Consider the following 127333-nt stretch of genomic DNA (forward strand, 5'->3'; position numbering starts at 1 on the left):
TAAGTAGGAAAGATGAGAGATTCTGATGCCCAAAGGATGCACAGAGAGATACACTAACATAAATTTCTATGGTGCCCTGAAGGTACTTCCATTGTATTATAGGGCTTCTCGTGAGCAGTTTTGGCTCAGGCAATAGGACCGTGAAGAAAGCTGAGTGGTTCTGGACTAGATGAACTGAGAATGAGGCTTTATACTACCTCTAGAAACCATGTTTTTTGTTATAGGGTACTGGTATAAAATAGCAAAAACAAGTTAATCAAATTATTATTTTTTTCTCCTTACCAATTGCCCCACCTGAACATACACACACACAACACGCACATCCACACTTTACCCTCTTTTCCCGAGTATAGTCTTTAATTAGAATGAGTTAAGCACTTAAATTGGAATGATCTTAGAGCAATTTGTACAATCTCATGAGATACATTATCAGTTATGCCCTGAATGCTGCACGCTTTTCTCTGAACGGTTAGACCAGCTGAAGGTTCTTCCATGTTCAGCCCTGCTTGTACTTCACATGAACCAGCCCAGAAAACCATACAGTGACCATAAGGGTGCATTAACCTTTCTGTAAGGCATACTGACTAATCCAAATAAAACGTCTGGCTTGCAATGAGAGGAGAGGTTTCAAATATGCGTAGGGGAAATCCAATCTAAGTAGGAGGTAGCAGGAGCAGAGGTGAACTCTGATTTGCTCTCTGCCCTCACAGGTTGTACAGAATTGGTCTTCTCCCACCTGTTTTGCAGCAGACAAGACAGACAGAATTTTCTGTGCAACAGATATCTGAAGACAGGGGGAAAAAGCCAGTGTGGTACTATCCCGGTGTACCCCTCAGAAAGCCTCTGCAATCATCAAGCAAGCAGAGAGGCTGCTTCTCAGGGGAAGGAATAACTGGGGAGGGAAGAGGGAAGCAGAGAACATCAAAGAAATGCAGAGAATTTCCCAAAGTTCATTATAAATGCATATACACATAGGAGGCAATGACACCAGGATTCACATTTTCAGTCCTGCATGCTCAAGGACAATCTTCTAAACCCTTCTTATTTTCACCTTTCTACAAGTGTCATGATTTGCTGGAGGCCTTAACATCTCTAGCTCCCATTGCTGGCAGGGGATTTAAGGGCACTGGAGGCTTCTGAAAGACACCCATGGAAAAGCCCCAAAAACCTGAAGAGAGACTTTCAATGAAACTGCCCTGTGGTCCCTCGACTGCCCATTCAGTCGTAGGCTTATCCATATCTTCACAAGGGACCCAGAAACTCCCAGAAGGTTTTGGTACTGCAAAAGCTGATGTTTCTGGAGAATAACCTAGTTCAATCTGGGAGGTTTCATACCAATGATAAAATTACATAAATGACCTTCACCTCCCACTCCAGGGATGCTGCTTCTCCTTAAATCAGCCACCCACAGGCTCTAGTCTTATTCTCTGAAGCAGATAAATGTGCAAGCTTGGAGTTCAAGAGATTTTGGTGCTCTGATGCAGAGAGAGACATCACCTCGTCTTACAGTGACTGGCAGGCAGACCTGTCATATCTGGGCAGCTGAGGGCAGAGCTGAGAGATCCGGATGGAAATCCGTCACTACTTCTGTTTCTGTATGCATTTGCATTGCCTGACACAGAGCCAACCTCAAAACCAGGAACTGTGGTAGGATATGGAAATACTTTTATCCAGCTTCTGTTTTTCAACTAAGAGCAAAAGGGCATGAGCGGTGTAAATGCAAGTGGTACATAAGGGCTATGTAGAAACAGGGTAGAAGCACTTGTAGATGAGTTAGTTCTGCCACCTTCCTATAGCAGACCGGTGGCTTGATTCCCTGTTATTCTCACAAATGCAGAAGGGATGAGATTGCTTAGGCCGCTTCACTGTTTGGTATGGTTTGCACCATTCAATCCATTTCACAGTTAAATAACAAAATCTATTTTTTCAAATACCGCATCAAAACATTACTGGTAATAAAAAAAAAGGCGTTATTTTTAACACTTCTTGGGGAAAACAAATCTGGAGAAACTGTGTTCATAAGCCTCCCCCTTCAAATGCAATGTAAAATCTTTTCTGTTTTTCTAAAAAAAAAAAAAAAAAGCCACTGCCCACGTATCTAATGCAGGCAACTGTTGCTAGCTTTTACTTCCACACTTAGCTGCTCTTCTTAATATTTTTGAAACAAGATTGCAACACACCAAAGCCTATGGAACTGCAGGAGGGAACTTCCAAAAGAAAGTCAAGCTGACATGAGGGCCTTCGTGAAAAGAGCCCCTGTACTTGTTTCCAGACAGGATTACAGCTAAATCAGAAATAATGCCCTTTAGCAACGGACACATGTGATCCGCAGCCGTTGGAAAACCTGCCTCTTCAAAAGCTGCAATTTTCCAAACTGTTAACATTGACAATGATACAGCGAAACTACTATAGTTTTCCAGAGGCTAATTATGAACAGGTGATGATTTGAGGAAAAATTCAGAAATCAAATACAGAGCTCGGTCTGAGCTCATTAAGGTTGCTATTCAGCATCAGTAAAATATTCATAATGCACAAACACAATGCAGTTTTATGTAAACCTGTTTTAAAAAAGATAACTCCAAGTAAAACAGAACAGAATTTGGTTTAATGTGTTCTCCTTTGTATGCAAATTGCCTCCAAGCAGTTAATAAAGGTAAACCTTGCTAACTTATTTATATATGTGGCGGCCCTTTGGGGTTATACCGATCTCTTGTGAACTCTCCCGATGACCAAAATTCATCCCTAGGTTGGAGTACGGCCACACCAGTAGTAGATTCAGGCCTGAGTTAAGGTAATAAGGCTGCGGATACTGAAAGCTGTGAGAAGGAAGAACAAGCAAAGCCAGGGTCTTTGCTCTCCTCTCCTGGGAAAGTACTATGGAAATGTTTAATTTGCATGTGAAAGAGAGATGCAGATAGTTCTTCAGTGTAGCCGTTAACATCGACTTCTTTGAGAATATCTCCATTTTATTCATGCGCCTTTATATTTTTAAGCACCTTGTAGAGGGAAGGACCAGGCTGCGGTCCCATCATGATATGACAGTGGACAAATAGAGGCAACAACATCTACCCGAACAGCTGTCCCAGTGGGCCTTTGCCCTATCCCACGGATGTGATGTGAGACTTCAGCCCACTATTATCTGACTCAGAGATGAAAGTTTTACCAAATGAGCCTTCTTGAGGCAATAAAAACATTTGCTTACTTCCTAAGGAAAGACACCTTTTCTCACCTAGTGCTGACATCATTTGCTAAACTCTTCACTGCGAGTAAAATAACAGCACAAGGATAAATTTTCACATTTTCCAGGGATGATACATTGCTATTTTTCTTCACCTTTCTCCATAGTAGCCACTTGCAAGCTTAAAATTAAAATTTGTTCCTTTACTGATATTTTTTTTCTCTCTCCTTTATGCAGGTCGCTAATGAGTGCCAGGCTGCTGGCATTGCTTTATTTATTTATTTATTAGAAAGAGAAGAGCAGCGAAGCATTTAAAACAGTCACATACAGAGAGCCATAAAAATTTTTGCGGTGACACACTGTAAGACAGAAATAAAGTTAGGTCGAGACAGAGGTCCACTGAAATCTGTAGCCTGTTCATTTCACCTGGATGGCAAACTTCAAAAATTTTCTTTGCTGTGTTTTAATTGACAAGCCATGGGAATCTTTAAGTTATTAAACCAGCTTGAAGTACTTAAAAATGACTCTGTTGCTAGAGCTGCATGACATTAGTAAGGGTTGTAATGACCCTGTTCCACACAAATCCACTTGGAGAAGGCATGAGTGGTTATGGGGAGGTTTTCCTCTCGTGCACTACTAGTTTTTGGAAGAATATTAAAAATAAAATTTGAAGATGATTCCGTGTTGAGGGTTTCTTGGGGCATGGAAGTGTGTGCTTATAGTTTCTCCTTTTAATTTCTGCCAGCCATTCCTAGTTAATCAACCTGACTTATTTGTGCTCACAGTATCGCAATAACAAAGCATTCGCAAATGGTGCGATTCCTAAGCGAGAAGTCCTACCACGTTATCATGCTTATCATTGAAAGAGAAGAGGAAGGACAAAAAGAATGTATTGGGTTGGGTGTGTTTTTAAGCAAGAGAATTAGTCATTCCTTAGGCTGCAGCAACTGCCTTAGGAGAAAAAGGCGATTGTTGTATTTTGCACTACTTTCTTTAAAATACTAAAACCATATAACAAAAAGCAAATTGTAGGTATTCGCTGGACAGGTCTGCTTCTATTCAGGGGCTTTACTGGGCAGTTTTGGCCTCACAGCCTGGTCTTTTTCATACGAAATGTCAGCAAAGGCTCTGAATTAATGGACTGTGAAGAGCTTAGAAACATACCGTTTCACAAAAGTATACTGCGAGGATGTGACACTAATGGGAGGTGACCCGTGGGTTTGTGACAAAACAGCCCACTTTCACAACAACAACAACAAAAAATTAACACCGCTTCTGTATACGGCGGCTTTGAACAAAGCAGTATGCAGTGGAGTGGGAGGTGAAGGACGGTGGAATAAGGGAAAGCTGATGAGGAATGAGATTTGTAAATTATTTGGTTACCCCCGGCTTTGTTTTCTTCAGGAGAAGGGAGCTGCAAACTCCCGGCTGAAGAGAAGGAAAAAGGCAAGGCTCCAGCGTAATTGGATAATTGGAGAAGGAAAGTTAGCGGCATCTGCGAGCGATGCCACATGAACCTAAGTAGTAAATTCCTGGATTTGCTTACACGGATTTGTTTTCTTTTAATTTTGCTGCTTTAAAAAAAAAAATAAAAAAAAAATGCAGTGCAACTCCTTCAATCTTTTTGCAATTCTGCATGGTTGAACATTTGAAATGAGTTTGTGTATCACCCCCAGGCATTGATTCAGACTTGATTGGGGCAAAGCAGACTCCATGTGCTTATTTTTATACACGTCATTTGGGAAGTTATATAGCCAAGGGAACAGAAAATGTGTTGCTCCGCTGCCAAATTATCACATATCCCTCGATCAAAACGGGAGGTGATCCTAATCAACAAGTTGTGCGACCTTAGTGCAATGGCAATGTCAGGTCAAGCCGGGAAAGTGAAGAGACAGATCTAAATACAAATAAAAAGAAAGAGAGAGACAGAAAGAAAGAAAGAAACAACCAACAATCCTTATAATTATCATCATCTGCTGCTTTTCCCTCTTCTGGCAAAGAAACACTCCATCCATTTGCAGAAATCGCCCGCGGAAACGTTACATCAAAACTAATCACAACGATTAAAATCAGCTTTTCTGTGCAAGAGGAGAGTAAAAAGCAAGTTGGAGGCTGGAATGAGACTGTTTTTTCCACCAAAAAAATCCGAAAAAAAAAAATAATACACGCGATATATCTATCTATCTATATGCACGTTTCGAAGGAGATCAATTTTATGCCCGTGTGATCAGTTAATTTAATTTAACTTTTATTTCGGAGATTGATTCAGACTGGAGGTAGAGACATGAGCTAATTGTATCCTGATCCTTGCCTTGAGGGGTTTCAAAGCCCTGGAGCAACTATTCTCTGTATTTTGCTCTGTCTACCTTAGCCAAGCTATTGCATTTCTCTCTGGTGTAGCGAGGAGAGCAGACCGCTGCCGGGAGAGAGAAATATCGGAAGTGTGAGCTGGGGGGGGGAAAGGGGAGAAAGAGGGGGAAAAAAATAAAAAGAAAAAAAAAAAGGAGGGGGAAAAAAAAAAAAAAAGGAGGGACACACTTTGGCGGCTCCGATGTTCCAGGTAAGGGCTGCTCGGGATTGTTGTTGTTTGCAGCGGAGGGTGCGGAGGGACTCGGGCGCCGCTCGCTTCCACGCATGTGCCGGGCGCTCGCACCCCGCGCGGGGACGCGGCGCGGCCGCCTCGCCCGCCGCGCTCCCCCGCGCAACCCGCGCCCCCGCGCCGCGCCGCGGGGAGGCGGCACGGAGGGAGGCAGGCAGGCAGGCAGGCAGGCAGGGGGAGAGGGCGGGGGGGCTCCTCCTTTCCCCGCCGCCCCTCCGAGGGGGGACGTGGGGGGTGCTCCGTGTGTGCGCGCGGGCGGGGGGGGATTTATTTAATGTCAATCTGTGTATTTTCGCGCGGGGGGTGCGCGGCTGGCATTGTTCTCCGTCGGGCTGCAGGAGCGGGGCCGCCATTGTGTGTGTGAGAAAGCGAGCGAGCGGGAGGCACCTTCTCCCCCCCGCGCACCCCTCCGGAGCCCCCCGCGGCGCCCTTTGTTGCCGGGGCGGCGAAGGGAAGGGCGGCCCGCCGGCCCTTCCCCCTCCCGCTCCGGGGCGGCGGGGCCGCGGCCGCCCTTCCTCCTCCGCCGGCCCCCCGCCGCCGCCGCCGCCGCGGGGGCTGAGGCCGCTGAGGCGCCGCCGTTACCGCCAGCCGCGCGCGGCCGCGGGGGCTGAGGTGACTGAGGCGCCGCGACCGTTGGCGGCGGGACGGCGGTTGCTGCCTCTCGTCCCCCGGTGTCCGACGGCGTCCCGGAAGAGAGGGAGCCGCGGCCGCCGTCTCAAACACATATTAAAAAAAAAAAAAAGCCGTCCGCCGCCTGTTTCCAATCAGCGCGGTACAAGTTTATTTGAGCGTTCCCCGCGGGCACCGAGCGCGGTCGGATTGTTGGGGCAAATTAAAAATGGGTGAAACGCTTCTTCCCCCCCGCCCCCCTGCCCCGAGCGGCGGGGCTGCCGAGGGGCCGCCGGCTCTTCCCGCCGCTGGCGGTGGCGGTGGCGGGGGAGGGGGAGAACCTCCCGCCGCGCCTCACGCACGGCCCGGTGTGCGGGCGGGGGGACACACACGGGGGCGGGCGCTTTGGGGGGGGGGGGGTGGTTTGGGTGATTATATTTGATCTCTGACACAAGCGCGGGGGAAAAGGCTGAAACGCAACTTTCTATATGAATCTCTCGGCGGGGGCAGCCGGAGCCGGGCGGTGCGGGGAAGCTGCGGGGCGACCCGGGGAAGTTGGTGCCTTTCGCACGCCGAGTCCGGGGTGGGGGGGACGGGGGAGGAAAAAAGTAAAAAAAAAAAACAACAAAAAAGTAGCAGTTTACATGGTGCCGGTTGGGTTCAGCAGCACCGGGGATGCTCGCCCCGCGGGTCGGAGGCGCCTGGCGGAACTTCCCCTCGCCCATTCGAAATGACTGCGGTGATTTTGGCGTATCAATGACGCCCGAAGCACAACACAAAATGTTCCAGCACACGCTAGAGGTCCCTCTCAGAGGTGTCTGACGTTAGGGTGTTTTCAGGTCGGGTTGTTCTTTATTTATTTATCCCTCCGCCCCCCCCCCCCCCACCCCCCCCCCCCAAAGTTTCACTGTTGGAACAACGTTGACTATTGCCGCAAACACCAGCGCAGCCTACGTTCATCAAATACGAGTGAAGAAGGATTTGCGGTGTTTCTGTTCGTGCCCTTGTTGTTTGGGCATCAGTGGGTCAGTTAATACGCGCATTCCTCTGCACTCTAAAAAGCCGAATCTGAACGGGATTAATTTCATGCTGTGATTTATGATTTTTGTTTGAAATATCCTCGCAGTTTGTTGTTGGGGCCAAGTTCCAAATGCCGTACTCCCTTTTCTTGTGTGGATCCTGCCATGGAAGTAAAGGGTGTAAAACTTGAATAAGGATTCAAGGATATGCCTCATGGTTTTTAAAAGAGAAATAATGCGAGCAGGGAAAAAGCCGAGTATTAAGATTATAAAGAGTCAATAAAAGTGATGGAGGCGACTAGAAATTATTGATCCCCGGCAATTTTCATACCCAGACCATGTTAGGGAACTAACTAGTCCCCCCAGTCTTCATGTATTATAACAAGCAGTATTATCACCATTTTACAGATGGAGAAACTGAGAAATAAAAAGAAGGTCACTGACTTGCCTAAAGCCATATAGAAAATAAAAGATAGATCTGGAATCAGCTAGGACAGATTTAGATCTCTTGCTGATTTGCGCTGCTGTAACCACTGATTTCAGTGGAGCTCTTCTGGATTTAAGTCAGATTTGGACTTTAGGTGCTGCTCTGTCCCTTAGAAGCACTGCCTTCGTCTAAATTCTGTCGTGAACGCAGCTGAATTAGATGCAAGATTTTGGGATGAATATTTGATGTACATCTAATTTTTAAAAGACAAATTACTATGAAACTTTAGGACTATGTTGCCTCTTGATTCTTCTCCTTTTTTTTCGTTTTTTCTCCTATAACAATTTCAATAGTTCCCTGGTTGGTTTTTGGTATTGTTTTCTTTAATGAACAATTTCCTAATGTCTAGGGCAGCTTTTGTTACTGGTTTCCGAGAAGCGCTTCTTGCTCGATGCGTCTGAATGATGCCTTGAGTTTTAGGTCGGAACAACCTGAGAACAAACGATTTTGCATGAGGAAGACTTCCATTCATAGTGGATCTCATTCAGGCAGAAATGAAAAATTGTATGACTACTGTATACAAAAAAGCCAGCCTTTCTCCTGCGCAGAGGAAAGGCTGCATGTAGAAGACTTGCGCACATGGGCTTTTTATTGGATTATGATAAGTTTGTGTATGGAGAAAATGCGATGTGAGAGGAAATAGTCACTGATCATAACAAATGTGAGTACATTATTCAAAGTGGGGTCTCTCACAATTAACAAAATATCAAATCTGCCAGTCACAGTCAGACAGCATTTCACATGAGCCCAGCTGGGAAGGAATGATAATTCCTGCTTTCTGTATTCCAACTACTTTAGAAACATTTTCAGGATACCATAAAACAGACGCAGATGCACAGATTGTGATTATGGTGCTTTACTGTTCATTTATTAATGGGTGCTGGTATGTACAAACTGCTACCACTAAAGCGTAATGTAAAGTTCTTGCTTTCGTGTAAGTAGTTATCAGCTGGGCTGAGTAAGGTGCCAATACCTTAGGGAGCTGATAGTCCCTCGGTGTTGCTAACAACCCTGCTGCGAGGGTCTGACCCCACGTCTTCTCATGTAAAGAAGCAGACATAGAACATGGGTGCAATTAAGAATATCCCCCCGCTGCCCCAATTTGAGCTTATATGTCTCTGAAACAGAAAGCATTCCGGTGGGAATTAGCCCTGCAGAGTGCACGTGGTTTGTTTAAGACCATGTACTGACGCACTGGCTCAGCCAAGTTTTAAATACCAGATCTTTAGCCCCCTTTCTCATGTTCTGTGCAGTAAACTGCTGTGCCCCATGTGCAATATGTGTTGAACTCTTCTCCGGTACCAGAGGAAAGATAACGTCGATCAGAAGCAAATTTTAGCGGAGATGCCTGCTGTTACTTATTTTGGATCCTTTTACACTGCTGCAGCGGAGCCAAGTTGGATCTCCTTCCAGGAAACAAATTTAGTTAGTTGTTGTTTTTTTTCTGACAGAAACATAATTCTTACTTTAAATGGAGTATCTTCTGTTGGTCTGCATTGCACTTATGTTTTCTTTTTACAGCCTGGGTAAAATTCATCTCTGATATAGTGCCATTGACTTCTGTGTTGTTTCACAAAGAATTAATTTACCTTCTTGTGTTGAAATACAGATTTCTGTTCCCCTACTTTCCACAGAATACAATTTCTTTTTTTTTTTTTTCAGTTTGAAGGAGAAAAGTGTAAAATGCACATCCTCATTTTTATTTTGTCCAACTTCCCTACTTGTGCAGGCAGAGGTACCTCTTCTTTCACTACTTCTCTGGTTAATGAAGTTGAATATGTACACACATTTAGAGAATGTCTATAGGTGGGAGGCAGGAGTAACTACTATCTTCCTAGCTGATAATTCCTTCCAAAAAAATGTTAATGTGTGTGAAAGCCATTAGCGCATTCCATACTGATGATGTATGTTGTAGCTTTAATAATCTTGGGTTCTCTCTAATGTGTGTTTTAATGATGCTTTAGATCCAGAAGTCAAATAAACAACATCCCATATCCAACTGAATCAAAGTTGATGCTGTTGCATGTTCAGTTGTTGTAAGCCCATGTTTATGAAATGAATGGCTCACCTGATAACCTTTTCCTGATAGCTCTTCATCTGGCTGGCTACCCCCACTGGCAATGGAAGTTACTGGTTTGATGTGGTTGGCAGGTTAGTGCAAATGCGGCTTTGCAGGTGGTTTGTATGTAGCCAAAGTCTTCGCGTGAGGGATACAAACCTTAGAAGTGCTTGTTGGGGCAAAGGACAACTCACCCCAACAAATTATTTCGTGGCTTTTACTCAAATGATTTTCCTTGCCCAACGCACTCATGAATAAGGAACAGCCTTTAAGAAAACAAAAAGTAACCCTGCACAGCAGGGTTGCCCCAAGAGGGTAGGGAAAGGAGTTCTCTTTTACCCAGGTTACCGGCTCTGTCTGCTTCTGATTCTCAGTGAGACCTTTGCAATTGCGGCCATTCCCCCTCAGCCAGAATCCAGTGTCTCAGTTCTGCCCCAAACCTCAGGTGCAGTATAGGCACCTGTGGGTTTTCCCTAATTTTCACTGGAAAAATAGCAGGAGAGCTAGCATGCAGGGCTGTAACTGGTGGTGTGTTGGCTCAGACGTGTGCATCCCACTCTTGACTCTCTGGGAATGCGATTGCCTCTATCAAACAGGCAGCTGGTGTGGGGACAAAACTGTCTCCTACCGTACCGCTGTAGCAGGTTTTGCCAGACTTCACCAGTCATAGTCTTTAGGCCTTACCCAAGAATGGTGGAGCCACGTTATTATTTGGTCAGGCAGAAATGGTGGGAAGTTCTCTCAGACGAGCTATTTTCAGCAGATGTGAGGAAACGTTAATAATTGCATGTAAGGCACAGGAGAAACTTATTCTAGAGCACAGTGTGCAGCACTGAGCATCCATCTTTGAGAAAGGTGAACTTAAGCTGGAACCGCAGCTAGAAGGATGATCAGCGAAATGGAGTATCTGTCTTGTGAAAGGAGATCCGAAGAGGCTTGAATGTCCATGTAAGCAAAGTGTAGTCTGGAAAGAGAGATGACTATTTTATATGAATACACACAGTGAGAAGAGAAGTAACTGTTCAAGCTAAAGGACAATAAACACTTATATAAACTGGCCCTGTTTAGGCAATAGCTTCCAAGAACGCTTTCTGATACAGTGTCTAGAAGATTCAGCATTGAAAGTGAGACCTTGAATTTGGTAATACTCTGCTTTGGGCACGTCTTTAAAATCTTGGAGAATATTTACAAAAAAAGCACTGCTGACCATTTAGCCCAGTGACCTTGCCTGCACAGTCCCAGTAGGCTATGGTTGACCGAGTTTTTTCATGAACATTACTGTCAGTGGAGAAGAGGTTTGGCTTTTTTAAAGAGAAAATACAGTTTAATATATAATAAAAAATGGTCCAAAGAGCAATTTGAGATTCTTTTACAAAACTGAAGCCAGACCTTTCTCCTACCTGAAAACCACCATTTATTTGAGTTTTTATTAGATAGAAATTTGAAAAAGACCATCTGACAGAAAAAAAAAGAAAAAAAAAACCCTGAATTTTTCCCAGAAAATCCTCAATGTCTGTTTTTATGATCAGAGAAAATTTTGCCTGTTTGTCAGTGGGAGGAATTTCTGATTTGCCCTTTAGATAGGATCCATCATTTCTTCTTGGTTCCAGCTGCAAAACTATTTGTCTTTCTACAGTTCTTCATTTTTTCCAAGTTAGACATTTAATGCTTACCATTTTCTTTTGATTTATTTAGTGGCATTCACTTTATTTTCATCGTGTTCTGTAACAAGGAGAGGAGAGACTTAACAAAGATGAACGAAGAGCCCTTTTCTCCTCACCTTCTTACAACATTAACTTAAAAACATCCTCTTCATCATCTGATCACCTGGCAAACTTTCTGCGCACTAAGTTTACTTGTATACCCAGCTTATAAATCCTGGGAGGGAAGGACAGTCTCTCCTGCTGCAGCAGAGCACTGCACGTATACAACAAGTAATTAATAATAGCTCCTGCTATTAGTGTTGCCAGAGGAGCAGGGGGAAGAGGGGAGAGGAGTGGCAGACATTGAGAACATATAACTAACTGTTGGAAACCAAAGTATCCAGTGGCTGCTAAAGTAGCTGAAAGTTAAGGCAGAGTGCTCCTATGAAATAAAACCAGCTTTATTTCCCTATGTGAACTGAACTTGGCAGCTGCATTAGATGGAAGAGGTGCTGTGCATATCCTGTCTTACAGAAGGAGTGCAGGCCCATCAGCATGATCATACAGCCATCAAAGGAGGGAGGGAGGAGTGCCGTGGTTGCCCAGACCCAAAGGAAGGAATGAAGTGGGAGTCTCTGACTAAAATGCCAGTGTGGGTCTCCCCAAGGTGTACTGCTTTCTAAATAAGCCAAAACTCATCCTGAGGTTTAGTTAAGATATCCTAAGAGAGATTGATGGTCTGTCCATTCACCACTGGGGACCAGTGCTGAATAATTCAGAGGATCATTATAATTTCTGTAGCCCATTATGTACCCGTTATACCAAACACTCCTCTAAACACCCTGAAGAGAGATAATCCATGGACTAAGGACCCCTCACAGAAGGCAAACTGACTGTCCTAGCTTGCCAGTAACAGGCATATTTGATACCGTTTGTAGCAGCCTGTTTTGCTGTAAGTGGTACAGCAAAAGGGAAGGGGTCGGACAGGCTTACCATCTGTATGGGAGGGTGTCCTACGGGTGATGTCAAGGCAGCTGTACCAGCTGGTGACTGTAGGTGAAGGCATGAAGACCATTATAGGAGAAAAGAGCAGACTAGATCGAGAGAGGGCAGTTAACACCCTGATTATCAAAGGGAGCTCACAGATGCAAGGAAGTTAGGAAGAGCTTTGAAGACAGGTGAAAATCAGCAGATGCAGCACCAATGGAGGGATTCAGAGAGAGTCAAAAGGGAGAGCTGGACAGTTAGGGGCTCTGTTCTGTGTAGACAAACAAAATGCTGATGGATTTACCCTAGACATCCAAGAGGCGGTTATTGATGAGATCCAGGTGGATCTTACATGGATCTGCAGCTCTGGAGAAAGGGAAAGAAGCAGTGGACTTTGGAGGTGGCTGCAGATGTGAGCTGAGGGGAAAAGAGCGAGACAGTGCAACCTTCCTTACCCTCCAGCTTTTCCTTACAGTGGCCTTTGTGGTACAAAGACAGCTTAGGATTTCTGGAGGCAAAATGAGGATGTGATTTTTGCTATTAGCAGAAAACTTAATTTCTAAGGCTCTTGATGCTGTTCTGAAGAAAAGGCTTCCTTAAAAATGTGTAGCCAGGAGTGTTCCGGGTTTGGGGGCGTATGAGAAAGCAGCTGCAGCTTTTGCTGGGCTTTCTGCACTTGGGCAGGTGAGACTCAGTCAGGAGTAAAAAGAGTTAGCTCTTTCTTAGGGAAAGAGGTGGTTCTTTTAGGGGAAAACTGTAACTTTGAAGAAGTATTTTCTTTAGCTCAAAAATCTTGTGTGTTTATTCCTGGCTACATACATGCTTTCCTTTTTTCCCTAACCTCTTGAACAATTTATATTAATGTCCTGCAACTGAGAGTTCCACAGGTTGCTTAGGGATAAGCTGGAGAGTGATATCCCTTTATAAGCTAATGCCTTTTTAAATTCCATTAGGTGCCCTCTTGTTTTATGAAGGGCATCTGATTTCTTCTTCGCACCATTCATTATTTTATATACCTCAATTCTATCATCTTTTACTGTTTTCCTTTCTAAATGAAATAGTTCTGGTCTTAATCTTTTTGTTTAGAAATACCCCCACATGTCTCTAATCATTTTTGTTGCCTCTGGCTGTCTAGTGTAGCTATCTAGCACTCCCATCACTGCATCTCACTGGATCTTTTAAAGCTAGTTCCAAAGTCATCAGCGTGAAGGAGACTGAAGGATGGTCTTGTGGTTAAAGTACATCACTGCGTCCAAAGTTTTGCTTCCACAACTCCTGCCCTATGACCTTGGGCTAATCACTCGGCTGCGGAGATCCACAGTTCCCGTTTAGTCCCAGGAAATGGTATGGGGAGATTTCAAGCAAAATATGTTAAGTGTTTCTCCACGCCTGGATGGAAATTATTATAGAAGCACAGCCATATTAAATTTAGTAGTTTCGATTGTTTTTCCACAAGGCAGCTGCATTTGTGTTGAAATTTGTAACTTCTCCCTGTTTGACTCTATGGCGCTTGACTGTTTTCTATTTGTTACACTGCTCCGATATTGGGTTCCAAACAAATTCAATTAAGTCATTCCTCTTTGTTATTTTATGGTGAACTTCATATGGAAAGTATGAGTTACAAACTATTTGGGCCAAACAGACACAAGGCTTTCATGCGTCCTTGGGGACTGGGAAAGCCAGTGCCGTCCTGCTGAAAGTGAAAAACAGAATCAAATTCTGACCTTTTACATGCAGGACACGGCCCATTCCTGGGAGATGCTGGGTACCCTTTGCTCCCCACTCATACTTTGAACACGTGGGATCAAGACTAAGGTTTGGCTGGCTTGCCTCCAGTCTAAATGAACTAATTATCCACAACCTGTTAAGACTCTTGCAAGGAGCGTAAGACTCACCTATCTGGTTCCCTCCTCCGATGTTTGCAGCTAGGCCTGGCTGTTACATATTTCTAGCACCTCTATCGCTCTCCAGGTCTGGGGCTCCTCACTGCCTTGGTGTGTCATTTGGTGCCTCATCATTTCTGGCACACAGGAGCCTGCAACACTGCAGCTGGGTGTGCACTGCTGTCACGGCCCGACGCTCCAAGGGATCTTACAGTGAATGTGTTCCCAGATGTCACAGCTTGCTGCAAAATGGTCACGTCTTAAGAACTGGGACAGGAGATCTTTGAGGTGTCTGAACTATAAAACCTACTTTTTAAAAAACATCTTGTGCCACAAAAGGTGCTGAAAGAATACACTTTGACAGGCTGCTACTCCAGCAGAGTAGCAAAAGCAAGCTGCAGAGATATTTGTAGCATGAAACTAAGAATAACTAAATTCTGGTTTAAAGTGCATTTTTTTGTCTGCTTGTTATCCTCCTAGCCCTGTACCTCCTTTTTTTGCGTTGATGTCCCTCTTTGCTTTTGTAAGCAGCTAGTCAGCTACCGCTCCTGTCAATACCACAGATGGCACCGCCTGCTCCTTTGGCTGGCTGGCTCAAGCCCCTGCGCACATTCCCACCCAAGCCCTAGGAAGTTCACTGCTCTTCTAGTCTCTTTGAAAAGGGGCCAGTCCTGCAAGACTCTCCTGATAACCCCAATCATGTCAATAGGCCTGTTTGTGTGATTAAGGATAACACATAAGGATGCTCAGGGGTTTGGTGCATCAAGAATCTTTGCAGCTTTAAAAGAAGAAAAGGGTGGTTTGGCCTTTGGTAGGGCTTGGAGGGTTTTGTTTCCCTTATGCCTTATAGCTGGCATTTTGTCAGAGCCTTCTGCTCTCTAGCATTCCCGTGACACATGAACATGCTTAAAGAAAAATTTCCTGTGAGAAATCAGCGGGCTTCATTAAATTCTCAAAGTTTAGAGCTGTGATTCTCTTTGCCCCTCTCCACGGGCAGCTGGCCCTGCCAGATTCTGATTGCTTGTGTGAACATTTGATAAATTTCACTGTGGACTACATTTGCTCTTTCACCCAAGCAGTTATCACATGCATTTCCCTAACACTTTAAAATTATGCCTGCCAAACATTTTCTGATGTAAAGTTAAAAGTCATCTATTACTGAAGTGATTTTTCAGCCCTCGTGGGCATGTTTTTCTTTTTTTTTTTCCTTCTGTAGTTCAGATAGTTTCAAGCTCTTTTAAACAGGCTGCCAAGGGTCAGTTTCAAAATATATTTTTTTTTTTTTTAATTTTCCGTGCTCTAAAAATATGTTGGCGCTATTCTTCTTTTATACATCTCCTTTTAAAGTTGAAGTCAAGTGAACATAATGTTGCCTTACTGCCAAGGCCACAGAGAATTTAATATCAAACTGGAGGTTTCTTCTTCCTCTCCCATGCAGGTCTCAGTCCTGCACTTAGATCAGGAAGAATGCTTTTCCCATTGGCTTCAGCTAGTCACAGCCAAAGAGGCCCCATACCACTGTGCCGAAGTTGATGATGCTCTTTCTGAAGCGACCTCCGCTGTGTGCGGTGGCAGTCATGCCTGCTGTGCTCCCGACATGTCCAAACCGGGAGCGTGGCGTGAAGGGTGCTCCAGCTCCTACCTGGCTGCCACGCCGGCTCACAGGGACGGGAAGCAGGTCCTTGCCCAGAGTAGAGCTGCGATGGGACTGCATCAGGCATCCAGATTTGAAACACTCCCAGGTCCCCCCACTCTAATTTGGACCTCTGTGGGTTTGGCTGCAGCTTTGCAGTCCAGTGATTTGGTGTCGTTTATGGCCAGCCTCTATACGCAAACCATTTGTTCGTATTCACAGCCTTGCCTGACCCTTTCCACATTTTTCCGCCTTTTTGGCCTGTACAGATCACAATCCTGCTTTCAGTGTGTGATGTCACTTCTTTCCTCCCTGATCCTCTTGTTTTCCTCCTTCTCAGTGTTCCTGGCATTTTCCTTTAAATGCCTCTTTTCTTTCTCTAGGTTCCAGAGCTGTTCACGGTTTTTGAAACTGATTAAAGCAGCTTGTCCTACCATGGCAGGGAGATGCTAAAACAAAGCATGTGTGTCTCTTGGTTTTAAACCAGGATTTTTCTTACTCTTTTCCCAGTTTCTTGTTTGGCAAACATGGTTAAACAGGATCATGGTGTAAAAAAAAAAAAAAAAAAGCAAAGCAACTCCTCGCTTCCTGGAGAGCGCCAGCCTGATAGCACATCCAGCTTTCTCCAAAACCCTGCTAGTGCCCTTGAACTTACTGAAGCGTGCTCCAGCATCAAATGGTCTGACCAATCTAAATTTGTCATTTCCCTTCAAAGTGCCTTGGCAGGACCTTTATTTGAAATTGCGTTTCCTTTTTTGTTTGCTTGTTTGTGTCACAACTGCATTTCATGCAGTATCTGGAAGTGTAGAGGCTTGGGTCTGGGCCAGTCTTAAATAGAGAAGTTAATGCAAATACATCTCACCCCAGTAAAACACAAGAAATGCAAAGCATCGTACAAAGACTTCTAGGGTGGAGATAGAAATCTAATAGCTAGCTAACACTTAAACTGCACTGCAATTAAAATATAATCCTTTAAATTTCTTGGATTTGGAGGGAGGAGAGGGTTGGAAAGAGGTACAGAGAAGGAAATGAGTCAGAAGTGAAGACATTACAATCCTTAGCCTCAACATGGAACTACTTAAGCATACCATAATTGCATCACAGAAGGTATGCATACCCCGAAACCAAAAAGGAAGCAGGAAGGCAAGAAAAAACAAACAGTATGATGAACCAAACAGGTAACCTTCAGGAAAAGGAAATCTAGCCCTGGCGAACCTGAAAGAAAGGAACGTAAACTGGCAAGGAAAAATGAAAGATGGGAAACAGGGGGACTGAGAGGAAATTTCAAGTGCAAACAGACAAATTTCTGCAAACAAATGAGAAATATAAATATCTGAAAGAGAATTAGTGGATTTGCTGGATCAAAGGGGCAGTTAAAAATGACAAGGGTATTGCAGAGACTACATTATATCCTCCCATCAGTCTTTACTGTTTGGAAATACATTCACTCTCTACGTATTTTATTTAATTACTGAAGTTGGGGGCCTGTCAAACATTGACGTATCAGAAGAGAAACTGCAGGATTGACATGCTAAAGTAACAAACCTCCCAGAGCAGATGGCGTCAATCAAGGCTGATAGCTGTTAAAAAATCATGGAAGTTTCCCTTAAAAATAGACTATTCTTCTATACCAAATCAATGGAACATGGCATCTATTTTACTCTAAAATCAAGATAATCTCAGCCACATGAAAAAGAAAGGAAGGTTGAAATATAAGTTAGTGAGTTATAAAATCTGCACATGAGCTTAATGCTAAGTGTGACGGATCCAGTAACAGAAAAGCACGCCTTCTTTAACTTCCAAACAAAACCTTGAAGTATCTCAATGAAGCCATGGATTATGCAGAACAATTTAATATAAATTTTAGAGAAAATTTCAGAAGTCTTTTATAACTTTTCTCACAAGATACTGTTAAGAAAATCTAGCAGTCACGAGGTGAGATGCAAAACTCTGCCCTAATGTCTGTTTCACAAAAGAAAGCAAGTGTTGCAGGAACGAAGAGTGAAAGGTTAGCAAGGAAGGCAGTGGAATACCCACAGACAGATCCTAGGGGATGAACTTTGATGAATTATCAGAACAATAAGCTGGGACAGCTGGAGGTAATGTCATTGTCAAAATTGTCTGTCCCCTTGGTCACCCAGGGTGAGACAAGGCTCTGAAAAACTTGGGGACCCAAATAGAGTTATGTGAAGAGGAAGATGACATTCAATTTTTACTTTATTAACACAGACAGTGACAAATGTGAGAATAAATATTTTGAGTTCTCTGCGTACACCATCAGGTTATGAAGAACCTCTGAAAGCCTTATTTTACGCGTCATGTGAGAGTAGAGCAGTGGTGGAAGGGGCAGTCTTTTGTGCCTCGTTGCTGAAGGCAGAGCTACAAAGACTCTGGGCAGCACCGGGACCCGGAGGGTGGTGAGGGGGGTCTCCCGTAACACAGCCAGACTCCTCACCCTGTACTGGGGGACTGCCCAGGACCGGTGGGGGTACAAAGCCTGGCCTGGAAGGAGAGAGCCTCTGACCTCAGTGAGCAGGTCTGGTTACCCTGCTGTACAAAAGCTAAACACAGAAGGGACCCAAAATGCACAAAAGCACAGAGGTGTGGAAAGTCACCACATGGCTGCGTGCGAGCTGGTTTGTTTGGAGAGAAGACTGAGAATATGATAAAGGTAGATGATATAAAGAATGCAGTCGAGAAAAGAAATTATGTTTCATTTTACTCTTTCATGATATTAGGAAAAGGTTTGTGTGGCATGTTAGTTTGTAACAAAGAAACTGGTCTTATTCCTGGAAGACTCAGCTTCTCTAAATTTCTGCCCAGAACCAGTGGCAGCATCACTTCTGCCTATTTCCGTGTGTTTCCCTACCTTTGCAAACTGAAAGAGCCGGGTCATTGTTCTCACAAAGAACAGAAATACAATAATACATAAAGCCAACAAGTGTAAAACTGGTAAGAGGAATTGACAGTTGGACTTGATGATCCTGGAGGTCTTTTCCAACCTTAATGATTCTATGATTATATTCTGATACCAAATGGAAACTCCCTGATGCAGGACATAACTGACAGCAAACACCATTTTGCTCAGCATGGGCTGGCACGGAGAGGTTCACTGGGGCCGGTCCTTGGGAGAAAAATAGGAGAGAAGGCTGTGCAAAGACTGGACTCAGTGCCCTACAACAAAGCTATGATCCATTGCTAAGGAGCACTGTACTAGTCACTTCACGTTTTTTGTCCATAAAAATTACTGAATTTTGTAAGTCAATGGTTTCTTTCACTGTTCTTGTGTATTTTCCTTCCCTTACTCCTGCAGTGGTCATGTTCTGCTGCAAAATTACTAGCAAAAAATGGCCAGTTTGGCATGGATTATTTTAAACTTTGTCCGTCCTGGGGTGGGCAAGAAAGAAATGGGGAAATACTTGAATGAGAAGAAATTCTAGTTTATGGAAATTAATAAGACATGATTAAAGCACAGAGTAAGCTCCTTTCATCTCACAGGATATACAATATTTGTGGGATGTCAGGGTTAGGAGCTTCTTGTGAATGACTAGAGTTCAAAATACTCCTATTTGTAATTTTGTGGTTAGTGGCACTTCAGGGTCCAGGAGTCACCAGAGGAAATTACAGAGAGGGAAGTAATTTAGAGAAGAAACTAAGAGTTTATTATGACACAAATCACAGTGGAGAAACAGAAGATGAAATTTATTTCCACATACAGTACATGCCTTAGTCTGCAAGTTGAGAAATAGCAATACGAAACCTCTCTGCCTAACCTGATCTACATATAAAATCAATCTAATTCCTCCACGTTTCCTTGGCAGTAAAGAGTGACAGTATAGGTAAAACGTAGGTGACTTCAGAGTAATATTGACAACACTGAATATTTTTTTTTGTTATTTAGCTAAAATAAAAGGTCCCATTTGGTCCTTTTGAGTCAGTGTCCCCAGTGAATGCTTCTGTTCTTATTCTTATTCTTACCGAGTATTTTATAAGGAACTGCATTTGAAAGCCCAGTATTTGACTTCTGGTTTTGTCTAACATGACTGACAATCTCAGGTGCAAAATCACTAACCTGTGAGAGTGCTGAGATGCCAGGCCTTACAGAGGCCACCAGAAATTAGGAGGCATTCAATATGTGATGAACTTGCCACAAACTCTTTTACAGCGACTCCTAGGGTTACACCTATTGCTGTGTGTATGTGCGAAGGGGGAGGGAGGAAAGATCACAGTTTTCTCTTCTGTTCTCAAGGGCAGATTGTGTAATCTCCATAGGTGGGTGCACACCTTTAAATATATTCTGAGCATTAATGAATTTGGCATTCATGTCAGCCAGCAACAAAACAGCAATCTGCAAGCTGCTCCAAGCATCCCTCACTGTGCCAGGGCTTCTGTGGAGGTGGTTGGAAACTCACAGAATCAGACACACTGGACAAAACCTTCTATATTTAGCTGCGCGTAGGGAGTTCCCCCATTTCCTTGGTTATCTATTACATTTGCAAATAAATGTTCTGGTGAAGATGTTAATAAGTGCTATCAATAACTTCTTCAAACCATAAACTTGTCACAGAGCAGGGTAAAACCGATCGCTAGGTAGAAAGTGCAACTATGTCCTGCTAGACTGGCAAACTGAGCAGCAGGAGTCACTGTCCCAAGGCGAGGAAATTAATATTGGATTCTGTCCAGAAGTTAAAACCAAGCAGGTGGAGCATTCCCTTGTCACACATGGAAGAGGAAAGGGTGGCTTAGTGCAGCCCATGCATTTATGAAAGGTTACAGGTAGGGAGTTAGAGAGAAGTGCTTTGTGCTCTGTTCTGAGAGAAATGAGAGAAACAAGTTCCCAAAAGACAGAGATTTACCTGAAGAAGCAGCCATGGAAATTGTGGACGTGTTTCCACTGTGCTCAGGAGAACCTCTGTTTTGCTATGAGCAGATGACACCAAAGGTTAATTTAAAATTATGATTATTTGAATAACCACAAAGCAAGATAATGATAGTAATGACAATGGCCACCTCTTCTTTTGCATTTTTTATAAGCAGATTTCAAAGTTCATAACAAAAGAGGTGTTTAACTTTGGATGCATTTTACAGAGAGGGAGACCGCTGCACAGAAGATGGAGTGACCTATCCAAATTCAGCCAGGAGGCATTTGGCTGAGTCAGGAATAGAAACCAGAGTGCCAGCCCAATGGGGAAGGCTTCCTAAAACAACGTGGAACCAAGGAGAAATGGGAACAAAGTCTCCGCATTTCAGCAGCGAGAAGCACCAGCTGCCTTATTCACCATTTCTTTAGAATATTGGTACACACATTTTTTTAAAGATGAGAATTTAATTAATTATGGAGCTGGCTCTGCAGTTCCTCTACAGGATGAAAACAAACACTTAAACAAGCTTCTCCTGCCAACCCCACCCAACACCTACTCAGTTACAACAGATGGATGAGTGCCACAGACCAGATGTCAAAATGATACCAAATCTGACACTGCACAAGAAACTGTAACACGCTGCAGAAAAGAACCACTCCCGTGGTAGCATTGCTTAAATGCCAGATTGCACTGATCCCTGTTAGAAGCACAGAACCCAGACAGCAAAGCCTGTGGTTGCTGCTACAACCTTCTGAAATTGTTCAATCTCTTTTAATAGTCTTGCCTAAATTTTGGCATCTTCCAAGGGTAGGAAACTTTCCTGAAAAAGGATCTAGAAATACCTGGTTGGAGTCCAAGAGGGATGGAAGGACTGTCTCCCCTCCTTGGAATAGCTTTGATTACACCTGCTTTTGTAGTGCCTAGTAAAAAAGACTATTCAAGGTACTCCTTGCCACCCTTGGGCACTGATCTTGAAGGACAGGTAATCTCTCTTCTGAGAGATTGTCTGTTCCTGAAAGATTAAGAGATTCAGATGTAGCATGGACAGGGACATATGTATGTGAAGAAGGTATAAACCTTTGACATTTACATAGATTGCAGCTTCATTCAAATAGTTTATATAATGTTGTACCGATTGACTACTTTAAATCTGAAGTAGGGTACCCTTCTGAGCACAGCTGAAAGCCTTGCAGGTTGGACAGATGGCCCAGGGTTACCGGGCTTTCCAAGGAGATTGGTCACCCTTGGTAATGTGGGACAAAGGCCTGGGTCAGGTGAGCTCCCTTGGATCTCTGGAGCATCTGCAGTTGGTACCAAAAAGTTCAAATGAAAGAGGTGCCTTTGCAAGCCTAGTTTGCCTTCACCCAAAGCAGCAACCTTTGGAAAGAGAAACTTGTACAGTGGGACTGGTACGCTCTTCCCAGAGAGTCTCAGCAGTCCAGGCAGGAAATGTGTACACAGCACTTGTCTGACAAGAAAAGTTCTGTCAAAACTGAAGCTTTTGGCTGGAATATGTCTGTTTTGAGGAAATCCTAACCAGGAAAGGTTTCTCAGTTAAACTGAGTGTACAAATGATCCAGAAATGCCAAAAGTCTGTCAATTCGAGCAACTACAAAGTGGGACAATCTGAACACCTGGAAGCTGTACAAAAGGTCCCTTGCTCAGAAATGTGAGTGGTTTTCACAGAATCACAGAATGGCAGGGGTTGGAAGGGACCTCTGGAGATCATCTTGTCCAACCACGTGCTTGAGCAGGGACACCCAGAGCAGGGGACACAGGAGACTCCACAACCTCCCTGGGCAGCCTGTTCCACTGCTCTGGCACCCTCACAGGAAAGAAGTTCTTTCTCATATTGAGGTGGAACTTGCTGTGTTCCAACTTGTGCCCATTGCCCCTTGTCCTGTTGTTAGGCACTATCGAAAAGAGTCTAGTCCCATCATCCTGACACCCACCCTTTAGATATTTACAGGTGTTTATGAGATCCCCCCCTCAGTCTTCTCTTCTCCAGGCTGAACAAACCCAAGTCTCTCAGCCTTTCCTCATAAGGGAGATGCTCCAGTCCCCTGATCATCTTGGTAGCTCTCCGCTGGACTTGCTCAAGGAGTTCCCTGTCCTTCTTAAACTGGGGGGCCCAGAACTGGAGACAGTACTCCAAATGTGGTCTCACTAGGGCAGAGAGAGGGAGAGGACAACCTCCCTCGACCTGCTGGCCACACTCCTTTTAATGTAGCCCAGGATATTGTTGGCCTTCTTGGCCACAAGGGCACAGTGCTGGCTCAGGGTCACCTTGCTGTCCACCAGCACTCCAGGTCCTTCTCAACAGAGCTGCTTTCCAGTAGTTCAGCCCCCAGCCTGTACTGGTGCACGGGGTTGTTCCTCCCCAGGTGCAGGACCTTGCACTTGTTTTCTTTTTGTCCTAATTGGAATTGGAAACCTAAATGTCTTATGGCAAAGACAGTGTCTCCCAAAGACAGAATTGTAACTGTCACACTGTCCCCATGTGGCAAGAAGCATTTTGCATAAAGGGAAGGAAGTCCAGGGACATCATGACTAAAACTGTCTACTAATTTTAAGATTGAGCTGCTGAGTGTCTGTCTTTTTTTCAGATTATTTAGCATTTTTGTAGTATTCTGCTCCAGTTGCAAGCAACAAGTGCTTAGCTCTTTCACAGTTGAGATCTTGGGTGATTTGAGTCAGGCACCCATAGCATAAAAAAGAGGCTCTTGGTGCCCACTTTGGTTTGGGTTAAGTGACTAGTCCAGTACCTTAACATAGGAACTTTGCAGCAGAGCCAGGGACAGAATCAAAGGATGTGTCTTCAGCTCGAGGCAAATCTGCAGACACACTGTCAGACTACGGATGCCTGTTCAGTGAGTCCCATCCACCTTGGGCACTGAATGAGGTGAAGGACCTGTACAAAAAAAGAGGATGTGATTAGATCATAAAGTGCAAAAGAAAATGCAGCAGTAGGAGAAGCAGCATAGCCATGGTGGCTTTAATCTAACTGGCGGGTAAATGGTTTTATTTTAGATGTGGCTGTATGGAAGACTCCAGTGTTGGGTGACTTGCATTAATGTCACACCCTTAGTTTGCTGAGCAAGCTTACCATATCCCACAACTCTCAGCAACATAACAGAGACAGGACCCATGCTCAGATCAAAGCTAAACCATGTTCCTGCTGCCTTATCTTTATTTGCAGCATGTGCATGGATCACATATGGCAGGTATGACCTGAAATACCAAGGCATTATGTGTAAAATAATGTCTGGTCTTTGGCAGCAAAGTCAGGATTTGTACACATTTTTAATATTCTGTAAGATTTTTGCTTTTTACAGCTGTGCGGTCTTAAAGAATTTAATGTATTTCAAAATCATTATATAAAAATCTGTGTAGTCCTGAATTTTAGAGAAACCCTGATATTATGTCCATAAGGCACAGGAGTTAATCCATGTTAATCATTAACTGACGCCAGAACAATGGCATGTGAATGCAAATTCTTTGTGGATATTGGACCTCATTACTGTGTTCCTGTCGGAGCGGTGACCTCACCATTTCAGCTTGTATAGTGTTAGTGCTAACATTGTAGAAATAGAGGTACCAGAGGTTTTTAAACATGGTTGTTGAATTCTGTGTGCTTTAGCAGAGGTTTTTTATGTCACACAATTTTATATGACAAAAGTTTGTAGCACATCACTCTAATTCCTAAGATGGAAGGAAGTCTCGTGATATATCCAAGACCAAAGAAGTGATACCCATTTGTAGCTGCACAGCACTTGGGGGGTGATATTCTCATCACAAAGGTGGCTTGTAGGCCACCTTCACAACAATGCAGCTGTAATAATGGCGATGAGACTCTATCAGTACAACTGTTGGTCAAAATAAAATGAAAACTCTTCCACTAATCAGTCACATTAATAAAACTGTCAAGGGTAGACAAGTCCTGCAATGGCAGAGGAAGTGTAGTAAGAGAGAATTGAAGGAACTTGGGAGGTCTTTTGGAGGTCTGTAGTTGGTCATTTTGCACTAGGTGATTAGCAGATTGCTGCAATTTCTTGTGGTAAGTATTTTCTTCACGACGATTATGTTTGATGAAGTGTTGGAGGGAACAAAGGAAAGTAAAGAAGTGCACCAGGCAATGAATATCAGTTCTCCAGGTTATGGTGATAAAAGTTGGAAGAGGGGGCAGAGAAGAAGGGATGGTCTGAAAATAAACAGGGGGAAGAAAAAACAGTGGAAGTGTGACACAGAAGAGAACAAATCAGGGAGTTACTTGACAGCTGAGGTAGGTGAGAAGTGCCAAATACGTGTCCCTAGACAGCCCTGAATTCCTGATGGAGTCCCCAAGTAAGGGTGCAAATCAAAGTTTCAAATGTTTTCCATCAATGCACTTTCCATCCCAGCCTGTCCCCAGAGCCAGTTATCTGCCCCCAGCCACCTAACAGCCCTTCAGGAGCCCTGGTAGGTGGCATGGGGAAGGAGCATCTGAGGCCACGGTTTCTGTGGCAGAGAAGACTAATTTCCCTTCACTTAAGGATTGATCTTTTTCACAGTCCTAAGGATGACTGCTCAAATGTTCTTTGTGCATGTGCTTGCCTGATGGGAAACGTGCAAGAGCATTTGCGGAGTGTGGCTTTGGTACGTGGCAAATGCCAATTAACAGAACAAAATCTGCCTCTGGCAAATTAACCTTGCATAGAATTCTAGAGGGTTTTTTTCATTGGTTTTGTTTTGAAGTGACTTTATTTGCTGAAATGCAGGAAATTGAGGTTATAATTTCAAAACATTTGTGGGGATGGAGTCCGTCTTCCCTGCCATGTGCATTTATTTTTCAGTCCTTCTTTCCCACTTCTATTTGCTTAGGCATTGGCCTGCATCCTTTCGTGTGTATTGCCTCTGATGTCTGACTCATTATGGCAACAGAAGTGTTGATGCCAGGCCCAGAAGCAGTACTTAAAAACCTGCTATTCTCTCTCCTTCAAGCTCAAAGCTAACCCAGTTTGTGGCAAATGAAAGAAATGCAATCATTTGGCACCTTGTCCATGCATCAGTTTGGAAACATAGGACCTTACTCCTCCGCTTTTCTGAGCCTTTTTCGATTTTATTAGGCTGTCATAAAGACCACTAACTCTAGGGTGTGGAGTTTAATGCTTTGGAAGGAAATGACTGGTTTATTGAGTTCTTTCTTGGGTTGCCAAGCCTATTCCCCCACCTCACCTCCCAGTATATTTCCCAGTGCCTCATATTCAGGAATGAAGAGATTCTCAGATTTCAAAGGGAGAAACAATCATCCTTAGCCCTTATGTTTGGGACGGAGGGTGAATGGATAGGGAAGTGAGAGAAGAGGAAGGCAGAACAGGACTTTAAAACAAATGCAATCTGAAAACTCAAACCCAGAAGTTAAGTGAATACTCTCAAATGCACTGTTTAAAAAATAATCAAGGCTTCTTCTCTTTCTTCATGCTTTGTTTGAGAACATCTTGTGGTCATGAATACTTAATTGGCAAGGTTGACAAGGGCTGGGCACTGTTGTACCCAAACACTTGCAAGGACACATGACTGAAAGCACGGAGATTCCCCTACACATGGTGAGGGAGACCAGTACTGGCAGACTGCTGCAACGCTTGGTGCTGCCTTGAGTAGAGCATCCCAGTTGTCTTGTGCCATGTGCCAAGGTGAGGAGTTTGAACCTCTTGAGGGGGCCAGCAGGGCTGCACAAAAATGGAGGAACTTGGAGAAGGATGGGGAGGATCATCCCATCTTTCCCACAGATATTAGCGCTGTCTGTTCAGCTGTTTGTATGCCTCCATAGGAACAACAGAGCAGCCAGGGGTTCTTCTGGAGAAGTGGGAAGTTGTCCACCCTGAAATACAAGCTGACCCGAGGCTCTAGCAATGCAGAAGCTGCTGGGGGCAGCAGATTACCTTGAGGAACAAATCAGCTCTAGCCCCAGTTCTACCTCACCTGTTCCAGAGCCCTAGAAAATGAGACTTGCTCCTGCTGCTGCCTTCACCAAGGGAGAGTCACTGCTGGGAGGGAAAAGAGTCAGATCCCAGCTCTCATCAGCTGTGGGATGAAGGGAGTCTGGCTCTACAGCACCCTTCTTCTGACTCTGTCACATCTGTCCCTTCCCTTTTCTGTGTCAAATGTGCTCCGGCCCTGAACCCTGCCCACCACTGCACCTTCACAGGGACAGCAGGGTTCAAATTTAGTTGTGCTACTGACAAGTGTTCACCTGTTCTGGGTACAGAGCTCATGAATATGCCTGTATGTGCCAAAGGATCATAGATGGATCAGGGCTGTAGGAATGCTCCCACGGTGGCTCTTTCTGTTCACTGGGACTGCTGATGGGAAGAAGCTGCAGGCAGCCACACCACATCTTCTTCCATTAAATGTTCCTCTCAAAAAAGCATAGGATGAATTGCACAGAGTTTGACAACAGGATAGCTTTAGGGCTGTAAAGGTTCAGATAATTGCCAACAAACTTGGGGGGCACACAGGGATTTTTGGAGGAAAGCACAACCCGAGTGGAAGTAATTTCAGAACCACTTCATGTTCTTTTGTGGTCCAGCTCCAGGCCCCCACCTTTTCCTGTCGTTCACCATTGTTCCAGCTTACTTTCCTTGGTTAACCCAGCCCAGCCCTGACATCCTGGTATCAGGTCTCTGATACACCTGTGGCAGTGGTTCAAAAGGAGAAAGACAGGATGGTAATGGAGAAAATAGCCATCTGTTTGGTCTTGATTTCTGGGTGTTTGGGGCTTTCTGGGGGGGAATGTCTTTATTCAAGAGATGGTGAAATTGTACTTCTGTTATGACTTTCCAAGACATCATATGTTGACTGGTTGTCATGAGTCCAAGATAAGCTCCCCCTGATGTTGCTGGTTTTGCAAACATGCTGGGAGATTTTCTAGAGTTCCTGCTCTCTCCTAGAAAATCTCTATGACTCTGAGCCCTGTATTAACAGAAGAACATTAAGGTCTCACATGTATCATTAGGGCATAACAGCAGTCTTGGCATCCTTGCTGTTTACTGAAAATATCCTTCAAAAATATGATAATAAGATGAATGATGGTTGACTACAGAGAGCAAGGGGACTACTTCCTATTTCTTCCACAGGGAAACTAAGCCAAATATATGATGCAGATTACTCTGCCAGAAAGTCTTTAGCTCTTGTGCCCAGATTACCGACATTTTCCACCAAGGTGTATACATTTTCCACTGAGGACAAACAGCATGGCATGGATCACCACAAGCTCTCAGATGACTGCATGAGCTGAGACTGAATTCTCCTTTCCCCAGTCTATTTGCTAAGGCATACTCTGTTGGCAGAGTTAACCTACACTGTGTCAGCCCAGAACACAAGTGTACTCTTCATGGTAAGATGCAAAAGAACAAGTGCAATATGTCATAGACTCAGGGCTTTCTCTTTTCTTGCTTTTGGTGTGCTTCTCAAAGTACTTTGCAGTATTATGTAATAGGTGCTTTGTAGCAATAGGTAATTTCCACATGACAAACGTGTCCTCTTCATTATCCAGCCAAGTGTCTTCAAACTGGTTATGCCAATACAAAACAATAAAATTACTGCCCATTTCTGTGTACTGTTCTGTTGACTCAGTGACATTTTAGGTACACTTGAGGGAAAAAAATCCTCTTTTAGCACTGTGTAAAACTCTTGTGTCATCCAAGCCAGAAGTTTTATTATTTTTGTTTGTTTCCTTATTTACATCAATCTATTTTCAGCTTAGGTGATTTTTTGTTTTGGTTTGGTTTTTTATTCCGGTTTAAAACATAACCAAAGTTTTAGAACATTCACAACATTTTTGGTTGTTTCATGCCCTTTCTGCAAAGCAGGAGAAATTGAGAAGAATGGTTCTTTATCTGAGGTTAAAATGAAGGGTAAACCTTTCATATAGGCAAGTGCTAGCTTGCCTACTGCCTATTAAAATAATTGTTTATGCATAGGACTTTGAGAAACTAGTCTAGGGCCAGTATTTACCAGCTTTCATTAAAAAACGTACTATTACTGATGTGGAGGAGGCTTGCCTAATACAAATATCACAGTGCTTATGTTCAAATTATGATGAAAAATATTGTTTGACTTTTCTGAAGCTTTCAGAGGGTGAAAACTCTTCTTTCTTTTTTATTTCAAAATTCTGCTATTGACCAGCAGATAAAAACATAAAAATACTATAAGCTTGCAGGTATTACTCCACTAACCTGTCAAAAAATACAGAAGAAGTATTGGGTTTAGGTATGTTTGTTGTTTTAACAATGGTCACCCAGCTCTAGATAAAGCCTAAGAGATGGGACAGCCCTTCAGAGAGCGTGCACAAAACCAGAATGCAGCAGCCTGTCCCTCGAGCAGGTTTCTGAGTGGGACAGCGAAGGGGAGTAGCGGCATTTGTCCACGGCATTAGGGAAAACCTTCATGAAAGCTCAGAGCTTGTGGCCAGAAAGCGCAAAGAATGAAGCACTGACAAACTTCTGCAACATGGAGGTGGTTGTGCAGCTTCTGCATGTTACTGGCACTACTGCTGAGAGCCGAAACCCTCAACGTGACTTCCCAAAATAGTAGCGAGGTATCTCTGCAAGGGACAAACTTCTTGTTGAGCAGCCAAAAAGCCTCTGGGCTTGTACCCTCCGTACAACAATATTTCAGCAACCCCAGTAGGTGAGAATGATTATAAAAATCCTAGGTGGACAGGTTAGCCCATGAGTGACCCACCATGTGCTTCTGCCATGATACAGCGTCAGAATCATTTTCCCATAAGATTTTGGATGTGGCCAAAACCAGGAAGCGCAGCAGGCAGGTTCAAGCAGATTTCCTGTCTGTGGGTGTTAATTAGCGCTGCTGACCTCAGTGGGACATTAGGATTTTTCTAGTTTATTCAGCAGCTTGTGGGGTTCTCTCTACCTGGCCCTAACTAGCCCATGCACTAGTGGCCAAACTGGAATTCGGAAGACAAAATCCTGTCCCTCCCTGTTTGGGATCTGACAAGCTAATTTGAAGTGATGGGTTAACAAATTGAATCTAGAGCTTCCTTTCAAACACAGTGCCCATCCCCAAAACATTACAAATTAATCCAGATACTTTGATCCCTTTAGCTTCACAAACAAAGCTCCTGTAATTCTGCCTCTCCACTTTATGTATGACTGAGATTCCTAAGTATTTAAACACCAGTACTTTCTGATGGAGTAAAACTAGCTCTTAGAGAATATTACCAAGCATTTTAGTGTAAGCAAAGCCCAATATATCTTGCTGAATAAAAGAAAGGCTTTAAAATTTGGGAACTCCAGTGAAAATAGAAGAACTAAGCTTATTAAATGCTGCATCTAGAGTTGGGTAGAACAATCCAACTGTAACTGCTGAAAATGCAGTGAAATAGCAGGAGCTTTTGGTAGAAGTATCCTGAAAGTCTAGATAGTTTTAGAGGAAAAAAATATACAGAATATGTAAAGCACAGAAAGGATGTATTTTCCTTCACTCTTCTGCTAGTGTGCCAGAAGGACCAAAGGTCAAGTTTTCAGAAGAACACTGTGCTCACTAACTCTAATTTAATTATCTACATAAGCAGCCATGTTTACAAATGGCTAAGCACGAAGCAGCTCCCATGGAAACCATATCAGGTGCAAGCCTGTTTAAAAGTACAGCTGGCTTAAATACCTATACAACAGGGTTTGAACGCAGAGACTTCTAATAATCAGAACAAAGTTGTTGGTTCTGAGAACTTGAAGAAAGCTGGATATGAATTTCTTGAAGTAGTTCCTTGTGATTCTTTGACTCTTCTGAACATACTGCCGAAAAGGTGGCAAAAATGGCTTGTGTAGGACTTGGATTGTGAGTTTTTGATAAAGAAATCTTGAGAGGAAAATAAGTCAGTGATTTAGAGACTTGTCCCGAAAACCAAGTCAAGTTACCAGCTCAGTTCTCACAGGCAAGTTTATTTGGGAAATCTCACGAGTGCCAACCACCAGTCTTCAGAATAAGAAGTGAACCTTAAAAATCACAGGGATTTCTTCTTCTTAAAATTACAGAACTGTGGTTCTCCACCCAACTTCCAAGTTTTTTACAGAGCACTAATTCAAGGTTTCAAACTTGTCTTCCAAACGCTAATTTTCAACAGCTCCGTTCTGCCATATGGAGGAGGAAACTCCAAAACCACTAAGTGTCATAAGGCTGTGAGATTTGGCAACCCTGTTATCAAGATGTTACTGTCAAGGCCAAATCTGTAGGAACATCCTTGAAATAAAGGCCCTATTATCTCTCACCAGCTCTTCAAACTATCCATCCCCCAAGAAACTTCACAATTGGAATAGGATGCTGGGCTGTTTGGAAAGAGATTAAATTGTTCACAGCTGCCTGGGAATTAACAAACTTCCTTCTCTTTACAGTGGAATGCAACATATTTCTGAGCCAGGTGGAGGATACCATGTGAGGTTCTTGTAGGACCTGGAGTTGGCACAAAGAACAACATTTTCAAGTCTGCACATATATCTGAGTTACCAGGGCTCAATAATAATTTTCTGGCAGATTAGCCCTGCCCTACAGCAGGTTTCTATGATCACTAAAGCCAGAATGAAAGCAATGGGTCTGGATTTCACACTTTATATCCTTCCACACTGAAGCTTTGATTTTAAAAACTGCTTTTTTTTTTTTTCCTTTGACACCAGTCGGCGAGAACAAATCTGACAATACACAGGTAAACAGCAGAGTAAACTACTGCAGGGACAGGTCTGTAACAGGCCGAGTGACACACTCATAACTTGGAGGAAATTATTCAGAATAACCTCATAAACCTTTGCCAAGGTTGCTAATGGAGAGATCGTGCGCTGCAAATTGCAAATGTGACCTTGTTTTGTCCAAGGCAAAAGAAGAGCTTACCATTTTATTTCTTGCTTATTTTGACGATGCTTATTGATCCTAAAAAGCAGGGTCTTTACTAGCAAATAACCACCTGCTTGTAATTAAATAATTCAGTCCATGAATGTGCAAAGTGCTGGCTCTAAGGGTTTTTTAAATTATTCTTGTTTATTTGATGACACCTTTAGTTCTGTGAAAAGAAACTGAATTTCAGCCTTAATCTTCAAATAAGGGAACTTTGAATTGGGCACCGCTTAATCTTTCATGGATAGCAAAAGGCAAAGCTATTCAAAGCAAGGTACAACTCAGGGATGGAGAAAAAAGTTTTGAACTTAAGCATTCTCAACAGTTGCAGACATAATTTTTTTACAATGCCAAACTTTAAGAAAATACTGATGCTTACCGGCTGTTAGAAGGTATTTTTCATCTGTTTTAATATTACCTGATACTGAAAAAACAAGAGAAGTACATCCAATGCATCCAGCCTTTCTCACTAAACTTTGTAAGCTTTCTTCATCTTATCTCTGAATCAATTCAGTTACTTTACTTTTCCAAGCTTTACCCTCTGTAACTTAAAATACAGCACTCTATTGCAGTCTGTACCTTCGGGTCTCTTTTACTTCATGGCCTCTGGCTTTAAACCTCAAATGAAAGTCCTGACAATATCCTGAAGATTTTCCCGCAGCTGTGAAAGTGCCTTTGCATAAAGGATCCATCAAATCAAACAAAGCATGCAAATTTTCTTCATCTATTAATATTCTGCCACATGTTCTACAACTTTTTTCTTGATGTGAATCAAATCATGGTCTGATAAGTGATGTGACGGGGGCTGGAGGTGAACATGCTCTACTTCTTTATCCCTGTATTCTTCTTCTATATGATCTATGAATTTGCTCCCTTCCACTCAAACGCTGCTTTCCCAGTTAGTGTAACCTGTGATGCAAACCATATTTAGGCAGTTCCTCTGTGTTTAGATCTCATGGGATAACTAGCGATACTTTAGCATCTCTCACACTGAGAAGAGAATGTGGCGTTCTATTGTTAGGGCCAGAAAACATCGTGACCAGATCATGGTTTAAAAGAAAATAGATGCAAAATTTGCACAGGTCAGATTTGCCAACATCACATCAAAAAAAAAAAAATGGGGAAGAATGAAAGGGAGGTGTACAAAAATTAAAGTTGTGTTTAAATGTAAGTTACTGTTTCAGCAATGGAAAGGTGGGTCTGGGTGACAGCCTGAGTGGGGCTCTGACACTGTTTAACAGTATGGTTACACCCTCTGTGGGCTTCGTTTGAACTCACCCGGTTTTAAAGTTGCTTGAACTGGGTTTGTGTCGACCCAGCTGAGATAACTCAATTGAGAACAGAAAATCCAAGTAGACAGGCCATTGGTGCTAGGGTTTTTGCTACATAAATACCTGAAAAGGAATTTTCAAATTCACTGTGACACAGACATAATACTGGTGGAAAAGGGGAATAATCAGTTTATTTCAGTCACTAAGTCAAAACAAAAGTATATTGACAGTGAATTCATGGTGTAAAGAGGCGTTAAAGCCACTAGCCGAGGGTCAGAGGAAGATTCCCTTTTCCAGGCTGTGCTGAAGGCCAGCTGTTGCCCTGTCCCTTGAGGACCCCTAGCTCTGAGAAAAGCCTGGTGTGAATAAGTTTTGTGGGGTGTAAAGCCCTACCTCTGGGCACACCTCGGGGCAACACAGAAAATTTGGGTCATGCAATGGGAGTGGAAAAAGTAAACAATATAGAATCCATATGGTACAGAAACAAGGTGGAAAGTGCATTTCTTCAGAGTCTCATTACATTACATTTCTGTTTGTTCAATTCTAAGGACTTGTGTTTTTTCTTCCTTTTTTCTTAAAGGAACTGTTTAAGGAGCTTTCTCAGCCAGACCCTGTTGTCATATAAGCGGTCATCCCTCCCTGCATTTCTAGACTTCATCCAGCCCAGTGTGACTTCCAGCCTGAACTTTTAGTTCAAAATAAATTTTTATTGGAAGATTATGAATGGAAAATAGGGCTTCAAGAACTCCTTATTCAATATATCATTAATTTATGCTCTATTAACGTAGTACTGAAAATACTGTATAAAGTGAAAACTTGTACTTACACAGACCTACAACACCTATAAACGAGGCTTTGTGGTTTTTCAGGGATCTCTCTTTGGAGGTTCCTTTCTTGAGTTACTGGCTTGGTCCTTCTAAATTTCCCTCACCCCCAGGTGAGACTAAAACTGGGCTTAAATTATCAGCCTGGATGGAAAGAGCTCCTTCTCTCCATGGAGGATAAACGCTATGCCACTACCATGCCGGGTTGCTCAGTGTCAGTAGTTCACAGAAACGACTGGGCAACTGCTAGAGCAACTATAACCACCTACTGCTGTGCCTCACAGACCAGCCAAATTGTTTCAAGTGCCCTCATCACCACAGCAGCAAAGACAAACACAAACCGAAACACAGCTAAATAAAACATTAATATATCTCCTGGCAACTTACCTCCAGCGCATTTTAAAAGACCCTTAAAACCTTTATGCAGTGCAATGCAATTTATTACCTGCCTCTCTCCGAGCTGTCTGACAGCATAGCTCTTCTATATTTTTGGAAGCAAAAATGCTCCAGCTGCTTGTCACTGAAAATAACGATGATTCACAAAGTCTTGACTTTTAATTTGCCAAGCACTAAACGCATGCTTTCTTACAAAGGTGATGAGTCAGGTTTTCTCTGGTTTGTTTTGAAAGAGGAGCAATCGGGAAACAAATCGTGGCCTCAGCAACAAAAATATTGCTTTTGTAAAAGAAAAATAAAAAAGTAGTCAAGTGAATAACGGCAAATACCTGTGGGAAAAAAAAAATATGAGCATACTTCAGAAATACGCTTTCGATTGGCACCGTGGAGCTTCATGAGGGGGCTGGTTTGATGCTGCCTTCACGTTTCACAACGTGTCGGTAGTAGCTAGTGCTTTGATATGCGCAACTACCACTAACATTTCATAATATGACAATCTAAGAGGTGAAATAGCTTTTGTATTTTAAAATTCATTAAGAACAGCTGCAACTTAGTGCTGATGGATACATCATTACTTTCCTAAATCAATGTCTCCTTTGTTGAGTTATATAAAGCCGTTTCATTGCCATGCAGACAGGAGACACTAATCTAAAAAAGAAAAATTTAAAATAAAAGAGATTTAAAATCTATTACAGCACATTATATGTCAGCATCAGCTGTCCATAGTATCAAGAATCTAATGAAACAACTAGAAATATCATATACACAAGTAAAAGGGTAACATAAAAATGGAATTAGCATTTTGAAGTGACATTTCTGAAATGCTGAAAAAGCTTATCTCAAAACTGCATGTTTCTGGGTGGGAGAAAGATTTCTAGGACATACTTTTTCCCTAAGTGAATTTTCCAAGAGTCCCAAGTGTTATTTGCCTTCTAGTTCTGTAGTGTCAATATGGATTTCTCATACCAATTTCCACACAGCCTTCCTCTACAGCGAATATATCTTGTGTTTAGAAAACATATAAACACATTTTAAGAACACGTTTATTGCGTTTAAACTAACAGTAAAAGTGTACATGGGAGAAAAGCTATTTTCTGAAAAAGATGCATGTGGTCAGCCTTAGGGCTAACCAACAAGCTTGTTTTAAGGACTGTTTTTAAAATCTTTTCTAGATGCCTAGACTGGATCCCGAGGAGCAAATAAGCCCAATGGATTTTCTTTGCTTATTGGCTTTTGGGGGATATTCCGGTTTAGTTCCTAGTGAAGCCTCATGATGAAACACCTACCAAGAAACACCAAACCAAGAAGGCTTAGGTGGCTCTGAGTGAAATAACCACTCTGCTGAGGCTCCAGGAGAAGTAGCCTGTGTTAGTCTGAAGGAGAATAAGTACGTGGAGAGCTTTAGCACAACAGTCAGAGTGTCAAAGAACGTGGCTCTAGCAAGCTCTCCTCTTGCCAGGAGCAAGACCGGGGCCAGGGGAAGCATAGCTTAAAAAAGAAGTGAGGAAAGGCCTGAAACTATTTGGTAATGTGGTTACAAGCGTTACCTTTATTGTAAACCAACTGACTCACGGAGAAGGTTTTTTGGTTTTGGTTTTTAACCGGGCATGCTAATCCTGTGGCACATGGACTGATCTCCAAGTATACACAAGGAAGGATAATCCGGTCTAGGGTTGCAGCCTTAGTGGGGCAGGTGCATTATTAGTGTTCTGCGGGTATTCTATCTTCTTTACTGACAGCGGTAATAAAACGTAGTCTCCAAGTGTGGACAGGACCTATATTAGAATCAGCCTCAGACCTATAGTCCTAGGGGAGAACGCTGTCTATGCCTGCACGGAGATCTTGTCAGGATAAAACCCTGATTAGTGATGTGGAGGGTGGAGTGGATGTAAGTTTAATGTTACTATGCCAACTTCCATTAGAGAACCTTGTGCAACTCGGGCAGTTTCGGAATGCAGTTCGATTATCTTGTCTAACTTGAGAGCTCGAACAATAGGATTTAAACTTCTGGAATACAACTGACTAGGCTAAATCTTATCTTTAGGAACATTGACAGATAAGATATATATGTGATTACCTTACATATGTATATATACACATGCACACATATATACATAGAGGTTATACAGGTATATATGTTATACGGGTATCTTCCCAACTCTGGATGCCTGCAGCACTCTGAACACCCCACTTGCAACTCTCTGAACTCCCCCGGGTTGCTGAGGTGCTTCCAGTTGATGTGTGTAATATGGATGCTCCATATATATTTTTCCCCTACAACCTCACTGCAAGTTCTTTATGTCCTTTATACTTACTATTAGTATACTGGGCTCCATATTCACCTCCAAGTCTGTCAACACAGTTCACCTCCTGTAATCAGGAAATGGTGATTAAATGAACATCCAAGTGCAGAAGCTGTCAACCTGGTGTTCATCTTTTTTACAGTTAAAAAACCCAAATGTTCAATTACCTTTTTGCACTCATGTGGCTCTGAAAAGCTCTTCTTAAAAAAAAGAAAGTGGCTTCATCTCTTCTACGATCTTAGGTTCAAAGGTTAGTGTCAACCATGTAATTTTTAGCATTTATGGGAACAATAAAGGAAAAAAAAAGACGCCCTGTAGAAAAGGTGTGTGCCACAAACCCTGCAGTTCTCTGTCTTCTAAGGTGGGTTGTTAGAGGTCCTGAAAGGAGCTTGTCTGGGGCATTTAGGTATTAACCACAACCTGGTCTTGCTGCTTTTAGCAATCCATTTCAGCATCTGACCCATCGTTAGAAGGTCTTTGAGACTTTGGTTCAGGACTGCATTGCAGATAGCGTACGACGGGAGGGAAGTTATTTATATTCTTTTTATGTGCATAGGAAAAAATTCTCTAGAATATATATATGCTATCGACCTAAGAGGGAATATAATCCGCTCTAAAACTATAGAGCCAGTACAACTTCTTTAGTGCATGCAACAAGTTTGACCTCTGTGTAATTACTTCAGGCTTACATCAATATAACAGCACCGAGTTTCTTTTCAATTATTTTCTGGGAGTGTCAGGCTCCCTTCCCGGAGCGCTTATTTGTTTCGAATTGGCCTCATTTGCTCACCAACTTTGCATATCCCTTCTTTGGGATTCCACGTTTGCCCGGGCGATGCGAGGGGCTGGGGCTGCCCCGGACACCCCGTCGGTGGCCGCCGGCCTCTGCCCCGGGGCTGGGCTGGGCTGGGCTGGGCGCGGCGCTGCCCGGTACCGGCACCGAGCCTCCCCCACGGGTAACCACCGCGGCGGAGGCTCGGCGCTGAGCAATTGCCTACGCATGAGTAAGCACCAAATGTGGGAACTCAGGCCAGCAGCTCTGCAATTAAAGCTATAATTTCAGGTAGTCGTAATGAATATTTATTTCAACGTACCAAATAAAAGAAATCGCCCGGTTTGTGTGCTATCAGTAGGGAGCGGGTGAGGCACGGCCGCTTCGTCCCCTCCCATTCCCCGGGCGGGACGGTCTATCCCTGGCCGCAGGGCTTGTGCCCCCCTGCCCTTCCCAGCCCGGCCAAGGGCCCTTCCCGGGGAAGGAAGGGTAAGGCGGTGTGCGGCGAGGCGGCCGGCTGGGTGCGGTGCCGCTGGGTAGGGCTTCCCCGGGGAAGAGCCGGGCGCCGGGCAGGAGCTCCCCACCAGGCGGGCGGGGGGCGCGGAGCCGGCGGAGGGCAGGGCTGAGCCCCCGCTCCCCTCTGCGAAAGCCCTCGTAGAGCGGCCTCGATGAGTCCGATGGCTCTGAACCACCCCCCCACCACCCCCCACCCCCGTGCTTTCTGGCGTAGGTTTGCGGGAGTCCCCTCGGGTTTTGCCCCGCGGCTGAGGAGGGAGCCGGGCTCCCTGAGAGGCAGCGGTGGCGCAGGGGGCTGAGGGCCCTCCGGCTGCCCTGAAGTCCGCAGCCCCGGCGAGGGCGGGCGCCCGTCAGCCCGCGGGTCCTTATTCCGCTTTCTCAGCCACCAGCCTCGCCGGGATTCCCGCAATCCAAGCGAGCGCCGCGGCTACCGACCGGCTTTTCCCGGGAGGACTCCGACCCGCACGGATGCACAGCCCCGAGCAGTCCATCTCCTTCCCGAGTCCCTCGACCGAAATCCAGGCTCCCGCCTAAAGGTGCGAGGCCGGCGGCTGCCCCGCAGGGCGGGGGTGTGTGGGGGGGGGTGGGAACCGCGTCCATCCTTCCAGCATCCCGTCGAGGGGAGAGCCGTTCTGCCGAGCAAGCACAGCCCGTTTCGGGTTGGGGTTTTTTGCGTGGGTTTGTTTGTTTTTTTTTTTTCCGTTTCGGGATTTTTTTTTTTTTTTTGGTGTTTGCTTTTAAGTTACTGTGAAATGAGGAGGTGCGAGCCGCACCGACCTCCGTCCCGGCTGCTCGGTGGCGGTCCGTCGCTACCGAAAGAGCTGCTCTACACACACAGCGTGGGGTTGGTTTTTTAAAGGGATGGGGAGGCGGGACGGGCGCCGGGGGTGGGGGAGAACCGCCGGACCGGGGCGGACGCCCCGGTCCGGCGGTTCTCCCCCACCCCCGGCGCCCATCTCCTTTGCTCGACGGGACGAGCCCGAGGTGAGCGGCGGGCGCGGTAAGTACCGCTCCCTTCCCCGCGGTACCCCCTTAGCGCGTCTCAGCCTCCTCCCCATCCATCCCAAACCCCTCCCGCCCCTTCCCCGTCGCCACCACTGGGAGCGCGGCCCCTTTAAGAGCCCGGCTTTGCCTCCCGGTAGCTGAAGGTCATTAAAACACAAAAGCGCTCCAGCGCTGCGGTCCAATATAGCGCATGCGCCCTGCCCGAGGACTGGCAGGGAGACGGCAATATGGCGAGAATGCCTGGCAGCGGCGGCGGCGGCGGAGAGTGGAGCGGCGGAGGGGGAGGCGGAGGAGGCGGCGGCGGCGGCGACAGCAGCGGCGGCGGCAACAATGCGGGGGACCGGCCGCCCGCCCGCGGCGTCGCCCCTCGCCCGCACCGCTACTGCAGCGCCGGCGAGGAGGAGGAGGGCGAGGAGGAGGATGAGATCCAGGAGGTGCAGATAACGGGGGACGAGGAGGAGGAGGACGGAGCCGATGGGGGGCTGCTGCTGGACGAGGAGGAGGAAGAGGAGATGGGTCTGGAGTGGGACGGCGAGGAGGAGACGGAGCCGCTGCCGCCCGCCCCGGGCCCTACGCCGGGCGGCGGCGGTAGCGGCGGCCGCGGCGGCGTCGGGGCGGCCCCGGGGGGCGCCGCGGCGGCTGCCCCGGGGGGCGGCGGCGGCGGTGGCCCCGGGGGGGCGGCGGAGGACGCGGAGCTGGAGGCGGCCCTGCTGCTGCAGCGGCCGGAGCGGGCGCGGCTGAGCGAGAACACGCGGCTGGCGACCCGCTACGCCGTGCGCATCTTCCGCGAGTACCTGAGCGAGAAGGCGCAGAGCCCCGACTTCGAGACCATGGACAAGGGGGCGCTCTGCCGGGTCCTGCGCTCCTTCTACGCCGAGGCGCGCTCCAAGAGCGGGCAGCTCTACTCCAAGTCCTCCCTCATCAGCATCCGCAGCTCCCTCAACCGCTACCTCAACGAGCCGCCCTACTGCCGCACCCTCGACCTCACCAAGGACCCCGAGCTCCGCGCCGCCAACCTCACCTTGGCCGCCGTCATCCGCAAGCTGGAGGAGCAGGGCGCCGGGCCGGTGGTGCAGAAGCAGGCCATCACTCGCGCCGACCTTCGGAAGCTCTACACCTGCAGCGTCTTCAGCACCCAGAGCCCCTTTGGGCTCCTCAACAAGGTCTGGTTCGAGACCTGCATGTACTTCTGCACCCGGGGCCGGGAGAACCAGCGGGAACTGGAGGAGGACTCCTTTGGGCTAGCTGTGGATGAGGACGGACGCAAGTTTGTCTACTTCAAGGCACTGGGGCCCTACCACAAGTCGCGCTCGTCCTCCTGGAGCAAGAAGCGGGCGGAAAGCAGCGATGAGGAGAATCTGCCCCGCATGTATGAGACTGGCACTGAGTTCTGCCCCTACGCCAGCTTCGTCAAGTACCTCTCTAAGCGCAACCCCCTCTGCAAGGCCTTCTTCCAGCGCCCGCGGGACCACTGCAGCGAGGGTGACATCACCTGGTACGAGAACAAGGCCATCGGCAAGAACCTCCTGGGCACCCGCATGCAGATGCTCTCCAAGGCGGCCAAGCTCTCCAAGACCTACACCAACCACTGCATCGGTGCAGTCTCCATCGCCACCCTCAACAGCATTGCTGGCATCGGCACCAAGCTGGGGGGACCGCAGCCGCCACACCACCACCCCCCTCCCCACCACCACCACCACCACCTCCTCCTCCACCACCCCGCTGGCGGGGGCTGCTACACCCCTGCCGCACTCAATGGTGGACCACGGCCCCTGCCGCCCGCCGCCAACCCCTACATGCTCCCCAAAGACGGTGATGCCGCACCGGTGAAGGCAGAAGCGGCTGCGGTGGCTCCGGCCAAGCGGGCACTCTACGAGGCAGTGTTCCCGGCGGGGGCCGCGGCCGGTGGCGATGTGTGTGGGCCCTCGGCCTCCCCCAAAAGACTCTGCCGCCGCCCCGCCGAGCCCGTGGACGCCGCCGCCCCTGCCGTGGTGGTGGTCTCAGTGAAACACGACCCCCTGCCTCACCTCCTTCCCGAAGCCAATGGGCACAGAAGCACCACCTCACCCACAGTAGTTTCACCTGCTATTGTTTCCCCCACACAGGTAACCGGAAAAAGAAAAAAGAAAGGAGGAAAAAAAAAAGCAAGTTGGCGACCCAATACCCCATCCCACACAGCCCTCACTGCACCCCTCCTTTCTTCCCCATCTCCCCTGAGGCTGGGCGCTGATGCACACTGCCAGCCCCGGGGTGGCTCCCGGGACAACTCTCACTGTTCAGGCAACCAACGAGCCCGGGCGCGAGCTATCCAACTTCTTCAGCCCCCCAAATTCCTCACCCTCCGCCACCGATCCAGTGGCTGCTCACTGCATGCCTGTGGGTCAGATGCGAGAGTTGCCCAGGTGCTGCTGAGCTCCCCTTCAGCAGCTCCGATGGCTCAGCCCTGTGGGCTCCCCTTTTTCCATCCTTTTTCTTCCTTTCCCCCCCCCCCCCCTTTTTTTTCTTTCTCTTTTTTGTGGGAGATGTGAGTTATGAAAGTCGGGCCAAAATAGTAGATAAGGGCGTTAGGTATCGTTAGCGTGTATGGTGTTCTTGATGTGCTAATGAACTATTTGAATAACCTCAAACGCAGGAAACAGCCAGGAGAATACTCAATTACACACTAGTAATGAGGGTGTAATTTTAAACTTCAGAAGTTAACAAGAGGGTTAATACGGCAATTGCATTCATCTTGTATTTGTTTATTTAAAATAGCTCTGTTTCCTGGCAGTGATCCTCCTCTTTTTTTCATTTTTCTTTTTTTCTTTATAAGGCAAATTGGCTTTAGTTGTGTTAGTTGCCGTACTGGTGAAATATACAGTAAGAGCACAATTAAACGGGTTTAGGTGCAGCTTAACTGTGGAACAAGCCCAAGTTCATTAGATGTGTTTCATTGAGGTAAAGCCGTCTTGTCAAAAACGCCGTTGAGCTGTGCCGTAACGCATGCCTTGCGACCCCCCTCTGCTGTGCGCCGGCACGTGCTCCTGCCTGCTCCCCGTCCCCTCCAAAAGTACTTTCCTTTCGGGTGTTTGAGCGCTGGAGCTAAATTACTTCAATTAAACACTCGCTGCACCTCTGCAATTGGCCTGAAGTTTGGAAATCATTCCGACTAAATCTATAAAGTATATGCAGTTACGTTGTGCCCCATAAAATACCGTGTTTCAGGCAAGAACTTTACTGCTGGCTGCCCTACGCGATTACAAAACCCCTCTGACATTCTTGTGTCAAGTAATAACAGGGATCGCAGCCGTCGGCCGGAGATCGCGGCGCTGGGTGAGCGCAGGTATATGACATGCCTGAGCTGTTTCCCAAGTGGAAATACCAGTTCTGGACAGACTGACCCTTTCAGAGAGATTGCCAGCTAATCAACCAGCCTGAAGGCTAATTGGGGGGGAGGGAGGGAAGGAGAAGGGGGGCTTCCAGTGAATGCCTACATAAGCATCTATGTTTTTAAAATACCTGTGACTTCTCCGTTCTAGCAGGCTTGGGTTTTGGGGTTTGTTGGGGGTTTTTTTTGACCACTTCAGTGGAGTACTGTAGTTTGATCTCCTGCTGTGTGTATCTGGTGTCTCTCCATGGCTTAGAGGCTTGATTATGTGCAGATAATGTTTTTGTTCTAGCTCATTATTTCAGGTATAAGCTAATGCTCTGTGCTGTATTTAACCCTAGACTCCTCTTTCCCTCACTTTTAATGACCTTGAAAGTAATTTTGAAACTTCAAGCCTAGCTTAGCTTTTTTAGAGCAGCAGTGCACATTGAGTATGGGAGGGGGTAGAGGGAGCCAGGCAGAGCAGTTCTGATCCAGTTAGCGCTAACAGAGTATGCGTGTCTTTAACCTGTTAATGAGGTGTCTTGGTACCTTCAGTCATCAGGCTGGAGAGCTGGGTCTCTACTCCTGGCCCACAAATCTCTTCGCACTTGCGGAAAGCTTAGGTGAGCAGAAATCCAGCTGCTGTACTGTTGTCGCAGAGCTGCGCTTCCTACGTGAAGCATTCGGAGCTGTAATTCTCATTAGTGGCGGGCTCTGGGGAGAAAGGGAGAAATATCTAAAGTAGATGATAGAGTACACAGGCATGTGCTGTTTTCTTTAAGTATATCAAGAAAGAAAATGAGCCATCAGCAAGGATACTAGACTGTGTGGGTTTTTTTCAGTAATTATATGGAAATGTTCATCTCCATTCACAAATTAATGAGCTAAACAAGCTGCCCAGCCACTTTTGTAGCTGAATCTTGCCTTTGCTACGAAACTCGTTAATTTAAGTCTTTAGGAGAAGGAAAAGTGTCTTTTTTTTTTTTTCTCTCTCCTTTTTAATAACTGATTCTTCTTGTGTCAGTTTTAACTGATGCACTTCTGGGATGCGACAAAATGAAAAAATATTGGCTGTGGAATAGATTTCCTTGGGAGAATGTAAACGCTAAACTTTTTCTCCCTAGCTACCTTTTATAATAGTTACGCTAATCGAGGTCCAGGGCATTTCCTGGGGAAATTAATGACTGGCCGGGGTTAATGGCCCAAGGCATTGCCTCAAGGCATTGACTCGCCCAGCCAGTCATTAATCCCCAGGAAATGCCCTGGCCCTCAATCGTTACTGCTTAATTATAAACAAAGACTTTCCAGGCCTTTTTACTGAACTCATCCCATCAAGTAATGTGACACTAAACTCTGCTGTTGACAAATATTACTGATTCCTTGAAAACATGAAGGTCGTAAGTTTGTGGCTTATTGGTCATCTTTGTAATTACTCTTCCAGGGGACAGATTCTGCTGCCCTTGGAGACTTGTGCAACACTCTGGTGAAGAAATGGTGGCGTGATGAGTGTGTTTCTTAGCGTGCACGCATGTTCTCTTTTATAGCATTGATAGTTTGAAGCAAGGTATGGAAAAGGTTAAACGAAGGCATTAAATGGGTTGTCTTCAGTCTGCGCTGACTACAGACTTTAGTTGTAAGAATCTGCGTGAGGATGTTAATTTTACGCTTTTCTATCGTGGTTGCTCCCATCTTTTGTTTTAGCCCCAGGATGTCTTTTCAACACTGGGTTTGTAGGAGCCTCCTCCAGGGCTAGGGAAAGGTACATTAAATGTTCATCTTGATCCAACTACTGCTTTAGGTGGCAGCCTTGAGAGCAGCATTTATAGAGGTGTATTTTAGGCATACAGCACTGTGCCATCATGGCACAACTTTCTTTTCAGTCCTTATTCGCTCCAAAGCGTAGCAATTTTCCTGCCACTGACAGCAGTACTTCAAGTTGATGACAGAGGGATGTAATTTGGCTGTTGTTCATCTTGTGGGTTACTGAAAGATGAACAATAGCTAAAGTTTAAGCTTTTGATGCTACAATGCGGTGGTAGCTGTTGAGATTTATGGATCTGGTACATGCTGAACTTACTATAGTAGTAATACCCAAAAATAGGTCTAAGAAAATAGATTGGTTTCTGCTATGGGTGAGAAGAGTTGTGTGTCACTTTAAAATGCTTCTGCTATGTTGGTTCTCTAACTCTGGGCTGCCTGTGAAGAGTTTCATCAGCTATTAGGATATCTACCACACAGTCATTAAAACATGACCCACATGCATTTGTACTGGCTGTTTGGGGAATCCGTAACCATTTTTCCTCCTGGTTTAAATCCAGAGATGGGTTTTTTGTTTTCTTTCAATCTGGCACATGTCTTCTCATTGCCTTGTGCTCTCTTTGAAGGGCTTACTTTGACCAGAACCAGCAATCTGGTTCTGACTGCCGGTTTCATAGAAGGCGGCAAAACAGTAGCACATGATGAACAGAAGTAGGCAGCAGGCACAACTGGGGACAAATCAAAGTAACTAATTAGCTAGTCTGGCTTTTTTAGTCTTTGGGGTCTTTTTGGAGGTGGATAAGAATCCTTCTGCTTCATCTTTGGAGTGGGAACATCCTACATTTCCATGAAACGGCCACAAAAAAGGCTTCCGTTCTGTACAAATGTTTGTAAAATTCTGACTAGAATCCTCGCTAGGTGCTTTCTAAGTGTACAGGGTAGGGGAACTCTTAACAGCTTCAGGGAAGGACGCTTAGGATGCTGGTGTTAGGATGCTAGGCTTGCTTTCTATACAGATAATAGATGGGGCAACATCCCTATCTTAAAGGCTTAAAGTACAGCATCTATTAAGACGGATGACTGCTAAATGCCTTGTTAGTTCTTGTGGCAGTACTTCTGTGATCTGGTTTCAGAGGTTAGTAGTGGCTGCTCTACTGCCTAGTTAGTGCCATCCTCTTCGATTCGTGGATTATACCAGGTTGCAAGAAAATCTAGGATTTGCTTGGTGTCTTTTTAAAGAGAAACACTGAGGTTAAAATCTTAAAAGTTTGAGGATTAAAGGAGCTGTAAAAACTGTGCCTACTTCAGAGGCTACTGTTTTTTCGTTGTTGTTTGTAGTTTTTTTAATGGAGAAGATTTTAATCTTTTAATGACCTGATAGTCATCAAAATTGCTCTGAAATCCTCGGGAGGTGGGGGATAGGGTAGCAGAGGTGTCAAATATGGTCCCCAAAGCAACTTTCTTACCAGTTTCTGTAGTGAAACACATGAATCCTGGCTGTTGCCCTCTTCAGTGGAAGTCAGTGTTGTTTGTAACTGAATGCTTCTGAAGATTGTTGAACAGACAGGATATTTCTGAAGACAGTAGGATGTCCCGGGCTATGTTCCTTATAACTAACATGAGGTTTGGTAGGCATATGAATGTTTCCCAAGATAAGTTCAAGAAAAGGAGAATAGAGTGGTCTCGTATATGGCTTTGGGAGGGCTGTATATGCACTGAAAGGAGCGAAGGGAACTGGTTTTTCTTTCCTAGCCTGAAGTTGGTCCATTTTGGATCAGGCACTGGGGAGGGAGTTGATTTAAGGTGACTCAGGAGATTATTTCCCAGAAGATCTGAGAGTGGTGTTTCAATACATGCATTTAGAATTGTGGTGTGAAGTTTGAAGTCCAATACTGTCTTTGTAAGTCCCGTTAGTTGCATAGGCACGATATATATTAAATTTTGCAGCTATTTCAGATGGTGATTTCTTCCACTATCACTTCAATTTTCAAAATATTTTTACTTTTTAGAAATTAGACTCCTTAGTTCCATCATGTGAGCTAGTCACAGAGCTTGCTTGGTCCAGCCTTCAGTGACGGTAAGAGCGCAAGAGGTGATCCGTTTTGTATAACTGAAATAAAGATGACCTTTTCAGTACAATTAGGAGGAAAACCCAGCATCACTGAAGCGCCGCTGTATTTTTGACTCTTTTTTTAACTCTATAGAATCTGAAATGACTGTGTTGGTACTCTTCCTCTGTGCACATCAAAGGTAAAATGCACAAACTTAAAGGCTGCAGAGGGCTTTTTTTTTTTTTTTTTAACGAAAGTCTTCTGTGATTATCCTGTAAAAGATTTCCCATTGCCCACTGCTCTCCTAGAGAGCAAGAGATCAGAAACTGTTCAGTCTAATTGGTGAGTCTGTATGACAGTGAGCTGCCTTATTTCACGTATGGTGTAGAAATAAATGAGTGCTTAAACCCTTTGAAACACACCACTACTGCAAAAGCCATGGGCTGTAATTAAATTGAATGTGGGGTTGTATTGTCTTGTGCCCTTGGCTATAAACTTGATAACAGACCATGGTACACCCACTATTGTGTTAGAAGCTGGAACCTAATTAGCGATGTTGTAGATTTTTTCAGTCACTTTCGAAGCCCTTCTGTTCATCTTTTCCCCCATGTTCTTTCTTTCTTATTATTTTGCTTTTCTGTTTCTGAAGCAATAAATGCACCCTTCTTTTTCAGAAGGAAATCGTTAAGGGCATGGAGCCAAATATGTACGTGCAAGATAATTTTTTTTTATCTTATTTTGGATTCAAGGGACAAGTGTTGGTAACTGCATTTTATCTGATGTAGAAGAGATTTATTAGTGTTGTGATAGTAAAAATATATAATCATGTTTCCAGGGAATGCTCTTCCAGGCATTTGAGGGGGGAGCGAGGAAAGGATTGCAACTTCTCATAATACCTTGATCTAAAAGTAACATTGGAAGACGTACGACTGAATTCTGTTCTGGTTGTTTTTTGGGGATTATCCACAAGGCAAAACGGCTCTTCCGGGCTTTCAGAAATTCACGTGCTTTTGCACTCAGCCAGTTTTAGTTAGTTGATCTGAAAACCTTCAAACTTGCTAAGGACTTAATCCCTAATGAGGACATAATGCCTTTGATGTGTTCTTAATGCCATTTTTACTTTAGGAAATAATAAAGGTTGTAGTGCACAGATTTAGTATATATATTTCCACTAAGTTCTTAAATTGTTATGCTTACCCATGGTATGCATCTGTGCACTTCTGTAGCTAGGACAGGTCATTTTAATTACATTGAAACTGAGTGGAAATTTTTCACCGTATGCTTGTGGCACATCCGCTCCGTGTAACACGGTCTTGTGCATAAATACCTGAGGTAGCCACTCCTTGGGACTTCTCGTTCACTTCTTGTACTGGTCTGAGTGGTGCACTGTGCTGATGTGGTTTGCAGTGTTTTTGGTACTTAAACTGGGTGGCGTAGCCTGGATAATGTGTTACCATGTATCTTTTGGCGAGGGGTAATCAATTCTCTTTGAAGAGTGGCACTGTCAGCATGAAACCTGGTGTTTCTGTAATACTGCCCTGGTTTTCCAGTGGGAACAACAGGAGCCGAGGCAGACAAAGCTGATGTGATCTGCAGGAAAGCATGGACTGGAGATCCCTTGGTGAAGCTTCCCCAAGGTTGGGGTAGGAGAGGGGGTTTGGGTGTTGCTTTTTCAGTAGCGCGCAGCTCATGGGGGTAGGCAGTTTGTTCAGTAGGTGATGTTCAGGTAACGTAGGCTGGAATGCTTCTCCTTGCAAAAGGAGGAGGGCAGAAATCTCTTATGGGGGTGAGGTGCAAGGATTAATTTTGGCTTTTCTTCTGTTTCCTTTTTCCAAAGACCTTGTGGAAGTGCTGGGCTAATTTCTGGGCTGGGGCTTGGCTCTAGCGCAGGGCTTCATTTCACTCTCTCCTCCTTGAAGTGCCCAGGACTGGGTTTGATGATGCTGTCATATGTTTTAGTTTGTTTTTTGATACGGGGAGTGGGAGGAAGAGGAGGCTGTGTAGTTGGGACTCTTGTGCTCGGTAGCTCTTATGAAGGAGCCACAGCTCTTGGGCTTCCCTGCAAATTGGCGCCTATGTACGCTGTTACTACTTTTGCATCCGCGTGTCAGAAATGTAGTGCGTAAATGAATGACTTCCCTAAAACACCACTGTATTTTAAATTCCTCTTTTTTTTCTGTGTGTCCATTCATATATGGTTAAAATTAAGGATTGCTGGAGAAATTTCAAGAGCGATTTCTCAACACCCTTCAGCTCAATCTTGAGCTTTTACCGCAGTGATATATATAGTTGGTTCTTTCGCTGCTGTTGATTTCTCTCCATATATTTCTAGTAGGCTTCAAAAGTAGCAGGGAGAGGTTGGTCTGGAATAAGGAGAGCATACTGTGTCTGATGTTTTGACTCTTGGGTTATTAAGCTCCAGTGTAGTTGTCCTGAGCTCTTACTCTGATCTGGGGATGCTGGCTGTGAAGCCTGTGCTTGCCTTGCCCGTGTGAGCTCTTGTTTCACAGGTGAGGTGTGTGCAGTGCACCTGAAGGAACGCACCAGATCTCTCGGGTGCAATAGGAAATCATCAGTGGTTAATGACTGAGAGTCGTCTGGCTTAAAGCTCCCCTGGAGAAGAAGCAGCGGAAGCATGTGGTGTGTCTGGCCGGCATGGGGGTGGGAACACAGGGTATGTGGGTTTAGCATGAAAGACAAGGGGAAATCCGCTTGTGTTGCCCTCCTCACCCCAGTTCTGCTTGGAGTGGGTTGAGGCCGTTCTTCCCTTGTGCCTGAAATGTGGGGAAGAGTAGTGAGGAAAGTGCAGTGGGCTTAAAGAGCTTCCTTCCTTCCTCCCTTCTTACAAGGGCTGGTTGTTACCTGTGACACGCCTGATAAATTCCTTCCCTTTCACTGAAAGTGCTCTGTTCAGAAGTGTGCAAGTTGTCTGAAGTGCTGTAATTAACCCGTATAGTTTTGATGCCAAATTAGGAGGACCTAATTGTGAGAGTTAGGTTGACAAGTTGGAAAGTATAAATGGGAGCACAGATGCCGTGACAGACAAACCTACAGCTGTAGTACAAACAGTGTGTGAATGTGAGATAAACAGGGAACCTGCTTGAATCAGTTGCCTTTTTGAGGGTTTTCCAGTGTTTCTAATAACTTTATGACTAGCAGTGCTCACAGAGAGGATGCTTGTGTGCTCTTCCTCCTCATCTCAGATACAACAGCGATACCAGCTGCAGTTGCTTTTCACAGGAGTTAGCTAGAAAATTATTACAGACCATGTTTGTGGTGATCGGGAGATGATGCTTTGTGTAGGCTTTTATCAAGTTTATCAGTAATAGTTTCCATCTTGGGTTTAATCTTTTTCCTGTTGTCATAACACAAGTTTCTGGACGCTCTACCTAGACTGTTGCAAGACCAGGTTCACATTTCTGCTCGATTCTTTAAAATGCTTCTTAGAGGGGGTAAAATAATAAAATGTTGTAAGCGTGTGAGTTTTGGCAAATAACCAGTTCAGAAAGAACTGTGTAGCCTTTTAGTATATTTTACGCTTTATATTGTCTTTTAATTCGGTAATGCTGAAGTATCTTGCTGAATCTGAAGTATCATGCTGAATGTATCTTGCTGATTATCTCTCTGAAAATACAGTTTCTCTGACCACCCACCCCATCACCCCCTGAAAATGCACACTAATCAGTGACTGGCAGACTTGGGAGTGGAAAAGTAACTGTTCTAGGAGGCAAAAGGGATAATGCAAAGCTCTGTGGTCCGTGAAACCACGTGAGGATAACTAAGTTTTGTAGAGCTGGCTGATGTTGGTAGAAATATGTTTGTGCTGGAAAGAAATCACTTGAAAAATTTATATTCTTTAGCAGGGATGGCAGTACAAATCCCCCAGCCTTTGACTCTGGTTCTTTTGCCCAAGTACTGTTTGAAAATTAAACGGAGTGGGACTAATATGGTTTTAGTCTCAGACTTAAACTGCTTCAAAATCAGCTTTCTGAAGCTGCTGCCAGTCCAAAGCACTATGTGTAACACAGTTACGGTTTGGTTTTTAAAAAGCAGAAACAACTTTAATGTTCTGTCAGAACTTTGTAGTTTTGCCTTCCTTTTGGGGTATTTGACACATTCCCAGAGCAGCCTTATTTCTGGTTTTATCTCTTCAGAAGTCTTTGCAAGTTACCTTTTTGCGGGGATTTAAAAATGCATTATTTTTGAAATGCACCTGCATTTGCCAGGTGGTTTCAAATAAAACATTGTGAAGCTTTTTGATATCCCTTAAGTAGGGCCTGGATACAAATGTTTCCATGAAAGAACTTTTAGATACAAGCTGTTCTCTTCACTTTTAGGCACTGAAAAGTATCAGAAGTAAGGCAAGCAAAAAAAAAAAAAAGCTAAGGAAAAGCAAAGTTCATTGTAACTAGCAAGTATGAATGTGTAAAAATGCGTATGGATTTTAAAATGTGCAGTGACAAAAATAATACCAAACATAGGATTAATTGAAATGCTAATGCATTGGTGTATGGAAGTAGCACTACGCTACTATGTAAATGACAAAAGTATCCCCGTGGTGGAGAGGAGGAAAATTCAACATTTTTTTAACATTTACTATGGTAATTCATTAGGAAAGGATTCCTTGTGACTGTGCTAAAGTGTAATTTTAACCAGTCAGTTTTCTTTGGTATGGCATATTCACTGCCAAACTGCTAATAGATATATTCAGGATCATGAATATAATAGTAGGCTAGATTTGCAGTACAGGATAATGATATGGTAATAATTGTTGCCGTCATGTAAAACGTATGGCAGATGCTTTCAGAAGCTTATGCGTATTGTTTTAATTGTTGAGAGATAACCAAGCATCAGGTCAAATTCATATCTTTCCAGGAGAAGATATAATAGCTGATAAATAAATTTTTTTAATGTTCACAAAGCCCATGTCCAAAAGGAAAACAACTCCCCCTACTTTTGTGCTTGTTAACTCAGCTGAAGAATATTGTGTAACTTGTTAAGGCATTTCTGTTTCTGTAAAATGCTGGACTAATTCTACTGGATTTTATTTATTTTTTTTTTTTGCTACAGGGTTGTGATCTTATTGATATTAGTTGCTGTAAAATGCTCAGGTTTGGTGATTTTCTGGCATTCTTCTGTGAAGTTTTCCAGAATTCCCAGCTACCCTCATGGGAGCTACCCCAGCCTTCACAGAAGCAGCCCCTTGCTTGGTGTGTGGGGTGGCAGAGTTGTCCATCCTTCCTGTGGTGAGTCGGTTTGGGCTCCAGCACAAACAAATGCTGCTGCTTGAGCAGCGACCGTGCAGCCCTGCTGCAGGGATGCTGGGCACCGCTGCTGGCAGCCTGGGGCTCTGGGGCTGCTTGGGTCTTCTCAAGCTTTCCTCCAAGAAAAGGAAGTTAATACTGTAAGGAAAAACTAAAATGTTGTGTACCCCCAATTCTTTATAAAATGGAAAAGCTCCAAAACAAACCCCAGCCTAGAAACCTGTTCTTCTCTTTAACATTAATGATGGTGGTTTGAAATAGCTGTTACCTCCTTTACTTGAAGGAACTAGATTTTTTCGGAGGGGAGGAGAGAAGAGATGACCTTACTGATCTATCTGGAGGTCAGGAAACAGGGGTTAAATAACTGTGCTAGCAGGATTTTGAAGGCAGAAAATAAGAATTTTGTGAGAAGACAAAGTTCTGGAAAGAAGTTGACATGGAAAATAAGGAGGAGAGGGAAAGCAGGGTAAGAAAACGTTACCAACTCTCTTGTTGCAGTACATCCGTTTGGAAACTAGATTAATTTCTGTATACCAGTGCGCTTCTGCTGAATTAGTTTAATGAATTCAAGGGGTGGGAAATAACGCTTCTGTTTGGAGAGGGGCTGAAATTGGGGGGGGAAAATTAGGATTAGAAAAAAGCCTTCTTTCCTAATGCTAAATAACAAATGTAGTAGGTGCACTGAAGCAAGATTTGATTGAGGAAAAGATAGACCCAGGGGTCTGTCTGGGTCAAAGAAAAATTTTGCATTTTTTTCTTTAAAGTAGAAATGCTAAAGTAGAAATGTAAAAGAACAGTGAAGGCAGGGGGGAAGTCTTGTTTTTCTTCAACTTTAAAGTTAATTAAAAGAAAATAAGTATGATTTAATTTAAGTGCATTGTATTACTGCCTCTTATGGAAGCTAAAATATAAGCATTTTTTTTTCCTTAACCTTAAAAAATGTGACATTTAAACCAGTGGTTTCCTATATAGCTTTGTGTCAGAGTAAGTCTTGACTCTTGAGGGCATATCCCAAAAGAAATTTGCTGGCAGCACTATGGTAAAATGGCCTATAAGCATTGTGTTTGTTTTTATGCCTAATGGACAATAAACTAGTTTCCTCAAGCTACTTGAAATACTCCTTGTAAGTCTCCAGATCAATTTCTCATTCTCATCCTATTAAAACTCACTTGAGAAAGTTGGGAAAACATGTTTTTGATCAAAGCACTGTGTAAACTAGTCATCTACTCCATTAATCTTTAAGCTACTTCATAAAATTCCTGAGAAGAACCCCAGTGGGCTCCTGCTTTCAAAGACAGCTTCATCCCACCTGGATGCCAAACAGAGAGAGCAGCTCCACTGCGTGATGGAAGGGCTCACCGGAGGTTTACAGGTTCTAGAGGAGAGGAGGCAGTTGGAGAATCTTGTTTTTTCCCATGTTTATCTGACTTGCAGTTTCCTAGTAAAATACTAGGATTGTTGAATTATTTCCATGAGTAGCTGTCTGCATCTAAAATGACTTGTGTATGCTTGTCTATTCTGTATGCTACTGCCTGGTTTGTTTGTTGTGTAGTCAGTTCACGTTATATATGGCAACCTTAAATGCTTCAGTCCTGTGCTTGATCAAAACACTTTTTTTTTTTCCCCTAAGGAAACAAATATAGGGTCATAGTTCTGAGAACTCAGGAATTTCTCTTTGGTTCTGGTGGTAGATGGCTGGATGCTAGCTTTGAGCAACCCGTTCATGAGAAGAAGTTAAGCTACAGTCATACTATACTCCCCTTTTTCAGAAATCTCTCTTAAACTTCTATACAGGCTCTTTTCAGATCTCTCTTCTATCAAGTTTCTGCTTACACATCTTGATGAGCAGGAGACCTCAGATCAGTATTTACAGCATCTGCTTCCATGCTTTATATATGCACCTATATCAAGATTCATGGTTATGCATTTTAGAAGAAACTTATTCAAGAAGTGTTCATCCGATCAGCAATATCTACTGGTTGACAATGGTAGGGGGATGCTTTGAGTGCTGTTATAAAAGCAGTAATATTGTTTCTTTGGAGACACTGTCAAATATGCTGGTTTTGTTGTACCTTGAAAATTAAAGTTTTGTGTTTTACTGTGGAATAAGTATTACGAGAAGTGGCCACCACAACATAAAGCCTTCCTGGAGCGCCTGTGTGCCAGTGGGATGATACCATGACAGTAAGAATTTGTACCAGTGTTGGAGATGGTGTACCAGCCGATTAAGGGCTATAAGGAGGAGACAGGCTACTTGGCTGAGAAAGCTGGTAAGAGATGTTGGTCTGGCTGTACCAGCAATCTATCCCAAAAGAGGGTAGGGGAAGAAAGTCCTCATATGTAGTAATGAAAAGTTGTTAGCGGCTCATAAAGGAGGGGTTTTTTTTTACTTCTGTGGAAATTAGTAGTCTCAGTTGGATCTTAGTGGACAAGTATCCTTGTGGCGGCGGAGGCCACCAGAACTAATGCTAATTGTCACTCCTGTTGGCAGCCTGGGAGGTGGTGGCGCTGAGGGGGAAGAGCTGCCCTTGCCCCAGAGGTGAGCTCCTGACCGGCAGGGCTGATGGCCGCATGAGAAAGCTTGCTCTGCTGGTGCTGCACCTGCTGTCTGGATGCTGTGCTGGGCTGTGAATGCGATATTATCTAAAAGTAGACGACTCCTGTACCAATTTAAGTGGAAAAACAAGACTAATGGCCAAATTCGTACTCTCTGTGTTTTTCACTAATCATAAAAAATAGCAGTTTGCTTCTCCATCCTCCTGGCTTTACCACCTTCTTCATATAACTGCACCGACTTTACTGATGGCTTCTTGTGTCTAATCATTTCTTAATGAAGCAGGCAAGTATATTTTATTTTATCCTGCATGAGCTTCTTTATGTCACTCATTGTTGTTTCCCTCCACTCCATTTCCACTCCAGGCAAAAATTATTTCCAGCTGAGAGGGGCTGGATACATGTCATTCCAGAGCAATTGTAAATGACCCTACAGATTTTCTTGCAAAAAGCAGAACATGTTTCCCCTCGGTGCACACCCCCTTTTCTCACCTAGAATGCATGCAAGAAGGGTCATATGGGGCCAGACCCAAGGGGTGTTTGACCCCATACCCCATCCCCAGAGCAGTGGCCAAGAGCAGATGTGTCTGTAGAAGAGAACAGGAATGGGTGAGTAGGTGATGCTTCTCATGCGGGTCTTATAAAGATGTTTGCCAGGTCCCCCCCTGACATGTAAGTGACGTGGCAGAAGGGCATTAATCATTAAAAAGCAGATATTAACACAATCATGTTGGGTCTGTGGGATGAACAGACCCCTTTGCATTTTCCTCTCAAACTGTTTTGATGGGAATTTTGATTACAGACAAGGTAAACTTGTTTGTACTTTATTCATTAATAACAAACTATAAACTGCCCTGCTCCCCTCCCCACAGGCAAGGCACTTGAGAAGATGCTAGGCAATTAAAGTACTTAAGTCAGTAATTACAGTCAAATATACAACAAAAATAAAATCACTGCACATGATTTTTTTTATGCTTGGTTTTGTTCTCTGCGTTTATTAAACCACAATTCTTGCCTCACGATTAAACAGGAGTCTCTCGGTGATACCAAAGTGTCTGACAAGTTTGCTTTAGTTCAGCTGGGTATTCAGTAACCTCTTTGAAGGTCTTACTATTGAATTCTTCACTGCTACTTTTTAGATGCATCTTAGTATATAGAGCTGGCACACCTCTGAGACTTAACACTGACCAGCAGGGAGGTGATACCAATGGTCTCTTGAAACTTTTCCTTTCTTGCTTTTCATGCTAGTTTTCTTATTGTGCAGGGAGTAGCATCTCTCTGGTTAATGTGATTATTAGGAGGTGAAGACCAGAATAGGTGGTCATTCAGTTCATAAGCCATACTTGGCTTCAAATATTTAAGTTAAGCTGATGCACTTTACCCTTTAGAAATATGTGTCTGTCAACTTGACCTGTTGTGAACCTATTCAATGAGTTAGTATCCTGCAGTATAAACTTATGTGTATGCCAGCTCAATGTATTTAAGTTAAATTCTTAGTGACTTCCATATTCCAGATAAAGTATACTTTAAAAAGACAGAAACTTAGCCGTAACGAGATCCAGCTGGTGTGCATAAACCTTTCACATTACATTACATAATTAAGTTGGTAAGTAATGTATGGGGAAAAGCTTTTGTTGCTTATTCTTTTGTACTGGAGTTTTACAAGGCTATATAAATACTGTAAGTATTTAATGGGGAAAATGCAGGATTAAAAGCAAACAGCAGATGATATATGGTACAAAAATGCTATAAAACAAATGTGTAATATTACCCTTCTAGTATTTAATATTAAATGACTGAAACTTGACAGTGTTGTGAATGTCACCTGCATTAAAATAGCTCTCATAAGAACAATATCCAATTGATTGGTTTGATTAACGTGACTAGTTTAAAGGTAGATTGTTTTATGCTGGACGATATCAGAGCATGGATTCCTTCTGAGTAGTGTTTTGACCGGTCTTTTTATTCTGTAAAATCTACATTGCTGTGGTATTCAAAGCAGGGTACAGGCTCACAGACTCCTTACCATAACTTAACAACCAGTTTTCCTTTTAACAAACTGTAATTACAGAAACATAAACTACATCTTCATTTATTTTGATGGTAGAGCATGGGAGAGGAATGTGGGAAGGCATTCTTTGTGCCACCATCAAGTTAGTTGCCTACCTTGCAGTTGTTTCGTAAACATCCTAGAAAGCTCCTGAAAATACCCAATGTGGAAGGTGCCAAAAATGGTGAAAATGCAAGACTTCGTCCTCTGAGAGACAAGCCCTGGCAAATCTGAGCTTGATGTTACTGCCCTTGGCCACCCGCCTCCTTTGCGGAAGGCTTTTGCTCCCTTCTAGAGTCAGCAGAAGCTACCGTGTGCCTGCGCTTCAGCGGCGACAGCAAACCTTGGTCAAGGGGTTACTATTTTTTGGGTGCTGTCGTTGTCACCAGCAATTTGAGTTGCCATGTTTAGTCTGTGAACTGGAACATGGGAGGAACGGGCATATGGTCTGTTTTGCCAGCTTTGCTATGGGGGTGGTAGCCCTGGGGAAAGGAGTGGTTAAAAAAGAGCAGTCCTAAATTGCACAGCTGTTTGCTGCATGATGGTGAGTCTGAGCCCTCAGCTATCCTCATTTAAAAAGAATGCTCAGGCAGGTATCATAAAGTATTTAAAGTTTAGGCTGTTCTTCTTGTGAAGAGTGTAATTTACAATAACTGCCGCTTTTAATAATGAACCAATCTATTTGGGATGTCTCAATGCCCGCTAAACAGTTAAAATGACAACTTAATTTCAGGACGGTGTTACCTATGTATGTATATTGACCTCAAGCTGTTCGGGGAGGGGGGGATATTTCAGGGTGACTTCCATAGCAAAAGTATATTATGCTTAGGCTCCCTTCCACAGAAAGGAAATTGAAATTTGAACTAGAAATAAACTTTCACTTGCCTGAGAATTATTCAACAAGAGGTTAAAGGAGCATGCAGAATGTAAGTGAATAACAAATATCTTTTGGTTTTGTGGGTTTGTAAGTTCTCATAAATCAGTCGGCAAGTTTCCAGTCGTGACAACCACGTCCCATGCTCTGACATTGCAGCCACCACAAAACTCTAGTGAAGGGTGCAATCAACCTGTAATAAGAGTGGCAAGTCAAATGAGCAGCATTAAAAAAACCAGGGTGCTGTCTTGCAGACTTCTTACTTAATTTTTTGCACGCTGTCAATGCACTGACAGAATCTTTAAATCATCCTCCCTTTCCTCTGTGGGCCCTCACCTTGCCCCTTGCCACTTGGTAAAGCAGCAGGCAAAAATCCATTATGGGACTGGGGGGGAGGGGGGAGGGGGGAAATGGGCTGAAGACCTTTAATGGCTCATTCATAAGGATTTGACATGGGTCAGTATTTTGTGATCCTTGTTTTTAAGGAAATGCTTGTGTTAATGAGCACTTATTGTAAAATATGGAAAAGAAATAGGTTAAAAGTCAAAGTAGTGATGACGGGTGGTTCTGTCTTTCTCTGGGAGGCTGAGGTCCCCACTGATCCTCTTGAAGCCAGCATGAGGAGCGAGCCCACACTGCTGGGCAACTGGCCTGTCTCGGGGTTTCCAGCAAGGGTGAGCTCTGGACACACAGCCTGGTGCTACCCAAATGTCCTGGATTAAAAAATGAGGATCGGAAGCAGTGTTGCTCAGCAGCCTCAGATCGCTTAGCAGGGCTGCACTTCTCAGCAGCTTCTTGCTGCATAGAGGACTTGCAAATAACGGGCGGACCTGCCAAAGGTAGGAGGCATGGTTTTAGGTGCTGATAGGGATATCTGCAAGTCCCCAACACCTTGTGTGCTCCTGCTGGGTGAAGCAGCCTCGCTGGGAGCAAGGTGCGAGCTTGCTTTGGCCTTGGAGCGGCCAATTCCAGCACTCTGCCAGTCTCTCTCCAAATGCTGGCCTGAACCAACCCTGCTTGGCCTGCAGTCCCGTGGGATCACGGTGCAGCAGGAATAACAGGCACTTTGTTCTCCATCGCAGATACTCTGCGATTAAACTGGTTAGTCGTGAGGCTTGATTTACTGCTGTGCTCTTGCTGTTTCGGATTGCACAACAGCACAAACACCCAGAGAGCAAGTGAATTTGATCCATGTTTCCTAAGGATTGTGAAATTCTCCTTCTGTATAAATTTGCTGGCTGAATTTTAAGCATGATTTATAAAAGGGACCTTTCCTCTTATAGTAAACATGATTTCCCTTTCTGTAGGACTGTAAGACAAATGTTCTTAGCCTGCAAGGTAACTTTTTCCGTGTGCTATCCTTAACGTGGTTTTGGCTCATCTTTCCTGTTGGACAGTTTCTTACTGAAGCTATTTAACTGGTAACTTAAATACTTTAGCATTTGGATGTGATGTTGGCTTACAAGAAACACAGAGCAAGAAAGGCATTTATTTTGCACTGTTCAGAAGCTTTCTAAAATCCTCTGAAGTGTGCTGTGGTTCTTAGTTTTAGACTGTTTCCTTGGTCTGCTGTTGCAAGTAGACTTTCTCTTGCTAATCTGTTGCCTGAAATACTCTTTGTTCAGAAAAGCAAGTCTCTTTCTGTTGTAATCAGGGCTAGGAATTCAGCTGCAGGGTCACTCTTGGTGCTGTAGAGTTCACTGACCACGTTTTGCTTCTGGCGGTCCTAGCTTTGGCCCCTTTACACAGATCAATGCCAGGCTAACCCCATTTATTGCTACTACTGAATCAAAACTCTGCTTCTCCTATTTAATTTAGCTCAAAATAGATGTAATGCAAACAAGCGTCAGCATGGCAAAAGAGCCAGAAGAAGGAGAGGAAGGAAAAAGGCACTCAGGGTTTTTCCTGAATTAAAGATACCAAATGATGCCAGGCTTCAGATGGGAGGAATTAGTTTGCACTGTATCATTAGACCCTTTATAAAAATCATTTGTGATCATTGATTCTAATTTGCACGTGAGTATTAGAGTTTATCTGGTCGTCTTCAGTTCCCTTTTTGTGTTAAAAACCATTTCTAATGTAAATGCTACTGCTTAAGCTCAGCCATGTGTTCAGATTATTTCTGGGTCTTGTCCTGGGGATGAATCTCCTAGTTTGCTTGTTTTGCCCCCACAAGGTGAACCTCCAATAGGTGAACCTATTGCTAGGTGCTTTCCACTGGTTTCCATGGCTTCAGCCTCCTAGAAGCTTCCAGACTTGCTTGTGGTCAAGGGAAGCTGCTGTTGGCAGGAGTGTGTTATTCTCAGTGAAGCTACTTGGTGCTGAGCGCTTCATAAGGCTCATCACTGAGCTGGGTTAAGAGGTTTTGTTAAGGCAAGTGTGTGGCAGGTAAGACTCCTGTGGCTATCAAACCCCGTGACTGCAATATAATTTTTTTCTGTATCTGTGACACACCTCAGTACGAGAAAATGTTCAGGATCCTTAAGACCTTACTTGACATTTAGATGACGGGACCTTCATCGTGTGGTTGGCATCCAGCCACTGTTCCTGGCCAGGGCTGGAGTTAGGAATTCCACTTGCCGCACCTCATTCCACACTGCTTGTCAAATATGTGGAAGAAGGCGCACACATACTGTCACCCGTTGTCTTCTGGATTGAAGCTCTGTTTGCTGTGCAAGGCAGTGTGGGTAGAAATCATGAGGTTTTGTGTTTCTGCTGAAAAACAAAACAGCCTCACCACGCATCCTTCCACTCCACCCCCTCTCCCCCCAGAAAAACCTCTCCCCAAACTAACACCCTTCAGCAGAAATCAAGCGCTCACTTGAGTGTGTCTGTAATGGGACAGAAGGCAGCTCCCATGAGACAAATCCATACTTTAGGAGTTGTTGATGAAGTTAATTTCTGCTACCCACTACTAGATGATCACCCCAAGACCCCTGAAACCTCTCCTGTTTGTTTCAAATGCTCTTTTATTTCTGACATTACAATTCATCTGTTCCTCAAGGCAAGCATTTTGAGTATTTGTTCCAGAGAGGAGACCAAAGCCTGTGAAAAGTTTTAGTTTTCCTTTCACCACCCTTTTCCACACTCCTACTGATCAAATGCCACCTCCTTCTGCCCTTTTCTTTTTCATGCAGGGCTTTGTTGTTCCAGTGGGGGATGCTTCAGTTTCCCACTCCCAACACACGCTTTGTGTGTCTGTTGCCCCCTTTCCTTGCCTCTTGCAAGAACAGAGGTGCTTCAGCTTCTCTGCTTGCCTCCCCTTCCACGCCAGGGAGGGAGCTGATGGTTTCCTGCAGTGCTCTTCTAGGCAGGAGACAAGCATCAATTAGGACACAAGCTGTAAGGCCTTCTTGATGTTTCCCTCAAACTTACCTGGTTCCAGATAAAGTCCTTTGCAGACGTTATCTCCTAGACTTTATCTGGAATTGGTCTTTTAAAGATTCCGGATGTGTCACTGTGTGCAACTGTCCCTTTATCTGCTCCTTTACCTGTCAAGTCCTCTGCTTGTGATGGTTTCTTCCACTTTTCAGGGCTCTATTGGAATGTAGTGGGTTTTTTGCACATGGTTTTAAAAATTATTTCATTGTAGTTAGTGGTCATCTCAACCTGATACCTTCTCCTACTTTTGATACTCAAACTGCTCTTTTAAAGATGCTTGGTATTTTTTTTAGATACTTTGAGATCTCATAGTCTTGATTCTTCTTTGAAGTTTTTTTTTCTCTGTTTCAGAAGCCAGGCGTAGTTCAGACTTGTAAATTTGGACCTAAAGAGGATGTTTCCCCTTATTGGCGTGGTTATTACCACTCAAGATATTCAGTGGGTTTGTTTTCTCTAGCTTTAGCTAGATGAAGTCTTTCCCCCATCCCAACAAAAGATTTCTTCAGCTATTATTTTGAATTAGGATAGTTTCACATAAAGCTCACTTGCTTCATCAGTAGCTAAATTAGCTGAGCTGGGCTTTTCAGCAAGGGGCAGCTTCTCCAAGAACCCTGTTACAGAGCAGCCCACCAAAAGAGAAATTTTGTACCTAAATGCTTATACCATGGCGGTTGGTCCAGCTGTGGCAAGTGACACTGTGTGTCCTGGGTTGCTCACTTAACTTCTACATGTTTTAAAAATAAAATAACTGTGTATTTTGTTTAGCTTTCATTTTCTTGGTGAAGCTGCCAGTTGCCTTTTTAATTTCGGGCTGTCCCTCAGAGTCATCTAATCATGTGATTCTTTGGTGCTGGCTTCTGTGTCATCAGACAGCTGTATGTACTATCAGTTTATATTGATGTGTCTTTATTTCTTGCTTTTCTGTTTTCTTGAAATGTGTTGTATAGTGGAGGAAATAAAAGCCAATAGCTAGAGAAAGTGAGCTAGGCAATTCTTGTTGGTTGACAGGCATAGCCTTTTCCGCTTCTTTAAATATTTTCAGGTCCTTTGTTGTCCAAGCACTGGTGCCTTGTGTGTTAGCAATGACCAGGGAAGCACAAATGCAGACTTAGAGGCAGGCCATGCCATCCAAAGAAATGTGTATTGTGTAAGATTTCACCCACTGTTCTAAGGTTATGCATGCAGTCTGTTGTGGTGTCAGGTCAAGTAAAAGCTTTTTAATATAAAACTAAGAGTTTGTTGAGCTAGTTAGCAGAGGTCATTCTGTCACACCTAGATAGTGGATTTCTGCGTCATGAGGTTGGCAGTGGCAATGATGGCTTCTGTTAGCATATAGCACAAAATTATATGGATTTAAGGTTAATCTACCCTTGTGGGATAAAATTAGCTGCCAAATGGAGGTTTTTCTCATGAACTACAGTGACTACTTGGAGAAATCTCTACAGGTTTGAAAACAATAATCATCAAAACTGTATTGCTGAGCCTTGGATCCTAAAGTATTTTTACACATAATGGAATCACATGAACCAAATATAAAATATGCTTTGTTCATGCGCCATATGGTCATCATCTTGCCAAGCACCCTTCTTGCCTTCCAGAGCAGACTCTTGTGTTCTCCTTTCTTCAAATCCTGCCCTTCACGCTAACAAAAAAAATTGCCTCTTGACCCCATAGTGATATGTCTACCATTCTTTTTCTCCCTTTGTCCCTAAATGTTTTCCCAGCATCTAAGAAAACCTCAAACACCAGAAAAGAGGTAAACCAAACTAAAAACCTTCATGTGCTACTGCATCGCAGAAGCCTTTTGAATTTAACCACAGATGTATTTAGCTTAATTCAGGACTTCAGCCCCTTCATACCAGCCACCAAAAAAACCTACCTATTCCTCTGAGGGATTTAAAATACAAAGGCAGTATGATTTTAGTATGGGGTGGGGGTAGGGAAGTATCTGGGTCGCTGATGGTTTTCAGTTTGGGTCCCATGTGCTGCCTGCGTAGCCCATTTTGGGAGGTCTGGGGAGGCCCCGGTTGTTGCACGCTGCCTCTTACGCGTATTTTTAGCAGGAGCCTGTCCCAGCACTGGGAGCACCTGTGTGGTGTCATGCTGCCTGTCCTGAGGTGTTAAGTAACCCATGTGCATTTTGAAATAGCTAATGATAATATGATTTCTCTCGTGATAGTGTTTGGACTTTTTTCATTCTCCTACTTGTTATGAAATCTGTAGGCTGATAATTTTAATGGGAGTTACAAGAAGAGAGGAAAAAGTCCTAGCCAGCCCTGGAAATGCACGGGATCGTGGTAGAGCCGAGTAAATGTTTCCTCTTGCAGTCGGTCTTAACCAGGACTTCCAAAAAAAGCCTGTTGTTTCAGTAAGTTCAACTTTTTTCCTTTCCTTGCACTGTCTTCCCACTCGGCAGTCTCTGCCCCTCTGGTGGGGTTTCAGTAGAATATAATTTTTGAGAGACAGGGTTGTTGCTTTGCTGAGTTCAGCTCAGAGACCTACTGGGAGAGGAGGTGGACGGGAGGGAGGAGGAGAACCCAGCAATGACCCAGGACTCCTAAAAGTCAGTCTTTTTTGCCCATAATGTTGCATTGCATCGATACTAGAGCAAGAGATGTATAACTTAGGATTACAATTTCACACCTTATTTCTAATTCTCTACCAGTCTGAACTGTAACTGTCAAAATTGCAGTTCTGGTTACATCTTCATCATAAATTAGTAATTACGAGTGTATGATTTTAAAGCCCTTTTGTTCCTTTTTTCTGCAATTAGGTTATAGATGAAGCTATCTATCTGTTTTATTGTCTAGTCTTGTAATTATAAGTGGACGCAACATCTTCAAAATTACAATCCAGTCTGAGAATATTTTATTATTGGTTGCTGCAAGAAACATCTGGAGAGTGCTTAGAGCTCTTGTGTATTACAGCATTTCAAAAACACGGTTTTATTGGATCCTTATAATTTGCCTCTTTCCTTTTTCTTCCTTGTATAGCAGGAAGAGCTAATAGATGTTTTCTTGTGTTTTTAAGTCCAGTGAGGTGACTCCAGATATAAAATACTTCAGATAGTCCAAAGGTGGATTTTTTGTTGTTTGCATGTTTAATCTGAAGTAATGTTCTGTTGATATGTCAAAAAAACGCATCTTCTCTAGATGGGTCAGTATTATCTCTTTCTGCTCCTAGGCAAATTAATAAACCAAATTTTAAAAGTGCAAAGGAAAGCAGGCGGCTGGCTGATTCAAAGGGAGAGGCTATGTTTTTCATCACCACCCTTTCAAAGCCTCTCTGAATCAAAAGAACCATTGGATTGCGAAGGCAAGACCTATGCCACACCAGAAGCTCCCAGTTCAGCAATTTTCCCAGGGTAAAATTATAACTCATGTTTCCTCAGCACAGGCTGCAACTGGCAGCGTTCCTTCTACTTCTAAGGGTGAAATTGCTGGGGGGGGAACAGACATCTAATGTGCCTCTGGAAATTTTACAATGGGTGTTAGCCTCCCTTTGTGGAAAGGTAGATGTTCTTCTGGAACATACCCAAGGGCAGGTGCTATTCAAACTGGAGTGTAAATTAACTTCAAATAAGGCAGAATGGGCTTATTTTTGTTCAGTTTAAGAGTCAAATTTAAAGAAAAAAAAAACATTTCTCAAATTCTGACAGTTCATGACGATCTTCCAGTTATCCCACTGCAGTCTGCATTTTTATGGGTCTTTAAAACCTTCAGATATGGTTGCAATTTGAGATTTTAATCTTTATTCATGTTCTACTGATAGGATCTTAACTCACAAACAAACCAGATTTTAGCAATGCTTGTCTTCTGGTGTTGCTTCTCACCAGAATATTATTGGACAAATTGCAAACTCAGTCCGAGAAGAATGTAACCGGTTGGTTTTTTTCCCACTCAGATTTTGACACCATCTTTAAGGATTTGTTTAACTTTGAATTCAAATGTACCAGTGTGGTTCTGGCAAACAGAAGACTTTCCCTTTTAAACCCAGGAGGGAGTGTTTTGGTCTTTTTCTTGTCCTTTTCTTATGTAAAGACTCTTACAAAATATGCGCAGAGCGCCTGCTAGAAGTGGATAAAAGAGAACACTTGAGTGAGAAGCTTGACCAAAAATTACATTATTAATATATCTCAACCTATGAGGCGTCCACCTGGAAACAGCTGGAAGACGGATTAGTGTTCAGAGCTCCTGTTCCTTCCATGTCTGTTCCTGCTCCGAACCCCACGTACGTGCATGGTGTGGGGGTGGCTCTTGCATGCCAGTCCTCACTGGTGTAAGAGATGAGCTGGGAGATCCTTCACCCCTCACCGAGGCGGCAGGAGCTATTGGCTGCTCTGTGCTGGGCTATTCCCAGTGTCTGGGGAGAGCTGCCTGAGCAGCTGCCTCTTTCAGGGAGGAGGTATGGACTTGGTGGAGCCACAGAGTACGTAGGTATGTTGTCTGCAAAGGCACTGGCAGGCTACACCTCCTGCAGAAGGGATGAAGCGGTCCCAAGTGTTTGGATCGATGCTGCTGCTCGCCAGAATGAATGAAGCTTTGTACAGGGGAGAACTGGTCTGTTGTCTCTGTCCTTTGCCAGAAGGTGAAACTACCTTTGTGTGCTTGCTTTCCTGTGAGGTACGGGTAAATTCACGTTGTCTCTGTTACCTGAGGTTTGATAGAGGTAAGAGAAGAAAAGCGACCTATTTTCCAGGTTTAAAGGAAAGTAAATGAAACTGTCCTCGGGGCAGCAGAAGCAAAGACTTTTGTCTTTGCTGTAGTGTTGTGGGCAGGGCTGCCAGGCTGCTAAAGGCTCTTCAGACCTGGCAGCCTCTTTCCCAGGGACTGCTCATCTTTTTAATAGCATTTCCTTTTTTTAAAAAAAGTGTCCACAATGACTGCAGCCTTTCTCTGCTGAGACTGAGGGATCTGTTGGCACTTACCAGCTTGTAATAGTTTCTGCAGTGTCTGGCAGGATCCCCCTTTTTGCCTGTGAGAATAAAGAAGGCTGAGCGACGGTCACTGAGGTGCCTCGCTATGCACCTCACGAAATATTTTGAGCTGGGCATGTCTAGTTAGAGAAAGCTCAGGCTGGGGATTTACACTTCCTTTGGGTCACTCCTAAATCAATTTTATTGCTAGTTTGAGTAGAAGCCGATGCAGAACAGGCAAGCTCCTAGTGGAGCAAGTGGCCTGAAATGCCAGGTATCCAGTCTGCCCCCATCATAGGACACCATTAGAAGCAGCACAGCAGGTCCGTTGACCTTTGGTTCCATGTCCTCCTGCGTCTAAACACTGCATCTTCCAGCATGGTTAGGGGATGTTTTTGCCTGCTGCATCCTGGGGTAAACACCCTGTGATTATACAGTGTCGGGTGGGCAGTGGTGTGCTGTGCAGTAATTGAGAGCAGCTTTCAAATCCGGTTTTTCTTGTAAATTAAATGGCCGCTTTTACTGAGCGAGAATCGAACCAGCGGCACATCTGAAGACTGTAGAAGTCATCTACTTCCATTATGAAAGCCAGAGTGGCTAGTGGAAGTGTGTCTGTTTGGGGGGTAGTGAATCTGGGCTGGACCCCCAGCTTATACGTGGATGTTTTTGTTTTTTTTAATTAGTTCTTTGGATGTATACCAAAGATCCTGCTGCATTATGGGCTTAAGTCCTCTGTCACCCACATCTACTACTTGCTTGACCAAAGCATAGAGGGTGTTCACAGCAAGACATGGGTAGGCAGTGCAGAAAAACAGAGCCTGATTTTCAGGGCTGGAATGTAATAGATGAAAACATTTGGGCTGGCCTCAGCACTGCTTACCCAAATAAGCAAGGGGCTGAGTTAATCTTCCATAAAGAGTACAAATTTGTAGAATATCTTGGGGGAGGCATTAAACTTTTGTCTGCACTTTCAAGGCTTTGGGGAATTTTCAGAGAAGTTTATAAGCACTTGAGAAGATACATCCTGTCTCTGTAAACTTGACCTTTTCCAGATTTTGGCCTCGACTTTACTGCCGTACTGATATAAGTACAGGTCCTCATTTGACTCCTGCCCTTATCCCTAAATCCTTTTTCTCCCATTAGAGATTTTTCTTAAACTCTGTGCCCAGTTTCTGATGAAGGTGTGGTTAGAGCTGTTCTACTGAAATTAGTTGTGTGCTGCAGACTCAGCCACTGGGTGCTGGGAATTCTCAAAGTGTATTCAAGCTCTTGTCTGAGGGCATTTTTAAATGTCTTGCCTCTTCAGGTAGACAGCATTCTCCATCCAGCATAAATACCTTGCTTCCCTCATCCCCTTGCCTTGCATTTGGTTCTCTGCACCTGTGGCATTTATTCTAGGTTCTCATCAGCTCTGAAATCCCGGCAAGGCTTGATTTACCAAGGAAATGCAAGCACAATCTCTCCAGCGCTCACAGCACTGAGCAGGTGTATGTGCTCAGCAGCGCCGGCATCTCGAGGAGGAGGAGGCTGTGAGCAGTCAGCATGCGGGATACGGAGCAAGGGACCACCCCCACCTTGAGGGGCCGGATCCGTGCTCCACCCCAGGGCCAGTGCCTCTGGAACAAGGAGGATGTAGCAGTTAAAACTGTCCTGTCAGGTAAGTGCTCCAGTCACCACTGCTATAGCCACTCTGATGTGACAAGAGGTCCATCATTGCCTTTGTAGGCTTGATCTGTATTGGGGCTATTGCAGGATACAGAAGACAGCCTAACACAGTTCCTGGCACCTCCAGGAAAGGGTTTCAGCCAAGGCTTTGTTTCATGATGCCTTACACCTTACACCCTGGCTCTGATGGACTCCTCTGGGTATCTCCGTCCTCTTTCTCAGGCAGCCTAGTAGCATCCTTCACCTTCCTAAAATGCATTGCTGCATGTAATTCTGCAAATAGTACCAAGTGCTGCAAACATGGCACTGGTGGTGGGAGAAGTGAGCAACTGCTTGGTATCATAGCAGGCCTTCTGCTGTGCTTGAGTGCTTCAGCATCTCAAGAAAACCTTCATAACTTCTCAAGCACTCCATTGTATTTGACTGTCTTATATAGGATAATTTGACCCTCTGTCACATATTGAAGACATTCAGGATATAAAATGAGGCTTTTCCTCCAGAGGTCTAGAAATAATAATTCTGGTACTACTGCTGAGTCTCAGGGGACCTGGTATCTCTGCTTACTGTGGCACTAAATTGCAGCTGATAATGTTTTGGATCTGTTTCTCATGCTGCACTCAAACACAATTGTTTTGGAGTTTTGCTTTATAAACATAATCCGTAATGTTCAGAGTCGGCAATCCTAAAGCTCACAGCTGCTCGGGGAAGAGCAGTCGGATTATACTGATGAAAGGCAAAATATGACAGTGCAATTGGCATACTTTTGCTGGGGGAAATGATGTGCTCTTTCTTTGTTTTGCAGACCCAGTGGCACCAGTACAGCCCAACCATGTCCTCAGAGAGCTACCGGCCGTCAGTGTAAGGGTGAAGAAGCAGAAAGGGCATGGATGTGCTCACGTGTAAAGACCTTTTGCCAAAGATCTGGGCAACTTCTTTGTGCTTGCACGCTCTCCAGAGCGAAGATGAAGAGAAGGCACCGCGATGGCACACACGCCTTATGACACAGAAATGCAGCTTGTGCTCTGCACTGTGCATGTGGTCGTCTTTGACCACTTTACAGGGCTCTGAGGGAGCAGCACAACATGGTGTCATCTGTGGATGCAGCGTGCCATGGCCATAGCCAGAGAATTCATCGCCAGCCCACAGAGGTGCCCAGGGTGGGGCTTTCCTCTTCCAGCAGGACGAGCACCTGGGCTTCCTGGACACGTAGCTCTGTATCTCTGCCTGCTTGCTACGCCTTCCAGAAGTGCTGTTAGTACTGTACTGATACTGTTTACATTGAATAAATACTTTCTCCAGCCTCTTTGTTGTGGTGACTGTTTTTGCTGAATTGAAAACAAGTGGGGGGTACTTGTTTAAGCCTTGTGGTGAGACATGATCATGTTTTTTTTTTTAATCTTTAATGAAATGTTTGTTTTGAAAAAGTGCATCCTTAAAATGGGGACACTTGTGTGGGAGCCAAATCTGAGATCAGTCTTAATCTTCCTGGTTTGGATGAGGGACTCAAACTGGGCTTTCCCGCATCCCACAAGCACCCCTAAGCATCAGCCTGATGTTTGTTTTGGAGTCGGGCACCTAGCTGTCCATGGCACTTGAGTGATTTCTGCTTTGTACTGAAGGAAAAGGGGTTTGTCTCAAACTTCTGAAGTTTGTTCACTGTTTGGATTCATTCCCCATACAGTGGGATGTATGTGTTCAGAGGAGACTCTTCTGCTGGAGGTGGCTAATGCGGGTGTGCTGACTGCTGTTGCCAGCTGTTCCTGGGCACCATGCTTTTGTGAGGACAAACATCTGTCTTATGCCTTTCTGTTGTGAAAAAAAAGATGAGTACAGACAGATTTGATCCTTCAAGAATAAACTACTGTGTGATTATCGTTTCTAATGTCCAGATTAAATGAGACAAACTTGTCCTTACCTCCCCCCAAAAAACCCCAAGAGCTTGAAATATGTAACTGTGTTTTGCAGCAGTGATAATTGCTTGGGCTGTGACAGGGAGCATCCAATAATTTTAGAATTTGATACAAAGGCTAAAGCTACAGTATACTGAGTAGCATATATACGCTCCTGCTTGAGCTGGGCTGGATCACGGTGAAGATGTTGGCTATAAACCTAGCCAGCAATGCCTCGAGATGCAAGCTAAAATGATCCCCAGAGTCAGGTGAGTCAAGTAGATGTTTTGTACTTGAATATCAGACCTCCTGTGAGTGAGCTTGGGTTGTCTTGTAGTGGCTTCTGGCTTAAGAAGGGGACTGGAATAACTTTACTCAAAGCCACAGAGTGTAAATATCACTTCTGAAACCATTGCTAATCATAGCAGTCTAATGTGAGCAAATATGTTGAGCGGAGGAGGAAGCCTCCTGTCTCTTTGATTTTTGTACACTTAGCAGCATTTTGTAATAATGCACATTCTCCAGATATCTCTTTATTTCTTGCACTTGCTGGCAGAAGACTGACATGGTTCCTGTGTTGTTCTTTGGTACACCAGCTGCATGGGCGCACATCTCAGCCCTACAGCCACTGTGTTTTTTCAGCCCAGATGTAAAGGCTTATTCTTTAACTATATTCTTGAATGGAGTTGGGGAGAAGGTGGTACAGAAGAAAAAGGCAGGGAGGAGAAGAGATCTGAAAGCTCTCCTCTGTGATCCTCAATTCCCTTTGGTAGAAAGACTTCTAAATCCTAAGGATTTTTGTAAATCCCAGGGAGGAGGAGTTCAGGCAGGGCTGCTTTTGCTTTTGTTGAGCCTCCGGGAGGCTTGCCTCAGGGAGAAAACAAGAAGCAGGTTCAGATTTACTCAAAAGACCTGAGCCTACCAACTGTTTGTTGTTGAAAGACTCCTTCACATATCAGGAAGAAAGTGGAGGAGCCCCAAACTGCTCTAATAGAGCAGTGTTTTTCTATGCTGAACTAAAACCGAAAAGTTTTATACGACCTAAATGCTTTTAACCTGCCTAGCACATAGACTTTTAGCACTTTTGAGTATGTAGTTTCAGTAATAAATTCGTTCTGATTGGAAATCAGAACTCGTTATTTTGAAAAGTTGTTGGAAAAAATCTTTGAGTACTAATAATGATAAATGTTTTACAGGGTATTTCAAGTATTTTGGTCTACAGGAAGCATTGTAAAACCTGGAATTTCCTGCTCTTATTTAAGTTTTTGTAGGGTAAATACAAAAATGTTTGAGAAGAAAAGGTACCAAGTGAGAAATGGACTGTTGTCAGATCAGAAAGGTTGCTGCCAATCTAGCCTGTGCGGGCTGTAGCTCTGTTTTATGTCCCACTCGTGAATAAAGTTGGTGCGGTTCCTGAGGCAGACGACAACCTCTGATCTCTCGTGTGGGAACAGCCATGGCTGAGCTATAAACCCTTCCTGGGTGCAGGTCTCACCTGCCTGACACCCAGCATACCGCGAAAGGCTTCTGAAGAGCTTTTTGATCCCTTTTGTCATCAGCTGTTCTAGATAGCTTGCTGGATCCCATTGAATTTAGTTTCTCCAACTCCCTTCTCTCCTCCTGGAATTGTTTCTTAGGGATTATATTTGTAATTACTTCAGTTAGTAGAAGCTTAACTTACCAGCAGTGCCTTGTTCTAACCACTTTTTACCTAAGCTTGTTCGCTTCCATGTGTGCAGTAATCCGGCACAAGCACTGTATTTCTTCAGAGGCACGCTTTACCCCGTGTTATCCTTTCCATAGCGAAACCAATACAGTGATTTAACTAATGCAGTGATTTAACTCTGGTCTGTTAAACAAATGTCAGTGGTCTTAACGTTGTACCTGTTGGATGGTGATCTTGTGTGCTGTGGCTGCGCGAGTAGGTTGTGCCACATAAAAGAAACTGTTCTTTAAGCACATGGTTCTCTGAATCCCATTTCTGCTTTAATTTCTCTGGGGCAACTGCAGAAGAAATACCATTGCGTAATTTCAAAGTGGTCTCCAAAACAGTAGTGAACTGGTTTTATCCAGGGAAACACGCTTCATGAGCTTCATGAGCTAAGGCTGGAGCAAGGCTAGCATTATTGTATTTAATATCTAAACATTGAGCAGATGGGTGTTGTTTCTTGAGGCACAATAAATGCAGGTAACTTGAAGGGGGATTTTGAAAAGGAGGAGGGTGAAATAAGACAGCAAAAGGTTTTATTATAAAGTGCTTTTTATATCTGGGGAGTTTTAGTTTGAATGTGTAAATGGCAGCTTGGTTACATTTGGTTTTTGGAAACCGGTCCCCTTTTCTTAAAGCTTTCCCCCAGCCCCCCCCCCCGTTTCTGGCCTTGTAAAATGCCCACAATCCTTTGACCTATCTCCCAACCTGGCAGTGATGTTTATACTACACATTCTTCTACCGTTTCATGCAGCCGGTGCTATCACAGCTATGCTGAATGAGGTCCCAGCCTAACTACAATATTAACCCTGCAAATCTGTTCATTTTCTCCTGAGCAGCCCCAGGCAGGGTATACAGGAGAATGTGTCCAATTGAAAAACTATTACAGACTCGGTGGTGCTGCAGTGTGCTAAATTGCAACAGGGCTGTGTTTTTCTGCCAGAGAGGATCCTGCTAAGGGAGGTGGTGGTGTCTGTCTCATACAAGTTACAGAATTTACTTTTTGTTTTAGTCTCAGCCTTTGTTGGTGATTTTAATTTTTGTTTTAAACTGTCTGATTTTCAGCACTGAAATATGTTCCCTTCCTCACACCCGCTGCTTTCTTCCTGCTGATCATCCAATGCGTGCTTCCCCCTCTGGTTTGTATCACTCCTTGCCTTCTTACTTTCACCTTTCCACTTGTTGTTTTAAATTTTTTCTTCATTATTTTACTGAATACCATACTGCAGATCAGTAGCATCTTGGGTGGTGGTTGTACCACATGGCATTTATAGCAGACATTAGTTTTGCATAGCGTGTGTACCTTATTTTGTCTGGACTTGTCTTCATTGCGCTGCAGGCACCTCCTCAAGCAATTGTAGTGATTAAGCGTGGTATTTCTGCAGATTTATATTAACTTCTGCTTATAAAGAAACAGAAAAAAGCCCAACCCTCCCCCCCCCCCCCCAACGTCTAAACTGGATGTTTTTCTTCATCCCCTTCGTTTTTATCAGTATTTGACCTAATCTTGCTTTTGCGTATGAAAGAAAATTAGTTAAGTACCTTGTGGTTTAGAGGTGCCTTTTGTTACATATTACTTGGATTTATTGTGCAACACTGGCCTGTAAATCATTTCAGTTAGACATTTACCTGGCTCATGTTGCCTTTATGGTTTGAATCTTTTAACAGCCGTGAAAAACAGCAAAATGATGTTTTTGGCGGCCAAAGGGCTTTGCTAGTCCAAACGCCCCATAACAGTCTCTCACGGCCGTGCTCCGCTTCTGTGAGGTTTGCTGCCCGCTTCTGTGAGGTTTGCTGCCCGGCTCTGTGGAGATGTTTACAAGGAATCCATTAGCTTTCATGGCTGAAAGACGTGTCGAAAGAACAAAGAGAGTTTTGTGATGAAGTGTATCTAACTTCTAGCTGCTTTGCTTACCTTTTAAATGTAAAACTTAGTAATTTGCAAGGGCTTTTAGTTCTCAAGGCATCGCTATAAGAATCCACCCCATATGGAGCTTTCCTTAGTTGCAAGCGGGGTTGTCTCAAAACCGCTCTCGAATGCATTTCTATTTTAATCCCCAACTTTGAATGCAGCCTGCCTTACTGGCTCCGGCAAATCGCCCTGCCCTGCCCCACCCGCCGCGCGCGCAGGCTGTGTCTGCTGTTTGCTGGCGTTACATCTCTTCCTTTGTGACTAAAAGTTGGTTTCATCAGCAAAGCATCAGCTCCCGCTCCGCTCTTGGAGCTCGCCTGCCTTGGGAAGTCGCTCAGACCTGCAGCCTATGCGGGGCACGCGGGGTCATCTGTCGCCATACGTATAACTTTTAAATGGAAAATGTCTTTCTCAAAGGCTGTCGATGTCCAGTGGTCTGCAGTCCATGAGCAGTTGACTAGTCCAGGTGTTTCTGCTTCTGTTTCCGTGCTATGTGAATTGGGAATTCGAGAGAAGAGTGTGCAGGATGGAGGAGTTGAGGGTTTGTATTTCTGTTCTGGCTGTATGGAAGTGACGGAGGGCTTGGGAAGGAACAGAAAGGCTACCTGGGGTCATCTTAATTAAGGAAAATAGTAATTGTTCTTGGTCTTTCTGACTGCAGCTCTTTATTTCAGAGCCTTTATCAGCTCTGAAATATGAGAATGAGCTTGGGGTTTTTTGGTCTGGGTTGTCTGTCATGAGCAGTGTTCAGGAAGAACTTGTTTTATTGAATGTGATTTCTACTTTGTGGGTTTTATCACTGCATTTTGCCCCACTTATTTAAAACGTAGCCAGTTAAGACCCTTTTAGAGCTGGATTGATTTTTAAAAACTGCCAAATATTTGTCTGTGCTTTAAGATGAAAATCATGAGCTGAGACTATGAGACAGTGCTATTGACTCGAGACTGTGGGTTTCTGTGAGGTTTTTAAGGAGATCATTAACCCAGGTCTATCTTTTCACAGGACAGTCGGCCCAATATGTCAAGACCTCTGATCACTAGATCCCCTGCATCTCCATTGAACAATCAAGGCATCCCCACTCCAGCACAGCTCACAAAATCCAACGCACCAGTTCACATTGATGTGGGTGGGCACATGTATACCAGCAGCTTGGCCACGCTTACAAAATATCCCGATTCCAGGTAACTTTAAAAAGCTTGTTCTCCATGTCTTTGGCAACTCCTTTTCTTCCATTTCATGCTTGGACGTCCTGGGGCTGTCTTAAAAGAAACTAAATTTATCATTCTGTTTCAAAATTAAATTAGGTTTCTTTGTTCATAGGAGGTTAGAGACTGACTTTTCTTTCCCTGCTCCACTATGTTTCAGACAAATGGCACTGCTGCAAATCCCTATGTGTATGTACTAAAACAAAGTCGACTGTAAAGAGTATTTACTTTCTACCTCCTAGAATTCTGGTTTTATGCCAGGACACCCGTTCTGTAGTTTATTACATTCAAGAACTGTAGCGATACTGTGTTTAAGTTCAAAGGTGGGGGTGTTGGGATATTTGCTTTTTTTCTTTTGGAGCAGTAACTGCTCTCCTTTAGTATCAATGTGTAATCTCAGATGCGTCACTTCAGGTTAAGGCAAGGTTGTATGTAACAAACTATAAGACAGCATTAACTGCATACTTTTTATAGAATCTTAGGACTTTTCAAATAATTAGACTGCTAGCTCTCATGTGCCTTCTAAATGAAACATTTGTGACCGTGGTAGCTTACTGGTATTAAGCAGTTAGAAAACTTCTGCGTGCATGAAAAAGTGGTGTACGTAGAGTAGATGAAATAGGAGTGCAGCTTTAAGAAAGCAACAGTGCACTGAACACCGTGTGTGTGGATATTACACGGTGGTGACAGCAGATAAACAGTGTAGTGATATTGTAATTCTAAGAGCTGGTTATCAGGTAGCAGGTGTGGATTGTGTCTGCAGTGTTAGTCTGTGCCTTGCCCTTCACTGCCCAATCCTGCTCTAGAGGGAAGGCGGTGTTACCTTTGTGGTCTTTCCAGCGTTTGAGGGGGGAGTTTTTGAGTTTCTCAATCCCGCAACTCTGACTTGCCTTTCCAGAGGGTACAAGGTACACTTCATGGGATGTGGTTTTGTTCTAAGCATGGGTTTCACTGATACTATTGCCTGTGCAATGTTGCCTACCTAGTTTTAGGTGAGACTGGAGTAGTGCTTCTGACACTAGGCGCTAACAGTGCTAGAGGAGAACAGTAAGTAAAGGCATATGAAAGAGAAGCAGCTGGGCACATGACCTTTCTTATGACAACCTCCTCAAGGAAAGCCAGGCAGAGGGAAGTAGGAGAAGCCATGACAAAGCGCAGGCCTGCCAGGAGAGATTGAAGCAATGTCAGGCAAACTTGAACTGTTCTTTGAAAACCAAATCTATCATTTTGGGGAACTTTTTTTAGGACCTGCTTGTGTTCAGCTACTAGAAGTTGTAATTGCATAGCATTTTTTTTCAGTAGTTGGAGTAGTGATGGTGTCTGAAACCATGTGTGCAGTATGAGAGGCTTTTGCTATTAATACAAGCAGCTTCTGGTTCTGTGACAAATTCACCGGGACAGCACATTACTTTTTAAAGTGAAGAAACACTAAAATGTCTTTCATAAGTGTGTATGGTGGCAGTGGAATTTAATCTTAATGTATTCTGCATTCAGTTGAGCCATTGTAGCACTTGAAAGTGGAAGCTATGCCTGTAGTATCAAAGTCGGTTTAATAAATTAAACATTTTAAAGCTCTTCAAACATAATTTAAGAAAACCCCAAATTGTGAGTTATAGTCATTCTGTTTCAAGCCGTTCTGACATGCGTTTGTGTTTCACTTCTGACAGTGTCTTTTGAACCCCTTGATGAGTGAATATTTCCAGCTTAGCTATTAGAACCTGGAATTCCCAGCCACTACAGAACTTGAGATTATTTTTTTTTTTAACATTAGCAGCTTCAAAAGAACAATTACTAAACTTGTTTGGATGTCAAGACAATGGCATGAATTAGTAAGCTGGCAATCATGATATAGTAGTTTGGTTTTTGTCTGCAAGATTTTACCTTCATGATTTTTTTTGCAATGGGGGTGGTGGTGTGTGTGTGTGTGTGTGCGCGCATGGTGAGCGCTAGGTACAAATTATCCAGTAATATTTGGACCTTAATACAAATTTTTCCTTGGAGCCTGACCCGGTCAGTCTAAATCTTCAGGGTAACTTTGTTAGTGTTAGTTAATCCAAGGTTTTGGTCAACGCTGCATGTATGTTTTCCTTTTCTACCAATATCACGTGTGTGAATAACGACAAAGCTGAGGCAGGGTCCCATAGGTATCTTTGGAAGAGTTGAAGCATCCTGAGGCTTACTGTCATATGAAGTATTGTCTGTGAAAAATAAGGTCTTGATTATCTTGCCTGAAAGAGCACTGCTCCAGGGATGAGTCAAGGCATAGGTTGCAGGCTCCAGCATCTAACAGGTTGAGACATGAAAGTCATTAGGCTTCTGACTCGTATTACATATAGTCTAATGGCCAGAAGCCTAAAATGAATCTTTCATCTGTGGGCCAGGTACCAGAGTCGTCTTTCTTTGTGAGATTGAAAGGGTGATATCCAAACCAGCAGCTTTGGAGTCACTGTGACCTGCTGGTGTGAAGGAGACCTATCCTGATAGAGCAGTCTGCTTTGGAGCAAGTGTAGTCTTCCTTCTCCTTTTGGGTTCAGTTGCATGTCATGTTGTGTCCCTCTATTTTCTCCTTCTTGGACAGTAGAGTAGGAGTTAGAAAGAGTACTTTAAAAAAGGGTTCCTTAAATGAAATCAGGTAAAGACTTGTAGCTCACAGGGGTCATTTTCCATAATTCTTTTATTAGATCCCCCCAAACTGGTTTGTGATGCTGTGTCTCTGCCCTTTCCTATGGGAAGACCATTTGAGGGGTTCCCTCAAATGCTCTTGTGATTAAAGAACCCAAGGAATCGGAGGCTATCTGTGTTTTGGCCAAAGGCTGACACAGAGAAGCAATCCAGCAGACAAGCAGCTTATCTGATAGATGGTTTGAATTGAGTATTCCTAGAATTTTAAATTCTGAAGCTGAAATAATGCTAAAAAAACCAACCCCAAATTAATGTAAAAAACCAGCAGCATAGAATTCAAAGGAGCCCAGTTATATTCCAGACCAGGAAGAACCTGCTGTTTTCACAAGGAATAATACAATTTGCCAGACTCAGGCTTCAAGAAAAGGCGATTTGAGTCAGTATATCTGCCAAGGACACCTAATGTAAGGTCAGTCTGCTGAAAGAAATGGTAATTTTCTTTAAATGCCTGAGGATGGGGCAGGTGTCCTTTTGTGCAGCACTCTCCACCAAGACTGTAAACCTTGATGCATTCACCCATATACAGATTGTTCCTCCTGTTTCTCAGTGGTTGACCAATAGGTATTCATATGTCCATGTGAATCAACCAAACAAATTCTTTCTATTCTGCGAGGAGTGTTGTAGTTTTAGAATTTGTTCTGTTCTGAACAAGACCATGCCCTTCTCTTCTCAACAGTCTTTGGTTTACTTGAAGTTACCAGATCTGCAGGATCATAGAATCATAGAATCGTTAAGGCTGGAAAAGACCCCTAAGATCACCGAGTCTAACCGCTAACCTATCACTGCCAAGACCACCACTAACCCATATCCTCAAGCACCACATCTACCCTTCTTTTAAATACCTCCAGGGATGGAGACTCAACCACTTCCCTGGGCAGCCTGTTCCAATGCCTGACAACCCTTTTGGTGAAGAAGTTTTTCCTAATATCCAACCTAAACTTTCCCTGGCGCAGCTTGAGGCCATTTCCTCTCATCTTATTGCATGTTACTAGGGAGAAGAGACCGACCCCTGCCTCGCTACAGCCTCCTTTCAGGTAGTTGTAGAGAGCGATAAGGTCCCCCCTCAGCCTTCTCTTCTCCAGACTGAACAACCCCAATTGCTAGGATGATACCTAGCAACACAAAGTTATCTATTAAAGACGTGGGTGCACTATTTTTTATTATTATTTTGGTTTTTTTGCAAATGAAGATTTTAAAAAAAGTAGTCTGCTTTTCACCACCCAGAAAAAGCTTCAGATATTTTTTATTCTGGGGAAGATGGATACAAGATGAGGGTCTGGTAAAGGAGTGTCTGTCCTCTGAGGACTGAGGCACATGCATGCTGTCCCGTTGCTCCCTGTGGTCACCAGAGTCTGTGGAAAATGAGCTGAGGTTTTAATTTTTATGATTATAAATAGAGGAAGCACAGGCCTGCTAGTCCTGATATTTGAACCAGAACAGCCTACTCTCCTTCCAGTGCATTATCATCTAGCAGTAGGATCGAACCGTTTGCTTGGAGTCAGCGTTCCTGCATCTCTCAGCCATAATGCTGTCTGTATGGCATCTACCAAAAGTTACTGTGCACCAGGCTAAGACAACCTCAACTGACTGTAAGAACTAAATGGGAAGGTGTTTAACTTTGATCATATGAGCATCAGTTGTCTGATATCTTTGATATCAGCAATATCAGCAGTATTGTCTATCTCATAGGTTCAAAGCACCTGGACTTTTAATTTGTTCTGTCCCAGTCATCTGGTGCAAATGTTTGCATAACACCATGGTGTTGGATTGCCACGTCTGTATTCCCACCATAGAATGGGAAGATTTCATTAAAAACCTTTTTCATATTTCTTTGTAGAACCTTTCATGTTATCTGTTTGTGTTGCTACATCTCCCATCTTGAGTTACTCCCTGCATATGAAGATGGATTCTTCTTATACAGTATTTCACAATACTTCCAAATTTTTGCCCAAGGCTGTTTCAGGTTTTCATATGAACCAATCCATTCGTGTCCCAGTTTTCTTACCCAATCTTCCCTCTCAGCCCTCAGGGAAATTAAATTTCACACACTTGGATCCAGTTATGACACTGGCATTTTTTGGTTGCTAAGGGTTTCTTTTGCATCAAGAGCACAGAATTACTTAGGAGAATTCCCAGACTGTCCTTGGCCTTGTTTTTTTGACAGTTTGAGCAAGCCTTGGTGGACCTCCAAGGACATGCTACGAATTAGGCAGGTTAGCGCTGTTTACCTGTTTCAGAGCTTTGGCAGTTTCTGTTGTCTGTAGACTGTGCCCGGTCCCAAAACAAGACACCAGCGTGGCCCTTAGTTCAGACTTCTGCAGGTTGCAACACTCTGCTGGAGACTTCTGGTTCGGTAGGAGGTCTGTTCTGGTGGGGTTGTTCTGCGCTTTGCGTAGGACTCCCTCTGTAATGTCTCCACAAGAGCAGCCCCGTCGCACGTTTCCTACTCACCTTGGATAGTACCTCTCAAACTGCTCCTGTGTGGTACTAATTGTTTAAAGAATTCCAAAGTTTCTAACTAATAAGCATTTGGGATTGTATTTTAAGCAAATACTAACAGAATGGGTGTTATGACATCTTTATTTCCACTCTCCTTATTTGAATTAATCTTCCTGAAAGGCACATCTCTATCTGTGGAGGTAGTCGGTGATCTTTCTAGGGTAGCAACATCAAAGCTGACAGCAGCAGGCTTGCACTTTTTGAGAACAAACATTGCGTTGCAAGTTGTAAAGAGCAAGCTTCCCTAAGAGTTTCCAATATTGCTATACACTAACTCAGCCAGCTGTGTTAGCGTGAGTGGTCCAGGACAGTTTTTAAAAATATTTTGTAACATTCCTGGCAGGGGGGAATAGGCAGAAGTTGGCAGAGGCTCAGTTTAATCTTTGTTACCTATCCTGGCTTGCTCATCTAGTTATTCACCTTTTATATTTCATCATTTGATTGCCGCGTGGTCTTGTGTCAAGGGGAAGGGAGGGCTTGGGATAGGGAAATACACTGACTCTCTCTCTGACCCGTTCTGTGACCCAAGGTAGCTGATTTAACTTTGAGCTTTGGTTGCTTCCTACCAACGTTAACAAAAAAGCAATTTGTAAAATGCTTTGGGATGATGATTGAAAGTGTAAGAGATTACTATCTCTGAGTGTAAATATTTATGGATGCCAGTAACTGCGAGAGAAATAGTTGATGATGTTGCTACCATCGTAGCATGTATTAGTAAAAAACGAAACGCTGATTCACGAGAACCAGACTTGCAGTACAGTTAGGCAGTACAGTTGTTCTAGCTGGTGTAACCACATATGCAAACTTGTGGGGAAAATAGAAGCAGAACTGTGAATGATAGCATACTTCATGTCTGTTTCAATAATTCAGAGAATTTACACAACTGATATTGTAAAAAGAAATCTTTTGTAACACACATCTGTCAATAAAGAGCTCAGAGGGGTATTTTCTGGTCATGGCTGAACCAAGATTAATTGAATCTCTAGGTGTGTATATTGAACTCAGGGTATATATTGACCTCATTTTGCCTTAATTAATGATCACCACAGGTCGGTCAGTCATTGTCGCCACAGCAGAAGTGAATATTTTCTGAATCTTGGTCCTGCAGTATGTCTAAATTGCAAGGTCAGCAAGTCATTGCTGTTGCTTGTGGCTGGGGACTAGGTGAAAGAAACAGCACAATCAGATTAGCAGGCTCTCACATCATGTGGTCAGTAGTAACCGGTGGTGAGTCATCACCGAAGGGGGCCATGGAGTTGATGCTTTCTGTTCTAAGGGTCAGTAAAGCTGGGTTTGTTGGTTGGTGGTTTTTTTTTTGGAGGATGAAAAGCAGTGTTTTCTACTTGTTCAATGCTTTTGTACTCAAATATGTAAAATGACAGGAAAATCAAGATAGTGGATTGTTAGAGTACTCTTTGCACATACACAGACACCGAGAAAGTAGATGTGCAGAGTTGATATCGCAGGGGTTCATGCCATTCTTAACTATGGCTGCATGGCTGTGACAGTGTGGATGGAAATATTCAGGGAAATAAATTTCTACATTCAGGAGTGTTACAAAGCTAAAGGCTTCAGCTCCTTATTTCTGAGGCTAGTAGTCCTCTGAAGTAGCAAACATTTTTTCTTGAGGGGAAGAAGAAAATCCATATCTGTATTGTCAGTATGCTTCATAGATCCCTTTCCCAGTAGGCTTGTGTGAGGTTGTATGGGTTGGATCAACCTGTAAGTCAGGGAGAGGGGAGGTTGTCAGTAACTAGTTGAAGGGTCTGTGCTCTGAGAAATCCTTTCATTGCAAAGGCTGCTTGATATCAGCTCCATGGATGGAAATTTGTCAGTGAGGAAGTTTGTTGTGGTACCATTTGTACTTTTCTACCCGGTAGCATGGCTTCACAAAGCAGGCTGAAGGCACACAAGCAGTATTTCTCATTCTAGCTGACCAAGAAAATACTCGGGAAGTCAAAAAGGGGTGCTGAGTCTGTGGGTCCTGCTGGGATTAAAAGGAAAAGTCCATTAGAAACTGAGGTGGCACTGAAGTATTCTGCTCATTGGTCATTTCTGATAGGGTCCAGATTTGAACCATAGTCTTGAGGTTCAGTTGTTTGTTTTGCTTTTTGCTGTACTCAGTCCTTGCACTTGGGAACCTCTGTATGTTAGCACTAGGTTCTGATCCTGCTCCCACATGAACTGTTTGTACTTCATTGGTCTTTCTTAAATTGCAATGTAGTTGCTAAGCAAGTTGGCATCTAGTACGTACGCAATTGCAGAAGTAAACATTTGGCTTCCAGTTTTACCGTCAACACCTGGCTACCTCTTGGGTGTGTTCGGAGCTTTAGGATATAGATTCCAATGGCTGGCTTGCTTCTTTCTGGTGATGATCAGCCTTCTGGCTGGGTTTCACGTATACAAGTCTGTTTGCCATTTGGGGATGTATTTGCAAAGATTGCACAGGGAATAGTGGAAATTGTTTAGGACCCAGTGGTTATCTGCACTCATTTCAAAGCAAATAACGCATAAATGCTGTGCTGGCCAGGGGAATGTCACCAGTTCCTGTTACGTGGAGGTGTCCTCTAACTTAACTGGTTTGCCGTTTATTCAAATGTGGTCATGACATAACCAGACAACTGTCATCTTGCAAGCTTTATTTCTCCTTTGTCATTTTTTCTCAGCTTTTTTTGGCCCGTAGTCAACAGCTCTCAGGATATTGCCATCTCTGACTCCTGCCCTTCAATGTCTTTTTTTCTGTCCCCACTGTGCTCTAAGCATCAACCCTACTTCTTTCATCTGAATTCCCCTATTGCTTTGCTTAATCTCTTTTTCATCTACACTTTTCTATCTCTGTTGGAAGGAGCTGGAGCTCACAAAGGTCACAAGTGATTTTTACTTGACCAGATCAAGGCACATTGCGTGCTTGCTTGTCCCTTTCTCCCCACACATCCTTGGTTTTCTGGCTCCTGTTAATGGTGAGCTTTCTTTGAGTAGTTAAGCAGCCATCATATTTTATAGATATGGCAGATGATGGTGCTTTCACACTTGGTGACATCAGCTAGAAGGATGCTCTGAGATTCATTGATATCGATCTCCTTCACTGAGTCTCTGAATCGGTAATAAAAACAAACTATTTCCAACTGTGATGTGTAGGTTAGTTTGGATCTGTAGGACTCTTCCAGCACAGTTGTCTCTACACCCCATTTGGACAATTTTCTAGGCACTTTCAAGGCCCTTTCTGCCTGTTTCAGAGATCCAAGAGGCTCCTGCAACGGTTTGAAAGCATTTAAGCTGAGCTTGTAGCTACTTCTTCTGGCATGCTTTGTAGGGGCACACCTTTAGGAAAGCAGAGGTTTCACGGTCACCTTCCCACCCAGTCCTTCCACGGTGCCGTGCCGTGTGCGTAGACACTTGGGCTAGCTCAGATGCTCAAAGCAATATAGCGCAATGCTCCACCTGGACTCGTTTATCCTGCTTCCAGCTAACTCAGCTGTGCCGTGTCTGGTACCCAAGCTAATTACTGAAGACCTATCTTTTATATTTCTACACACCACTGCATTTTGCCGATTAGGCACTTGGTGAAGGAGAGCAATACTGGCAATTCAGTTTCCATGAACTAACTTTCTGTTTGTGAAGGATTAAAAAAGTGAAAGTAATAGGAAGATTGCAGAGGTTTTGATCATAAAATGAGCTGGTTGAGCATAGCAGTATTAAATGCAATGGGGTATACGTCAGTAGTTCATCAATTTATAAAGATTAATTCTACCTCTTAAACCCCAGTGGGGTTTTCATGTTAAAGTGTGACATGCTTGTCAGTCAAATGGTAGACATAATTGTTCTTTAAGTGACCTATTAAAATACCATTCCTTTTAATTAAAAATTGTATTTGTGTTCTCGCACAGGCCACATTTGAACAGTAAAAACTCTTTTCATATAAGACACGTTGCAGGTAGAGAGCTGTCACAAGCTGTGTGACACACGTGTGAAACAGGAGGGGTGATTGAAGTCCCAGTGCTGCAACATGCGGCTTGCCTCTGGCTCCCTCTGAGATGGAGGGATAAGCAGCATCTCCCAGGACCACACCCAAACCCTTTGCATTCCTTGCCTAAGAAATTGCTTGTAGTTACTTATTGTGGCATAGAAAGTTATAATACAGGGCATTTGCCCTAAGTGTGTCACTTAAGAGCAAATGATGGATTACGTCCTTCCACACCCCAAAAGTCGTCTTTGTGCTGTAATTAAAAAATAAATGTTGCAACATTGAATTAGAAATATTTTCTGCCGTACAATGAATTTGTTTTGTTAGGTTGCCTGGATGTAATTGCAGCAATGTCAGTGCATTAAGCCCTTGTCACGGGGTAATGGTTTCCTGCTGCTACACCAGTGCCAAGGACTGCTTTGCTTAGCAGCTCTATTGCTGTTTATCAGCGCTAGTGATTATTTTGCTTCTGCGAAACTTTTCTTTCTTATTTTGTTCCCTGTATGCGTACTATAAATTATAGTTCTGTGCGAATGCTAACCACAAATCCTAAACAGTAGGAAGTGCTGCCCTGCCAGAGAGCAGCTCTGCTGGAAGCTGGTTTTAGGTTCGCCCAAACTTGTCGGCGATCCAAGGGGAAAGAGGCGTTCCAAACCGTGAAGGTCTGCCGGGCCCCTTCTACCCATCTGAAAATTGATCCCTCTTAAACAGTTTTAGAGGGCCCTCGGGGTCTTACAGCTTACATAAAAAATGAAAGTCCTTCCTGTCTTAGAGCAGCGCAAGCAGTCAATACAAAGGAGAAAAATGATCTTTTAAGTGTATCCCATTGAATCCATTATCTTGAGGGCCCGTGCGCGACGCTTCATCAAAACATCATTGTCTGTGATACATGGGGGAGAGGTGAGGTGGCAGTCGGCGGAATTCAGAGAAAATGCTGCGGTACTTTCAGTGCCACAGGACAGGCTAAATATGATACAAGCCAGAAAATGAGAGCTGCAGAAAACTGATGTGTTACTCCTTATAACAAATTGAATTCATATTTTACATGTTTGAAACAAGCAAATCGTTCAGAAAAAATTTTGAATGTATTTTTTGTAGGTATGAAAGCCCTGTTGGGCATCGTGTACAAAATTGCTTTGCTTTCAATCAGAATACAAACTTCCAAATTTTTTTTTTTTTGTTTGCATTACAATGATGAAGAAAATAAAGGAGGAAAGAAAAATCGGTGTATGTACCATCAATGCATTCTAGCCTTGTTTTGGGAGGTAGTGAAAGGGTTGGACTGCGCTATCATGAGCTGAACTGGTGTTGAATTTCTGGTTCTGGTGAGCAAGTGTCAGAACTGTTGGTTTTTAAACACTGACATTTTTAAAACATTTTGCATGCCTTTACTAACAATTCGTATGTTTTTCTTAGACTAGCATGAAAGGAAGATCTTTGTTTTCTCTTGTTCTGAGTTTGCAGTATCTCCTTCATGGCATAGTGTTTTTTTTTTACCAGATTATGTGGTTAGGAGCTGATCTTTTGCTGTCGGTGTTTCCTTACTGCAAATAATGAGGATATTGCTCTTTGGTAGATATACGCAATAAAACATAGAAGAAATCAGATTGGTTTCCAATAACCACTAGTATCAATAATTCAGAAGTGCTGCTGAAAAAAGTGTTTTGGAGGGCAAAGGGAAGAATGAAGAAGCAGTATTTTTTTTAGTGCAACAAAGTTGTCAAACACACATCCTTTGGGGTACCCTCCATTTCCTCTGGTGAGAGGTTTGCTTAAATAAACTGAGCAGTAGGCAGTGGGTGTGTGCCTTTGCACAACAACATACACCCAGGTGCTTTGTTGGCCAGGGTGATCCTAAAGGCAGAGCGCTGTCAACATTCCTAATTGGTTATTACCCAATAACGCACACCCTCCAGTGTCTAGGGACTACAAAACACTTTTTACCTAGCCTTCCTACATGAATAATGAAGCACTTCAAATATTCATCGGCCAATTATAGTCAGCATCTCTCTTGACTAAGGGTTGCCAAATACAATTGGACATACTTCTGACATAGAATTTCAGGCTATATCTGGGTTGGAAGGGTTTAGTCATAATTCTTGACTTCTGGGGAGAGATTAGATAACACCATGATCGTAACTTCTCCAGCCTCAAAAGCTATTGTTTACTCACTTTTTCTATTAAATTCTAGTTTACTAGCAGTATAACTTCAGAGTTTTGGAAAAATTTTTAATTTTATACTTGGAGGTTATACATCAAACCGCTCATGTTCTGTTTGGTGATTTACTTGTTCTCCATGTGCTGTGGATACAGCTGCATATGACTGAAGTCACCATCAAGCAGATGAAGAGCAGATGGTTAGCATGTATACTTTTCAAACATGGAGACTGTATTTATTTTCCTCTTCTAGTTTTTCCAAACATTTTGCCGCCCATCATGACTGGCTCCTGATTTGCCGGTGTCTGACTTTTAAATGGGTTTTTGTCATGTCCTGTTAACATTCTCAAAAACAATGTACTCATCCTTTACCAGAATATTAAGGTTTAATTTTACTTTACAGGCTGCTTCTGTGAATAAGCTCCCCTGAATGTTACTCTTCCCTCTGGCCTTCTAAAACCTGACAAAGGTGGTGTGCCATACCCCTGCTCATGGCAGTTTCCAGTCCCGCTGCAGTAATGCCGTAGGGAATCACGTTGGCTCCAGTATGCTGCTGCAGAGGAAAACCCCGTGACAGTGTCTGTCTTTTTGGTGCAAAGGAGATATACAAGCAGGGAAGTGGTGGTAAATGTTTATTCTGGGAAATGTAAGCTGGGGGAATGGTGGCAGGATGCCTCCCTGCTTGTATTTCTCCATGGGAGACCTAGATCATGGGAAAAGGAGAGGAGAAAAACTGCTGCTTTTCTGTAGCTAAAGCGTATTTGGAGGCTCTGCTTTTTATCAGGCATTCTCGTTTTCCCAGCTTCTAATATTGTTGTCTCATAAAGCTGGGCCTTGGGCCATGCTTTTCATACCGGCCTTTTCTTGCTTAGTAGCTAACCCCGATAAACTCATCAGCAGAGCTACAATTGCACTTTCCCGCTTCCACTTTGGATTAATGGTGTAGCTTTCTGAAACTGAATGGCTGCTGCTCTCTGGACTGCAGAGGTCTGGTTCCAGGTGAGCGTTTAATTCCCTGCTTGGGAAGTAGAAATAAAGCCCTAATCAGGTATGTTTCATGCTCCTCTCTTCAGCAGGCTCAACAAAAGAAAGGGTGAAAAGGATGCTACTGAAAGTCGCTGCTTGTCTGGTATCATTACAAGGCACAAAGCATTGCTTTGAAAATTAGAAACAGCTTGTATGGCTGCAACTTTCAATTGCGTTTAGCTTCCATGTGAGTCACTTTATTTCCTATTAAAATGCTAAGTAGTGAAATCAGAGGTGTGAGTTCTTCCTTCTCTTTATAGATGAAGTCCTGAAAGCATGACAGACATGAAGGGCCCTGGGAGTGATGAAGAATATAGAACAGGTTTCTGTACCATGCAAAAACCATAAATCTGGTAGTGCAGTTCTTATTCAAAGAATTAAAATTAGTCGTGTTGTTCTCCCAACCTGTCCCTGAGCCTGCAGAAGCTCTGCTGGGGCATGCTGGGATGTTCCCAATTGGGGCAGCTTGGCCACGGCTCCTCCCTGAGCGTTTCTTCCAAGGGCACTTTCTGTTGCTGTGAAAGACCACACGAAGGACTCTGTCCCATGGCCTTGCGTGTCTGAATACTCTTTTTTTTGCAGTGTGCTTCCTCTGGGAAAGGTGACTGGTGATGAAAGCTTTGTCAGCTGGAAATTGCAGAGGCTGCAGACAGAACAAAATGAATGGGGCGAGGTCCCGAAAAAAACAGGGTCAATGAAATCTAGTCCCGAAAGGTCAAGTTTGTTGTAGCATGTTGCTGACTAAATGTACATCTGAAATGAGGGCACATCCATCATAGCAGAGAGTGTTTATTTTCCTTATTGCTGTCCTAATACTATTCTGCCGTAGTAACAAAACACTTGGGGTGGCATGGCAGGATGGTGAGGGAGCAGGCTGGGAGGGCGGGTAGTGCAAGGGAGAGCTGGTCCCCATGGCAAGAAGTGACTCTGCACGGTTCAGCCAGCAGAAATGCGTTCCTGTCAGCTTTCCATGCTTCAGAGACTGAGGTGAAAACCCTTGTTTGTCTTGTCTAAGTGTCCAGTGGTAATAAATAATAAGCCAGCAATATGCTCCCAAAATTAGATGTGGAATTTAATTTTGCCTGTGTTCACAGACTCTAAGGAGCAAACATGTCTTGTCTAGCTTTGACCCTGCGGAGAAGTCTGAGCTGCTGTCTGTAATCATACAGTGGCTGTTTCTGTTCCCCTCAGTCTTATTTAGCAGAGGATTTTCCATGAAGATCAACCAGCCCTTGAAGCATAGTGGAGAAATACCCCTTCCTCTTGACAGTCTGTTATGAGGCTCAAGTCTTAGTCAACACTTCTCACTGATCCCTGCAAAGCTGTCGCTAACTGCCTTTGCACTACGGGCGTAGATGTGGCAGGCTCCTTCCTTCCTTCCTTACAGCAGTGTAATTCCCCAGGGCACATCCCTGCCAGAGGTCTTTTAACATCAAAGCAGGTAGGTATTGGCTGGTGGCAATTAGAGGTGGTAAAGACCACTTGTGTGCTTGTGCTGCTGCTGCCTACTGTAGCTGGAGCTCTGGGTGGGCTGCTGGATGCGGGGATGGAGAGGGGCTTATGGGTGCAGTAGAGCTTGGGGTAAGGATCTGACAGGGGCAGCTGCAAGCAAATCTCAGTCCTCTTGCTGCTTGTCTATTGACTGTATCGCTGCAATGTCAGTGGTAATATTGCAGAGCCCAAGCTGACCTCAGGTGCCTTCTCTCTCTTGTTAAAACCCGTCACAAAGCTGGTGCTCAGCAGCAGGTTCTGCCTTCTGCTTCACAACTGGGCACCTGGGGCCATTTTGTGTCTTGTGATTTTTTTTATTATTATTTATTTTTTCGGTAGGCATCTTGCAATCTTCCCTTCTGAGGGAAGAAAAGCTGTGCAAAAGTGAGTGGCCAAGGTCAGCACCGCAGGTGACTGGTTAATGCAAACAAATATGGACTTTTGTGCATGCAATGGTTAGCAAGAGAATATAGTTTGATATTCTGGCTTCAGAGTCAGAGTTGGTTGTTTTAAGACATTATCTTTCTCCAGACCCCTTCCTTTCATTGTGCTAACTGGCTCCTGCCTGCCTCTGAACACTAAAAAAGTAGATTTTTGGGAAGGCAATGGAAAATAGTCAGAATGATCCCATAGCTCCAGACTGCTTATTGTAGCACCGGCAGCTTCTGGAGGAGTGGGGTAGAGAGCTTTGATGAAACAGTGCAGCTCTTCATTACCCTAAACTACTTCAGGCTTTTGCACCTTTTGATAATGTGGTTCTGTAGATCTCCTGTAAAGATAGTAGAATACAATTATATCTGTGCCTTGTGGTGGTGCAAGAGAAAAAAATCAGAAATCTACCAAACCCCCTGGATTTCTGCTAAATTAAAATTTCATTAATTCAGATATAGCGCAAAAAGTATTGGTATTAAGTAGCTACACAAGTGGAGGGGGTAATGCAAGGTTGTTGTAACATCTTATTTTCAGCAAGCACAGAGAGGAAGAGAACTTTTTGAAAGAGTTTTCTGTCCCTGAAGATGTCTGCACTGGAACTTGCATTATTCTAAAAAAATGCAGGTTTGGAATTCAGGATTTTTCTCACTGAATTGTTAGCTTTTATTCTTCTTGTTGGTAAGGGAGTCATAGCTTTTTGGCATGCACACCTGTGTTCATTGTTGATTAGTTCTTTTGCAGTACCAGTCATTAGTAAGTGCAAGGTGCAGCTTCATCTATTGATATGAGAGTTGTGCAGCAATACTTAAGTGAATGCAATAATGGAAACATATGCATTCAAGCAGTAGGCTGCTCCATGATCAACATCTTTTTGCTAGCTTAAAAGCAGTGCTCAGCTTGGAGGGCAACTTCTTGTTTATTGGCAGCCTGGAATTGCCACAGGGAAATTTTGGCTTGTTGGGTTGTGCTGGTTTCTACCAGGAAGATCACGAGAGATGTAAGATCTATATCCTCACGGCTGTAAATCCTCCAGACTGATGGAGTTACGCCTATTCGGCTGTTCCTCCACAGATTGTTTCCCATGTTGTCTGTATTCAGAATTTATTAGTAGCTACATCAGAGCTGTGCTAATTTTTCAGCTGTGTGATCACCACCAGTGCAGCAGCACATGAGGCACGTGTGGAATGAGATCCGGTCCTGTGTAGGTGGGCTGGGCTGGGCTGGGCTGGGCTCCATAGGTGGCTGTGCCTGTCCAGTGGCTGTAGCTCAATCCTAGAGTCAGATCACTGCAACACCCTGCTAAAATACCTGAGGCTGACTGTCTGCATTTAGGAAGTAGGGATCCTAACACACTTGCGGTATGATACGGCTTTGGATGGCACTCTTCTGTATTTCCTCTGGTAAAGCTGCCTCTCAAGAAGCAGCTAAGAAGAGTCAGCTCCTCTGTGTGAGGGTACCCTGAATTGCAGGGTAAAATAGCCTTAGATTAAAATGTTACAAATTCCTACACATTTTAGAAGCACTGAAAACTGTTGCTCACAACTTCATATCATATAAATTTGTTATTTTTATTTAATAAAGCCTGGTTTTCTATTGAAATTAGTATCTAGAAAGAAGTGTTAAGCTGCGTTTAATATACAGATTTAGATAGAGCTAGCTTCTGGTCATTTTGTGAGTGGGATATGCTTCCCTGAACATGCGCAGCTAGTGCCCGTGCATGATTCCTGTCTGGACTCCTGTGGCTGCTCCAGGAGGGCATGAGTCTGCAGTAGCATCCCTGTGCCATCCCCCAGCCCTTCAGGAGTCCTGGAGATGACTTAGAACATCTGAAGTGGCACCAGACACTTGTGTTTAGGCAGCTGAATGACATCTTGGCTGTCATGTATTAAACGCATCATGGTGTAACATTTAGTTTTGTCATGTGGTATTTTTGAGGATTTCACTGGTTGCAATTATAGTGTCTGTTTTCACATCCATGGATTAATTATTCCTTATGCCACTATTTATGGGGCTATATTGCTTCTGCACTGTATCTCAGTTCTCTTCCTTTCTTCTTTCTTTACCTCCTCCACAGAAATACATCTGACATACTGTTAGGTTTGGTATGGCTGCAGGGATGATTACACCATGACAGCATCTAATTTAATAAACAATAAAGCCGCTGTTCTGTATATGTAAAGTTTGTCAATGGAAATAATGTTATCTGTGTGCATTTTATCACCCCTGCCACCAGCAGAATGTGCAGGCATGGCTTTGGCATTTCTAACCTATGCATTAAGCATTAGTTATTGCTCAGAGACACTGTCTAAGCTGCTTTAGGTGGACTTTCCTGTCCTCTTAACTGATAGGTGCACAGGTTTTGTATTAACTGATTTGGTTAATGGTGTGATTTTCCTAGTTACTGAAATGCTTAAATCATTTCAGCCTCTAGCATGGAAGCAGTTAAACATGTAAATGTATGGGAATGAGTTATACAGGTATAAACATGTCTCTCTATAGGCACATGTGTGTGTCCACACTAGGAATCACAGCAATGTAATTGTAATGTATATGAGTTAGAGTTAATCAAAACAAGAGCAATGTATGGTCCTATGTTTCTCATACTAAATTCTGCGTTCATAACACCCACATCTTCGTTGCCTCTGTTGTGTATGCTCTCATGTTACGTGGATTGCCTTTCTCAAAGAATTTATAATCCTAGGTTGTTAGCCTGGAAGTACCATTTTCAGTCTAGGTAGAGGAATCTGTGAGCAGGTGAGCTTAGTAGTAAAGAGAAACCCAAATGTTTGAGAGAAGTATAATAAAGGTGCTATTGTGCAGCTGGTCTTATAGCTTTTCTCGCTGCAATTAAAGTCAGCTTTATAGGAAAACATTATTAGGGCAGCCAGGGCGACCTTAGTTTGTAGTCTTAATGGTGAATGTGTAGTAATACCATCTCCAATACATGATTACCTGCTGCTGTGCACAGAGAAATGTGGTGCTTAATTAATAAACAGGTCATCAGCAGCTCCTGTTCCTCCTCACAGTTCAGCATGTGTCCTTGGGCTGTATTTTCTGCACATCATTCGAGTCCTGTTCTGAAGAGTCATTCTTGCATGCTTTCTTTGCAGCATTCTTTGTCTAGTACCTTCTTGCTTCACTCAAAGGAGCTCAAAAAAATAAGGCAGGCATAGCTTAGTGGTAGCATGGTGCAGGAAATCTGACGCAGGCTTGGACAGAGTTCATTTCTGCAGGGCAGCCCCTGTCTGCCTTACCTTTCTGTCTCCCTTCCTGAAACACCTTCCTTATCCATTAGACCTTTTCCTATTCCTCCAACAGACAAAGCAGGGGTCCCATGGGCAACGGTCTGCTACGCTCTACAACCCTGGCTTCTCCGCAGATTGCATGCTGCCTGGATTGAGGGTGCTGTGGGAAAGCAGTAGGTCGTTAAAGTCCAAGTCTAAAGTGCAGAGGGAAGTTTGCAAATAAGTTGCAGGGGCACCTCTAATATCTGACATATCTTGTGAGGCTTGTTTTGACTACCTTAATAACGTTCTTTCTGTATGTGTTTTTTCCCTTTGTTTATTCTTGTAGGGCTTTAAAAAAGCAGGCTGAACATCCTTTCCACCTTCCCTGGCATATTTGTCTTGTGACAGTCCGAGCCCAAGTTCAGCAGCAGGACTGAAACCTGTTAATCTGTTTTACAGGCTTCTGCTGCACAAGCTAGCAGTAGCAAATCGTTGTCCTCTGCATGAACTGCACTTGAGAAAGATGCTGTGAACTTTGCAAGTGACTTTCACAGGTATTTATTGAGAGCAGAGGAGCGAGGATGTTTGGGAGTACTTTATTCCGTTCTGGGCTCTGGAGGAGGGTGTTTTCTGGGGATACAGGCTTGCCATAGTTAACAGCTAAAGGTTTTAGAAGCATTTTCTCTCTCTGAATTTTATTCTTTAATGAGAAGCTTTTACTTAGATTATAATGTAGAAGTGGCCCTCTTTCTCTCTTGAGAAGCAGTCCCCGTAGGAACCCCCGTACAGCACGCAGAGCTTAGCTGTAAAATCTCTTGCCTTTGTGGGCTGCAATGCAGGAGGAGCTTGTGCAACTCTTGCGAAGGGAAGGGCAAGTGCGTTCTTGTCCTGTCTATGGAAATGTGTTGTCCTTTCTCTTAGAGGAGGCAGCAGTTAACAAAACAACATAGGCAGGATTTCTGGCTAAGTAGTCAGAGTGTGAAGATGTTTGAAAGCTTGATTCATTAAGGTTTCATTGCAATGATTGTCTTTTACAGGGGCACAAACCCCAGCCATATGTAGTGTGATGCCTAGTTCTCAAAGTAACATTCTGGAAAGGGGCAGAGTTAGTGATATCATAGCTTTCTTACATAGCATATACGTGCTTAACTGGGGTATCTGTTGGGTTTGGATCCAGAACTCATTTCACTGCTACTTTTCTAAGGGATTTCATGGAGAATCTCAGAGCATTTCCTAGTTTTCAGTGATTTGTATGTGGAATTTTGATGCTGAGTCTTCCTGAGGGTATAGAAGAAACACTGAGAGCTAACAGTGGTTTGAATGAAATTCGTGAAAGCTGAGGGGCAAACTTGATGTACGAAGGAATACAACAAAGACTTTTCCCCATTCTGAGAAGGTTTTTTTGTTGGTGGTGGTTGGGTTTTTCTCAACATCCAGATTTTTGAAAGGGAAATGGCTCTGGTAGCTTTTTCTGAGTTGTTCTCTCTTTGTGGAATCTGTATTTACAGGTTTATCGCTGGGATTTGAAGGTGGATATTTTTAACGTCTTCTTTAAGAAAAACTGACAGGCTCAAAGGAGAGTGGGTTGAAGCTAATATATTTTTATTTTTTTACTTAAACATGATCCCAAGACCAAGTTCTACTTTTTTTACATTACTTCCTGCAAAGGGGTTCAGTGTTCTGAATATATAGATTATCATGGCCTTTGGGATGTTGTGCATCCACCAGTTTAGCTACTTTCTGGCTTTTGGTATTGAATGATAAACACTCCGGTTCTGCTCCTATCCTCCATTATCTGTACTCACAGCAAACCTGACCATCTTAAACATGATTAAAATATAATTCAAAAGTTATTAGCTAATTATGACGCAAAGTACTTAATTTGCCATTGCACCCTAATAACTTAAAGGTACTCCTGATAACTTGGTAATAACCGTATCATAAGCAAAAGGACACGGTTGCTACTAACTTAATAGGCAGCTTCCCTCAAGATAAAACATAAATAATGTACCTCAATGAAATTGGATTCAAGCTTAGTAAAATTATCTTGGCAAGCAAAGAGAATATTTGTTAATTTTTCTGTGAAATGTTATCATTGCCAAGAAAACTTGGTTACAAGAAACAGAGATGGAAAAAGTATTTGCATGAATAATTGACTTAACATTTCATTGGTTTAAATGATTTTAGGAAAAGTGGTTTTGATATGCTCTGGAAAACGAAAAAGTTTTTAAGGACTTATTTGCAAGATACCAAACACTGCAGGAGATGTGGGGCTTAAAGGCATGCAGTCTGCTCTTCAGTATATCCAGTGCGTGAGCGAGCCTGAAAAAAAAAAAGAGCAAGGAGAGATGGCGTTGCAAAGCATAAAATACCGGTGGTCAGGCTGTGGCTATGGAGCAGTGGGTGTGCAGGTGAGCTGTAGTGTGTAGCTGCTCATTGCCCAGTGTCCTCACAAACGGCTGAAGCAAAATGCCTCTCGTGATGAGAGGGATGATGGCAGGTATCTTCAGCCTCCTCCCCTGCTCTGAGTCTCCTAGGCTTGGCACGTGGGATGGGTCGGTCAGAGAGCCGGCTGGTTGGAGAGGTGTCTCAGGGTCCTAGAGGAAGAGAGGGACTGTGGTACCGCTCTGTAGATAGTGGTTTAGCTGAAGGAACAGCCTGTCTGGGAACTGCAAGACAAGTTTTCTGGAGACAGGTCTGTATGGCAGCAAAAGGGCCTGAGGTAGTGCTTGGTGTCTAGAGCTAAACAAAACTCTGAGGGTCAGGGATAAGATGGGATGTCTTGGGAAGCATCAGCAACTTCAGTGTGTCAGATGGAGGAACCTCACTTTGTCAAAAGTGATGGGAACTGTGGGGAATGAGGATCCTGGTTTGGGGTAGGGAACAGCTGGAGAGCAGAGGCCAGACCCCTCTCAGCCACATCTGAAGCCTGTAACGCAACCTAGAAGTTCAGGAGATTTGGCTGCCACAGTATTGAAATTGCTTTTAAAACACTTACCTGTACAGCCTTGTGTGAAAAGATGCAGATTTGGGTTGCAGCCTGTTTCCCTCATCTGTCTGTATCTCTCCGGTGTACCAGAGCAGGGGGAGAAGGTATACGGTAAACAGAAACACCCTGGCCCATTATCCGCAGTCTGGGGGTAGTGCTCTCCTGGCCTCACCCTTGCTGCTGTCGTGCAATCTGGGAGATGGTTTCCACCTGCCCACATATATAGTTTTTTTGGCCATGAGTCACCAGCTCTTGACATCCCATCCCAGTTATTTATCCCTTTCTTTTCTAAACTGTTAGTGTTTCTACAAAGTGCCATTTGGGTCTGGGTGGATGATGGTCCTTAGCTTGGGAATGGGGGCTTGAACAGCCCGGGAGAAGGCTGTGACAGAGCCGACATTTTTTAGCCTACTCATGTTGGACATTTGGGCACCCTGCACCCACCATAAGGCCGTCAGCTGGTATGTTATGTACATCAGGGGAGTTCCTGTGATAGCTGTATTTCATAGAGTAATTATCACTTCTGGTGTGAATCTCCTAGGTAGCTAGATCACCTGTTTAGCAGGGAAAATACAGATTTTCATTTTTCTTGGAAAAACTTCCTTTTCAGGCAAACGGAGATTAGGGTGTTGCCTTTGACTTCCGGAGCCTTAGCCATCCATTTTTTAGTTCGCCCAATGTTTCCTGTGACCCACACATCCTCTTCTGTTCAGCTGTCATTAAGTTACACATGTCATCATCTCTACGCTCATCTACAGCATAGAAAGCTGTAGTTCGCTCTCGTGTAAGTAGCATTCCTGCAACATGACTGCACGGTGTTGTGCAATTTATTCTTTTCCAGTTAATGTGTCAGTTTGTCCATGTGGGTTAGATCCAATGACTGTTAGTTCATTTTGTAATGTCTGATTTGCTTTCATCTCTGCTCCTGGTGCTGCCTCTGATCAGGCAGGTTATAGCAAATCCCATGTTTCAGTTTTTTTGGTCTCTGCGTTCCCTGATGGTACCACCTCACTCATCATTTCAGATCCTTCCCATCTGCTCCTCACACGCTTTACTCTGCATTTAAGACTCTTCACCACTTCTTGTCTATCTCAATTTCTTCTAAATGTTTTATTAGCCCTCTGAGCTTGCCCTTACCTTTTCTTTTTCTTCCATGCTCAAATAACAATCTTAAGATGTTTGAAATTATCTCCATGTAAATGATTCAGTTCTTTAATCTTTAGCAAATATTTCCACAAAGGTTTGACATCCTTCTACTCAGTATCTGGGATTTATCTGTTCTTTAAAATGCCATGTAACATTTTTCTTTTAAATCTCATAAGAACTGGTGTTTTAATGCCTCCTTCCATACATTCCTCTTGCTCTGTCATTTTGGCTCCTATATAAATACCTTTTCTATCAAAGGTTTAATGAGATTTTAGGTTTTAATACATTTTTCCCCTGTAACCTTTGCTTTATAATCATTGTATTCATGCCTCTTCTGATAATGTAGGAACTGTCTGTGCCAAGGAATTCCTGAGACTCATGGACATGAAACCTTAAATTAAATGTAAGGAGGAAGAGATAAGAACAAATTATAATAACACAGAGCAAGAGATTACAACAGAGTATTTGGTTAAAATGTGGTTTTCATAATCTATGTTCCTGAAAATTGCAAATGTATTCTGTTATATCATGTTTATGAGCGAACTTTTGTTATGTAGAATTATAAAGATTGCTAGGTATTCAGTTACTGTGGATCCAATCAAATGACACAGAGTATTCAGAAAAGAAGAGCGGGATGTTACTGTCATAGTGGTCCTCTGAAAAAAGAATAGAAACCTCGTCGTTCTCTATTTAGGTAGGATAGCATTTGTCCCTAGCGTGGATACCTCTTCAAATGTACTAGCTTCTAGGGGACAGTGCAAAATTATATAATTTAGATGTACGAGGAAGTAAAATTAAATAGCCATGAGATGAGCGTACCATTAAACAGATCTAATTTATAATGGGCTCTTATGCAAATTGCCTTTGAGCACTCAGTAAAAGAAAATGAAAAGAAGTTAATAAGGACAACGTGGACTAAAAAGTCTCAGAGAAAAAAAAAGTAAAAGCCTATTCCAGCTCCTCTCCACACACCCCAGAGTGTTAAATAAGCATTCCCATTAGCCACATAAATATAATGATGTGGTAATAAAACTTGCATTTACTTATCCTTTTAAGGGCCAAACCCCTACTCACTTTGCCACAGTGGCTCCAACTAGGTGAGTAAGATTTCAACTAAAATACTTTTTCTTTGCCATGTCATTCGTTACTGGAGGGGGAGAGATGTGTTTTCATGAATACTTTGCACCTTGCCAGCCACTGAATGTCTGACCTCAGTGGAGTCCCAGGTAGTTACTTGCCCTACCATTAGCACAGGATTGCAGGTGCCAGGGCATCGCCGATGCTCCTGCTACTGCACGGTTCCCTCTGCCAGGTTATTAAAAGCGCTTCACACCAGGAGTTTTCCTCTCTTTGTTGCTGCTCTGTGAAAGACAGAGAGCAGGGAAAGCTAGGGGCTTAGAACTCTTGAAAATAGTTTATTGCAAAAGATTTTCAGTTAGATTTGAGTTTGTAGTATCCTCTAATAATGACAATGGTATGGAAAGTAATATGCTGAATGTATTCAATGTGTTTTCTCAGAGGGGAAAAAAATGGTTATTTCTACCTTAGGCTGAAAGTAATGTTCTGCATGCTTGCAGACACCAACGCTTGCATCTTTTCCCTGTTCCTTGCATACCTTTGACTATTTTTAGCTCTGTCCGCTGGTGCCACTAAAACAGTCTGCAGAACTGTGTCATTTTTCTGTGTTAAGCTGTTCAGTAGTTGACTTGTTTAATTAATATTTGCCATCTTGTTCCCAATTATTGCTGCTTTCCCAAATTCTCAACTATGCTAAAGGCATACTATGCTAAAGGGAAGTCTTCCTCTCTATGTGTATAATGATATATATAAATATACACTGAGAGAGCAGGGTTATAAACACTTACACTCCATGTACAGCTTTGTGGCAGACTGAGTATATTTTTGTACTTGACAAACTGGACTTCTTTCTGAAGAATTTGAGAAATCCTCTAAGCAATGTCATCTACCTGTGCTAGCTCTTTGGTCTAGAAACGCTGCTAGGGAAGTGCTGGTCTCTGGGGAGAAGGGTCCGTCCCTGTAGTATTTTATGGAATTAAAACACTGATCTCTTCCATGTCCTGTTGCTTTCTCCCCACTTAAACCAGGCCTGCGGCTGTACCTGTTTTGTGTCCTTGAAGTAAAACCAAATTCTCTGACAGAAACAGAGTTTTCCACTGGTTATATTTTCAACCCTTGAAGCATTCAATTTCTGACAGTGGAATATGATACTTAAAGCCACAGACATTAATTATTACCCATTGGAGGTCGCACTTTCAACCCATGGGACATTAATTTTCCTGATATACAGAAAATTTCAGCCTGTTAGTTTTAATTAAATATTTCAGAAGTACATTTTCTTGTAAATGGACTTCAGTTTTTTATCCTTTACCCTTGATATTCGGCTAATTTGTCATATAATTATCAGCTTATTTTGCAAGCCTCCTTCAAAGCACTTTCCTGTTTGGAAATCCATTCAGCTGTTACGTATTTGTCATTTTAAAAATGTTGTCTGTGCCAACATCATCCAACATTGTCAAGAAGGAGGTGGGGAAAAACATCTTTCAGGTTTTCTTGTAAAGTGAAATTGTAATAAACATGACTTAACAGTCCTTTCTTGTGCCTATGCATGGATGTCTCTTAAACATTTATAACTGCAGTATGAGACCAAGCAGGAGTAACAGTGGAGCTATGGGTGACAGAGAGGGTGGTTATTCAAATAGTGTATTGAAGAGGCACAAGTGAGGCACAGCAGAGAGCTTGCTGCTGTGCTTTCAGAACCCAAGAGTACAGGGAGAGGCTGGAGGGTGAAGGCATTGGCTGTTCCCCAGATCCTGGAATAACCCAGTCTCGTCTCCTGATGGGTGTAGCAAATGCATCTTAGGAGAAGGAGGGTGCCACAAGATTTGGGTCTTTTTCTGGAGGCCAGGTGAAGGAAACTGGAATCTACATTTTTCCATCTGAAAGGGAAAAAGGCTTTAATTTTGTATACAGCAGTCTCTCTGCTGGGGATCTACCCTTCCAAAGGTAACTCTTCTAGCTCAGAGTCAATGGCTTTCAGGTCCCAGGGACCGCTCCTGATGGTTACATGCTCTTGTCAGCAATATGGTTTTGTTAGAAGGTTCCATCCTCTGATACTATCTTGTTTTTCTCCTAAACAATTAATAAAATGAAGACAAAAAGCCTGGGGGTTTAAAATCATAGGATCACAGAATCATGGAATGGTTTGGGTTGGAAGGGGCCTTAAAGATCATCTAGTTCCAAACCCCCTGCCATGGGCAGGAACACCTTCCACTAGACCAGGTTTCTCAAAGACCTGTCCAACCTGGCCTTGAACACTTCCAGGGATGGGGCATCCACAACTTCTCTGGGCAACCTGTTCCAGTGTCTCACCACCCAAATAGTGAAGAACAACTTCTGTGTATCTAATCTAAACCTACCCTCTTTCAGTTTAAAGCCATTACCCCTTGTCCTGTTGCTGCATGTCTCTATAAAAAGTCCTTCTCCAGCTTCCTTGTAGGCCCCTTTCAGGTACTGGAAGGCTGTTATTAGGCATCCCTGGAGCCTTCTCTTCTCCAGGCTGAACAACCCCAACTCTTTCAGCCTGTCCGCATAGGAGAGGTGCTCCGGCCCTCTGATAATCTTTGTGGCCCTCATCTGGACTTGCTCCAACAGGCCCATCTCCTTCTTATGTTGAGGACCCCAGAGCTGAACACAGTAAATATGTAATTATAGTAGTAATTTAGAACTAGGGAAATGCTGCAGAAACCAATTACCATTATACATTTCAGTAATGGCTGACTTGGCCAAATATAAATGTTTTGTGTGTGAGTTCTGTGATAGATTCCAAGATGACACGCTTGAGTATAGGGGAAAATTAATTCTAAATGCCCAGTGCATCCATATTGGACATAAATGTTGCTCATCCACCTAGTGAACAGGAACCTGTGTTATGTGGCCTGTCGCAGCTTAAATTTTGAGCAGCAGTGCAGGCAGTAACAAGTACCCAAGGAAGACAGCTTGAATTCTTCTAAGGGATGGCTTTGAAAAAAATGCCTTGTACCTGATCATTTTGCAAAATATATTCAATTCTTTATATGTTACAGATTTCATGCAACATGAATTGATTCAGGCATTTCCTACAGAACTGTAAATGGCCAGTTGAGGTTAATGGGATTTTATTTATTTCCTGGTCTTCATCTCTCCCAGCTGTGAGATGAGACTTGTATTCTGTTCACAACTTATTACTGGGTGTACTACCAAAGTCCCTGCTGCAGGCACAGACATCATTTCCAACTCTGTTTGGGTTGGCTGTGCCATTTTCAAAGGGAGAGTGTCTGGCTGTGGATGTGAAGTGGCATGTGGCCACCTGGAGTCCTGTGCCTCTGCAGCTCCCTGAGACCCTGCTGCAAGCCCTGCTGTTTCTTCTCTGGGAACCGCTTCTGTCTTTTGAACCTTTCCTGGAGATCGCATTCTGCTGGCTGATGGATGGGGATGTCTCTCAGCCTGGGATGCTTCATGCAACCAGGAGGGCTGATCACCTCTGAGTCTTTAGGTATTTTTTTTTTCTACTGGTGGTTGGAATTGGTTGTTTCTTCACTTCTTTTATAATAAAAATAGTGTGCCATGACTGTTTTGCTTGCTGTAGCCTTTCTGTGAGAAGACAGATTCATACCTTACCTACGCCACAAACTAAAGGTGATCAGGGAACAGAAGTGCCTGTTGCTCCCCTAGCTCCATGCTGATGTACAGTGATGTTATTGTATGCTCTTTAGTAACCTGAATAGGTTTTACCGTGCTGGTTCCTGAAACATATTGGTTATATTGGGACAAAAATTATATACGAGTGAGCCTTTTCATTAAAATAATGAAAATGCAGAATCTGCAGAATATTGCAGAATGTAACAGGTGGTGATAAGGCTCTGAAATAGTGTCCCAGATTGTCGGTGGTATTTCACATGGAGTGTCCGTGTGACGTGTTGCGAGCAAGCTCTTTCAAGACCATTTTGTGTACAGTTCTGGTGTTGGAAAGAATCAAAAAGTACTTCCACATTGCACATGCAGACATATAAACAGGCGCACAAAATCAAACCTAGCAGTTGCTCCTGCTGATTTCATTGGGAAACTGTGAATGACTCAGGAGCATTTTGCAAACATCCTGGTGCAGAAACACAACGCGTATTTCGTGTTACTCTGGCAGAGCTTTTCTTCGGAGTTCTCAGCCCTTCCTGCTGCTCTAACAAAAGCAGGTTTGTGGGGCACACATCTAGAAAACCTGTGTGCGCCCAGCGGTTGATGTTGTAAGAACCATTAGCAGACGGAGGCTCGCTAGGTGGCTGTGTGGTTCTGGTTGCTGGTAGATGATCTCTAAAAACTGGGGCATTTTTCCTGATTATTTTAGAGTGTGCTAGTTGATACCTGCCACAAACAGTTAGTTTTTCCTGTGAAATCATTATCTCGGACTGAAATGCTATAACCTTTGTATCCTCAGCTTCTTATTTCCACAGTGTGCTGCCCCCTCAGCTGTGCCTGTCCAAGTGTTGGTTGCAGTAAATGGCATCCAAAAAATGAACTGGGTTTGAAAACAAACAAAACCCAAGCAAACAATGAAAGAAAAAAAAACCACAACCCAAAACATTTCCCAAGTGCAATTTCCAAACTAAATCGGGTTCACCATGCAGTCCTCAGGAAAACAGAATGGAGACAATCAAGGGGGTTGATGCATCTGTGGCGATGGGGTCTGCTGATGGGGGCTATCAAGAGAGGTGTCCAGAATAAATCAAGGGGGTGTCATCTCACAAGACACGATTTGGGCAGTGCGGCTGGTGCCAGGGGCTCCTGCCCCAGCGGCTTCCCCTCCATCTCCTGAGCTGTGCAACTTAGAAGTTTCTGAGGCCGTCCTGGAAAACATGTAGCCAAAATCATGGTTTGAAACCAGCCCTTTTCTTACAAAGCGGAGCCACAGAGCTGCTTTGGGGTAGTTGGCGTGAGGGGGGTTTGCGGTGTCACGGCCATTTGAGGGGCTGCTGAGCTAAGCTTGGTCTGACCCTGCCACTCGCCTCTTGTTTCTTCTCCAGAATCGGACGTCTTTTCGATGGCACGGAGCCCATTGTCCTCGACAGTCTCAAGCAGCATTATTTCATCGACAGAGATGGGCAGATGTTCAGATATATCTTGAATTTTTTAAGGACATCAAAACTCCTCATTCCTGATGATTTCAAGGTGAGATTTCAAGCGACATAGGTGTTTTACATGTACCTTGGTAAAGCAAGTATCTGGTGTGTAGTCAAAACAGAGCCTTAGACGAGGGGGGGTGACTTGTAGGGTATGGTATTTGATTTCAGGTACGTGGCAAAAATAAGTGTGGGGTTGCTAAAGTGGCATCTGTCAGCCTTTCCTAGAGGGGCATCAATATTAAATTTTCCCCTCCTGGCTATAGCATAATGGAGCAACCTTGCCACACTTGACCTAGGGAAATTAAATACTGTAGGATGCCGATGGAGACAGAAAGGATGCTATAATCTGGAACTGACTGCTGGTGAGCTTTACTGATTACTTGTCCTCTCATCTGCTTTTATGCTTCCCCTCTGATTGCAGCAGCTCCAGCTTCCACTCCCACGCTGAAATTCAGAGAATTGTGTGGGAATCACAGTATTGACAAAATAAACTGCACACATGGTAATATTTGAGCATTAAGTCATAGAATGGTTTCTCCCTCAGACTCTTGAATGCATACTAAAAGTTTAATTTTGGAGTTTTAGAGAAGTCATGGATGAATAGTTCCACATTTATTATTTAAACTTTATTAAATAGCCTGCTTTTTTTTTTCTTTTTAATAACAAATTAAATCTGTGGTAGTTCACCACATTAGACATTAGCCTACAGAGGCAGAGCTTCAGACTCCATGTGGTGTTCTATGTTTATCCACTTGCAGCTATGTGGGTGTATGTGTGGTGTCAGCGAAGAGAGCACTGGAGACCGAGGTTGCAATCAGAACAGATCTGTATCATTACTTAATGAATGCATATCAGCATAGCTGGCTGTGCCATTAGTTCACTGTAGGAAATACAGCAATTCAGATTGAACAGGAGAGGTGACAGGGAAGGGTTAGAGCAGTTCACACTGGTGTGCATTTTTTTTATCCTTCACATCTGAGACACATTTTCAGGTGTTTGGGGAGTAATAGGTGTGAGGTTGAGTTCAAGAGCCGTATCGCAGCAACCTTTGAATCATCTGCTTAGATGCATACTGCCTTCTCCCATGCGTGAAAAGGGTAGACCTACCTGAATAACATGCGAGTTTGGAACTAGCCGATAAGCACCGTATCATTCTTGTGAAACCTTTGCGTGGCTTTGTGCTGCTCTTGGCGCTTGTCCCGAAGGTAATCAGAAACACAGAAAAAGGAAAAGCCACCTTCCATGCAACATTAAGAAGTTGTATATGCAGAGCCTTTTAAACACATAAATATACTGTAGCTGTGCTGAAATTAAAACTGTAACTCCTGGCAAGTTCAACCAACGTGATGTTCAAAGGGGTGTCCTTCCCAGTTATGCTTTAAGGTGTCCAAAAGATTGGTGCTTAAAATGAACCGCAGTCTTTGTTTCTTAGAAATACATGGATTAAGTTACTTTTTTTGTTACATATTAAATGTAAGCAGTATTTCGAGCATGATTTAAGCATCCCATTCTCATCAAGTGTTTGGTTTCTAGCTCAAATTCAGGGCCATATTGATGGTTAGCAGTCTTCTCTTGATGTCATTCTATTTCACTGTTTTCCCTAATTCTCATGTGTTGCTTTTCTCCGTAGAAATATTTTCCAAATGATCTTATGCTCTTAAACCTAGAAAAACAAGGTTGTTTGGTTGTTGTTGGGTTTTTTGTTCGGTGTTTTGTTTTTTTAATTTAAAAAATGGCAGTAGACAGACTCCATATCATCAGTTCTAAATTACTTCTGTACTGGCTTTGCTTAGAAATGCGTTCTCTCTGCTCTGGCGTTTGAGACAATGTCGTAAACAATACTGTTGGCAAAATGGGGAGGTATTAAAAAATACTTAATTTTTAAAATGCAGTAATATGTGCAATCCATTATGCAAATATCTGAATCATTTTACACTAGGAACCATTGCAGGCTCCCTCATTTACATTCTTATACCTGTTACAATGCCTGCTAGTATTGCTGTGAGACGCGATGGATCCTAGTGATGAATTTGCTGAATCCTGATTGAATTCTATTCCATCTGTTCAGTGAGGTCATTATTCTATGACATCACTATGGGGATGAAATATGGGGAAAAGTGGGATTTTTGCCTGGATTATTCCATAGCGGGAGGGAGTTGAGCAAGCACAGCCTCCCCCTCCCCTCACAAGTGCTGCCATACCCAGTCTGTTTCAAGTGGCTGATGGTTATTTTTCGCTTGCACTGTTATTTTATTACACCTTCCTACACAGTAATTACGAACTATGTCTGAAGGGTTCCAGATCTAGAGCAGCATTAGCCTGAATAACCATCTACATTAAGCGGTACATTAGCAATGCCTCTTTCTTAATTGTGCACAGTAATATATGTGTCTTTCAGGACTACAGTTTGTTATATGAAGAAGCAAAGTATTTCCAGCTTCAGCCCATGCTAGGAGAGATGGAAAGGTGGAAACAGGACCGGGAGAGTGGCCGCTTCTCAAAGTCTTGTGAGTGCCTGGTGGTGCGAGTTGCCCCAGATCTTGGAGAGAGGATTACACTCAGTGGTGATAAGTCATTGATAGAAGAAGTGTTTCCAGAAATCGGTGACGTGATGTGTAATTCTGTCAACGCTGGCTGGAATCACGACTCAACGCATGTCATCCGGTTTCCACTGAACGGATACTGTCACCTCAACTCAGTTCAGGTAGGAAGTCACATACGCATTTTTTGAAGGGAGCTCGCTGGCCAGGTACCAGGGGGCTGACCCTCTTCCCTGTCGCTGGAGCATTTGGTGAACAAAGTCAGCTGGAGGCTTTGAGCTAGTTATTTACTTCTATGGGTCAGGACCAATTTCTCAGATTAATTCATGCATACCATCACCAAATCTCTTTGCGAGCAAACTACAGTAGTGTTAAAAACCTGGTTTAGGAGATAAGTGTTTGCCTCAATATAAAGACAGTGCGTATTTGGAGAAATTATTTTTGGCATTTGAATATAGGGTGACCATTCAAGCCTGCTTCCAGTCCCTTGCCCTGCTTGTTATAAGTTGTTTTCTGGCTTGATGAGAGGGCACAGGGACATCTCAAGCCAGAGAGGGAATGTCATCACAGAGCCTGTTGTGAGGGCATCGGGAGCTGTCCCTTCACCTGAGAAAAGTAGTGGAGATGCTCTGATTTGCCAGAGTCCACAAGAGCACTGAAACTAAATAAGAGGAATGGAGGAGCAGAAAGGTGAAGCCCCAGTCTCTTATTCTGGGTGTAACAAGTTACCAAGTGAGAAGTGAGAGGAAAGGAGGGAATTAATGTAAGAAAGAGACAACAGGACAGTAGCATTGACCAGCTACTGAAAGGAGGGCCACACTTCCACAGAGAGAACACAGCCAGCATCCTCCTCCTTCCTCCTCCTTCCTCCTGAAACAGGACCCAGTATTTCTGGAGAAGGGAGCAGCCTGCAGCCACAGGAGAAGACATCTGTTGTTACCCTCGTAGAGGGGGCTTTGCCTCAGCCCCTTCTGCTATATTTCAAACTGGGACATCCTAGGAGGACTTTGAGCCTTCAACGAAACTATCAGGCAAGGTGTGTAATGTGAAGGGTACAGAGGGGGGAAGTTATCATAGGTGTGGTTAAAAACTAGGGTGTCCATTTTCTAGTGTTACCCAGGTCTTTTGCATTTGGTAAGTCCTCTCTAATAATTGAATGAATCACCATGTTCTTTTTACTTTGGATGAAGAAAACACGTTCGGTCTTCCTCCTTGCTGTGGTAAAAAAACTAAAGGCATGTCTGTTATTGCAAATAGCAACCCACTCATGGTCTCAGGGAAGACCCTCTTTCATTTTCAGCAGTTTTTCCTATTGTATTATGGCGTAGTAGAGTCCTGTAGCGATGGGACAAGGGGTAATGGTTTTAAACTGAAAGAGGGTAGCTTTAGACTAGATAAAAGGAAGAAATATTTTACAATGGTGGTGGTGGTGAAACCCTGGCACAGGTTGCCCAGAGAGGTGGTAGATGCCCCATCCCTGGAAACATTCAAGGTCAGGCTGGACGGGGCTCTGAGCAACCTGATCTAGTTGGGGATGTCCCTGCTCACTGCAGGGGGGTTGGACTAGATGGCCTCTAAAGGTCCCTTCCAACCCAAACCATTCTATGATTCTGTGTAACAATATCTAAAATCAGTAGCCGTTATGAAATGGATAAGAAAAAATCTGGGACACAAATGCAGGTAATTTCTGGAATAATCATAATAAATTTATAAGTTCTAGTGTCATCTGTTTTATCCTTTTTTGGTTAAAAACAATCAACCTCACACACCTGTCTCCACCTAGTCAGCACATCCCGCACAGCCAGCACTTGGAGTGAGAACACTTCTTCACATCTGGAATTGTCACTAGCACTGTTGATGCTGTTTGGTTTAGATACACCTCCTAAATGCTTCTGACTCACGAGAGAGTTCTTACACGGAAGAGACTTGCAAGCCGAGGTTGGTGTCTTTCCATCTGCCTGGTCCTGCTGTCCAGGTGTAGAAGCTCTGCTTTGCTCCCTCCCCAGAGGAAGCGGGCTGAGCACTGCAGTGTGCACTGAAACTCGCCAGGGACTGCATATGGGCTAGTACTTCGCACAGGATTCTGGATAGACCTATCTAGACTTATCAAGATATGGTTAACTCACGTTATGCTTCGATAGTTGTCTCTTACTACCCTTTACTGTCATGCTGAAACATCGAAGTTGTTTTGTCGTAGTGATTAATGCAAATTTAGAACAGCCTTAGATATAAGATTACAACTGAAAAGGGGTAAGTCTTTCAAGGAGGGTTATTTAGCCACATGCCATATGGTAGTTCTCAAAGCAGTTGTATCCTTTAGTTGTTTGCCAGGTATTCTGATGCTTACGTTTTCGTCGCACAAGTAAGAATTGCCAAGCATGTTTACCCATGTGAAAAACCCGAGTCAGGGTGGCAAAATACGCACAGGCTTCAAGAGAGATGGCGATCACACATAGATAATGCTGCATCTTCCATTTCTGGGGGAGACGTAAGCATCTCCCAGTCCTAATAACAATATGGGCCGGGACAGGGACTACCAGTAGCCCTGGTGGGTGAAGTACAGACCAAATGGCTTGTCCAGAGCTGGGCTAGTTTCCTGACCAGTTCTTCCACTGCGTTTTTTCTCAGGACCTAAGTTCTCCTACTCTACTTTTCAGTGGCTTGAACTAAGACATTTTTGGGGGATTTTGGCTTTTATTGTTAAAAACTAAAAATCGGGGTAAACAAAAATTGTACAGATGTTTTGATGTTTTTTTTTCAGAGTCCTTTTTTCCACCCCCTCCTTTTTGAGATTTGCCTGCTGTGCGATTAACCATGCTCAGGTATTTTGGAAAGACATGTGCCGACCTGAAGCAATACATGTAAGGACATGGCATGTCTTGTTTTAAGCATTTTTAAAGCACAGCTTGCTTCTCCCCACCCCCCACCCCCGCCAAATCCTCTGCAGCTTTCTGCCACTCTGCTTGCCCTTGCTGTCCCAGCACACACGCAAGCCAATTTGCTAATTGGTGAAATGGCTGGGAAGGACTCAGGCACTTGCTCCCAGCACAACCCCAGTGAGGTCCAGTCATGCTGGACAGAGGGTCCCACATCCTTTGGAGTGCAGGAACATCAGCCCCACCTTTGGGGCTGGTGGCCATCACAGCTGACCCCGAGGAGCTGAGGTCTTTGCAGCATCATTTGTTGGGTGAGCTGAGTTGGGCACATCCCCCTGCTGCTCTGGGAGTCCTGCCTGAATCTTCTTTTTCCCTTGTGGTTTGTTTTTTTTTATTATTATTATTTTTTCCATTGTATTTCCCACTGGAAGCAACACTCAGGTTGTGAAAAGGGAGGAAAGAAGGTGAATAGGCAGAACTCGTTAGTCCCATATATAATGTTAAGAGGTCACAGGTTTTACCACAGGTAACTGTAGCCACAAACCTTTGTAGTCGCAGTTGGTTTGTTTTTTTAAGTCTCTAGAAAATATGATGGTAACTTTTCTGAAATTATGACTGGCAATATCTACATTGTCACCATTTAGTTGAGGTGTTTGCTCAGCATCCTCTGGTGTCTGCTGTGCAATACTGTATTTGCACTTTTGTATTGTAAATTTTGTGAAGCAGAGAATGCGTTTTTCCAGGCTTGTTTCTGTGGCTAGAAGAATACTGGATTTGTTGACAGTACTTAAAAAAAAGAATATGTATTTTTCTTCATTTTTCTTTTTGCTCAGTGGACAAAGTCAGCAGAAATCAGTCCAATACAATGAATCTGAGGGAGCCAGTTAGCAGATCTGTGTAACCACTTTTGTCTCCTAGCTGGATCCATTTGAAAACAGCAGTTATTGTCCTTGGACAGCTAATAGTCTGTTATTTACTTACACATCAGTGTTTGTTTCCTCTTTTTTGCAGGTACTTGAGAGGTTACAGCAAAGAGGGTTTGAGATTGTTGGCTCATGTGGAGGTGGGGTGGACTCTTCCCAATTCAGTGAATACGTACTGAGACGAGAACTCAGAAGGACATCTCGTGCACCCTCCGTCATTCGAATAAAGCAAGAGCCTCTGGACTAAAATGGACATATTTCTTTATGCAAAAAAAAAAAAGAGAGAGAGAGAAAAAAAGGGGGACGTTTCATGTGCAGTTTGGACTCCAAACAAGTCCTGGAACTAAAATTGAATAAAAGACACATTTATATCAAATATAGAGACCACACCTGAATTCATATGGGAACATTTGGAGTAGTAGTAATAATCATAATAACCTCAAGGTGTAAAAGAAAACACACACACACAAAAAAAATATGTATGTATATGTATGTATGTACATATATATATGTATGTATATGTCAAAGGGTAGGAAATACAACAACAAAAAAATGGTAGATGAGGTTGGTGCTGTGATGGCCATTAAGTGTCCTAGGCCTGACTCGGGCCCACTTAACGGTGTACAAGCCATTTCCATTGGGGGATACATAGACTACTCTTCACCCATTTTCCATTGCCAAACAGCAATCCACTTTTTAACGTGTACACACCTTGACTCAACTTTACTTGCATATGGAGGTTTATGTCTGTCTTTTTTAGAGGTGGATGGGTAGGTGTTCAGGAGATGGCCATCCATTGCATTGGAAAGCTAGTCGACCGAAATTTTAAATGTAGTTTGTACAGAAGTCGCACACTTTTTGTCTGCCCTCACAGATGTGAAAGGTTAACTTTTCTTTTGAATGAGTTTTTTTTGTTGTTTTTGTTTTGTGTTTTTTCAAAGGGGGCCAGAATAATTAATATTTGGTAGAGATGCTCTGGTTTGAATCTGCTGCTTTCCTACAATTTTTTCAAATTTTATAATGTATTAAATACAATAAACTCTGTTTAAAATAACAAGGGTCTGATTTAAGCCAACAGAAGCAGAGAGGTGGGATTTAGCTGACTGCACTCTAGCACGTGGTGTGGTGGCCGCTCGGGCAGGCAGAGCTGCCTGCGCACGGTGGAGTGAGTTAAAGGCAGCAGAGGCTGTTGTGGGATCTGCCTGGTGTGCTGCACGTGGCTGGCCTTCCTTCAGCACTGTCCTGTTTAAGCTTTGTCCCAGTTTGAAGAGAGGCTGTTGGTCAGACTCAAAAATAACACCGGCTCAGCCCAGGGAAACCTGTCAAAAAATGACACCTGGTTCTGTAACCTTCAGTGTAATGGTGAATAGTTGCATCCTTCCCTCCTGACTAAGGAGTTGGCAGCTTCAGCTCTCCAAGCCCTTGCTCTGTTGGGTGTTAGTCAGCCTGTTTGTTTTTAATGTTGTTCATTTCCCCCGTTTAAAGCTAGTGGTGTTCTGCCTAGAGAGTGAGACGGTCAGCCCCTCGTGCTACACCATCAGCTGTTACTCTTGATAGCAGGCGGTAAGTCGATGTCCTGCGAGTTGTTCTCGTGCAGAGTCTCACCGAGGCCACCTTTGCAGCCGCCTGGTTCAGGCCGGTGAGATTTTGCAAAGGTGCCACATCACGATGCTGCTGCACGGACCATTCACGGGATGATGCTTTTACCACCTAAAATGCACCAGCAACCACCACCTTTCCTCCAAAGTATCTTTTTGTGCAATATTCCAGAATATGACTGTGTGTTCATCCTAGTATGGAAGTTTCTGTCGATGCAATGGTGCTGGCATTCCGTTCATTTTGGTGACACTTTGCTATTTATTTAAGAGAAAAGTTGTTAAATACATGTAACAAGGTTTTTAATATAGTCTGATAACTCAAAAAAAAAGCTACCATTTTTGGGGGTGTTTATTAAAAGATGTCAGAGGGCGTACTTAACTCTCTGGCAGCACGTATCAGTAGTTTTGAAATTACTGAAATGTGGAAATGGGTGAAGGAGGGAGCGCCAAAAATTAAGGTTCATTAGCGGGTTATTAGATCTTCAATGTGATGCTGATCTGTCTATTCACAGTACTGAAACAGCTGCCTCATTGAAAATGCTTGTTTTCAATTAGCAGCAAGTAGTCTTCTTACAAAATAAACAAATGCTTGATCTTACTGCCCACAATTTGGTTGTTAGTTTGCATAGAAGTCAGAAAGCTGAAGTCCTGGGAAATAAATATTGACCGAACTTTAAGCTGTTGAAAGTGGTATGAAATTTGTGATGTTGAAAAAGACGCTGGTCCCCGTGGGCTGAGAGTACAGGGGTTGCCAGAGCAAGGCGATGTGATGTTTCAGAAACAGTTTGCTGCAGAAAAACCTGCCTGCCTTTCCAGGTGGAGCCTCACTTTCTGGGGCCTCCGCAGTGTACCCAGGGATATAGTTACACTGTCTGTTAAGCCTAAAGGTACTCTCAAATCCAGACCTGCCCTGTTTGCTGCTATGGTTTACATACAGGCATGTGCTCCGGTGCAGGCTGGAGCCGGGGGGCTGCAGCTCCTTTCCCTGCTCGCTGCTGCTGCTTAGCCAGCAGGTACCCCAAGCCTGCCTGGCCAGGAGCATCAGCAGCCCCAAAACTGGCCCCATGGCACCTGCCCCAGTGCTAGCAGCGCCCACACCACCCCTGGCCTTTGCACAGGCTCGGTGTGGAGGATGAGAAGCTTTGCCACTTTTGTTGCGTAGCTTCCAAAGCCAGCAGGTAGTGCTCAGACAGCGGTTCTCCTTGCTCAGGGCGTACCTGTCCAACTCGATGACACCAAGGACACCTTTGTGCTCCTCCCAAATCCCCAGCTGGCTGGTCACCCTCCCACAGACCCCACATTTGTTGTTGATGGAGTCAAAAATCACTCTGAGACCCTGAATGCAAATGTCTCTGGAATTACGGTGTGGTCATGGAGTAAGAGGTCACGATTAACGAAAGCGATGACTGATGCAAATTGGATACAGGAATATAAGCTAGATGTAGATTTTAGAGAGCAAATGAGATTAGTCCTGTTTGCAGTTGAGGCTTGTAACCATGTGTTTTTAAAATGTTCTTTAGAAAAACTGATCAACAGACAAATGAGCCATATATCCAGGAAGGGGGGAGTGGGGGGAACCAAGGACAACCAGATTACGGTCAGCTCTCTTCTGGAGGTTAGTAATTTTCACGTGTATAATAGTTTAAATTTATCTAATTTTTTATTAAAAAGTATGACTCCATTTTATGCTATCAGTGGTGCTGTATTTAATAACAAGAGGAAGAGCTGCTGTGAACAGTAGCTGCCAACATTGTACTTCAACTTGGTTAAGCAGCTGCCAGGAGAACTGCTGTGGACATGCAGAGATTGCAGATGCTACCTAACACCCCTTCCCACAGTGAGACACAGGCAGAGGAACTGGGTCTTCACCCTCTGTTTTGGTAACGTGAACGCTGGATTTCTGCAATAACCATCGACCCAGGGTTTAATTCTTCCCCTATTACCTCCCTAATGTACCGAACAGCTAAGTAGCGTAAGTATGGATCCTGGCACACTTGGATGAACCTTTAAACTGTGAGTGTCCCATTGAAGACTGAGTAAATTTACCCTGCTCTGGAGACAGTGAAGTCCCACTTAGTTACTAGGTTAATCTATCTTTCCAAAAGCGCTGCTTGTAAATAGGTGCTGCTAAGTTATTCTATCTCCAGGTACTTATTGGCCAGGTAGTCTGGCCCACCGAAGGTTTTTCCTCTCCATTGCCATGAGTCTAGAGCAAGGTGATCATTTTAGGTCTTGATTGGCACAAGCAGATATAGTTGAGGCATTGGCTTTTGATGCCCAATAGAATCCGTATCGAAATCCAGTGGGACCAATCTACTAGCCTCTGAAAACATGAAAGTTGAGCCACCCGTTCAATTATTTTTCTTTATGCTAAACAGGCACTGATTTCAATTTGAAGAGATTTGCTCATGAGTATAATTTTTTGCAGCAACCTTTAAAAATTGATTGCTGTGCTAATTACAGGGTTTTTACTGTCACCGAAATGACTTGTCAAGTGCATTTTTCTTTAATGTTCCCATTTTTGGGGAAGGATTGGATTTATGGAAGGGTTTAATTTCAAGGGGTGAGAAAAGAATTTTTATTGACCAATGGTCAGTATTTTAGAGAATTAAAAATATTTATTTCCATCTGTCATTTCTTGACTGTGGAATTCTATATTATGAATTATTTCTAGGGACAACTGGTATTTGTATGTAGGCATTCTTGCTGCCTGAGGTTTATTTACAGTGGAAATGAAACCAAGGCATCCTCAGGGCCTGTAGACCAGTTGCTTTTTCTCAGACTACAGTTTGAGTGGTTTATTATTCCTCAAGGGTCTGGAGGGATCGCCACCACCAAAAGTTAATACGTTGCATCAGGTGCCTGTGTTGGCTTTGGCTGCTACTTCATTGACCTGGTTATTGAAGCCCCCAAAACTGACTTAGTATTTGGGATCCTCTATTCGAGATCGAAACTGCTAAAATTGTATCCTTACCCCACTTCTGAAAAAAAGACGCAGGCACATAGCACAAAATTTCATCCCCTTGTAAGCTGAGCCAGCGCTGCTAGCTGGTAACCAGGATGCTAACATCCGTGCTGGGTGGAAACCTTAGTGCCAATGTGCTGAAGCATCCCCTTGTTTGTACAAGGGTGTGAGCTCCAGAAATGGAACTGTCCTCTGACAGATGGGGAAAAGTGCACTTTTCCTTGAGTCTGTGATTATTTTTCACACGTCTATTGACTAGGGACTTAATCCATTATTGAGTATGATGCACCTAAAATAAGGAACACTATGTAGTTTTTCAACAGATGTCAGATATTATGGGCCAGATCCCATCATCTGCCTTCTGTATTCATGGTGAACTTGCCTCATACCCAAGTTATGAGCTGAATTACAGATCAGTGTAATTTAGGGATTATGAGGTGTGGCATGCTGATCAGCTGGTGGTACTGTTGTGTTGACGGCAATTGTAAGTCACCTCTGTTCTGCGTTGCTTCTGAAAAACACTGTATTTTCCACTGCAGGTCAGAGGAAGCATGGTTCAGTCAGACTTTTCTCTCTCAGCCCCATTGAAACTGTATGTCCATAAGCTGTTGTCTCCAGAGAGGCCGTCACTGGTGTGAACAGGCTGGCTTTGTGCCCGTCGGGGAACATGGGGTGTTGGTGCCCTTGCCCAGCCCAGCGAGCCCCATCCCCCGGTCCTTGGAGCACAGCTCTGGCTTGCTGGTCCAGGGAGAGACGGAGGGAGGGAGATTTGTCTCCGTACTCCAGAGTTTGGGCTGATAAATGATCTCATCTACAACCCCAAATGGTCTTCTAGCTTCTGTTCTATTATGTAGCTTGTCAGTGTTATTAATTTTCCTGAGGAAAGTGGTGGGGTGCCTGGCCTTGCTTGCTCACTGTTAGGATGCAGTCTAAAGGGCAGGGCAGCGACCTGTCTAGCGCGCACCTCACTTTGGGCGTTGGCTTAAAACAAAAACTACGCATGCTGAAGTCCCCAAAACTCACGTACTATACTCATACTGGCTGTAGTTCAAACCAGGGGGATTAATAGGGATCACCAACAGATGGTTGATACTTCATTTTGATCAAACTCCAAACAATTACACTCAATGCAAAAACAAAAGACAGAACAACCAGAGTGTGAACACTAGCTCTGAAGATCTGTAGCTGTGATTTCACTAATCGCTGCTGCTTCGGAATAAATACTTCAGCCCTAGGTGGCTCACATTAAAAACACTTATTACCAGATAAATAACATTTCTTTCCCTAGCTTTCTCCAGTTCAGGAGCCTTATTTTTCTTCTGCTTGGGGCTGTGCCTGGGCAGCTCGAGAGTAATAGTTTTGGCCCTAATGCAATGCTTGGTGTCTTCAAAGCATTGTACAAACCTTCAATTAAGCATCTCCCTACCTGTGGGGGAAGAAGGTAGCAATAAGCTCATCTTGCAGCTGGGGAGGCTGAAGAGGCTCGACTTCCAACCCCCAGGGTGGCAAGCTGCACTTCAAGAGTCACGCTCAGCTGCCACCCTCTTTCACAACCACTCTTGCAGTATAGAAAGAGGCTGGAATCGGTGAGGTGCTGTGACACATGGTTTTTAAAACTGAGAGTTGCAGGCTGTTCAGGCAAATACTTCAGACCCTGAGATGTCTGAATAAGCTTAAAAAGTAACGCTACAACCATGTTAGGCCTGATATACCTCTGGGATTTTTTTTCTAATTCTTTTCCAAGTGAGAGAAAAATGAATTAAATAACATACCCTTTACCTTTCACATTTTAAGTAGGGTCTACTGATGTCTTCGTCTCCTTCCTCTGGCTCAGCTCTTCAGTAGTGACTGTAATTTTGTCTTTATGATGTTTTGGTACCTTACCGCAGAACCTGGGCATTACGGGGCGGGGGGAACAGCAACAAAAAGTTCCAGTGCCATTTGTGAAAGAGCTTTGGTCATTCATGTAGTGGTTCCAACAAAAAATCCTGACACGCGCCAGGATGGTCGATGGCAGGAACGTTTTTCAGGTGTGGTTGCTGAGATGGGGCAAGGCACGGCTGGCTGCCGGCTTCAAACGCTTCAAAATAAAAATGACAACAGCAGGGAAATGAAACTAGGGCTGACACCCTCATGGGTTATCTTGTTCCTTAAGCATCTGCTCGTCTTTCTTACAGTTGTAACCTTTAGATGAGTAGTTTGAAAGCTGTGCTATCGTCTCAGCTATAACCAGTGCAGATATTCCAGGAGAAAGCTGCTTGGCTCAGGGACAGCTGTTCCACAGAAAAATTCTCTTCTGATGCATTATTGATAGATGTAAGTTAAAGCCATAAAGCTCGCAGCTTTATCAGGCAATATCTACTAAATCCTGGAAGCATGTAAGATAACCTAAATGTAATCTACTGCATACCAGCTCCTTCAGTGATGGATAGCACAACAAAAGCAGGACTAATGAAAAATTAATGAAAACAGTTACTTCCATAAGAAAAATGATCTGTTTTCTCCCACCTTTGTATTGATTTTAACTGGCCCCGTAATTGGAAGTGTATATTTTTTTCCTAAGGTAAAGAGGATTGAGGGCGAGGGAGAGCGAGCGTATAATTCTATTCATGTTTGTGACATACTTTCAGGCTACAAAAACAAAGCGTTTTCCTTAGGATGTTGAAGCCGCCTGTGAATGCAGACTTCAAGCATATTTTCTCAGCTCAGGCAAACTGCCACGCTGTTTGCCTGAAACCAGATATTGCATGAGCAGAGAGTACTCGGAGTACTTTGAAGGCTAGTGAGGAAGTACAAAGAAACAATGTTTAAGAAAAATCAAATACCGCGCATGTAACATGGTGGTTTAACATGTTTCACGCATTCAGGTTCATTCTTGACTGATCTGTCACTTTCTGGAAGGGAAAAATCCTCCAGTTGCTCTTTGGAGAGTGAATGAGTGTCAGGCTCAGAGGAGGACCTTCTCTGTGATACCAAACCAATGGCACCACGTTGTTCATGCACTGGCTTGGTAGTGAATTCGCTGCCCTGTGCAGTCTCACCACATTCTCACTGACACCTTTAACCACAACTGTCTTTTCCCTGAATTTAATAGAGCATTTCTGTTTTTTTTTTTACCCTACAACAGCAGAAATCGGTCTGATCTGCAACTCTGCTGTAAGCTCTATTTTAAATTATTCTTAAGTCTTTACCTGCTTAATGTTATATCCACTGAGCCCAAAGGGTGCTGCGGAGATAATAAATCAATCAGAGTAGGAGATGGTTTGTTCTGGAAAAAAACTGCATTTCTCAGTGTGTTTAGGAAATGCTTCTTTCCTGTTCCCTCTTGTGTTTGATATGGGTCTTGTTCTAACCTCTTCCATGAGAGCTATCAAAGACATGATATGGGGCCATATTGTGATGAGGAGCTGAGAAGTAAGATGTTTCTGCACATATTGGTAGTAAATGTTACTCTTCATTTTAGTCTTTCTCTAGCATCTTTTAGCTAGTATGCCTTCATTTAAAACATCATCTATTTTTTAACTTGAGGCATTTAGCCACATCCTTGGTTGTTGCTTTTTTTGTTGTCTTTCTCACTGGCCTGATAACAGCCGCAATACAAGACGAACCGCCTCTTTTGATGCATGTCATTAAAAATTGGGGCAGTTGCTTGTCCTCGATATTTGGCTTGGCTTTATTTTTGTTGTAGCAGTCTCAGCTGGCCCAGTCTCATCTGGTGCTCCACGCAGCAGATGTGGTAGCTAATTGGCACGGGTGACCAAGGGGCCCCTTGTAATGGTGCCCTCCCCAGCTTGCTGGGCCTTGCTGCATGAGCAAGCGCTGCAAGAGCAGCACCAGTGAGGAGAAACCATGCAAAAGTTGTCGTGGCTGTAACCATTCAGCAGCGAGGAAGGGCTGCAGGCTGGGGCAGCTCCCGTACCCGCCGTCAGGGGCTGCCCAGGCTGCAGCGGTGGGAGGGGTGCTGCTGGCAGCAGGGTGTCCTGGGTGCCCCAGCCCCCTGGTTCACCCTCAAGCAAATGCTCTGGATCCCCTGGAGGTACTCAAAAGCCATCTGTACACAGTCCTGGGCAAATGGCTCGAGGTGGCCCTGCGTGAGCAGGGGAGATGGACAAGATGATCGCCAGAAATCCCTTCTAACCCCAACCACTTCTGTCGTTCCCGGGAGGACTGGACTGATCGAGATGTGAAAGGTTTGTCAGGGAGAGAAATGTGGCCCTACGCCCCTACTTGTTACTGTCAAGATCCTCCTCTTTCTGCAGAGCGACACACCAGTAGTGCAAAAAATTGCCAGAGAGGCAACGGTGCTGGCTACAGAGGAGTGTGGCCAGGCCAGTGAAAGCGCTATCTGCATGAAACAGCATTACTGTAAGCCTGGTGCTCCCGGCACCCTGAATAAACCAGCAAGACTTGTTTAAAAAAAAATTACACTGGGGAAAGCAGGCTGGAGAAGGGCAATTAAAGTCTGCCGTGGAAAGAAGCTGGGGCCTCCCGGGGGCCGAGGGTGCTGGCGAAGCACACAGGGGTGTGAGCAGGGCACAGCTGTGTCCCCGAGTAGACAAATTAGTGCATGCTTGAGCAGGTAGCTGGACGGAGGGCTCGGCCCCCCGGGTCCCAGTCCTGCCGCTCTGCAGCGCAAGCTCAGCTCTGCACGGGTGGAAGTGGCATACGGAAGGAAGACCACTGTGTAAACAAGAAAGGGCCTTAATATAGGAAAATGAAGATATAAGTCATCAAAACCGTTAATGGCAACATCACAGGTGAAGCATTTAGGATCACTGGCAACTCTGGTATTAGGTCTGTATTTTGTGTGCTGCTTGTTAGTTCAGGATAGTGATGGCAAAATATGGGAATGATAAATGATGAGGGCAAGTAAAACGTCCATGTGAGGAACTGATTAGCACATACTTTTTCCTTAGCATGCCAGAGTGAGAGAAGAACAGTAATTTGACTGAAAATGCATGGAGGAGAAAATTATCTTGATTGTTTTCATTCTTTAAAAAAGAATAACTTAACTGTTGCACCTGTTACTGCAACAAGAAATACAGGCCAGCCACTTTATGCTGGGCAAAAAAGAAAAGACATCCTGAGAAAGCCTGTTTTGTTACTGATGATATTCTTACTTTCTCCTGCCACCACCTATAGATTAATTTCAAAGTCAGTCTTCTGCCTGGCCATCACTTAATTCTGTCTTCCTCAGCATGCGCTATGGACTGTAAGAAAGTTCATCAAAAGAAATAGAAACAATATACAGATTCTTTTTTCAGAAACAGTCATTATTTACACTAACACATGACTGTTTTTCTTAAAAACAAATATGCACTCTGTGTCCGTTCCCCTCACCTTGGCAACCTTGGGCAGGGCAGAGCCTGGGTAAAGGTTTGCTTTGGGGAGCGCAGGAAAGGAGAACTTCTCCACTCCGGGCAGTGGGATGAAGTTGATACGTGCATGTAGGATGAGCTCTTCTCCCAAGTGACAACCAGGAGCTCTCATACGCCAAGCATAAATAAAAACAGCCTTTCAAGCAGGAACAGAATAGTCTGCATGTGTTGCCTCAAAAATAAAAAACAGCAGGGAAAGGGCTTTCATGCTTCCTTGCACTTCTCAGAGGTCCAAAGACGCCACAAAATGCATTTCTTCCTCCAAGTGTCACCCTTAAGTTATACTGTTTATTTCTGGAGCCTCACAATTGTCTTGCATCTTCTTAAAAGTAAGTTATCACTTTGTTCTGCTTCTCTCCCCTTGTATTATCTGGGGGTTTAATTCTGTCCTCGTTTTTTTCAATCGAGAGAGATCTTTTACAACATTTTTTTCTGTAGGGGATGGAACCGGGATTCAGTCCTAATGGGGGTTGAAAGCCATCGGGTGCCAGTGCTGAGCTTGATGTAATAAACTATATTTAAAGTATTACTCATAGAAAGTCTGTAAACAGTGAAGCTGCAGCTCATCATTACATGACATTGTTGCTGAAGAATGAACGAACGAAGAGCAGAGCTTCAAGAAAGGTAGACCCAGTGCTCCTCACAGCTCCCTTGTGGGGCCCCAATATGGAAAGGCATTTCAGGGTGTCCTTAGCCATCGGTACAGTAGCAGTTTAGTTGTCATTTCAATGGGGCACTCACAGTACTGAAACTGTGCGTACATTTCCATACCTCACCAAGCTAAGACACAGATGCCTAAAGGGAAGAGGGATGAGAAGACACCAGAGGAGGCTTACACAGAGTTTCTTCTTCCTGATTTTTTTGTTTGTTTGACTGATTGTAGGGCTAAATATTGATTTTTCAGCTCAGAAAAACTGAAGACTTAGCATCTTCTTCTGCCATGTTCTCAATACGCTTAAAAAGAAAAATCACTCCATGGCCACATTTTTCCCCTATAAAAATGTGAGCAATTAACACAGCAGGTTCTCAGTTCAATATGTATAATTTATTGTAAATGTATATAATTGGTTTGGCAGACAGCAAATGCACCAACACAAGCATAAACCTTTTTATGAATCCATATGTAATACTGGATGTTGATGGATTATTACTACAGCAAAATGTCATGTTAAATAACTAATGCAGATGTACAGTAGCAAATTACTGGTTTTGCCATTTTCATTAAAAAAGGAAAAAACCGTAAAAACTCTATTCACATCTCCATTATTTATTGAAGACTTTTTTTAATACACTCACTGCTGGAGCATCTGGGTGTATTAAACAGCTGAATACAGTATCACATTAAGCTAAATTGCCCACAATGGGCAGCTGCCTCATTTCACTGTTCTTAGAAGTCCAAAATGTGTTTTCTGAACCTGAGGTATTTGTCTCCTTGCTGAAGCTGCGTGCTGGCGAGTATTTCACCAAAGGGAGGGGGAAGCGGGGTGGGGAGCATGTTTCTCTGCTGCCGAGACCCTGGCCAAACTGTGGCCAAAACTTTCCGAGCGCAGGAGAGAGGACAGGAACAGGAGGAGAGGTCAAAACTGCGCTCCCAACTTCATATTCATCGACCTGGTTTAAAACCGGGTGGCCAAGGAGCATCATGTGCCATCACTGGGCTGCCTGGCAGTTCCGGCGCTGGGTCTGCGGGGAGAGCCACCCTCCCAGGTTAGCTCAGCAACTTCTCAAGCACCCTGGCTCCCAAATATCTGTGTGCCATGTGGGGTGCAGCAGTGATGCAGCCCCTTGGCTGCCCAGTGTACCCCTTGGTGTTTGAGGTGCCCCACACTGCTGCTGGCTCACAGGCTGGGAGCCGCAGGGTGTTGCAAAGAAGGGTGTGCAAGTGTGTGCTGGGGACGTGACAGAGGAGCGCTCTGGGTCTGCCCTGCGCGTCGTGCTGCACACCCCTGCCCCTGTGCTCCTCGGTCCCGCAGGGAGCCCTGAAGCCCCTCGGGAAAAAGCAGGGGCTCCTGCAGCACCTGCCTGCGCTCAGTCCGTGGGGCACATCCAGCAGGGTGGGCGGGACAAGGGGACCCCCTCCCCCCATTCCTTCCCCAGCCTGTTACCCCTATGTCTTTTTCCATAGAGACCACAATGAGCTCAGGCATTTTCCAGCCTCTCTGGAGGTGTCGGTACTCCTCAGGGGAGTCTGCCTGCATCACCGATGGGGCACAAACCCTGATGTCAAAGCTTCTGTGTCCGTCCCTCCACCCAGCACCTCCAGTGTTTCACACCGACGTTCCTCCACTTGTTGCCTGCTTTCACATCTTCTTTGGTGTCTCCCTCATCGTGGAGTGGATTTTCCCACCTTTTATATCTTTCTCCTCCCTTAATCCATTTTTCATCTTCTCTTTTCAGTTGTCTGTTTTCTTTCGTCTCCTATAATCCTGTACATTTGGATAATTTTCATTTGGACTGTTTAACATAACCACTAGATTTGTGTTTTGGCCTTGTTCGGCAGGTTAAAGGCTCCCTTTTCTATCTTATGTTCTGCATTTTCTTCTCCCTCTTAATATAGGCCAGGGTTGACAGACTTGGGATCCCGCTCAACTTCAGTGGGAAGCTTCACCAGTGATTTCCATGGGAGCAGGGGGAATACATTCAAAATGTCCCAATGTGAGAGGCTAAAACCAAGCGTCTGGGTTTGTCTATGGCCAGATTTCTCAAGCTACTCCACACTTCCAGCACCCTCAGCTCCAGAGGGACCTGTAGGTAGGAAGAATGATGTTTCTGAAAAGCAGGCCACGTTTCCTTAGGTTACAGATGATGGAGGCAGCATCCTACCTGGTTTGGTCCAATGTGTCAGAGTAGGGACCTTATCTCCAGCGAGTCTCTTCTAGGCATCGTGCCCAGTCCTTCTGCTACATTTATATTTATCAGTACTACATTTGGAAGGAAGGAGAAAATCTTTTTTTGCCTTCCATCTTATTTCCAGGGGGAGCTCGTAGCTGTTCACGTGTTTCAGACAAGCCAGAACGGGCTGTCCCATCACCCAGCTTACACACGCACACATTACCTGACTGTGGTGCTGCCTCACAGTAGTTTTTCTGAGCATGTGTATCCTGTAGACATGCTGTGGCCATCCCGAACCATCAGCTATGATGGGAGAAGCCAACCATCCACCCAACTAATCTAACAAAAAAACCCTATAATGTACATTCAGTGATACACTAGAAAATATGCTTTTGCCGGCAGGATTTATTCTGTGACCCCGCTCTCCTCAGCCAGGAAAGCAGGGAGTGATGCAAGGGACACCAGGAAGCCTGCTCAAAGGCTGCATACCCTGGGATGGCTGCACTGGCAAAGCACAGCTAATGCGGCTCTGGAAATAGGCATCCCTGGTTGTTTCCAGCCTTGGTGTGTAGAAAGACAGACTCCCACATTGTGCTCCCGCCACTTTCATATTTTTTTTTATTCTTCATTTGCAAAACACAGCAGAAAAATAATCCAAACCGATCTCAGGAGTGAAAGAAAAATGGAGCGGCAGCTGTTTTTAAGCAAGGCTCCTTTATCAGGTGGTATCTGCTCAAACCCCTTCTGTTCAGTAGGAAACAGCCCACTAGAAAAAGTCCTCCATTTCCAGCTTATCTTTCTGCAGCTGTCATTGTGCTGCTCATTGTTCGCGAAGTTACCGGCACCTGTGTCTCCCTGTGATGCGATCTAGAGGCTCCCACTGTTTATTTCAATGTAAATATTTTTTTTTGTTGAGAAACAAAAGGGCTGGAAAAAGGGAGGTTATGGGAATATTCAGGATGAGATAAGGAATCTGAGGCAGAAAAGAACACACCAATTACCTCAGCTCACACGCTCATCTGCCAGATGAAACCAGTTTTACCGGCTGTTGCCCAAAGGCAAAACACCATAGGGCTTCTGATGTCATGTTGGCCTTTGGTTATGAGCTCGGGTAAATGGGTACCTGGCAGAGAGAGAAAAAGGGCCGTGCTGCTTAATGCCAGCTTCATCTATTTATGTTCGTCTAGCATCAATTAAAAATATCTCTGTCTCATTCTGCCTGCCTTCCTGCCTGTCTGCCTGCTAGTGTGGTATTTGTTTTCTTTCCATAACACCATGGATTGCCTTGCCTTACATTTTACAACAGCGAGAGTTGGCATTTGCCTCTGGGCAGGGCAGAGGACGAGAAACCATTCCACTTTCATGCTACTTTTCCTCCGCTCTGTCTCCTTGCAGAGCAGGGAAGGTGTTTGATCTGCCAGTTAGTGTGGAGAGGTGATGTACAAGGCATGGGCTGTCGTTAATTTGCAGTGCTTCAATGGCATTACCTTTTTCCTTAGCATTTAAATAGAATTGTTAGCATTGCTGGGACAATACAGTGCTGAGGATCTGAACTGTGTTCTGTGTACTCATCTGTCTTTTATTCTTTATTATATTAACCTTCTTTTTCCTTTTTATATCAGCAAGACCCAGCGAAGCAGACTTTCTGTTGCAATAGTTCTGCATATTTTGGTTATAAATATCCTGAAGCAAAGTTAAGGTTTTTTTTTCATATAACTATCAAAGCAAGTGTCTGCTTCAGCACAGAGTGAAAGGGACGTTTTACACATAAAAGCTCATCAGTGGGTGGTAAACAGCTTTTGTCCTAATACATGTTGCAAATATTCTGCTGCGGCACAGACTGACGGCTTTGGTGAAATTGGTAGCACCTGACTGAGACGCAAGAGTTCCCTGTGCTAGTTGCTATCGTGGGAGCCTAACCAGGGTCTGAGCACTCAAGAAATCCCAGGAAAATCAAGTCTTTTGCCTGTTGCACTACAAAAGACACCTCTTGCGTTTTAAATTTCCAGTTGTCTCCTTGAGAGCAAATAATGCCGCAAAGTAATTTAAAAACAGGGGAGGTAAAAATCAGTAACTTCAGCAATAGCAGCGTAGACAGTTTCCTCCATCGCAATCTGCCATCTAGATTTTCCAAGCAGACTCGTGATTTCGGCGGCTGCCTTGGCAGGTGCCCAGCGTGGTGCACCTGAAAGCAGCCAGGCTGTCTGAGAGCGGGTGCGCGATGGTTTCGGAAAATCAGCAGTCTTCAAGAGTTCTCAAGTCGATCACCAAAAACTACTAAATATTTCACATTTTTCTTCCTCCTCAGTGTTGCATGCCCTCAGAATGGCAAATGCTTTGTGATCTACACAACAGCACTGGTGGTGTATCACTGGCTTGCAGCAGCATCCATTTGAAGGGATGTTTTAAAGCAGTCTGCAGTGCTGGAAGGCGGCTTTTTCTGTACTGCTTCTAGCAAGGATGTGCTGATCTGAGCACTTGGCGGCATGATTTATTTATTAGAACTTCATACAATTTTTTTTTTCTCCCCATTGACACAGGATTAAAATTAAACATCCTTAACTGTGCAAGATGAAAGTATAGCTTAGCTCATTCAGGTACGTCTGTATTAGATACGTGTGTAAGCGATTGCTCTCCGCTAGCTTGATCTTGCATTTGTGTACAGGCAAAACGCCCCTGAGACGGCTCGCCCGAGTCGGATGTTCAGATGAACCGTAACTATGCCCAGAGGTGGCAGCGACTGGACTAGGCCAGGGCCAACCTTTGCAGCCTCTGATTCTCCGAAGACCCCATCAATAGCTGTTGTTGATACTAAGGGGGGGGGCTGTCATTGATGCTGATGTCCTTGGGAATGCATCGGATTCATGGCCCAGTCATTTCACTTGCTGAGCACAGTGCTGCGCCAACAAGCATCAGAGCTCGCTAACTCACCTCTTCACAAGTTGGTGAAGAGGAGATGCATTCTCAGGTCATGCACCTGCCTGGCCGCGGCGTGCAGCTCTGCAGTGGTGTGAGAGGCCCCGGGGGTCAAAAGTGCTGGAGGAGTCTGGCCAGGCGAAAGACCTCCATGAGTGACTGCGGTGCGGTGGGGGTTTTTTAAGTTGTAGGAGCACCGAAGCAAAAGTTGATGCATTGGCAGCGAGTGGGGTTTGCGTTCAAAGACGTGTTAGAGGCGTGCTGAGCCAGGGACAGTGCTTCAGCAAGTGCAGATTTCGCATGGCAGTATGGGGAAGCAAGGGAGCGCCAGGAAAGGCTGTGCTGGAGGCAGCCACTGGCAGCACAGCCAGTGGCCATTTGGGCTGACTCTACTTCATATTAAGACTTTGCTCATAGCAGTTACCGAGTCTCAGCCTAAGGGCAATGGTGGTACCATACAGTGGTCTCAGACCCTGGTGCTGCCTCTCCTGGAGACAGTCCAGGCAGACGGAGAATGTCTAGCTGGGACTCCTGCTGTCGGTGCACAGTGACATCTCACAGGGTGGCATCGTGGAGAGCCACAATGTGAAAGCAGCCCTGGAGGCACACAGGACCCAGGAGGGGAAAGGGAAAGCATCCCACACTGAAGGCCCACTGTCAAGGAGGTGCAGCTGGCTGCCTGGGGAAGGAGCAGGCACATAGCAGAAACCCAGCTGACAAGGATGGGGGCAGATGCAGAGCAAAGGGGCTCCCCACGTCCAGGTGCTGCCACGGGGATCCAGGTCACCCAGCCCTGAAAAACACTGCTGGGCCAGACCACGCTGCGGCAAGCTGTTGCACATTCTGCCACTCCATTGTTAAAGTTTCTCCTGCCCCATGAAGCACAGTGACCCCGGTGTCCAGGCTGACAGGCATGAGTTTGAGTTTGGGATTTAAACAGGATGGATGGGGGAAAGGGGTTCCAGAAGATACCACCAGCTTTCCAGGGAAGCGGCTTTCCTGTGCCTCTACTTACCTCAGGGTGTCTGCTACCCTCACAGCTGGAGAGGAGAGCAGTGGGAGGTGGTGACCTGCCCTGGCTGTGGGTCAAGGGGCTTGCTGGTCTTTTGCTGATGCACGTGGTATGGAGAAGTCAGAGACAGCGTGGTGGTTTGTGGCATAGCATGCACGGTGCAGACTTATTTGGACTGACTAGAGTCTGAAAGGGCCTTGTTGGGGATGCAAAGGGTTTTTTTTGGGAAAAGTATTACCTACAAGGGCCCCTAAGTTTTGCAAAGCGTGGAGGTGAGCACGGTACTCTGAAAGGAGCTCTGAAAATGGGCTCTGCCTGCACTGCCGGGGGGTCTATACAGCATCCAGCAGGCCAGCACAGATGAGGACTTCAGGGGAAAGGAGCCCCTGTAACCTCATCTAGAAGCTGAAGCTTCTGCAGCAAAGATCACACAAGAGAGAGGAAGTACGTTTCTTGCTGGAAAAATCATTGAATGCACAACTTGTTGCCTTTTGCACCAGCTACTTTGAAACACAGCCCCATCCTGCATGCATCCAGCTACAAAAGCAAGGTCTACTTTAACCTTCAGACTTCCCAGTTTCCCTCCTTTCACGATAACTAAGAAGTGTATTACCTTGTCCATTGCTCTCTGTGCATACATTACATGGTGACATATGACATGGTGATGACACTGAAACCAGCTGCCCTGTGCTCAAGATTCCCCAAGGTTTGGAAAGGTGACCTGGAACAAAAACTATCATTGCAAAGACCTTTTGGGTTGCTTGGTTGATGATTACAGAGTATGAAGGGATGAGGTAGTAGAGCTCGGGCAGTTTTATTGCAAACACTGTGGCCAACGTCATGCTTAGGTGTTGAGGTATCCTCATTCATGGAGCTTAAATCACACGACAGGAGAAGCAGCCATGTTACCAAAGCTTGCAGAAGCATAATATATATGAAAGTGCTTCCATCTCCCCAGAAGTAAACAGAAATTAAAATATGCTCTAAGTTTGCACACACAGAATCATTAACTTCGTACAGTGTGGGACTAGAGGGAAGGAGGGAAGGGGGATTTTTGGTAGGGTTTTTTTCTTTTTTTTTTTTTTTGCCCTGGGCAAAATTTTCAACATTAACTAATTAATGTTTATAAAGCACTTTGCATATATAGTGCCTTTCATCAGGGGATCTCCGAGTATTAGATTATATTATCTTGAAGGCCCCAGGCCTGTGCATACTAGCCCTATAAAGTATTAGCCTTATAAACTTTAGTAATTCACTTTGGGTTTTTTCTGGGCTTTTTTCATTGGGTTTTTAATCTTCCCTCTTCTGAAAATGTGCCGAGCATTTTGGCTGTGCATGCAAAAAGGCGGTATAAAGGGTGGTGTCAGCCAGAATGACCATATGAAAAATCAACGCCCCATAATGCACTTCTCAAATCCTCTAATTGCTGGAGCTGGGGAGTAGCAACCGTGCCAAACTTAAATTGAACTATAAATCCCACATGTCAAGTAGGGATCAGGAGGAGGCATCATCACCAGTGGGGGAAGCAGCTCTGATATTTGCTCTGCATTAACTGGTAATGATGGTGGGGATAGGGAGCGCAGCAAAGACCTCTGATCTCAAGCAACATCAGGAGGCAAATGCAAAATCCTGCAGGGGGGCAAGCTGGTGGACCTTCTGTATCACGTTAAGTTTCTCTTACAGAGACAAAAAGGTCAGTGGTGGTTGGGAGCTGGGAACCAAAGGATGGACATGAAAATGGCCACATTTAGCCCATCTGGAGTGTCTCTGTTGCTGTCACCCTCCCAGGCAGAGGCAGGAGGCAGAGTACCCCAAAGCCACGCCAACAGTAGTGATTCTCCCATGTGTCAAATCTGAAAAGCCTGCTTGGGCGTGGGCTCAGTGGATGACTGAAACAATTACTTAACAATAGCTGTTTGTGTGAGCTGGCAGGGATCTAGCCAGGTTCACAATGGAAAAAATGTGTGGGCATCTCGGCTTTAGCGAAACACATGGAGAGCAGACTTGCTGCTGCATGCAGGAACTACCGACAGAGAAAGCAAGGCCTTGGGGAGCAGAAACTTGACAGGGACAAGGCGGAGGACGTCTTTGCCCTTACTTGCATGTCTTACAGGTGGAATTCCCCCAGCTGAATTTAGCTGGGTAAGGGCTGCTTCTCCGAGGGCAAAAACCCAGCAGCAAACCCAGTCTTTCGAAGAGTCAGCAGTATTCAGAAAACAAGAACAGAGCTATCCCCTCCAAGGCCATCTTACCCAGACCAAAGTACCCTTGCGAGCAATGAAAGTTCACAGGGTGGGAAATCCCTCCCCTTCAAAGGAGAAGGAGCGTGCAGCAGGCCAATGGTACACGTAGCAAAAACCAGACAGGTATTGCTTCATAGAAACAGCCTAAGAGCTCTTCCAGAGCCTGTACACATTGAAGAACTTGACGGAGAGCTTGGGATGAGTAAAAGCACTCACTTGCTGCTCGTGGGCTGATGTTCCAAGTCCCAAAATAACCACCGCGTGTGACTCCCAGGGGAGAAGCAGCTGGGAGAAGTGTGCAAGGGGGCTGCGGGGAACAGCTCACCAGCTGGGCTGTAGGCAGCATGTGGGCATGGCAAGTCATGTGAGGAAACTGAGCAAGTAGGATTCACTCACCAGGCTTGCAGTATGGACACGAGGCTTGGGAGGCTAAGCCTTGTACCCTGCACCGTGTGCTTCTGGTTCTGAGGAAGAGGGGGAACCCCATACAGATCTGGAGGGTGCTGACTGTGTTGACTTAGAGCAGCATTCAGATGGAGACGCAGATCTTGCTGGCAGGGAGCAGCCAGAGGTGGCTTTGCCTTAAAGCCCCATGTCCTCTATCCCTGGAGCCAGTGCTGTGAGACCAGGAGGCCCACAGGTTGTGCTGGCAGATCTTCTAGGAAGCATGGCCCACATGGGCTGCACAAAAGAGAGGGCTGTGAGGGCCAGCTGTTAATTGAGAGTGAAGAGATAACTAACTTTCCTCCTCCGGAGACAC

The 127333-nt window shown here is 44.1% G+C and overlaps 1 protein-coding gene across 5 annotated transcripts; it reads left to right on the forward strand.

Moving 5' to 3' along the window:
* Positions 1-5641: 5641 nt before the first annotated feature.
* On the forward strand, positions 5642-108092 carry KCTD1 (potassium channel tetramerization domain containing 1). Of its 5 annotated transcripts, none has more exons than XM_064442827.1 (5): positions 5642-5738; positions 73302-73480; positions 101192-101336; positions 103689-103994; positions 107718-108092. In XM_064442827.1, the coding sequence occupies exons 1-5, from the start codon at positions 5730-5732 to the stop codon at positions 107874-107876; spliced, it is 798 nt and encodes a 265-aa protein (XP_064298897.1). In that variant the 5' UTR covers positions 5642-5729; the 3' UTR covers positions 107877-108092. The 5 variants fall into 5 exon arrangements, with proteins under 5 accessions (XP_064298897.1, XP_064298898.1, XP_064298894.1 ...); XM_064442828.1 differs by lacking the exon at positions 5642-5738 and adding an exon at positions 38322-38461; XM_064442824.1 differs by lacking the exon at positions 5642-5738 and adding an exon at positions 39064-41035.
* Positions 108093-127333: the final 19241 nt, after the last annotated feature.

This window comes from Phalacrocorax carbo, chromosome 2, assembly GCF_963921805.1.
Source record: "Phalacrocorax carbo chromosome 2, bPhaCar2.1, whole genome shotgun sequence".
Lineage (NCBI taxonomy): Eukaryota > Metazoa > Chordata > Aves > Suliformes > Phalacrocoracidae > Phalacrocorax > Phalacrocorax carbo.

Bases quoted from the DNA above. Each gene is read 5' to 3' on its own strand.
- KCTD1 (XM_064442824.1), top strand. From the start codon at position 39,158: ATGGCGAGAATGCCTGGCAGCGGCGGCGGCGGCGGAGAGTGGAGCGGC. The intron at 41,036-73,301 runs GTAACCGGAAAA...ATCTTTTCACAG, and splicing joins CTATTGTTTCCCCCACACAG to GACAGTCGGCCCAATATGTC. The intron at 101,337-103,688 runs GTGAGATTTCAA...TGTGTCTTTCAG, and splicing joins TCATTCCTGATGATTTCAAG to GACTACAGTTTGTTATATGA.